Genomic DNA, 144,179 nt, shown 5'->3' with positions numbered 1-144,179 from the left:
GACATAAGATCTGTAGAGAGTGTGTTTCAGGAATTTGCAAAATTCAAATGGAGTTCACAATACTGCAAAGTCAATTTGAATTTTTAAGTGTTTTGACTCACGCTATCATTAATATTTTATGAATAGAAAACGCTCTAATAAATATAGTCAAAATATCCTCAAGAAAAATCCGGTAACATTCAATTTAAAATTATAGACTTTATATTTACATGATGTGGATACGCTTAAGGAACACAGCAAAAACTTTCCGTCGTAGTACAAAGCTCAAAACAAGACTGTGAATGCAAAACCAGTAGGTTAGCTTGATGAAGCCTTTAAGATACTGCATAGCATGCAAGTAATCTTAACTTTTATTTTAGTTTATGAACAGTAAGCTTTCACATACTTTATTTATTAACTCTTATTTGGCAATTTCAATTATTTTATTCCCTAGTGCTTCTCCTTTTTTGGACATCTGTTTCTTCACACATTTTGCCCCAAGGCAAATCAGCTGTCTTCACAGCTGAATGAAATTCCCTTCTCTGGCTCAAAGGAAAACAGGTTTTTTTTGTTTGTTTAACTAGAAGCCAGCCATCAAAAACCAGAAACCCTTACCTATAATCTGGGTCTTGGGACGCTAAGAACATTCTCCCCACAAATATCCGTATACTCTGACTTTGAAATGAAAGAAAATAAGCTTGTCCACCACAGGTTATTGAGTCTGTCTTAACTATCTCTACTAACATTAGGCCTTGTCCTAATAGCTTCCAATTCCCTGTAACAAGGTTTCTGAAAAAAACCAGGAATGTTCTTATGTCCCGACTATCACTTACCACAGTAAGATGTTACCATCTGTTAGCTGAGACACAGAAGCCAACTTTGAGTGCAGTCTTCATTAGGACCTCAATAACACCAAACTGCAGGCTCAGTTTCATGTTCCTGCAAGTGTTGGACTGCCTTCAAAAGACACTGTCCTACTCCCCTCTTCTGCACTAAATCTAGCAATCAAAGAGCTACGCACGCACTGTCAGCAGAAAGTAAAATCTCATACCAGTGCTCACTGGTATAACTATGTTATAGTAGCACTCCAGGACTCCTGTCATGATGTCATCATTTTCTAAGACACATTCAAGCTAATCAGAAACCAGTTCCTTGAGTTCTCACTGTAGTCTAGGGCCTGTGTACTGCCTACGGATGGGATCACTGTGGCTTATAAAGCCTCACTGTTGTTAGGAGCACTCCTTTGGGCTACCCATCTTCCTGCAAACAGAATATTCTGGCCTATTTATCGATACATCGCTACATTCAAATTATTTTGGGTAGAGTATCAATCAATAAAATGCCAATTATCTCCGGTTTCCTCTTCAAGCCATGATTCTTAAATGGATACCATATATTAACTGAGTTGTGAACATGAAGAAGCAAAAATTATGATCTAAATCAGCGCAACTGAAAAAAAACCGGTGCATGGCTTGGAACAATGAAGGAAAATGATGTTTTACCTAGAAAATTATAAATGGGTATAGCTGCCATCATTGATTCAGAAGACAAAGTGAGACACAGGAAGGGATGGGAGCTGCAGAGAATTTGGGAGGAGGAGGTTAATAAAAAGCTATATTTAGGCAGTTTTTTTTAATCTCAATTTTCCAGAAAATGTATTACAGCCAATGGTCTTAAGACAAATGAAAGGCACTCAAAGTTGTCTGGAATATGATCTTATATATTATATAATATCATTATATATTATATAATATCATAAGATATATTTATTATATATAATCCAGTTATCAACAACAAAACAGTTTTCATAAAATCATCCATCTCTCCATCAAATCAAACCATTTCTGAGCTCACATTCCTCATTTAGGCCTGACCACTTAACTCTCTCCAATCATCTGACAAATTTAAACTCCGGCTGTAGCCTGGGTGAGGTTGTAGGCTTTGGCAGAGAAATCAGCCTAACAAGCTCTCTGCTTGCTCACTCTTGCCTACTGCTGCAGATTTTCATACGTTTAGCGATGGCCAATATAACTGTTCATGAATTTGCACTGTGAAATGATTTAGGAAAGTGACCTACCTTTGAAGAACAAAACCCAAACAGAATCTAAAACCAGTTCCTAACAGGGGAAAAAAAAAAAAAGGGGGGGAAATGGAAATGACTGGATGACAGTGAAGCCAAGGAGAAACTCCACTATTCAATCAGTCTCAGAGCAAATGAGACTTCAGCTTCAGCCAGCCTAAATTTTGCAGGTTTTCCTTTGCATATAAACGTTGTATGTCAAAAGATTCTCTTGCTTTTCCAGCTATGTCAGTATGTCTAATACAAGGCATTATCTTCTCTACAAACCTTGCTGGGCTTATTCCTGAGACTGCCCACCTGTGTCACCACTGTGTCACCACTAGCTAACTGTTCCACATCACAAACTCAAGACTGAGAATCACTGCAATGATATAAAAAGGTAGAAGCAATCAATAATTTGGGCAATCGGAACACTGAAGGAAGTCTGCTCGTTAAGTGCAAGCTGCTGGAACTCAATGGCTTAACAGTATGTCTCATGAGAGACAACATCTTTAACGTTAGGCTGCCTTCCCCAAGCAAACTAATACATGCCTTCAGTGTTGATTTGAATGAAGTCTTGCTTACCCAACTGCCACTTCCCTTCAGTACTTGTTTCTGTCTTTCAAACCAACTATCATGCATGACCCTCCTGTTTATGAGATAAAAATCAGAATGTGTCTTTTGGTGACTAAGATCTTAATTCTGCTCTCTTTGAAGTCAATTGGAATTTTGGCATTTATTTAAACGATGAAGGATCAGTTCCCAAAGTGCTTGAACAGCAGTTTTGGAAGAATGCCAGTCTTAATAAAATCAATTAAAATGCATTTTAAAGACATGGCCAATCAAAATATTTATTTTCAGACTCATAGACTCCTCTCAGTATTTGCTGTATCTTTTCAGCTGCAATGCACAATGATGCTCCTTGGCAGAGGTAATACAGCACTGCAACATGTTCTACAGATTTCATTATACAACATTCTTGTTAATGCAAGCATTTGAATCAGAAGCTTGTAAAGACTTAGCAGTACTGAAATACTATTCACATTTTCTTTCCCATCTTCACTAATGGAATAATGTCTTTGATAAATCTGGCACATCAAGATCTTAATCCTACTTTTGGAAGAAGTTCATGAACTTACCAAGGTTTTCCCCTTGAGAAAAGAATCCTTTTCAAGATAAGCTATAATATTTATTCTTCAGAAATTAATTCTATTGCTTCAATGAAAAACAAGGAGCAAAAAAAAAAAATTGTCTAGGGTATTATTATCACTACTTTCTAAAAGTACTAAGCGTTAATTAAAGTGGAAAATAAGGCTTTTTTCCCCCACTGTGGCTTGTTATCACCATGTTCTTATATTTTCAATACACGACATATTATGATAACTTGCTATTTTCAAAGGTCTTTTAGAATCACAGATAAAATTAGAAGTTGAGATGTAAGGGTACCTGAAGGCTTCCAGGAAGAAGAGAAAGGGCAGCAACCATTTCTCATATATACACAATTTCATGCATTTGCAGAGAGCACAGGTGAAGAGATCAACTGAAGATCAGCAGATCCTTAGTGCAACCATTTTGTAGTTCTTAGAAGCCTTGCATGAACATGTTTTTAAAAGATTAATAAGAGTCCAGCATTGCTTGTAATCTTGTTTATATCTTGCTGGATTATCTACATGCATGAATTCTTCAGAGTTTCAATTCTACAGTCCTTGGAAAGCTCCAAGTATTCCATAAATATCCATTTCCACATCTTGCTGTCTGCATTACAGGCACAAAGACCATCATATATTCTCTACTCTTAACATTTAATTAATCTCCTTTCCATTATGACAACGCTTTTTATCTGAGAACTAACCAAAACCAGTTTTTTACTTAAAACGCAAAATTAAAAACAAATTGTCAGACAGCTAAAATGCCCTGAAAAAAAAATAAAAAGAAGGCTTACCATCTGTAATTTGATGATTCGTAAGAAATCAGTGAATAATAGTCAACAACCTGAAAAGCTGCAGGCTCTGTTAATAAGGATTGCTAACTTAAAATAACAGCTGTGTGTTTATCCCATCTAAGGATACTTAGTGTTAACAGCAGTCACACAGCAAAAAGAACCAAATATTCTATGTTATCAACAATATAGGCACATTAAAATTTGTATATAATTTTTAAATGTATTTTTGTGTCTGCTTCTAACAACGCTATATATATGAGTATTTTAATTGGTTTTAACATTTGAATATATATTGTAAAAAGCATAATACAGTTTTTGTGGGGAGCAAAAGAACTTCTGGTTTTAATTACTGTATCACAATTAAATTACCTAATGTACATAAGATCTGCAAAGTCTTGGAAACAATAGTGGGTGGTGTTTCCTGGAATAGGGCAAGATGTCTTATGACTGGGAAGCAACACACACCACCTCATTTTAATGTTAAGTCACACAGTTCAATCCACACAGTCAGGCAAGAATTAAGAACAGGAAACAGAGGGACTTCTTGTCAGGGTAACTATTCAGAGAATGGAAAAGTTAATTTAGTAGCCCTAGGCAAATAGTTAAAAGTAGTTGAAGTCAATTATATTTGTTTCTACAAAATAGGGTATCTATTGCTTAGGTTAAGCAAGACCACAGAAAACATAAATAATTGATTTTAGCACTGGTTTTAAGATTACCTATTTCAAGAGTACACAACACAACACTGCAACACATTCTGAAAATTAGTTCAGAAAATAAAAAGATCTTTAACCATTTAACTTGATTATAGGGAAGTTACAGTACTTAAATGAATGTATGCATACGTACTGCATTTAGATACACAAAGTAAGTATCAAATACAAGTCTTCCAAAACTGAAAGCCATTTCATACCGAGACACAAAAACCCAATGTGCTAGGACACATTATCCATGCTTTTTTTATTGTTTTGTGTATGATTTAAAAAACTACAGCTTAAACAAGTCTTGCATAGTTTACACCCACTTGTATTTTTAAAGGTTCATTCCTAGTTAATCTAGAAAAAGTAATCTAATTCATATTCTATTTCCAGCAGGCATAGATATAACCAATTTTCAATTATTCCTGTCGTGAGACTCTCAAAGGGAAACTCAAAAATGTTCCCAAAGCAGTCATAAATTAAAATGATTGCCCAATGCTGCATAATATCGTACTAAACTTTAAAATAGTGTTGTACATTAATCACTTAGTGGATAAATATAAATGGTTGCATTTTCAATCAGTGCACCAATTAGCACTGTCAATTCAAAAGTGCAGAAATCTGTTCTACAAGATAGAGTGCATTAGAACAGTCCACTTTCACAAAATAAAAAGTCAGAAGTGTACATTATAAATTGCTGAAGTTCTTCCTGTATCTGTAGACATTAAATTATGATTTTTTATCAGTTTCTCAACACAGCTTAATATTTATTTGTCTTGCATTATATGACTTCTCTTGCATGTGATACGTATGAGAAACAGGTTCTGTAGATCACAATGGAGCTTGTGAAATTGTGCAGCTACTAAGTTCACCAAAATTGCTACCGTTCAGTCAAGATACTCTCCTTAGTTTATCTTAAAAATCACAAAGGATGAGTCTGTTTTCAAAGTGATCAAGGCAGGCTTGAACCATATTGCTCTATATGTGAAGTCAATAGCAAAACTTCCCTTGGCTTCGTTGTAAGATTTTTCGACTTGTTCAAAAGTGGTTTTGTGTGTTTATTACTAAACATGATTTCAACATAGTTTAGACTTGTTCAACACAGTTATAAGCTACATTGCGTCCAAGAACAGAAAGCAGCAACATGTGAACAAGCTGTCTAAATCCAACAATAAGCACTATTATTTTTAAGGCAAATTTTTGAAAAACCTAGGTTTATGGTAGATAGTTACTAACTTACATAAAAATTGATGACAAGCATGAATAGAAGGGTTACGGTCAGATCTACTTCTAGAGATTTAGGCGCTGGGCAGTCCTACCATGCCCAAACAGAAACTTCAGTATGATACACATTCTATATTAGTGAGTAAATGCAAGAATTAGAAAAATTCTTCATCTCTTCCTAGCAGTAAAAATCACTAGAATTGTGAGCATAAATTACTTCTTCAAAAAGGAAGATAGAAATGGGAACAACATTGTCCAGTAGGACATTTGAGAAAAAAAAAGAAAAAAAATTGGAACAGTAATTCTTTTCTAAAACTGACAAACGGAAACAGCAGCTTTGCTACAGGGGTAAACAGTAGGTCTGTCAGACCAGAGATATCTCTAATAATTATCAAGCTGAAATTTAGCAAAAAGTAGCTTTCTTGGTTTTGTGCTTTGTTTTTTTGTTTTTTTTTTTTTTTCTTCGTGTGTCAACACAGTCCCCAATTTCAGAAGTAGTATTCATGAATAACTGATGTGGATAATACTAGTCTTCTAATATCATGTTCTGTACTTAAAACCAAGTTAGAAATTTTCTGAATGTTTATCCATCTGCAAAATTAGCGGTTGTTTCTACTCTAGTAAAACCATTTACCCTTCCATGCCATCAACTCCATTCAAATCCATTAATTAAAAAGTTTTCAGATTTTTTTTTTAATTATATTGAAAAAATTAAGCAATACAATCAAGGGTAACTCTTTTTTTCTCCTAACAAAAAAGCATGGCTAAACACTTACGTTCAACATGAGATTTCAGTATAGTTCAAATATAAGTGATTAAAAGTGCAGGTTAGCGAGATACAAGAACGGAGCACAATGACAGATTTATGCGTGATATACAATGCCTGTGTGTTCTTCTCCAAGAACTATTACACCTTCACTTAGAACTATAGAAAAAGTTAGGTTAGGAACACCGGGAGGTCATTTACTGTAACCCCCACACCAAACAGGGCCAACAAAACCAGGCTCAGGCCCCACCCAGTTGAATTCCGAGTATCTCTAAGAATGAAGATCCACAACCTCTTTCTGTCCCTGGGCCAGCATTTGACGACCCTCATGATAAAAAAGAAAAACAAAACCAACACCAAACCCAAACGAAAAAGCACACAACCTTTTTCCTTATATCAAATGAGAATTTCCCACGCTACAACTGTCCTGTCACCATTTGCTTCCAGCGACAGTCTGGCTCTGTTCCCTCAGGCACTTCAAGAGGGCAGGAAGCTCTCGAGTCCTGCGCTCCCCAAACGAGAAGCAACACGCTGAGATGGAGGAAGACAGCTACTGAAGCACTGCGATGTCTGATGGCAAGACGGGCAGATCTGCGGGGGTAACGCAGCAGATTAAACTGGCTCTTCTCTAGTCAGCCCCAAACAGCACGAAGTCTCCTGAGCAGTCTATTGGTGTCTGCTGCAACACAAGATTCTCTCTTGGGGTCTCGTTTTGTCAAGTGTCACAAAAACCAGTTTCCATGCAACTGTAAAGGAAATTCCTCCCATTTTAAACCTTCTCCTTGGCCTGTACTAATGTCACTGTCTTCACTCTCTGAAGATTTACTCCCACTTACAAGGAACCGGTTGCAAGCTCTGTAACTTCTTTTGACAAATCAAGAAACCAATCAAGGCTAAAGGCATGAACATTTACCTCTTACATGTAAGTACCCAGTACCTCCTAGATGTTAGCTGTAAAATCACACACCGGTTGGTGTATCAGATTGACTACTTTATTACTGTGCACTTAAATACTCTATCTGTAAACTAACAGTAAGAAACTAATGACTTTGTGTCCTGCTGCTTAAACTCCCCCTTTTGCTTTCCCACATTTGACAGCACTGCATGCTCAGAGAGACAGAAATTTTGTGTTCCAAGTGCAGCGCCCTTATTAGGTTTGGGGCATTATTAAAAAAAAAAAAATTAAATTAGATACAAGTGTGAAAGTGTGGAACGTAATCACTTTTAAAAGCAAACCTACTCCTCAGGATTCTATGAGGAGTTCTCCTAGAATGAAGGTGAAGACCTCACTGTTTGCATTGGTAATTTAAAGAAAAATCTTGCCACTACATTCTTGTTGAACAGTAGAATTACAAATGTTTATAGCTAAAGGTTTTTTTTCTTCACAACAGCAGCTGAACCTTTTTGTTCAGCCTCATATAAATGAAGCCTGTATCACTTATAATCGGAGCTGTTTTGCAACATGCCCCTTTTCTTTAAGTTAACCTTGATCTTAATTAGAAACCAGATTTCAATACCTATTCAAAGATGTGACTTCCCTATAAACAATACCCTAACAAACACTATAGTAAATGAAACAATGGACAGGTATAATCTTACTTTTTTGACTACAAGGAAAAAAAATCAGTCAAAACAAACAGTTAGAAGGTTGTTTTAGTTAAGAGTAACAAGTCCAAACAAGCAAAGACAAACTCTCAATTTAAGATTATTTTCCTCCCAGCAGGAAAAAGAATATCTTTAAAGTCAAATGACATTTGATTTTTTTTGCTCAAAATATTTAAAATATCTAACACATTCAGTCAGGCAAATCCCCCAAAATACAACTTGCACACAGTAAAGGACTACTCCCTGATTGCTAAATATTTTTCTATTTCAGACAACTAAAACAAAGGCAGCATGTAAGCATACATGCTTCCAAAATCCAGCACTTACGACTTTTCAAAGAAGTTTTACCTCTTCATTTTCAAAACACCACATACAATAGAGGCTTGAGTTTGCATGTGCAAATATATTCTAACGTGCTAGACTTTGGTCAGCATCTTATGTAACTCAGAGGTTTGCATTTGCACGAAGCCAGAGAAGTATCTCAACAGTTGTCTGGATGCAAAATAAAAACAACCCCTCCAAAAAAATTCCATCTTTATACTACTTTCAGAAGGACCATACTGCCACAGCAATAATTCTGATTCACAGGTAGTTAGCCAATTAACTAAAAAGCCAAAACAAACCAGAACAAGCCTTGATCACATCCCATCAGTCTAGAATTGCACACCTAGAAACACACTGTGGAAAAGAAAGTGGAAGAGGGAGGGAAGCATTAGCTTCACGTTAGCTTGGATGCCTATTCAACATCAGAGAAGGCGGCTTCTCTGGGAACACTAGCCAGATAAAGCTATGAAAATTTTTCAGAACTTAACTGCAAGTCTTGCAAGTAAGTTTATTTTCCAGTTGTATGTCCTTACTTGGCTGATTTTTTAAAATTGCTTTCCTATGACTCTTACATACCCATGGAGACAAAGACAAGCAAGGGCTACTGTTTTGTTGAAGAGCTAGAAGACATCTGTAAAGGCATAAACACCTGAAATTCAAGCCAAATCCCTCCTCTTTTCTTCTCTTACTCAAATATTTGACAAATAACAACATCAGCACTCAAAAAAATGCTAAGTCCCTTGTATCAACTAGCCACTCAGAGGGCAAGATAACCTGCTTCTTTCAGGTTTACTCTACGTGCCTAACATTTCCAGAGACTCACAATACGTTGTTTAAATCACGATACAACACTCTACAAACATGAAGCCATATCGGTTTGGCTGAAGGATTAACACCACCACCTCTGTTCAGATAACAGCAGCAAAAAAATGTCCAACGCAGCCCTACATATTAGCATAGTTTAGGAGCTAAGTGCATACAAAAGCCACTGTCCAAATTTGCACTTAGTGTTATTTTTACCCCACAGTTCAAATATATGGAGATGAGTATTATAATACATTGGTATGAAATTTGACTGTTGAACTGAGGAAAAAAGCAGATTTAAGCCACTTCCAATACAACTTTTATATTTTGATCTTTTAAATCCCTTCCTTAGCAACAAAACACAACAAAGCATAAATACGAAGTTAATTTATTACCTACGTCTTCATTGCTTAAGTTTCTTCTTTACTAGTCAGCTAACTGTGACTGAGGTCTATAAGAAAGAGCATTAGTCAGTAGCCTAAAGCAGAAGTGGCAATATAGGGGTCCCATTTGCTGAAGGTACAGTTTTTCTTATTTATTTCTTCCTCTATCTGTGAAGAGGGGAATGTGAGAACACAATTACACTTGAGACATGATAACTGATGAAGTGCTAAGCGTAAGACAATGCAAACAAGAATCAAATTTTGCAATACCTGCATACTTGCTTATTAAGTTTGAATTTCTCTTATTTTCCCCAAGAGAAGTTTCGGGAGATAGCTGGGAAAAGTCTACTACACAAGCAAGAGCTTTCACGAAGCGAATTTCTGTCAAAATTCAATAACGTTAATTATGAACTAATTTATAACTTGAAGATGTTGACTGGCATTGAGAAACTTCAAGGAGTTTAAGATCTCAGAGGAGATTACTGCATGTGAAAATTCTGACAGATATTGAGAAATACCCCAGAGGCTTCACTTCTCAAATTCATCCTTCTGCTCCAAAAATACACAATAGTACTGTAAGCATCATATAAATACTTCAGATGTACTCTAATTCCCTTCCCATTTCAACACAGCAAATCATACGGAGCTGTAAAGATAGCTGCAAAAAAGGTATATTGTTTTCAATTAGTAACAGCACAAGCCCTTAAAATGGGACAATGACTGCACAGTAACTATACTAACTCAGCACATAAAAGAGGAATACCACTAAATACTGTCCAAGTCTAATTTAAGCATTTGAATGTTCATACAAATATCTAAATTAAATACAAATAACAGGAACAGGGAAACACCGGCTGCACTATGGAAAGAACTGCAGGATTAAATTAGCATTACAGTTACAATCATGGAAAGACCATGCCCAAAAACCTGACTATTATCGATGCATCACAGTAGTAAAGCTTGAATGAACACTCTTCAGATAGCCATAATCCCTCAGCAATTCTTTGTAAGAGAAAAGGGCTTGTGGTAGAAGGCTTTGTGCAAAAGACCCTCCAAAACCACACAATATTTGCATGGGAGTAACTTTAATGTAATTTGATTAGCAACAAGATCCTGTATATTAGTAGGAAAAGATCCTTGCTACTTCCTAAAATTATAGATTGACATACACATTTCAGAACTAAAATGAACCAAAATACCATTTAATTCACCATGAATTTTTGGTTACATTATTGTCAGAATGTAACCGCCCATGTCAAATCACATACATGTGCATTTATAATCGGGCACAGAAAACAGAGCAATGCTGCAGCAGATGGTAAATAAGCTCATTGGAAAAATACATCTCTTTGCTGGACTAAATTTAAATAGTTTAAATAAATTTAAAGAGAATGCATGACCAGCTAAGAATATGCAGTTTCAATGTCAGAAGCTTTCTGTTTTGTAACTATCACAGAGGAACTAAAAATCAGCATTCAGTTTTGCTTTGCTTTTTTTTTTTTTTTTTTTAAATAGGTTTACTTTTTTTCTAGCCCTCCCCTTCTCCCTTCTCCCCCAGCTATCATGTTATCTGGTAACATTAGAAATCTACACCAACTTGAGTCTTAGTTATTCTGTGACAGCAGTCAGGCAAATACATGATTAAAATATCTTTAACTGTATCCTCTAGTTGTAATAACTGGAAGAAAAAAGAGGAATAGTTGATTTAAGCTTTACAGAAGTGTAGTGTGATCCTAGGAAACCATAGTGCACTCCTCATGACGGCAAAGAATCAGATAAACAACATGCAAACAGGCTGAAGAGGCACAAGCTGCAGTCTACTTTCTCACTTCAAATTGCCCTTCAATTATGGTATAACACATCTATTAATTAGTAAGAACACAGTTTTGGTACATGCTATATTAAAATTACTTGTAATGCAAAAATCCACCCCCACACATGGCACAGAGAATACAGATGTAGCCTTAATGAAAGCACAGGAGAGCAATGCAGTTGCATTTAAACCAGTGGCAACTATCATGTTGTCGCTGGCCAACAGTACATTATACCCCTACCTACTATAACATGCATCACCTGAGAATGTGTCTGGGTGTAGACACTCTGGGGACACTTCTTATATTGAATACAAACTGCATCAAATAATAATAGGGAAAAAAAAAAAATTTTCAGATGTGGGGTCAAATTCTTAAAGAGGTTAAAAAAAATAAGAATTCAGCACCCCGGTGAAGTTTACATGTGTGCTCACCAATCGCTATTGTTAACTGGGTGAGACAAGGAAAACATTTTATTTCTCTAATCATAATCTACCAAAGAAAAGCTGATAAGTATAAAAAGACAAAAACCTAAGAGTTTGAATAATAAGCAATGAAGACCGAAGAACAACCAGAATACATGCACATCAAAGACATGAATCCATGCACACTAAGACCACAACATCCTACCAGCAAGGCAACTGCAACTGATGAAATAAACCACACATCGTAGAAAAGATTCTTCAAGGAAAAGCAAAGGCACTGATTTAAACCATTTCTTTTTCATTTGCTATATTGTCTATAAGTATTTCCTATGTAATCATCTGTACACCGAAAACAAGGAAAAAATGAAAAGAATGTGAACTAAATTAAATTTTCTAATTCACCAAAATTACAAAAATTAATAATTATATAAGTGTTGAAATGATTAAATATTATAACTGGTTAAACAAGTACATATTAAGATGTGATAGATGAGCTTCAGTGCATATCTATTTACGCATAAAATTAAAATATCTCATGAGCTATGAATAAAGGTCAGTAATCAATATAGCACTTAAGAACTTGGAGATGAACCAGAGTGCTTGTTCAGTTGGGTACAAGAACTTGCATTAGCAAAACATTGTTTTGGCTGAGATAACAGGCTGGATGCCTTGGGGAAGCATTAATACAGATTTGCAAGCTAAAGATTTTGTTTCCAACCTCATTGCTTTTGCATGACCTTGTCAATCCAGGAGCCAAGAGTGATTCCCCCTGCCCCGAGCCTGTGGTGCTGGTACCGGGTGGTTAACTCAGGGGCTTTGTGCACAGCTTTCAGGACACCTAGCTATGTTATCTCCATGTTAGGCAGAAGTGATTATGTACAACTAGAATATTTGGAAAAATTCAGAATAACACTGTAAGGTGGCTCACTTGTTTCTGATGTCATCTTCATCTTGCCTTGGGAATTGCTGTTTTCCATTTTACTCCCAATTGTACTGTTTATCAGTTAAAATTTAAAAACGGTGGAAGCATTCTGAAATTAATTTTCATGACCTATGCTGAGGTAGTCTGTCACTCCAATTTAATCAATACCTACCTGCTGTAAGCAGTGTATGCTAGAAACAGTGCTCTCATTAAAGGCACTGCTCATAATATGAACTCAAGAGCAATCCACATTCCATACAGATGTGTTTCCAGAGTTGTGCTAGCTGAGGGTGCTATCAGAACCTGGTTTCTTTCCTTAACACCAGCCCTTTTCACGTGTGTCTAGAAAAAGACTTCCCCATCATTTTCTGAGATCTTTCTCTCCTTACAAGGTTTAACTCTAGGCAATAAGTATTGACAAGAAGTTTGGGGTTTATGTTTTTAATCAGTTTGGCTGCAACCTAAGTCTTGGTTCAGAAAGACTAGAATCCCACTCTTCCTTGCACAGAACAATAGTGAACTGAAACAGGACATCTGCTCCAAAGAACTTAGCTAAAAGACATAGACAAAAATTAGGAAGACATGAGAAACAGAGGTAATTTTCCCAGTGTCATAGTACAGACTTAACCACTGGGCCCACAGCCTACACTCTTTTCTTCTTGGAAAAATTTAATTCACATATCTTTACTGTGTATTTTAACTACTGTGTGAAACAAAAGGAACCTCCCTCTGTCCACTACCCCTAATACCTCTTAAAAATCCTGCTAAGTGAAGAGGGTTAGGAAAGGGGAGAGAGGAAGTCCTGTCACCATTACTCTAAATACCGAAGGTGCACTAATCCTCAATTTACAAGAGTTGAAGAAGCCTTGCACAGGCCACAGTGAACCAAAGCCATGACAAATATTTACTGAAACAGAAATACCTCTAGTTATAACAGAGAATGCTCCGGTTATTGAGTATGTAGTCATATAAGCCATTTTCTGTCTTCAAAAGTACATCCTTTACGAGTCATACACGAGTGCTCAGTCACTCTGTATGGAAGCCTACTGTGAAGTTACCCGGGAGTTCCAGCTGACAAACTTTAAATAAGAACCTTTCTTCTCTCTTCCATAAGTGGGAACCGATAAACATCTGGTCTTTGGAAATTGCTTTGTGATGTTTGGATTTTGTACCAGCAAACTACTCTCACACACTGCGGTATATTATCACATGATACTGTACTTCTCCAAGAAAAACCTAGTAAAATGAAAATACTTCATTACCATGAACTCTTGTTTCTTAAAAGTTACATAATTACTCTGCAATCTCTTATAAGATCTTATTTATTTTAGCTTTAATTATTCACTTCAATGAAAGGATTATTTAATAAAATAAATCTCTTCACTTTAAAAAAAACAAGTCTTTTTTTCTTCACTGTATGTATTTTGTTTACTACTTGCCAAACTGTTATTTCACATACGTGAAAAGAAAACTGGACTGAATACATATGAAATAAACTATTGGCAAAGGACGAGCCAGGGCTTGCCATTGAGAAGATTAGATTCACAAGAAACGCCTTTTACTTTTTCCAAAATCAACAAACTTATTAAAAAAAAGCCCTCATAAAAAGAAAAAGAAAAGATTTGTGTGAAAGGAGAAAGGATTTTTCAGGTAACTCTGAATTTTCAAGTTACTTAAGTTACTCTCAAAAGACTTACACATTTCACCTGTATGTTCACTAGAACACTGGGGTTCACTACACTGCGTAAAGACAGAAAATTATGAAGTACTGTTCTAATTCAAGTCCATATTCCTCACTTGTTTAGCAAGACTAAGACTTCCTGATTACACCAATTCCGATCAGGTTTTGTGGAAAGAGCACTTAAATTCTGCAGCTTTCATTAATTTTTATTCCATCTTGCTTAGTTCATAGACTACAATATAATCTGTTTCAGTCAATAAGGAACATTGTATTTCCTTAATTTGAGAGGTCAAGAGAAAGAATATATTAAAAAGCAAAGTTCTGACATACTGTATGTATGACTCACTGCAGACGAATAGTTAAAGACAGGAATTTGTTGTACAATGTTTGTGTCTCTAGTTCTCAGCTGCGGGTGAAAATTGTTTTTAGCCAAATAAATGCTTGTAAAATTTTAAATAAAATTATTTCATTAGGCAGCCTCATCTCACCAAACCGCCACAGATTCAGTTCCCAGGGAAGTTTTCTAGCTGCAGATTTTCTAAAACAAGTCTCAAAGATGGAGTCTTAGCAGATAGGGCAGACACAAGTTAGGGAAAAAAGGTAAAGCTGCTACATAACTTCACTGTTCTAAAGAAATATTTTCTACAGTTTATTGTATTTATCATGTATATACTTTACATTATCAGTAATGTACTGCCAAGAATCAGATTAAATTATACCGTCAGCTATTTCATGCTATTCCTTGTCCATAACAGTTCAATTATGCAGCTAAAACAGGCTTGTATTTCTTTCCACTCTGCAACAGCCAAAATACATAAGTGACCCACACCCCGATGAAATACTCACTTTTACAATAATTTTGAAACTAGTAATTTTCTCAGTTTTTAAAAACTTTACAGGTGGAAAAACAATGAAAGTGGGATTGAAGTCCCTGACAAAAAAGATACATGAGCAGAAACAAAACTTGGACTGGGTTCAAGGATCCCCGATTGCTCCTTTTCTGCTAGAAATACACATTCCTTCCTAAACCCAAAACAAAAATAAAAGATGGGAGAAGATGTACGACAAATGAAACTGTCCTTTTATCCCTGCCACAACCACAAATTTTGGTTCAAACATAGCTATTATGCAGAAAGTCACACTTCCACAACAGAGCACAGAATACTGTCAAGATTAGAATGATTAAATGTCTTATTAGCAGAAATTGTTGCCTTTCAACTCTGTTTTTTCCTCACCCTTAGTAGCTCTCAGAAGATCCTGTCAGGTATAAACATGCTCTCTTTTAATTACAGAACTGGATTACTGTTGTAACTGATTCCCAGTTTCAGCAAATTATAATCAAGTACCCATTGTGCATAACAATCATTTAATGGCCAAAAAACCCTAATAAAGCTTTAATGAAGAAAGCTGGAAACTTGCCAGAATTTTATGGCAGTGCACTCAAAAAGAGAGAGTTACAGTCTCTATTTAAGATTAAGAGAACCTTTTAATCCAGATGGCCAGAATTAAACAAGGCAGTGCAGGAAAATTTTGATCAAAAGCTAGTACAACATGAAAGTACCAAAATTCCCCCAGTAAACCACTGCTAATTATTTCAAACAGAGGTTGCATGTTCATTTTGTACTATAAAGAACTTTGAGGAAAATACAATATGAATGTGTTGCTTTCTCTGTGATAGTTCACTTATCCACTGACTTTTTTTGACAGAAGCGCAGAACGGTTTAGCAGCAAGAAATCTATGTGCCGGCATTTATTTGGGGAAATATTTGGACAGTTACATGATAAAATTTTAAAGGCATTTACAAAATTGATTACAAATTATTTCAGATTACTATACACGTAGTTTTAAGATACAGCTGAGTAAACTGCTGCAACAGAAACTTGAAAAGGTCTTTAGTTTCTGTATTGTATTCATAATATAGATGACATCCAAGTTTCAATTTGCTCTCCTCTCCTTTAATCCACTTGGAACTGCTGACACGCTACTTAGTAATACAAGCTTACCCCGATTCATCTCCCGGTCAGCAGAGAGGATGTGAGATCTCCTATTTTGCATAACCCCGTTACAAAGGGACTGCTCATCGATACAGAACTGTCGGTGGATGCGTGTGAACAGGGCGCTTACTGTACGGCTCCTGACAGCGTTACAGTCCATGAGTCGGAACAGTATCATCTGGTATCAAGGACATTTGTAGCCAGTAAATTGTTGAGTATTTCTAAATCCCCAAACCTAAAGTTATTCTTCAGCAACTAAAAAGTAAAAATATAATTTTTTGATAGAGCAATATAGCAGTAAGAGGTTTTGGGGTTTAATAGCCCTTTTTCTGCTTCTGGGAGTTTTATACACATATCAGAGTGGAGAAGTACACAGAGAGATGATTTCTCAACTCCCCTATAATACAAATTCTTACCTTTTTCAAAGGTTTTTTATGTTCATGAAATCAAACCTCTGTAATGTTTGCTAATGAATTAGAAATCACGGAGTCCAGTCAAGCCTGAACTTACACAAAACCAGCAGCATTTTACCCTCCTAAAAACACCTAAACAAGAACCCATTTTGTACACCTACTTATTCTTATTCTGATGCTTGCACCCATTCCTTTGATCTTGTTGCTGAGGCCAAGTCAGTGCTGAACCATGACAGAAATCACTCTGTCACACATTTAGGAATACTTACTCAGACCGGGAAAAAAAAAAAAAGGAACCCTTGTAAGGATCATTGCAACAGACAGAGTGGGCAAATCCCAGTGTCTACAAAGCAGTGCTGCTTCACAGCATCTTGTTCCATTCCTTAGCCCTGTGAACATCGGTGCGTGAGCTGTCATTTCTGTGTTCTGATGCTATCCCTGCGCTGTTTTGGAGAACCAAGAAGTAATCCGCTTTTTGACAGAGTGACCTTTTGCTCTTACTTAGGATAGTTTTAGTTCAAAGGATATCACTGTATCTTTGATTTGTATTTCTCCATTTTCTAGTTTTCTGACGGCAGTAACCTCTGAAAGCCTGCCAGGCTCCCCTCAGTGAAAAAGAACCTGCAAAATCTGATCAGTCTACGTCCATATTTATGCTTTAAACTTCTGTTATTCATGTGCAAATACAGAGGGTGGCTTTAGTTATCTCTGTTAACCCATCTCCTGCTCCCAGCCACAGAACTAGGTCTACTTGCATGCCCAGGGCAGCACAGCACTGCAATGTTTCTCAATTCTACCTAACTGATCAGAGTTGAGAAAAACTTGATGAGAACATAAGTGATATACACAGGTTTGACAGAAGAGTGGAAACTAAGGCTGAAACATCTGTCTGAAGCCCCAGGGAACAGGTTCATACTGGCTGCGTAACATTTTTCCATTTCTAAATGTTAGAATTTTCCCTGTGAGTTCACTCAGGGTTAACGAAATATTATTGACATGAATCAAAATCAGAAAAAATATTGCAGGAACTGAACATGATCTGAATTAAAAGTTGTACTTCTGGTGATAACAGGATCTCATGGATTATTTGCAGATACAGCAGTAGAAAGTAAATCTTGTCCAAAAGCAACAATGAGAGCTTTTATAGGCATGCAACTGCTATCCCCTTGGGGCAATGTGCAATCCAATGATGTTCATTTCCCCTTACTCCCAATTTTTCAAACAAAACTCTTCTGCAATATCAACAACATTAGGGTTTCTGCTGTACCAAGAGCTGCTGCTGTCACATTAATGGTGTATTGGTTTATTGTGCCAGTAGAATACAAACTGTCACTTGCAATAGTTTACACACAGGACAGGAAAAGCCAATACCAATGTAACTATTATTATGGTCAACTATTCACCAAAAACAGCCCTGAAACAAGCAAGGAAAGCAAAACAAAACAAAATCATGTGCGAAATTTATTAATGAAAAATACAGAAGGAAAAAGCAATTGAGGAAAAGAGATCAAAATAGCCTAAATAATTGCAAAATGTAAAAAGAAATAGAAAGACAGCAGCTGGCCTAGGTAACTGAACTGAAGAGCCAGAATTCTGGCTCTTCCCCCAGAACCCACGGAAATCAATGAAATAATGTCGTACTTGGTCCTGTATCTGCTCTTGCTAATTGGAACAGCATTGACTCATGCTCCAAAGCTCTACTCTCTTTGCTGCTACAAGAGAATTCCTAGTATAATTAAGTTAAAAATTACAAAATACCATACTGAAATAAACATCAGAGAACAAATTATTATAAAATACACATAAAAACGTCCCCCCAAATCAATGTATTGTTTATTTGTGGAATGCTTGCAATTGTTTTTTAAGGGAGTAATAAAAATTCCTCTCTCTCCAGGAGTCCATTCATGAGGGCAATGAGTTTCCAGAGGACCTGATTTTTTTATACAACTCAAGAGAAATATTTTTGGACACAAATTTAAAAAAATGTTTCTAAACTAATAGTTTTATTCCATAAAATGAACAAAGACTTGCCTACAATGTAAACAATGAAAAAAAGAAAACCCAAACACAAGTCTTGTAACCTAAACACAATACCCATTGTCTAGACTTCCCTATTTCTATGAAGAACATCTGATTTTCATTTTGGATTAGAACACTCTGCTAAAATTACTAATATACTGGGATTTGATTTAATTTAATCGCAAAATTTCAAGATTAACAACCTCAGCTATGCTCTGATCACTGCTTCCTAAGTAAGAATTCACATTTTGACTCTGGAAACAATGATTAAAATCGAATGTTGAATCCTAGTTGAAGTAAGTTTTTATGATCTCGGAGCAAACAGTTGTTCTCATCAGAAAAAACACCATATAAAACTCAGATCAATAGGCAGCTTTTGGCACTGCTTAGCCAAGGAAAATTTGGCTAGGGACTTGATATCTTTGGAATTCCAAGAACTTCCAGTATTTTTCTGTGAAGAGATACTCAATTGCCAGCAATAAAAACTAGACTTAAAATGCGCTTCAGTTGACGGTGAGAACAATAATGACAAACTTCTCTGGTATTTCACTTGCTTGGCTATTCCGTTCAGTGTATAAAGATGCGGAGTGATCAGAGTTGAACATATGAACAGGCAGTAACAGAAGGGGATGCTCCTCCTTTTTGTTTGTGTGTGGGAAGGTGAAAACATATATGGGAATTGTTAGTAATGTCAACATGCTCCGGCTTGTAACAAAAGAACAAAACATGCGACCCAAGAGGCCGACAATAGTTTTAATACAAAAGACTCCATTACTGCAACACAACAGATTTAGTCCAGCTTTTTCATATGCTCCACTCTTTTAATAGAATTCTAGTGAAATAATAGCATTTTTAGGAGACACACACAAAATATGAAGTTAAAAAAACCTCCAGTAAGAAGTACAGAAAGCCTTAATACAAAATCTTGGACAGAAAATGTATGGGCCAGAAACAGATGGACTGACTCATGTCTGAACCCACTACTAGTGAGGGCAGACATCTACTCTTGACAATGCATATATAACATTTTTAAAAGAAGACAATGTTTGCTCTGCATCTAAGGCAGTAAGTATCATTATGTCAACAGCCTTAATTTTCCTTAGGAACCCATGAAATGACGTTGGATCAAATACTAGTGTCAGGCAGGAATAAATAAGATAAAGAAAAAAAACGGGAAAGAAAGCTTTTTCTATGCGAGTTTTAGTGTTTAAAATGTAACTTTTGATGTTTAATTGTGAAATCTAGGAAGTAACAGGACTTGGCAACAGGTGTATGTTAGAATAACACTCTGGGCACAAACTGTCCCACAGGTGATGGAGGCTGCTGACAAGGGGCAATGGACTGAAAGAGTATTTCCCCAAAATGATTGTTAAATTACACCTGATACTTATGATTCAAGAAAAACAGGTACTGACACTTTCTTATTGCGCAATGGGAATACGACTATTGGAAGATGCATGTTTGAACAGGAAGAATGGGAAATCAACCAGACTACTAAACTGACTTTACAGGTAAAAAAGGATCAACACTGAGGCAAGGCAATCGTGCTGTGAATCCAGAACACCGCATACATGCCATCTCACACGCAGAGCAACTAAAGAAAACAGATGAAAGACCAATGCAGTACTTGATCCTAATCTGAAGTACCAGGCTTTGTAAAGAACAAACTTAAATATTTAAATACAAACAAAAATAAATTTAAATATAAACCAGGTAACAGCTTCACGGTAATTACTAATGTAATTAATTTTGTAGTTATTGAAAATGAAAGCTTTTGCAAGCACGAATACAATAAATGCCACTTTACTCATTTACCCAGATTATTGTGAAAGAAAAAAAAATATGGAAGAAAAATTGAGTTCTTTTTAACACGACAATCTGCTCAGGAAAGGTGCAAGAAAGAACTGTTTATGAACAGCATTTTTGTACGGCATTCTGATAGAAAACTAAGTCCATTATTGAAAAGTAAATTGTTTAGAAGTATTCCTGTGTCAACTTACTACTACTATTATAATAAAATAATACAAATATAATAGGAATCTAGAACTATTTATTCAGAGAGTTTACTATTAAATAACATGAAGTAATTGTGTAAATCTGGAATGTAGAAGGCCTAACGTTTTATTTCAAATCATGCAGATGATGCACACTTAAAACATACAGGTTATACAAAGTAGATATTCAAAGCTAATGCAAACAGGTGTGAAATACAGAAATTACGGATGACATAGGACAAGAGAAGAAGTGTTACGATACAGTTAAACACAAAGTAAACTACATATTGGATTGAAGTAAATGAATGAGATGGCAGAATCACATCGCTAAAATGACTGTGACGATACACCTTAGAAAACTAAAGCAATAATGAGAAAATTTTAAAAATAGTGGGAACAGAAGGTTTAAACAAAACTATATTGGAATAGGACTGGGGCATTTTATAGTAAACTGGAAAAGCACAATAGAAGGATGAGACGTTTTGAATACTTAAAAGAAAACATTTGTGGCCAATGAATGAAATAGTTCCATCTTCCAACAACAAAAAAAGTCACAGCAAAAGGCAAACCAGGAAACTATTTAAGAGAAAAAAAATCATAATAGTGGTTCTCATAGTAACAACATCTGTGACTATGGCAATATCAGCACAAGGGAAAGAATAAGAGCTGTCTTTGTCCAAACAGTTTTAAAAATACCTTTGGGTGGGATACAGTGAGAAAAGTTAGCTGAAAGCTTGCAAGACAAGATAAATCCCAGCTGTTGTTTTTTGTGGACTAACAGATTTTTCCTAACTGCCACTAACATACAATATTGGTAGGAGATCATGTCTATTCTTTCCTTCTGTGCTCCATCCCTAAAGACATATAGACTGTGAGCATTTTAGGATTTTGAATCTGTGATGCCCTGTATACATGGAACAAGAAAGTAAAAGTTAATATATTCCAACGCAATTTGGAACATAGGTTTTGCAAGTCAGCATGCAACCCTGCAGACCAGAAAACACTTTTCACACGGTTGGCTCTGTAGACACTCCTTTACCCTCTAAATGATAAGGCATATGAATTTCCAACACAAAGTGTCCAGGCTAGTCAGGCGGGTTGGTTTGTTTTTTAAACAGCGCTCCCGCAGTTCTGAATGATCCTCCTCTATGCTCCTCTACCTACTTACATTTACTATGAGTATAAATACAAATACTGCACCGCTGTGTGTCTCAAAGGGATTACACCGCATAGTGTATTAGACCAGTCATTTGGGCAGGTTGTGACAGAAACCACGCTTGTCTTTTCATTACATAAAAAAATAAACCCAAATAACGTACTGTTAACAGGAGTTAATACATCACTTTCAAATACTACGGCATATGTTAAGCACGTCACCCTAAGAAACTATAGAATATGCACTTGGGTTCTTTTTTACTCTCTGTCTTTGCTCTATCTACCCAGGGATTCATTCCACAGTCGTAAGAGCTATACTTCAAAAGGTACAAAAGACAACATATATGAACAATTATGGGGTTTATTCTGCAGGGGAATGAGTTAGTAATGTTGAGAGCTTAATTTAGTAATCAGACACTATTTGAAGAGGGAAAAAAACAACTGATCATGGAATAGTTAGATGAGGAACCTATTCCAGCTTTTGATGTAGTTTTGTTCCAAATTCAAAGTTGAAAAGACTGGGAAAGAACTTTTCCAATTTACTGAAATCCAATCTCACACTGGATTTCATCCAGGTCTGTACCTCAAAGGCAAAAGGGACTTAGTCATATTTTTACATAACTAAATTCCTGAGTCACATTACAGAGGGATAGTCAAATGAAACTCAAGAACAATTTCTGCCATTAAATATTTTCTTTTTATAGTATTGCTTGTAAGAAACAAATGCTGTAAGACTATTTTAAAACTTAAAAGCCTTTCATCATCGGTTATTGCTCATTTCTCTTTCAGATTTACAAACACATAACACAAATTCTGCATCATGGTAACAAGAGCAAAAGATGACTGCTCAGCTAACTTTAAGAACCCAATAGATAATTTGTAATTAAACAGCTGTTAAAATAATAATCGCTTGGAAACATCTCTGCAGTACTACAGACTTCATATAATGGAATGGAATGCAGCTGTCTAGAAAAAGTTACTGGATATCACACTAGTCTCTGAGCTGGGTTAATGAAGCAACGTTAAAATGTAGCCAATTTTATACAGCTGAGATTAATGGAATGATCAAATTGACATGATATGCATTCACTGAACTCTGAATTCACATAAAAAGAGACCTTGCTGCAGACCAGCACACCGCAGTGCTGTTACGAATTTATATTTCATCATCTTTTCTAATTACACTAACCGTGACTAAATTTTGGAGATGTTGCAGAAAAAAGCCAAATTTAAGTCCTTTGTTTCTAAAGCCGCATTTCTCCGCTTCCTCTTTGCCTGAGGCTTGCAGCCTCTGTTCTTCTAAACTGCTCCATGCCCCTCTTAAACTCAGAGCATGTAAAACTAACTTGCTCAGCCTACCTAGTATCTCAGCAAGCTCCAGGCCCCTTTCAAACCACAACAGTTGTCAACTCCTCTGTCCACAGGACAGCACAGCTTAGATTTCTGATGGTAGTCAGATACACATGACCAGTGCACTGGCAGTGCCCTCGCCCACCCTCGTGCTTCCTCCTTACGTCTCTGCAGATACTGACTGCTCTCACCATTTTTAGTCTCCAAGACCCAGACCGTAGACACCTCCTCCACAAACGCAAGAGCGCGTTTCCTCTCTCACGTGCATAGAAAGAGTCAGTCAAGAAATAGGCTGAGATTGATGTCTCGATCATGTCCATTCTGATGCACGCAACTCCAGTTATAAAGAACATTAGTTTCATTTCTCCGTGTAAATGCTCAATTTATTACTTTCTGTAAATTACCTAGGATTTTGAGACTTAAAGAATACTACAATAAAATCCATCATTCGCTCAGCATCAGTTAAGAGCTGTCAAACCTGCTGATTCATTTCATCAGCATTTATTGTGCTTCATTAATTCTAGATCTAAATGTTTTCAACAAAATAATGAAGTTATATATAACTCAAAGCAGCAGCACCTATAAATCCTTCAAGCCGTTGGCAACTTCTTTAATCCAAAGTAATCATGTTTCCTTGTATAACAAGTCTTGTGATGTCTGTAATATCATCTCACTATAGTAACAACACTCTTAATGTTATAGCTCTCTTGCATGCCTGAAGTATTAATCAGATCCCATATTTAAATAAGAAATTAGAGTTCTCTTGATACTCTTCCTGAAACAGATATGCTAATCAGACACCACCAACCCCCAATTTAAAAAAAAAGTACAATAAAGATCCGGACTGTTGTTTTTGATACCGGTGACAAACATTACAGCTTTCTGGTTATTGCTTTACTCTATTACCTCATCTTTTCACATTAAAATAATGTTTCTAAATAGGCAGTCTATTCTATAAGCAATTTTCTCTGCCACAAGTTCTTTCCTTTTGCTTTTAAACAGAGGAGAGTAAAGAAAAATCCCACTTTCCAATCAGCATGAAGGATACCAGATTTTATGCTAGAGCCGGTGAACATCATTCTCCTTGGAAAGCAAAAGGCTCAATGATCACTGTATTTATTCTTCCATTTAGAAATTTATTCAAGAAAATAAATTTTTTCTTCCGTAAGTGAGCTTAAATACTAACAGTTTTCCAAATATACTAACCTTTTACTGGTATTGTCCTGAAAACTCATGTAGCATCCTCCACCAGCTATTTCTTATGAGAATGTTGTTATTAATGCCACTTTATAAAAAGTGATAATTTTTTTTAATGACCAACCTTGCTTGAGTTCAACCTCACTTAGCAAAAAAATGTTTATGACCTTTATGCCTCAATTTAACTAAAAATATATTTAACAGCAAGTATTACCTCCTTTTCCCAAATCTCCCATAACCATCTCTAATTTCCACCATATAAAAAGAAAATTCAGTCAGCTCCTTGAACTTTATCAACATGTTTCAGCTATAACCAAGATTTTACTTTGTTGACTAATCAAAATATAATCTGCAAGCATGAATCTACATATTAAACACACATTAAACAATATTAAATTACATATTAAATGCATTAAACAATTTGATTCAAATTCTAAACTCCAGATTAAATCCAGAAAGCAGAAATATCAAAAAAGTAGCCCCAACCGACAGAAACTCCGTAATTCCAAGAAAGGCAGGGTTTAAAGTATTTCATTACCCACCTAAACACATGAGCTTGTGTTTTACACTTTGGACTCAACCCAAGAGCTGCCCCCAGTTGATCCACCCCTCTCTTTGGGGAACCAAAGACAGCTGGAGAGGATGATGACCGTATCAATATCCATGAGTGCTGCTGTCATGAATGTGTGATAGCACAATTGGACAAACTCACAGAGTAAATATAATTCAGTATAGAACTCTCTCATAGGAGCTTGCCTGTTCCATTTTGTCATCAGGGAAAATGTGAAGTATTGTGAAAGCAGCAAGAAAGTCTGGCTGTTCTTTAGGATACTGTCATGACTGCCTATAATGATGAAGTTAAAACAGACCACCCGGCAGTCATTCACATATGAAAGCTACATTAAAGAGCTAGATGCTCTTTAATTCTTTATCTGAATGAACCTCAGTCATATAGCCTCCACAATTCTTTTCAGTATTTCTTACACTGAGCCAAACCCATGCAAAGAGGCTTCCTTTTGGAGGTTGGAAATAACATTGCATTTGCCCCTTCTTCATTCATTATCTTTTTTAAGTCTACTAAGAATTAAAATCAAGACTCCATGTCATGACCGTTTGTCCCTGAAAACATGTACAAGATATCATATTTTATTAGATATAAGACTATTTGCCTGTGGAGAAAGAGATTAAACTAGTTTCAGTGATTGATATACTCTACCAGCCAACTCTGTTCTTTCAAAAATGCAAGTACAGTAATCATAGGTACAGCAGTACAGCGCAGTATTACCACTATTTTGGTATGCACCATGTGTGGTGGAGGCCGATCCAGAGATTAGAACATATAAATCACTCACCCAAGAAGAAAAAAGTGTACACAATTGCCAACTAAGACAACTAATATGAAATGCATGTTTTTACAAGGGCTATTCAAAGAAATAGTATTTGTGGGAAGAATGAGTCATAGGATAGCAAACTTCATATACTACAGTTACTCAAAGTGAGAAGACAAAGGGAATTAGAACTTAGACGGTTTTTTTTTAAATTACCAAGAAACATTAGCAAAACCAGCTGTTGCACTGTAATAGTTTTAAATAGCTTTGTTATGCCTTCATATTCTCTTCCAGTAGTAGTTTTCGCTTTTTTTTTTTTAACTTGCATTTTGGGTTTGCTGTTGTTGGCACGCTGTCTCAGTAGACACTAGATAAATAAACTTTTCAACAACATAAACCCTTTTAAAACTGTATCTCTTAACCCCTGTCCCCTTGAGAAGCTGGAAAGCAGTTACTTAATTCTTTACAGGTTTACTTGTGCATCCGTACTCTCTCTCTGTTACTTTTCTTTCTACTTTAGTTATAACAAAATTAATTAGCATCTTTGTAGTTATCTCCAGCTAAATCACAGTTTGTATCTTTTCCTTAACTATGTATTTTTTGTATTTCCTGATTAAACCACATAATTTCACACTTAACTTGCAGGGGATCAAATGCATTGTCAGGTAGGCTTGAGTCAGTACTTTAAAAATACAGAAATTTATTTCATGTATAGTAAGTATTTCAACAGAATCCATATTTTAAGATGACAAAGTACTCATGTGCTTGCACACATAGAACATTTCTCCAAAATTATTTCTATAATCTCACTGCTTTAAGTTCATTCCAAACAGACTAGTTTTACTATGTTTACTTTTGTGTTTTAACTGGAATAGAGTCAATTCCCTTTGTCTTAATTTGCTCCGAAAGAGTCATGTGCCGTTAAATAATAATTTTGTAACATTTTCACTTCAATAATAAGACATCTGCATGTATACCTTCATATGCAGAGGTTTCAGCGTAACTGCTATGCACAGCCTTGAAGTCCCCTGAACTCACAGGGCTGAAACGTAACATGGGTATGTGGTGCTTTAACGGAGGACCATGCTGACACGTATACCTAATTGAGATCATTTTGAAAAGGACTTTCGTGGATAAGGACTATTTTTAATAAACTTATTTTATGAAAATTCTCTGAGTTTGATTTAGCTGTATTTTCACGCATTACATTGGTTTTATTTCTTCCACCTTACAAGAATCTCTCAGATCCCCCGCCTTGTTCTCAGGCTTTAAGTGGGCCCATACATATACACTGCTGGAACAGACGTGGCTTCCCCTTCTCCCTGTGATTTGAGGAGTGATTTCTCCAGCCCCATATTTTTTTTTTAGAGTTAATGATAATAATTGTTCCTTCCAAACCTCTGGCACCTGGTATACCTGCTTATTTTGAATGCTGTATTTGTTTAACATCTGCTGAAAGAGCAGACACTTGGCTCTGTGAGGCTGAACACAGGCAACTCACAGAATCACAGAACGACTGAGTTGGAAGGGACCTCGGGAGGTCATCTTGTCCAAGCCTCCTGCTCGCGCAGCATCACCTAGAGCACACTGGACAATGACCAGACAGCTTTTGAGTATCTCCAAGGATGGAGAGTTCACAACCCTTCCGGACAACCTGTTAATCTAAAGTCTCATATAGGTAACTCTTTTCTGCTGAAAACCAGTGATTACATGTGAAAGTTGATTTCCATTTTTCACATTGTCAAAGGTATCAAAACGACGACCAAGGCCTAAGGACTTGCATTTGGCCTTCCTGCCTTCGGTGACAAAGTGCTAATGAGTTAAGAAAGTTAAAGACAATATTAGTAGTATTTGCTTCACATATATTCTTACTCATGTTTTAGCCATGATTTTCACTTCATAGTAAGGCTTGCAGCTCAACCCAACTTTTTTAAGAGTATGTTGTTAGATTTCAAGGTCTAGCATTTTCCCCTTATCAAAGCCATTCATATTTATCCAGTAAAACTGCATTATTTTAAGGTTCCTGTGTAACAATTATATGACTATAAAAATCATCATCACATCTATAGAATGACAAAATTTTTCCCGCATATGGAAATAACACAACAAACTCAGCAACTCACAAGCCGCTCTTGCTTCATGAAACATTACATGTGAAGTACAGTTTCAGTGTCCCGGACTCAATACCTAAAGACTGCAACAACCCATCATTAATTTGAAGCACGTTAATTAATTAGTATCTAGAGCGGGGTTTTTAAAGTTTGAGAGACCAAGAAAACGGAAACTCATCCTAAAACTCGTTTTTTAAAATGTTATGTTGTCCAAACTTAAAAATAAAACCTTTTTCTCTGGGCAAAATTTTTATTATGTGCATAATACTATAGACTTTTTTAACATCTCTTCATGATGTAACTTTCATTTACAAGGAGATGACTTTCCATCAGTTTGCCCTTAAATCAAATAAGAGAAGTCACTGTTAAGGAAAACTTATCACTGAAGCAATCTTTATCTTTTCAGGTACAAATAGGCTAATCTTGGAATCAAAACTGGGTTTTAACTATGAAACTGGTCATTAATTTTTATCACCCCTAAACTATCAGGTGGGCTCTCCAGCACTCCGGCCAATTCCATAAAAACAAATATGCAGCATAGCAGATTTCAGCTAGAAGCCAAGTTATAATGTTTTCAAGAAAAACATGTTTTAAAAAGGAAACTTCAGGAGAACTTGAACTAGAATAAGCCAAAGGAAATACCAGCACTTTGTTGAGATGTTCATTAAAGTGTAACTATTAGGAAAATATGCATAATCGAACAGAAAGAAAACTCAGGCCAGTAAGAGGTAGGCTAGCACTAATTTTAAAAGCTATTTAAATTTGCCTGTTTTAGAAGTCTCTGCAAAACCAGTATCAAATTTAGACAACAACCTTTGCATTATAGTAGCAATATATAAATCTTTAAAGAATCATGCTGGTAAAATTATTCCATATTTCATAGAGAAACAAACCCCAAGACACTGTGAAAAGTTTGAGAAGTAGTTTTCCATATGAGATTTCCACATAGAAGTAGGTCTTAACGTTGATGTCTTGTTATTAACATTTGTGATGCTTAATTTCCTCTGATTGTCATGTGAATGTGAATTAGCAATCACTGGCGTTAAAGAGAAGTTGTGGTAAACTTGCACGATTTTTCAACAACTCCTCACATTGTAATCAACTTCATATATTACCACTTACTAGTTCCACTGACATTTACAGGAAAATCAGTAGTTAACAAAGTTGGAAAAAAAGCTACTACTGTTTGTACAAAAAGGTCTTGTAGTCAAAATTACATGTTGACAATAATAAAATACCAATGCACTTGGTATACGTGATAATTGACAGCATAAGTTCTCTTGCACAACTCTAACACGAATGCCCTAAGAGAAGTTTTAGAGACATTGCCAGAGGAAATATAGATTGTCAGAAGAATGCAAACACGATTAACAAATAAATACTCTTGCGGACAACATTTAATGATCTACAAGAGAACAAGATTAAAAACTGGGGGGATGGAGTATATTCATACATAATACAGTAACTCAATTAACATTCAAACATTCAACAGTTTAGAGAATGCAGAAGCAGACTTGCCTCAAGAAATTCATTGCACCTTTGGGTAAGGCTACAACAGTATGTGTTTATTGAAATCTGCATCTGGTAGTAATTTGTCCAGCAGCAAACTTTTTTTCTTCTTTTACTTGAATGATCTACAGGGGCCCATATACTCTGCAAATGCTCGCTTGCACTAAGATGCACATTGTATAATTTATGTTCTTAATTATAAAACAAAGTTTATCAGCATGTTTGTCTGTGTTGTGTAATTTCTTATTCTTCACATGAGAATAATAGAATGCATCTTGAACAATCTATTCATTCTTCATTGTAACAAAATATATTGGAATGGAAGAGATTTAATCCCTAAATTATTTTACTTCTCCTTTCTTTACTGGAAAATTTTCCTTTAGAGAAAAAAAAAAAAGTCAATATAGTTTGAAAATCTTTCTAGAAGAGAATCACTCTCCTCCCCCTATCACCCCTGCTCCCTCCCTCCACAAAAAAGTGAATGTATGTTATAATCCTCATTTGCCAAATGTTGTTTTAGTAATGATGTACCTCATTCAAAATTGTGGCCTAGCCCAAAAGACAGTTTTGCTTTTATAAAGCCTCCTCTGCAAAAACTAGCTAGATATTTTGGAAAATGCAACTCTTGTTCTCAACACCAATCTAATCCAAATCCCACAGGGAAGGAAAATTGATTAGAGCAAGGGCAAAGAAAAAGTCAGCATCCTGGGAAAGGAAAGCAAGGGGGCTGAAAGCCCTACATCAAGAGGATCATAGTTTTGTCTCCAGATATGCACTTGCTCTCTCTGTATTTTAAGCATTAATTCATGAACTTCAGTTTCTTGCTTACTGACTACCCTGTCTTCACTAGAATTCCAGTAGAGGAACTGCTTTCTTCAGATAGTTACAACTTTCTGAGGTTACTTCAAGAGTTACGAACACTGTGTTCCCTGTTACTACGCAAACTGATATAGTTCTTCCGGGCTTCCTTATAGCAAGACATCAAGAGTTAGGTTAGCAGAAAAAAGAGCTCAAACACACAGTAATTTTTAAGAGCACTTAGTCTTTGTAAGGTGTGACGCATCTAGATGTATCATTTGGCAGGGTCTCAAACGTAAAGGAGAGCTGGAAACTTTTTGGTATACCTTGTGCAAAAAGGGACAGCTGACAATTTCATAATCTCTTTTCCCACAAAGGGGAAGTGCAAGAAGATTTAGAAGAATTTAATTTTTGGGGCAGATACGTTCATCATTAAGCTGCCTTAACTTTCCCTGCCCTCCCCTTTACACAACTTGAATGTTAAGAAGCTTATGACTCATTACTTTTTTATTTGTGGGCATAAAAATCCTCTATTTCAGTAACACTAGTATTTGGAACATCAGACAAAGAAGCTGAGAGCAGAGCGACACATTAAGACATTCTTTCTACAGGAACAAGATCATAATCACTTGATAATTCTCCTTTTGTTTATCACATACCAATAGGTAGTGCTGCAGTGACAGAGAAAATCAGATCCCAATCACAGTTAAACAATTACTTTTATGTGATAGAACCATAAAATGATCCTCTAACCTGTGCAGATTATCAAAATGTTAGGAAGTTATTCCCCAAAAGTTTACTCCAGGGATTTTTAAACCTAAGTACCGTGAGACACAGAGTACTCCCACAAGGTTTTTATTTTTTTCTATATGTTATTGTTGCTGTTTTCACCTCACAATGTGACTTCAGTGGCATTTAATTTTGTTAAATCTTATCAGGATTACAGTCAGATCTTGCTTATTTACCCTGCAAAGCAGGCACTGACAGGAATCAGGGCCTACCTGAACCTTTGCAAACAGGACACTAGAGGTCTAGGTACTCCAGTTCTCTACACTTCTATCAGCTTGCTGTTGTCTAAACCCTTGGAGCCACGGAAAACCTGAATCCATCAAAAATACCAAATATTATTATGGTATTCAAAAGAGAAATACATGGTATATTGATTTAACGTAACAGGGATGTGAGGATTTGACAGCAGCACTGTTCAAAGGCCATGTGAACCAGCTAAAAAGATCCTCTTTCAGACGGATGCAGGGGGATAGCAGAGGCAGGTGACGGGAAGATAGGTTTCAGTGAACATTTAAATAAAACAAAACCAAAATCTGTAAGGCATCTTCTATGTTAAGGTGGCTGGGCAGCTCAATATTAGGATAATAAAAATAAATACAAATACTGTAGAATAATGTTGACAAATTACAATATATATTATGACCTCCTTTTCTACATATATCAGGGTACTGTCTTCTGTATACTCTTAGTAATGGAAGAGAAGGTAGATAGTATATAGTAGTAATGAAAGAGAGGTAGCAATTTTAAAAGGTAATTACTATTTTTGTAGTAATGAGAGAGAGGTAGACTTGCACACTATTATTCTTACTATTACTGTCTGTTACCATAGTTTTTAATACTCTTTTCCCCTACTATAAACTTTGATGCTGTATTAAATATAAGAATCATGAGCCGAACTCATTTTAACTTCTGAGTGACAGACTGCTGCAACCTGACTGCCGAAGGACATAGCTGCGGACATGGAGAAGTTATTTTACCGTTTTAGGCAAGGTAAGAAGATCTGCTCCAGGTTTAAAGCTATCAGTGGCTCTCAGTATCAAATGTCTCTCTCAAACACAAGTTTACAAGTATTGTAAAGTACTAGTCCTCTTCTAAACAGAGAGGTGCAAACAGAGTACAAGGAGAGAACAAACTACAAGCCAAAAACATTTGAATTCAATTATGAAGAAAGATTTTAGGATCTCAGTGCATAACTCCCCACAGATTTCAAGCTGTGAGACTCCTAGAAAATTAGGCCAGAATTTATAGGAAATTCATGTTCATAACTCCACTGCTTTGAAGTGATACACCACTTCAGTGATTCCATATAATTTTTAGGCATGGTTGTTCAGCACTGCTTTACCTTAAAACTCAGGATAACGATTGGGGAGACACAGGCAAACCACTTTGCAGAACTCTATCTCCATGGGCAACCTAATTGATTTTTTAACTCCTTTGATCACCTTTCTTTAAATTATATAGGATTACATTTGGTGCCTGGATTAGTAGATTTTAAGTCTATTCCTGCTGATGGAGCTGCCAAAACACTCAAGACAGTATTTCCTTACCCATATACAGGGCAGGTGAAATGGAAACATGGAAAATTATACCATAACATAATATGTTATTAACAAATAATTTAATAAAAATATTAGGCAATAAAGATGTGCAGCCCTTCTATCTCAGCCAAGTATCAGAAGGGTGGGAATGTTCCTGGAGAAAAAGTTTTACCTTTGTTACAAAGGGAAAAATGTACTTACTGCCCAAAGTAGAAAAAAAAAACAAACCAGGAGGGGTAGGGAGTATTTAACATGGTGATAGCGTTGCGCTGCATTTGCACATGCTTCATGCCCTATCGCTAGTTAACTTCAAGCAACCGCTCTTTTTCAGTCCTCCTCTACCACATCTGACAGTTGGGTCCTCACAGCTTTCTCGTTAACTGCTTAATAAATGTTTTTAATCATTTTTATGAATTCTTCACAGGCTTCAAGTCACTGAACTCCTCTGTGCCATAGAAGGGTATGCCTAGATTGTGGAGATGCTTCAGAAGTACCGAGTCCCTACTCACTAGATGAGCCATTTCAGTTACATATGTCATTTGTAACTTCTTCACCTTGTTATGTCACACACTGGCAAAGCAATTATGCCAGAATATTGAACCTGTTTAGTCATATTAATGCTAATTCATTATGGTGGATCATTACCTGTGAAAACTGGGGGTATGTCTTCTTCTGCCTTATGGAAGACAATATGAAAAAAATGTAATTAGGTGTACTAAGTTTCTTAGAGGCTTCATTAGTTTCTAAAGATATCAGCAAATTAATTTTTTAGATTTTACAGCTTTAGTATAGCAGTTCATTTCAAAATTTTGGGTGCTATATTTGTCACTAACTAAAAATATTATAAAATCTTAACTGAAGTACAATTTAATATCATTTACTACCACGGCACAAATTGAAGCATTACTTCATCGGTTCAAATACTCCTTGTTTAGATACCGATCTAATGAAAGCAATTAAAGGTACTGTTATTGTTAAAACAGAAAACATCGGAAAGCACAGACACTTTGAGCCCTTTTGGTAGAGAATGTCCGATACCGAACAGTACTAACCTGATTAATACTGATTATAAGGAGGACGAACAATCCTGAATTATCTACACAAGCCAGTACTCAAAAGCTGCACAGGCATTATGAAGAACATAGGCTGAATATTAATGCTACAGCAGTTTCATAGCACCTGGAAAGGTGCTGTATTACTAAGGTTAATTTTTTTTACAGGTCATATAAAATGAGGCACTGACTGCTATTTGTCACATAGCTTTTTCCCTTACATAAAAATGATTAGATTATAAGTTTATTAATAGCAGTACTTTCCATTTTATAGCTATGCAAGATTTACAGTGAAATTTTATATAGATAGATTTAAACTCTATCAATGCTTTGGCACTATGACAGCAATTCACAGTTTAATACATAAAAAAAATTTTTTAAATTACCATCTGTTGCTAACCCAAATGCCATTACTCTATTTCTCTCAGTGGTTTTAGTCTAATTTTTTCCCATATATTTGAAATTTCAAGCAAAAAAAGACAGTCTGATATCAACAGCAGCTTAAAAAAAAAAATCTCTACACTGATTAGTCATCATTTCCTCGGTCTCTGCCCCCAAGTATTAATTCTTACATTTGAATTTGCAGAGCTTCATTTAGCTTGACTAATAACTGTACAAGTTTAATAAATATATCAATCTATGCAGCTAATCAGTAGCACCTTTTATTGAAGGATGTCAGCATTTACAAGTCAAAATCCACATGTAAAAATATTTTATAAGGTTGTTTCATGTTTTTGGGACAAGATCACATAGGATGTTATTTATGTTATGTATCATTCGAAGAGATATGGGTAGTGCTTCTATAGCTATCCTCACTTTTAAAATCTCTCTTTGGAATTCAAACATTAACGAAGGTTGACTGATGAAAATATGTTTGTAACTGTAACGCTCCAAGCTCTGGTCTTGGACTAGAGGACTCTCAGCTCAGAGGGTTGACAGGCTCTCATCCTTCAGATCTTCTTTGAAGCATTCCTGTGGCACAGCATGCTCAAAGAAATCTTTCCATTCTGTACAATCCTACAATAACCTCTCTGTCCCCGTTCTTCCCTTTGGCTTCAACTAAGTAAAATGCCTGTCTTCCCTGTCCTGAAGGGACAAATACATATTTATTCAAATATTTCATGAAACATGAGTATTTGTGCATATCAGTTGCTGATCTAAGGCCTAGGAAGAGTATTTGAGGATAATTAGTAATAATAATCGAAGTTACCAATAAAGTCATCAGAGGAAAGACAAAGAGATCATGTTTTGGTACAAAATAGAGGAAACGCTTCACAGATACTTCTGAATTCTTCGAAGACCAGCATAAGTTATCAGCATAAAGACTATTCTTGGGCTTGTTCAAAGGCTATAAAACTCAGTTTGCACTGTTTTCCGTTGATGTAACAATTACCTCTCCTCAGCAAAATTTCAACAGCAGAAAGACCATAGATTCAGCAGAACATTGTGGTGAAGGACAGACTTACTAAATCTATTTTAGGCATGTAATAGCAAAGCATAATAACCAGAATGCATTGGAAACTTACATACATTTTAAAATCTACCGTAACTGAGAATCATTTCTCATTTGGACTGTGTTCAACAGGAATTTTTTTTTCAGAAAAAAAAATTATTATTATTTGAAGATCTGGAAAATACTGCTTGATGAATGAAGAAAAATGATGACACTAATTGACATCACGAGAAAACTCAAAAAGAAAAAAACAACCCACCTCCTGAAAGAAAACAGATTAATCCCTTAATCTCGTAAGAAAGAGATTCCAGGGCAGGCCTGAATCTGTCAAAGTGAATTTCTCCTGAAACGCACCAGATTAAAAACATGAAGGAAAACAAAAAAGCTCAAAGACACGGGAAAGTCTCAAATATTGATTTTGGTCTACCCATTGGTAGTAGTTTTTTGGGAAATTTTTGTAACAGCAAGTAAAATTCAATTCTGAATACTGCTTAGTTAACAGGAAAAAAAACCTGTTAAATTACAGAACTTACTATTATATTGTTGAAGTTGGGTTTTTCTGCTTTGTTTGGGTTTTTTCTGGCTATTCATATGTTATTGTTTCAGCATCAACTACGTTGCATAATATAATGCAGAATCAGAAACAAGCAGGATATTTTTAATACCAAAGCACATTGGAAATTCTGATTTTTTCTTCCAAATTTGGATAAGCACAAAGTTCACTTTTAATACCAGCTGCCTATTATACAGCTAAGCCCTGTTCCCCAAGAAATGGCTGAAAAATCAGGCACAAACTTCAAATAAGTGCAGAATCAGAATAAAAATGGATTTTCTATATTTTCTCCTATTCAAAGAGCTCAAAGTATTTTACTTGCATGTTTGGTTTTTTTTGTTTGTTTTTGGTTTTGTTTTTTTTTTTTAACTAATCCTACTCTTCTATAGGACAAGAGTTCTAATCTGCATTGTTTGGGATACAGTAAACCAGCACAGCAAGGGGATTTTGCAGATACCAAATAAGGTTCATTCACTGATCACAAAAACTTGTCATAGAAGCTATAGATACTATGGATCACATTATAAGAGACAAAACACCTGAAGTACAAAAGTACTAAAGTAAAATAACATAGACATCATGACCAGCTGGCACCAATATTTGACCTTTATAATCACATTCAGCAATATGAACTCTGTTCTGCATCTGCTTTCTTCAAAATTCTTTATGTTCCTCTTAGATTTCAAGAGTTCTACCACTTCTTGTGATCTAATCAGTCAATAAAACAAAGTGAAAATTTTATTTCTTTTATTTATTGAATGATTTCTTTCATCCTGATGAAAGCAGAAAGTATAGTAAAGCTTCCTAAAGCATCCAAGTAATTTAGGAACTGAAATCCCAAGTAAGGAAGTATATTTATATTTGGGTCTTATTAAAAACAGAGAGAAATTAAGTTTCTGTACTTCTGAAAATGGATACAGCTGAAAAAGGCTTGTATAGAAATTCAACTGCACATACTACTGTGAATTCATGCAAAAATTTCACTTTACCACTATTATCACTCCTATCAATACACTTCAATAGATGCTTCACTCCCAGTGATTTCAAGAGTTCAGTTGTTTCTGAAGAAAAAGGGCTCCTTTGAGTACCCTCAAAGTAGTAAGTTTCGTAGAAAATCTTACAGATGGGAGTGGTTCTTCCACAACTATGGAATAATCCTGGCTCTGAGTTTTATTAATGTGTCCGTTTCTACTTCCAGAAGTCTCTCACATCAGTAAAAATTAATCTTTAACACAGAGTAGTCGAGCACAAAATACAAATAGCAACACCAGCAAAACCCAATATACTTTGCAGTGTTAAATTTGGTGTATGGGACAAGCAAACTGGCTGGTTTTAGCGATGCACTGTGATACACAACCAGCACTGGGCAGCCCAGCCAAGCTCTGAAATGGAAGTCATTCAGTTCGTGGTTGTTCTGTCTCCAAATCAATGCCTCTAGTTTCTGATGAATAATTCAAGAGATGCATAGGCTTTCTCTCTTTTAAGCCCAGCTATGAAACTTCATGATACATTGAACAAGTGTCCCGTTAAAAAGTTCAGGTTAGGAGTAAGGAGACAAAGTGATCTGGAAAACAGCAGTGCAATTTTTACGTGAGCTTGGGCTGCTCCCAGAGTGAACTGTGTCCAGTGGAAACAGAGTGTAAGTGCTGACGTGGGAGTTTCCCACAGCTTCTATTGGCCTTCAAAGCCCTGTGTGTCATCAGTGTCTCTTGTTGAAGCTGTGCATAAATATCTAACTGGTATTAAAAAAAAAACAAAAAATGTTCCACAGAACCTAAATTAAAGCCAGATGTGGAAAAAGCGGATGCCTGAAATTTACTGTCATTTCAAGACAGAATAGAAACGCTTGCTAATTTTATTATTTACCAAGTAAACTGTCATGTTAAGGAAATCATGTATATCATTTATAATTTCCTGATGCATCTCATGTTAAAGAAATAGGTGCTCTATTTCTAAGATCCCTGCAATTAGTACCACATGTGAACCACAAAAGAAATCTGTGTTACGATTCCTACCCTAGTTACACCTTGAATTATGATTATATTCTTATCAGTCATTTTAAAAAGATACGGTAAAGTATGTCAAGATGGTATTAGGTCAACAGCACAGCACTGGAAGAGGAAATTGAACAATGCAAGTTAAAAAGATATTTAGTACGTGAAAAGTCTTCCATATCTTAATGCAAGTTGTATTGCTCTAATCCGGGCAAACGCAGCCTGTGCTAGGCATGTAGGGAGGTAACATTTTCGTGGAAACTTCTGAGCAAAACATTCAATTAAATGTTCTTAATGAATTAACATTTAAAGAGCGATCCTTTTAAAAAAAGAACAAGATTGAGTAGTTTCCCTATCAGATGAAAGTGTATTAGCCTAATATCAGTGATTTTATATATAGAATTACAACACAATTATACGTCACTGCAGTAAATTTAAGGTTGGGTGACGTGCAACTTTACAAGTCTATTTGGAGCAATGGCGCTGCCAAATTTCACTAGCTAGGAGGAAAGGAAAATCTTCCGTTACTAGAAGCCGTTTTCATGGTCTCCAAATCCAACAATCACCTACAAAACCTCTTTGAAGAGTTTGAGTGAAGAAAGGCAAGTAAATTCTCAGAAAAATCAAATATTCTAATTACCAAAATAGGCCATACATGTCTTACGAAACCTCTCTCACTACTTTTGTTGCAGTTTTTAGAATGCCACATAGCAAGATTATCTTAAGCCAACCTAAAATGCACTGATTCTAACAAATCTAATGGCTCCATTTTAGAGAATACATTCTGCCAACAGCAGCTCAAAACTAGCCAGAAACGTGAAAAGCCATTTTGCAGTCTTCAAACTCAGCAATATAAATTGCAACAATTGCACGGTATGACAAAAAGGAGCTCAAAATACAAGAACAATTCGACAGAAAACGTACTAAAAGCACTCGCTTGTTGTCCTGGTTTCAGCCAGCATAGAGCTGGTTTTCTTCACAGAAGCTGGTGTGAGGCTGTGTTTTGGATTTGGGATGAGAAACTGTTGACAACGTGCTGATGTTTTGAGTTGTTGATGAGCCGTCAAGGACAGTCCAGCTCCTCGTGCTGGCCTGTCAGCAAGCAGGCTGGGGGTGCACGAGGAGCTGGGAGGGGACACGGCCAGGACAGCTGACCCAGGCTGGCCAAAGGGATATTCCCCACCATACAACGTCATGCCCAGTACATAAACTGGAGTTGGCCGGGGGGCGCGAATCGCTGCTCGGGGATGGGTTATTGATCGCCGGGTGGTGAGCAATTACTGTACTGGGCACTTGTTTTTGTACATTCCTTTATCGGTATTATTGTTGTTGTTATCGTTGTTTCCTTCTCTCTGGCTGTCCTACCAAACTGTTTTTATCTCAACCCACGAGTTTTTTTCCAATTCTCTCCCCCGACCCACTGGGGGAGGGGGAAGCAAGCGAGTGCCTGCGTGGTGCTTAGTTGCCGGCTGGGGCTAAACCATGACACTTGTGCACCTAAAAATTTTTAAAACTGCCCCAGATTATGTACTGAGGGAACAGTGGAGGACAACAAAACCACCTCTTTATTCTTCAGACTAACAGTGGCAAATTATAACAAAAGAATATGTCTTTTAATCCAAAGAAAGCAAGCATGCTCCAGAATCTGCAAATAATGTGCCTGTTGGACCTTACTGTTCATAAATACAAATTTTATCAAGACCATTATAATAGTTAACCCTGATAAAACAGATGAGTTTTTATTAAAATATAGCAATGCTACAGGGAAGCAAACAAGAAAAGTCACTGGTTCTATGGTAGTTAGACTAATTTGAACGCGTTAGCTTTGTAAATATTTTGTGCATCAGTTTTTCCACCTACGAGCAATGATTTCATTGATTAAACTCACTGTTGAACACTAAGATTTTTGAAAGCATGCTAACTCCATTTTTTCTGTTAAACTTAGAACTTTGGTAAGTTGCAATAAACTCACACCAGACTCCACATTTTGTAAAGAATATCTAAAACTTTATAAACAAAACACCTGTACACATTCTGAAGCTGCAAAAGAAATTTATTAATTAGTATCTGCAAAATAACAGATTATTAACTAGGGCAACTGTAACTGTTTTTAATGCTGTCATTAGCATACTAGACACTTCTCAGCAGCCTAAAAGCCATGTGTAGCGATCAGACTACAAATCACTTTTACTGCCACTGAGTAGCACCTGTTAAGGGGTATTTGTTTTCCTTTTTTGGCTCCCTCTCATATATATATTTAATTTTTTTCTAGGTATCACCACGCTGATTTAAGAATGCATCAGGTATTTCATGACTTAACGTCTCCAGCATCTGCTCCAATTATTTTAAAAGGTTGAAATACGAAACAGAGAGCCAAGTCATCATTATCCCCACAAACGTTATTAAGCAACACTGCTGAGCCATTTCCAGCTGAAAAAACAGCTATACCATTTACACAGGCTACAGTAACTGAATAATCACTTCTAAAAGCCAACTTTGGAAACATCCATGTGATATGACTACACCAAAATTAAATTATAGATGTAGAGCAGTATCGACATTTGCAGACAGAGTAAGGATTACAAAGCATTGTTAAAATACAATATTAGGACAGATACCTGTTTCATTTTTTATGGGACAAACTCAGTATCGCATCTCATCTAGACAGTGTCATCTCCCATGAGAACAAAACATACCCCAATTTCATTCCACATTACAACTTTTGTCACTAGACAAATAAACAGCATTGTCTTCCCCATATTATAATCCATCAAGCAGTATAATAATTACATTTTAGATTGACCTAAAACGGTAACTGATTTCCTTCTACCACATTACACAAGTCACTTGTTTTCTTTAAAAGCAATACATGAAAACACAGATCTAAAAATTACGATTAATTTAAGAGAATGTCTAACCTACCTAGGAACCTGTGTAAATACTGTGGTGGTTAGCCCATACTGGACTCTGTGCTATTGTGGCTACCTATTTTCAGTAGTTGTATGCTTGCACAAACTGCAGTTTACACTGCCAGTGAAGCACACCCTAAAAGACTAACAGACAGGATAGAATTTCCTGACAGAAATTCAGAACTGTCAAGCAACAACTTCAAATATTTCTGTAATTTCACATAAAGTGACAACAACGAAATGAATACTAATAATAGTGCCACGTAATTCTAAATGGTTGTCAACATGCATCCTGTCACCTATTGTTACAAGAGAACGATCCCTCACATAAAACAATATTTCTTATTCTATAACATTAAGAGGACACATCTCACTGAATGGAATATGCACGTGGCTTGTGTAAATCATCCTGTAAATCAAATACCACTGCTTGGTTCGATCAGTGATTTGTTTAATCACACGGTTATACAGCTGAACATAAAGCCAAGCACCCTTTACTGCCACATATTTATTCTTAACATCCAAAGTGTAATTTCTTACCTCAGCAGCCTGTGTCTCCTGGTGTAATAAAGTTAGACCTGTCAAGTCTTCTAAGAAGGTATGTGAAGAATTAAAAACTTTAGCTAGGAAATTAAACCCTTCTCGTTCATACTGGTCAAGGACCTGTCAAATAAACAAACAGAAACGGATTTCAAATAAGGTGGCCATAATCTGATTCGTCATCATATTTTGCTCACAAAAAAGTACAATCTTTCTGAACACTCGTAAAATGACTGTATATTATAAACAGGTGAAAATTACAGAGAGAAGAGCAACCATTTCTCCCAACTCAATATTCCCAGTAAAGTGGGGAAAGGTGGCGGTAAGCGAGAGGAGAAGTGAGGTTTAAGATTTCCTGGTTTAAACATATTTTTAAGCTTATAACACGACAGATGATATGGCAAGAAGAAAAACTTAGTTGCAAAGTCATGAAAGGAGCATTTGAGTTACACAAAACACAGTAAAAGACTGTTCCAATGTATCAGTTAAGGGAAAGAACCATCTGGGACAGACTGAAAAATTCTCCGAGTCAGTGTCCAAGTCCAACATCCTCCCAATCTCCAGAGATTCATGGTTCTGAGACTATTCTATCTTAAAGCACTCTCTATATTTCTACTCTAATTTTCCCAGTTTTTCTTTTACTTTGAGAATCTTATAGATTCCTACAAGAATTGTGAGGAAAGTTTTAGCCTGTGGTCCCCTCAAGCCCCTGACCATGAAGAATTTTATTTCATGCAGCTTTAGCTTAAATCACTATTTGGCAGGCTGATTTCAATCAAGTATGATGGAGATTGAGGGGAAAAAAAAATGTCAAGGATGAACATGATTCTACAAGTTTTGTGAAAACAAGTAGCAAGAAAATGGAACTTATGATAGAGCAATCCCAGTATCCATTGTTTCCCTGTTTTTTGTTCCAGGTTCTACCGCTGATCATTTAATATCCTGTTCTGCTGTCATCAGCCTCACAGATGAAGCAGCTGAGCTAGACAGACTGGAAAGCAACTTTTCCTATAGAAATTCATGTAGCAGAGCAGGATGTACACCGGGACTTCAGAAACACACAGTATTTTAATACGAAGGAGCAGTATATATGACATTAATAGCGAGGCAGGGGAAGGATCATCAGCATCACCCGATGTGGAGAAGATGCAAGCTTTTCAGAAGAGTTCGTGGAATGGTTTAATCTATGAAACTGAATGCTGCCAAAAACCTTTTACTGTGAAAGCTATCACTGCTTTTCTCAACACTTACACCTTCATCTCAATCATCGTCTTTCTCAGGTAAGGCAACATCAGTTCAAGAGTGAAGGACAGAAAAATGGGCTAACGATCAGGCAGTTTCATAGATGGCTGTCATTTTTTAGAATGGTGATCATTTCCAAAACCCAAAAAATCTGTAAAAGCCAGCACCTCTTCCAGGTGCTGATTCTGATAACCCTACTCCTGCTTCTCACCCTCCCAACCACGTACACTCTTCCTGTGTATTTAAACCCTGTGTGTGTCTTAAGTCTCTGCGTGAGTCCCTCTTTACCACAGCAATTTGTACAAGGAACATTGCACTGCTGTCATATCACACTTTTCAGAAACACATCCTCTGCAGATAGTGAGGTATAGCTGTACTTGAAAGAAGCCTCAGCATAAGTCCAACACTTACTAAACACCAGAGAATCCACAAACAACTGCATCTCTGTAACTGCCCACTCATGGGAAAAGTACCAAAACCAGCCATCAAGATATGGCTCCAGGACTCCTGTGCTCAGAGGAATACCTGATTTTTCATTCTCATGTATAAATTTTCAAACAAAACACAATATTGTGCTCATCCATGTCTTCTTATGGCTTATCTGAGCAAATTATATGCATCATGTATGTCTACTTTTAACTTCTCATTTTGGTATAATTCTTGCAGAACAAGTGTAACTAAAACACATAGAGTTCTTTTATACAGAACACTTGCAGGGGCTGTGGACAACCTTTCTTTCACTGTATATCTTCAATCCTTATTTTGGGAAAGAAGCAGTAAGAGAAATTTGTACAACTTACGTACTCCTTAAACATGTTTCTTAAACTCCTTAATTCCTAAAGGTCTCAAATAACCTTTACACTGATAAATCTTAAAACTGTGGGAACTTGCACAGCCCAACAGCATTCTTCAGCAAAACACAACCAGTAAGCTTTTAGACCGAGCCCTACAGGAATTCAAGCTCATTTAAAAATATATTTATATTTAGCTGACAGACTGCAAGTTTACTGGTAAAAACAGACTGGCATCTGTACTCAGATCTTCATGCAAGATGTCCATTTAGCAGCAAAATTATCTCCTGCACACCTAGGTTTCAAAAAAACACAGACAGAAACAACTGAAACACAATTATAAAGAGGAAGACGACAGATGTAGCTGACGATCACAAACATCTGGCGCCTTCTTGACCACACTTTACACTTCTAAAATAAATAAAACCTGCACTTCATGTTGTCTTAACTCTGGAGAAATTGTTCTTCATACTTAAAAAACATTATTTTGCCATACATGGAGTTTTGTGGATTTGTGCAATGACTCATAAGCATAATCAGAAATTAAAAAAGAAAAAAAGAAAAAAGATTAAAAAAATGCTTAGGGACATCTCTTTGGGTTTTTCTTTTGGGTTTTTTGGTTTTTGGGGCTTTTTTTATTCCTGAGATAAACAAACCAAGATGAACTCATCTGACCATTCACAATGCAATGCAGAGAACTGGACAACCTCAGAATTCCATTTGAGTTGTGTCCTCTTAACATTATCAATTATATATATTGTGAAATTGCACTGTGCATATATACATACATTTAATGACTATTCTGTGTTTCAAAGTTCTAATAAAACAACCAGATGTGCAGAAGTCTCTTGCATCTGGCTCTTTGTGAAACACTGTATACAGACATCAACTTGTAAACTTGGATTACGTTCACAGCCCTGCCTGTATAGAATCCTCAAAGCTATCAGCATTATCAAATGTGTTGCTATTGCTTTAATTTGTTGGAACCACAATACAGAGCTTATGAGACATCTTCTTAGTGATGTAGGCCAGATTATTGTTCATGGTATGTTGAAACAACATACAGCCCTTCCACAATGAAACCGTAGCCTTATTCTAAAATATTACACCATATCAAAGAAATGCAGGGACAACAACCATAAAATATTTCGGTCTCTTCCAAGAGGTAAAAATTGCTGAAAGATGTATACTACTTTGGGATATGCAAATGTTATGAACAGAGCAGGGAACCGAGGGCAACCTTACTATATACAACAAGTCTATCAAACAGCCTTTAAATCTGGTTGATTTTGTTACTCTGCTAACTATGCCTCGATCCTCATTTCCAAAGAGCTGTGACTCAAGCCTGAAGTGAAAATTTCCATGTATTGCTTCCTCAATAAGTACATTACTTCAGGGTGCCAGGGTGCTCTGTACAAACTGCCCAGGTTTATTTCAGAGATGTGCTTAACCTTTCTATATTCCCTGCCATAGCTACAAATTAATTCCTTTGTATTCACATTGCATGACTATGCTGACATCCACAATGTCTAGCATTAGTTTTGGAACAATTTTTTGTTAAATCCAAGGGCCCTTGGTATTGTGATTAGCATGGAAGAGACTAGGAAGTCTCCCATGAAGTGTCTTTTAAAATATTAATAAAACATTCATATTAATAAAATAAGATCACAGAACCATGAGTTGAAGGTGGATTATTTTTCGCTCTAGTGAACTGTAGCGCTTTTGTTTGTTTGTTGAAGTTGGGTAGAAATGATACACATTAATATGACCGAATCTGCTATTGTTATGGAAAGATTTAAAGATTTATTTCTCCCCTGTAGAAACTCCATCATGTCACACTGCTAGACTTTCCATGGCTACAATGGCACCTTCAGGGACTTTATTCCCCAATTCAGGTGATTAAAACTTCACAATAAATACCATGAAAGAGATAAACACCATTAACTTGTCCAGACCCAACCTTTACTACAGAAATTCAGTAACAGCTGTCTTCTGATAAATGTAATGTGGCATATATTTGTTCAGTGGCCACTGAACATACCTCAAAAAGAAAAAAAGAACGAGGCAAAATAAAACTCATCTCAAATTCCTATGCCAGGAGACCCCAGAGGAATACTCTGCCGATCATCAGAAATAAAGCCAGTCTAGATATTAAATCTGGAAACATTTTTTAGCATTTTTTTGTGCCAATTTGATAAGTGCCCAATTTGTTGCTGTGTGGAAAGGAAATTTTCTACTACTAAGTCTAAAGGCCCATGGTTGGTATTAGTTTGCTTTTTCACTTCTTCACAATTCTCTTTGCTGCAAACACCGTGCTTGGTACCAATGCGATCATTCTGAGTAACAGCTTTACAGGAGGAAAATATTTGAGAGATGTTATAATTTTTATTATTATTGATCTCAAATTAGTTACTACCTGACCACAGATGTAAAAAATCCCTCATGAACTTTTTCTGGGAATAAACGTGTCACTATCCAGTCATTCAGTGACATGGTACTATGCAGCAATTAATTTTCTCAAGCAGAAAAAACTGCAAAGCAGCAAACAAAAAGAACCAGAAGGATATAATTCTTCTGCCTAGCAAGGCAAGCTGAAGCAATACAGATTTATTAAGGAACTCTTATCTTTTTCTCACTGGCAGGTCACTTTTCAGAGCTTAGGAGGAGAATTAGAAAGTAGCATGCCTTCTGTATTTCATGTCTGTTATAAATACTGTCAGGAGAATCCACATTTTAAAACCAAACTCTTATCTGACACATGTAAATCTCTCCTCGGGTTGACACTATAAACTCGGTTCCAGTCTCCATTTTACAAAGCCAGAGCTACAACTGATTTTTCACATGATGGCATTTTAATGGAACAAATGAATCTGTGGATGCACATTATCACAACAGGAAGAAATGAATGTATTGCTAAAGCCTTTTTGTGTAAATGATACACAGTAACCCATTTTATTAGCTATCTTTTTATTCTTGTCTTTTTACAGAAAGAAAAAAACGAATCTCATGGTAGGAGGGAAAAAATAAGAGGCCTAGAGTAAAAGAACTTGTTTTGAAATGAGAAACAGATGTGCAGCCTTGGTGTTATACTCTTTTTAATAGCATTCTTCACAAAGAAGTCTCCATTGCTGGGTAGAAAGACATTCAGAAAGAGAATCTGGCCCCAGGATTGCTTTATAGCATAAAAGTTAATATCTTGTTAAGTAAAAATATAAAAAACAAACTCCTAATCCCAAGAACCTGGTCACTGATGTAAAATTGGCTCACATCTTGTATCTCATTTCTGTCACATGATTTTTAAACTTTTTACTAGTATTTACATTTCTTTTGCCTTTTTTGCTTTCTAAGTAGTTAGCATTTGTAGAGCTTGAAACATTATTGTTTACTTTCCAGGAAAAAGAAAATAAGAAATTAATGCTACCAGATTTATTGTTTACCCTAACTAAGATATATGGGTAGCCTAACTCCAAAACAATATGGGTGCTGTGTTTGACACTCCTCCTGGCTTTAAACACTTTCCACTCAAAGACGACAGCATGCTTCACCTCCCCACCCTGCCTCGCCACAAAGGGGGACAGATACTTCACTAAACATTTCAGAGTCAGAAAAATCATGAAATTCAATGCTCTATTTAGAAATTTTACATGCCTAGATATATTTTTGCACACTGCTAACTCTCCAGTTATCACAGGCAATGCAGACTAAATAGAAAACTACTGTAAGTGCTAGCATGCTGAGAGAGAGACATTTCCGTTTCAAAAGCTGCTTGGAAAATAAGGAAGACATGTAAAATCTTGCCCGTTAAACTCTTCAAAGTGCAAGGTATCTGCTATTAAAACAGGAAGTTTAGTGAAAGACTACAATGCTGTGAAGAATCCTCCTAAGTGAGAAGAGAGTAAGATGAGGCACGCGAGCTATTGGGATCCTGGATCACAGGCAGCGCTGTTAACATTAAAAATTTTATCATGAGACCCATAATTCTGGTTTCCTTAAAAAATTCTCACCTCCTAGACTCTTGCCTTTTCATGAAGTTTTCCATTTTTATTGTCATTTAGTCCTAAAGAGTTGTAAAGAAAAGCCTAAAAAGGTGATCCTGTAATACATCTATGAAAAAGAATGCAACAAAATTGAGCTTTTCTGAAGATCACATAGTGATTTTTCAGACCCTCAGTTCATGATACTGGAACAGAAGAGTCTGACAATGCTATATGAGCACAAAGATGACTCTTAAGACACTTAATCTTTTGATAACACTCCAAATGTTATCTTAACATGTGTATGAATGGTCATACACACTTGTGCATTCACACACAATTAAGTTTTAACAACAAGATCCTAAAGCAAAGTTCTGAAGAAGGCTGTATTCCAGGTGCAAGCTTCAAGAAGGCTGTTCTGAAAATATTGGAAGGTTATAAACCACAAGGCAAAAAAGGCATAATTTTTTGGCTCATGTCCAAATAATTAAAACACCCTCTGCATATACAACTTTTTCCTCACCTTCCAATAATCAGTATTAAAAATGAAAGCCAATCAGTATAAAACCTTAACTAAGCCAAGTACAATATGCTGAAAATTCATTTAAGAAAGAGACTGCTCTTTTAATTTAAGGTAGGAATGTAGTGATACAAATGTGTTTTATCTGTTAAAAAACACTGATTTTTAATTGCAATGGACAGAAAATGGAGTATTGACTTACCGAAGAATAGGCCCTGAAAGGTCTCAAGGAGATTTTCTTAGCTTAGGGACTTTTCAGTTTCTTCTTTTGAATAATGAAAAGTAGAGTTCTTAGAAATTTAAGAGATGCCAGTTTAAGTATAGTCTTGTCTACATTAAGTTCTCAGGAACTGCAGGCATCCTGAATTTTTCTGAAAAAACCTTGATGTGTTTTATATACAAAGTACCCATTTTTCCTGATATGAATTGATAGATTAATGATACAGACAGAACTGTGAGACTTATTTTAGCTACTCTTTCCTTTCTAAAATATTTCTCACAAATTATTTGAAACATAGTGGCATCTTCAGATTACAGTCAATACAAGGACTTTCTACCAGACAGTGTATAAGCTTAAGGCACTCCCTGCCTGAAAGCATTAGTAAACAGAAGTGAAAAGAAAGAGATTAAGAGACAAGGGGAGTAAAAGAAAATAAACATCTCCATTTTAGAGACTGAGAATGGAGGAACAAAGGAGTTTTCAAGCAGACAATATCATTAGATCATCTGTCCTGACCTCTTTTAATACATGGGTATATCCTTCAGTCCCCTAATAGCCATCTCTTGCTCGCTCCGCATCTTACACTTGATGGATATTTACAGCTTTATTTATCCCCATTCTGCTTCCTGTCCAAAATTTATGCTGATTAGCTCATCAGCAGTTACAACATTTTTGGCTCAGGTTCATACTGGCATTAGTCACTATCTATTGTACAGCAAGTGCGGAAAGCCCTTCTTTTTCCCCAGTCACATCTGAGGCTATTGACAATACGTGGTTGGATAATCTGTTTGTTATGCATATATAGGAACAAGCACCTATAGCACAATTCTCGGTTTTCCCTTAAAAAAAACAGTCCAGAAACAGCATCCATTTTCCACAGGCAATCCCTAATGCTGCGAGGGAAGCAAGGTCACTTTCCCAAAGATCCAAGAAAATCCTTCTTCTCACAAAAGAGCAACTGTCTCATGCTGAATACCATTTTGGCTGTCTACGCAATTTGAGTCCACAAAGAATGGATTGGTCCATTTTTGACGGGTTGGCTTAAGCAAGCAAAAAGCCAATGCCGACTGGCTACGGCATACGAGTCAATTACTCCATCTAGCTCTCACCTGCCATCAGCGCTTCAACAACAAGGCACGATCTGATCACTAAGCACCCCAAAATTACTACCTTAAGCAGGAATTGCAGCTGTTCAGTAGTTTACTAAACCCAGACCTCTTGCTTAAAAATCTGTATTTTGTACACTATTTCAGAGTCGAAGATTTTATTATCTGGATGTGCTACAAGACCTATGCAAAACAGGACTGGAGGAAAAACAGCATTTTCACCAAAACCACACATATTTACTGGATTTCATCAGTTTCAGTTATTTTACCATCTTTCAAAATTCAATTTCCTTCACTTTTTTCCAATTTCAAAGAAAACAGAAGCACTTTTACAGGGTTGTTTATATCTGTGTCTTTGTAGAAATGTGGAAAAATTGAATAAAGGTTAAACTTAAACTATTTAAAAATGCCTACATGGGCATTTGCAAACAAAAGAACAGTTGCCCGATAAAGTAAGGCTGATTTGTTAAGTTTAACAAAAGAAATAGGTATAGATGTAGACAAACTCCTGTCAAAGACTGCAATGAGTAGAATGCAGAAAAGCATACAAGAAAAAACTACAATAGTTAAAAATAGGAAGGCATTAAAAATTAACTGGGAAAAGATGCAATACCCATCCCTTTAATCTCATGAGATTAGAAACGTAATTGAAATACAAGTAAACTATTTATCATTTAAATATTAGAATCTAACATTTTAGCATAATTTAAATAGGAGATTATAATAAAGCGAATTCTATTTGCATAAAGATTAGCAAAAAAAATAACCAGACTCTCACATCATCACCCAATTCCATGAGACAACTGCTACAAAACCTGAGCATAGAAGACAGAAACATGGATATATTTCCAGTCTTTCGCTGCTGCATGTTGGCATTACTTTTTAATACACAGAGGTAGAATTATGGCCAAAATTGTCAAATGCACACAGTGCTGCACTGTGTAAATCTGAAGTACTTGTCTATCAAAATTATCCATGCAAAAGAATGCTTTGGACCATAAACTTGTCTGCCTGAAAATTTTCATTCATGTGATTTAGACTTGAACCTTTATGTAATCTTGCCAATTTTTCAAATTAGTTCAGTTTTTCTTATATACACAACAACTGACAATTAGCACTCTCTGCGCATAACTGATATGAACAAGTATTCTGTCTCACTTATTGCACTAAATGTGTCAACATATTAAACAACTTGTTTAATAGTCACTAATATTGAAGAATCACATATGTTCCAGCAAGGAACATGTGGGCTTTTTTTTACTTAAAATGATTCCTCAGCTTACAAATAAAAAAAAAAAAAAAAGCCATAATTTTACAGACATGAAGCATACTGTGTCTGTATTTTCTTTGATGAATACGCACTGAATCCTTGGAATAACTGAATAATAAATAAGGGAACAGAAGGCATTAGGTTTTAAGTATGCAAAAATGTATGGAAGTAGAAAGAAAACTACATATTACTCATATCCAGCAAAATCTGGAACCTTTTGAATTCCAGACAGAAACCTATAGAATTAGGTTTGAACTGTTTCTACATTCATCAGTGGTAGGATGAACATCATCACCATACCATTACTACACATTGCATGTTCATAGTTTTTATCCAGTTCAATATTCTCCAACTTCATTTTTGCAATTCTGATACGAGAGTCTGTCAGCAAGTATATATTTTACAGTCAAAGTATTTTAGTTCAGTTTTGTCTTTACTGACACAAAAGGAATTCTGTAACAGCCTCAGAGATGACAAGACAGCATCAAGTTGCCATTAGAATAATTAAAAATGGTATTCTAGACACAGTTAGATATTGAACATGTTGACACCAGAAAATTGTGGTGATGCTATCTCTTTCCTGCTGATTGATAGTCCTTCACTTTGTACTGATCATAGTTAAAACACAACTGAATTAGAGGAAGAAGAAATACTGAAAAAACAAAACAAAAACCCCTCTAAGACCCATAGAATTTAATTTAAATGCAACAAAAATACAACCTGTCAGAAATATAAATCAATTGTTTTTAACAATGGCAGGTTTCTTCTTCCCCTTAAAAACACTATTTTAGAGTTAGTTAAAAATGGGAAGATTCATTTTATTCATGGTGCAGAAACTATATGATATGAGTACAGTATTTTCACTTAAAGACTTCAATTAATTGTTTTTTTCTTTTTGTTCAGATAATGCAGATTTCTAAGACAGACTTCATAAACCATTCTCTCTCCCACTTACAACTGCTTAGAATAGTATCTCCTATCCATTTAAGATCACTGAGCAATTACTGTAACGCATTTTTACTTCTTTTAATGCTATTTAACTTGGAGACAGGTAAATTAGTCAATACCGTGGACCAGTCAGTCACACCAGCTGCTTCTTGGACCAAATTCTGTGATTCTTTGCAACATGGCTTTGATTCTACTATCTAATATGGTACGCTGCCACATCAGCATAAATCAACATGCTATTTTACTTAAACATCAGGAAACACTTAACAAATTCACCAAGAAATACAGAATAACAAAATAATTTGATTTCTTCTCTGAAGGGCAAAAGTGTGTTACTTATTATTAGAAAGAGATTCTTAATCTAGTTACTTTATTATTCTGAAACCAAAAGTAGTAACAACAGAATCGCTGATTTTCTGGAGCAAAAGGAAGAGGGAATAAAACAAGTTTCAGAGTTGTGTGTTCTCTGTTCTTTTTTTCTCCTTCTCTCTTTCTCTCTCCCTCTCAAGAACCCTTCTTAATCATTTAACCAGAGGAGTTCAAAATTTCCATTGCAAAGAATCACAATACTTAAGAATGGCTCCTAAAAACACTTTGCAGTAAACCTTAGCTATCTACACCCTTGTGCCATGAAGACAAGACCCCAAACCATAATGACCTGGAGAGGAATGTTGTTTTACTTTATTTAAACACATTTCCTATGCCAAGCTGTACTTAAACTCCCTAAGATATCTAATGGTTGCATCTGCCATCCAGGGAGAAGTCTTATATGAAGACAAATAGATTGGCTAGAATAAAGACAATTCTCTTAGGATAGGGGCTGGGTAGTACAAACTGGTTTTGCTCAGCAAAACATGAAAGACACAAACCTCCACTTTTCAACGTTTAAATACAGTTGCAAACACCCACGCTCAAAACAAACATTTTAACACTGCACATACAGCTGCTAGCTCCTGAGAGGCTAAGATTTACTTGTCCTGAAGTCCGAAGTTTTGAAAATGCATCCTCCTCTCAGAGCACAGAGCCCTGCATGCAAAACAAATCCTCACCCATGTGAAAATATTTGGGTGGGTGGTTTAGCCTTACAAGACACAAACTGATCTTTGATTTTTTATAAACCATGTCAATTCTTAATACAGATAAGTAAAGTAACAACATAAGCTAAAATGGAATAATGTCTTACCGATTCGTTGTGGAGAAGCAGACTAGTTTCTTCTCCTTAAGAGAAATAATAAGTAATAACAGCAAGAAATTAGTCTCTGCTGTAACTCCAACTAATTTACAACAGAGAATAAGAGAGTGTAGTCAAAAAGAAAAAAAAGTCTCCTGAATTCTTTTATACTTGCTGCATTTATCTTATTTGAAGAAAACATAACAAAACAATAACTTGATTAAGAAGCGAGTTCACAGATATGTTAAAAGCTGAAACGAAGACACCGTAGAATGGCTAAGAGCAATTGTTCATTAAAGACTTCTAGCAGCATCATGCCTGGGGGAGGGAAGAAGAGGACAAGTAAACACTGCCAGCAGCAGTATCAGTTAAAGTTTTGAACTATCCTTCTTGTGATCTGACTGAACCTTACTTCTCTTCAGTAACATAAGATAAAGCATCAAGTTTCATTTCTTTTTTTTTTTTAATCCTCTCTTCTGTTGACTTTGGGAGGCTGTTTGATGTCCACAACCTATGTTATCTATTAAATGCCAATAAACCTGCATCCCACAACTCTGAATAACTGGTGCAAAACATTCATAATTTCTAACTCTTACAATCAAGCCATAACAGTGCTAACACATGGGGAATGTCAACCTGCTTTCTGAATTTTAGTAAATGGCATCACTTAAAATGAAACATAAACATGTTCTTTCTCCATGCTCCTTCTGTTTACAGCCTTTACTGTGGAGCTATTATGTGCAAGGCAGTTTATTTGGCACCACTGCCTTCACGCAGGATTAGCTATGATGTTTCCAGTCATCGTGATGCGCTAAGCAAGGAGTAACAAGACGTAACTTCTCCACTGAACTGCACACACCTCATGATTATCATGCATCTTATTTCAGATATAGGACAGAGATAATGAGCTCTCTCCCACTATTAGATTTCAGTGCTGTTGGTTTTTTTAAGTTCCATTTTCCAATTATTATCCATCCTGTCTGTACAGACACCTCCCCACCTTCCCCAATGCACAAAACTGAATACACTGCTGATGCCAAACCCTCTTCTCTGTTCACAAAATAGGGTAATGTTTAAAGATAACGTTACTTTTAAGATTTCTGGGGTTCTTGATCACATTTGCCCTCCTTTAAGAGAACAAAATTCCATCACAACGGACACATTACCATGGTCATCATTTCTGAGTGGGTGACGTGGCTTTCTTACTACACATCACTGCTTCCTCCTGTTAGTATCCTTTTACTTGGGATGATAATCTACATTATATTTTGTTGACGATATAATAAAATTTTTAAGATCTTTTCAAGAATGTCCATCTTTCAGGGAACCAGCAGTAAAACCATCCTCACTGTGACTAATTTTGAAAATATGTTTTATTTCAATTCTCTCACTGAATTTAAAATTGATATCCAGAGAGGTAAAGACTGTCTGAGATTTCAAAAGTTATGGGCAAGACAATCCTGCCTTCTGCTCCCCCCACTTTAAATGACATTTTTTCAAAGAGGAAAAATGAAAGTAATAAATTCCTGTAAGTCACTTATCATAAAGCAATTTTCTATGCCACCTTAAGAAAAAGAGAAGTATTACATTTAACTCAGTATGCTTAAAATATGCCTAGGTATATTAATAATGCATTCTCAAGTCTGAATGAAATCTATCCAATATTAATACAGAGGCTGCACTGTATGTAGACGTGTCAAATGTTAACATATGTAAATTCAGGAAATAAGGAAAGTTATAAATGGACTCAGTTACATAGACTTAACGTTACAGCACAGCTACAGAAATAACTCTTTTTAAACATTCTTTTAAATTTTTGCAGTGTTCACTCCCAAAGGACAAACATTTCTCCCCATTTCCTCCATCATTTCTGCAAGCTATGCAAGAGTTAGCTTTTTTTAGTACATGAAAGACCAAGGCTTTTTCCCCCCCATGACTTATACATCTCTATTTAACATCAACACAGTACCTGAATTGAGAAATGTATAATACAAAAAGATTAAAAACAGTTTCACCAACAGATCTTTCTTACAATATGCTAGTACTGGGAGAAAGCAAATATGAAAGTCTTTTCTCAATGCAGCTAGGGCAAAAATGAAGGGTCTTGCTGGAATCAAAATTAATTTTCTCTCAACTGAAAAAAAAAAAAATCAGTAAGTTACTGAATAGTGCAGGTTACTGTCATAACTGATTGGAACCATTTAAAGTAAAAATGCATGCAAAGCAGTTAGCAGATGAGAACAATAAAAGCATTGTTATGTCTACATGATGATAGATTTCAAAACTGAAACTCATAAATAGCTTATGCAACACAGGCACTTAGTAAATGTCACAGCAAAAGCGTTTAATGTATTCCTGGGATGTTAAAAAGGGAAAACATCTGCAAGGCTAGGGAAAAATCTTGACTGAAAACAGAAATTGTAACACAGTGCCTGCAATACCATGCCTGATACTAATGTCTACCTCTTCATTAAATGCAATGAACTTGAAAAACTTTTAAAGGTAACTCAGTAAAATTACTCAGCAGTTAAAAACCCACAACTTAAGCAGCTCAATTTTTCAGCATATTGAACAGAAAGTTGAGAAAGAACTTGAAAAATAGTAGATACTTATACTGCGCTTTTTTTTCCTAATTTGATAGTGGAGATAACTACACATTAGAACAAGTTTAATAGAAGAAGGAGAGAAATACTGTTAAGGAAAATAAGCTAGCTTTCTAGAACAAGGACAATAAATCTGAACTCTGGGGGAAACAAGATCTGTAAGCTATACATGAAAACAGAGGGGACATCTGTATATCCACAGTAGTTAGTAGCAGTAATCTTTTCTGACATTAATCTCGGAATCTATGAGGTCTCCTGGTTCGTACCACGACACGCAAGGAGGAGGGAGAAGCAATAAGAAGAAAATTATCATTACCCTTATTAAAATATAAACACTGGCAGTTTTGCACTAAGATAGATATGTATTTTAACATCCATGTTTCGAGGCTTTAGCCAGTTGCCTGCAAGGATCAGGTAGTACAGCATCAGGAGCACTCTACTTTTCTACGGGATTATAAAGCTTCTCACCATAATATTATGAGAAAATATCCTCATTTTGCTCCCAACAGGGTAAACAGACAGCTTAATTAGCACAGTAAGTAATAAGCTTAACATTCTCATTCTGTAAGTAAAGTAGGTATTACAAATAAATGTCTATACTAAAGAACTTTGGACTCTCCCTTCTCAGTAACAGAACAAGTGTGACATGGAAGAGGAAGTGCATCAGAAGAGCTTATGCTGCTCCTCAGACCTACTACTCAGCTGGCAGTGCAGTGCCGTTAGCTCTGAAAGAGGATACTTTCCATTCTAGCACATGCTTGTGCAGAACCAGAATAAGACAGAGGGGGAAATCATACAAGGAAAATTTGGCCCAGAATAAAAATAGATTCGTTTCTTGCTGCGACCATCCCGAAATTCCTGAACAATTGCCTGCGGGAAGCTTCTCTGGCATGCAGCCTGTTTAGGACAATTCTGGGTAAAGAATAGCTGGCTGCTTGGATGTCTGGTCTCTTCGGCTTCAAAAACAGAGAAATGAAGTCATGACTGTGAGTCAAAATGAAAAGGAATCTAATCTCTAAACATGCAGATCATTAGCAGCTTCTCCTAAGTCACCCAGCTGTGCTGGATGGCTTAAGAATGTAGTGGAATTTTTTTTTAATTCTTAATTCATTAGTCTTATGTTTTAAGAGTTAAGGAGTGACAAGAGCTCACGAAAGAGAATGCTGACGTAAGAAAGAAGAAAATTAATAAGGTACTAGCAAATTCAATTTTATCAGAGAAACCAATTCTCTCCTGTGCTAAAAGATTGAATCTACAGAAAATCTGACATAGATCAGGATGAAATTATGCTAAATTGCTGCATTAAAAAAACCTAAAACCAACATACAGACTACAATTAAATTGTAATTGGATTTGTCATTTCAAAGTATTAGCATCAGATTTCCAGATAATACAGGGTGACATACTCTTATGCTAATAAACAGAAAGTTAGCAAAGTAAACAAATGCTGTGTTTCTACTGTAAGGAAATACGTGCACCAATGAAGCAACCTTTTCAGCACAGAAGTAATTTAATACCCAAACCACATGAAAAGTGATCTCTCTGGGAATAGCACAGCTGCTAAAATCCAAGTCAGTTTTTATTAAATCATCAAGTCTGTTTATGTAAAACAGGGCTCTCTTAAAATGACCTCCAAGAGGAAATGATTTGCTAACAAAAAATTGATACTTGCACTTAATTTATCTACATCGATGTATGTTTTTATATATCTGTATGTCCTGGACCAGAGATAAAAAGGGAAAAAAAGCGGGGGGGGGGGGGGGGGGAAAGAAGCTTATTCTAACAGTTTCAATTCTCAGGTCCCACTGTCATAAAGCTTTACTCGTCCCCTCCTTGAGTATTTTTCTGAAGCAAAATACTTTAGGTAACACACACAGAGTTTCTGCAAGCCATATTTGTGGAAAAGACGAGAAAATAATCGCTTTTAGCTACTGCTGAGCTCTCAGCTATTCAAGAGGGTAGATATCAGTTTCTAAAAATAACAGCAGTTTTAAGTTTAGTGCTTCAATTTTTGAGGAGAAAATAGACATGAATAGTCCTTTGGAACTTGTCAAATGTACCCAGATAAGCTAGAAAAGTAGCAGGACTACTACAGAAGAAGAACTTGTGCAAGTGCTCAAAAAAATGATAGTGCCTCAGGAGCTCTTGATAGCTGTTTGAAAGAAGGACAAGTGCAGTGCAAAGAACAGAAAGAGCTTCTTGCAGTTATGTCTCAAGGTACATAAAAGTGAACTAAATTAATAGCACTCCCAAGGAGACAAAATCATGAGTCAAAACCTCTGAATCTTCATACTGAGATATCCCAGTCAAAACTTTTTGAACTTGCACTACATGGCCATAGAAAACTTGCCAGAAATAACTTTTCAAGGCCACAGTACAGGAAAACAATCCAAGACTGAAGAGGAGGCCTCACACAGACACATTAGCGGGCTGCCCTAGTGTTCTGGCAAGACACAGCTCAGATGTTAGTAACAGCTGTACATCCATTAGGTGACTCAGGACTGTCAACACTAGCATCAAAATTAAACAGTCTTTTCTATAAAGAATGTTACGGAAGTAATTTCTTTTCTGAAGTGTTCTTTATATGTTTGTTTTGTATCATAAACCAGAGATTTAGACAACTGTGCATATTTGTACTGACAGTAAGTTCAAGAAAGCTAGAAAGATGTACTTATGCATCAGGCATCAAAAATAATTTCTAAACAACTAAAAACAGTATCAATTTTATTCCTTCCTATGAAGCCAAAATATATTGACAATATTTATGTGATAAACCTTTCAGAAATGTGTCGGCCCTAATCTCTGCTTGGTTTTAGATATGACTAGAATGCTTATGTGGAGATAGCACGCTACTAGGTGATGCCAAAGAAATTTGGAAAACACCTAGAAAAGAAGGGTATGATGGCAAAAGAACTTTAGCTGAAGTGTGAAAACAGATTCCAAGCACTAAGGAAGTAAGAGAAAAAGTCAAATGCAAAGCAGTCTCCAGCACGCGAAGACTGACCTAAAGCAGGACCATTCTGTACATATAAACAAAGTACAGACAAACTTGGACTTACTTTGGTTGAACAGGCTGTGCACTTATCAAATGCCAGGCTAACTGGAAGAACATTATCAAATCTTGATAAAAATCCACGGATCTGGAAGATGAAAAGTATTACAATGCTGTTTTATAATTACAAAAAAACATTTCCAAAATCCCACATGAACTGGACATGTATGTTCGATAAAAAGATAAAAGAACAGCTATCACTAGGATAATACTGTTCTAACAGTGACCCCCAGTAACACCTGTAGTGAATTTATACTCAATATATATTAGTGTTTTTCTATCCACAAATAACGGCACAACTATCAAAAGGCAACACTATTTAAACACAGAGGCACAGCACCACCTGGAGGTTGACTTTTCCAATTGCAAAGTTCAATCAAATAAAAAGTCATGGTATAGCCAGTTAAATACATCTTTTTTCCCATCTATATAATGTATAATCTGAAAACTTAATTGTCTTGCATTCCTAAACCATGTTGTTAATGTGATACTACTGATACATAATTGTAAAATTCCCGACCATTGTTTCTGGTAATAGAGGCAGCACTAAGAACAATTTGCAGCAGGGTTTGATCGTTCAGACTATGATCTCTTTGATCATCTTTTTTATTCTGTGCTTTTATAGGTCTACTAAAATTAAGAGACATCAGTAAGAACAGAACTTTGGTAGCTCTGCAATACAAATAATAATGCCTTAATTAATGTTGAAGCCTATTATGGAAAATACTCCCCATATGCACTCCACACATTTAATGCAGTTGAAATGGCATAAGCCTCGGAAGCCAATGGCAATTTAAACAGTATTAACACTAAGGTATTCTTGCAGAAACACAAAGCCGTACATAATGTCAGAATACAAAAATACAGTAATTCTTAAACAAAACCTACACCCAGGAAAAGAAAGGAAAACCAGAAAATCAAGTCTTCCTGATACCACATTGCTTTGTATCTGTTATCCTAGGAACGCCAAGACACTTCTGGGAAATAAATTAATTTCATTTATGACAGACTAAGACTATGAGCGTGCAACGTTTACTATCCATAAAGGAACATCTTCTTAATAAAGAGGACTGCTGCGTTAATTAATTACTGTTCTTCTTTTCCCATACAAGTGGGCTAACCGAATGAACAAAGAACATTACCAAAAAAAACCCGCATCAGAAAGTAACAATCAATTCCAGACCCCTGGAGAAAGTACTGTACTCACGGAGTTGATTTGAGGGGTGACTGCTAAGAGAAACCACCAGTTTGTAAAAGATGTCACAATATTTGAAAAAAATTATCTGTTTTCATTTTATACCTGCTAAAGTCATATTTGTGTTAGAACGTCTAAAACGACTATTCATGATATTCACTAAATGTAAATGTGAAAACAGATATAGGGTTGACAGAAGTCATAATTTAATGAAAAGTTTTCCAGTTAAAATCTGTATTTGATATGGATTATACCTCCAAGCATAGCCCAAAACAGAACAATAACGCAAGTAAAATCATATAGGAGTATTAAAAAAAAAAAAATCAAGAGAGGACTGACGAGGCAGTTAACATTCTCTTCATCAGAAAATATATGAACTACAAGATCATTATTTTTCCGGTAGAAACAGAAAACTTTCTAAAGTTTACTGGGAAATAGTCTAAAAAAAAAAATATATATATAGAACTACACAAGGTAGCGTTTCTATCTTTCTGTTGGGGAAAAAAAAAAATTGAAAAAATGTCTTCTTCATTATGCCTTTTTAAATGTTAAGAGAAAGTTCAAATTACAGATCTGTCTTCCAGAGGTCTGAAGCATAGTCACCATTTTGAAACAAAGTCACTGCATATGTATAAGACTCACAAAGGTTCAACCGTCAAAATTACTGAAGTTATTTTTAAAAACAAACTGACCTAGCCTAAGCAAAATCTCTTTATTGTATTATCATCCCATATGATCACAGGAACCATAATTACAGAAAACTATCTGGAAGTAACAACATTCATTTCTCAACTAAGAAAGCAAACACCTCTCCAAGGATAAATCAGAAAGGAGAACCTGGATCATCAGATTAACAAGATTTAGATTTGGCTTTTTCTTCTTGTTGAGATATGAGAGGTCAAAAAAATCTCCCTCAGATCTACTGCAGCTGCTGGCATAGGCTGGGTCTGGCCAACAACAGCATTAGCATATTAACTACAGATAAGCCGAGAGGATAAGGGAGTAAATTAGTTATAATAAAGTATCCTGACTGTAAACAACCTGTCCATCACTGCAAAAACTATAAATGTATCAATTAGTGCCAAAGTTGGAAACTGTTGAGAATCTCCCAGACGAGGAGATATTAAGTACCAGCGAGGGCCAAAGCCTCATACTGAGGGTATCTGAACAAGCCAACCGAGAACTGGATACTCCCTGCCAATCCTGCAGCTGACAGTGTCCACAGTGAGAAGGAGAAAAACTTCAGGAGTATGGGAGAGAGACTCCTGAGAGGGAACTGGGGACTCCAGAATTACTGGGGGGGCAGAGGGGGAGGACCCAGGGGGGCCCTGCTGCATAAAATGACCCATGTGTAAACATTGGTTACTATGTAAAATTATAAGCAAAATTAGACTAATTATATGTAGGCTAGATCCTGTGATTACCTGGATATGGCAAAGAAAACATACCAGTAGCTTTATCTTTTTCTGAATCAAGATTCATTCTTAGTGAAGCAAAAAATTAATATCAATAGAATTTAAAAATAATGCTTAGAAACAAATAAATTATTTATTTATAATGGAAGCATCCAGAGTCACTCAGATAAGCAACATAAAGAAAGAGGCACAGAATACTTTTAATCCCCAACAATTTAATCCCCAATTTTTTTTTTTTTCAAACTCAAAAGGGATTTAAAAAGTGAACAAAAATAACTCTGAGATGCTCATATTGTCAGCTGTGATGGGGAACAAAAAAGTCAGAAGTTGCCTTATCCACATACTGTCTGCTTCAAACAAAATCCTGCTAAGTAGGTAACAGGAATATGTGTCCGCAAGTAGGACATACACAATGCCAGGAACAACTACCTTGGCCTGTGTGATGGACTTTTCTTTTTTATTTTATTTTTTTTTTTAAACAGTACTTAGAGGAATAGAATTAGCATAGAGTATGTTTTTGTTAAGGAGGCAAAGTTTGCGATGCTTGCCTTATATCAGTTCCCAACTTTTAAACAAAAGCATTTAGTCACAAATTATTTACCTGATGAGGAACAAGTCCAAGAGAAGTAGGTGGCTCATTCATTCTGTCATCACTACTGCTGGCCACAGCATAACCACTGCCAAAAATCCAAGAAGGAAAGTTAGAACAAGACAACATACTGAACAGTCAAAATTTCCAGTAAGCTTCAAGACATTTTGTTACAGTTTAGCATCTGGAAAGGAACCTATCTGGAAAATCTGCTTCATTGTAACTAAGATTCAGCATGGGAATACAAAAACCCTTTTTCAGAATTAGTCTCAGAGACTTCTAACATACTAACGTCCAACTTCTAACTCACTTTTTCTTTCACAGATTCTAAAGACAGAAAACAAGCCTGATTTTCAGGTTTCAGATTAATTTCTGTATCAAACCCAATTAGTTTTAATAAAGACTTTGCAATATTTGGCTTATCTTGAAGCCCTTCATGTGACAAGAGTAGTTATGGTAGCTCCTAATTACACTCAAACACTCTCCTGAGCAAAGAAATTCCAAGATCCACTAACAGGAATACTTTCTTCTTTTGAAATATTCTCAGTCCTTTTCTACTTATAAAGTAGAGAGAAAATTCCCCATTTCCAAGATAAAAACTTAAGATTTGACGTATCAGTTCTCTCTAAAACACTGTTAAATTACAGTAAGATAGTAGATATGGCCTATACATTACACTAGTTTACAGGCAACTTGACACCTTACAAAATTGTCCTACTTAATGTGTACTTGCTCCTCCTTCTCTCAAAAGATTTAATCAATCTTATTTCTTAGAGAACACCTTTTGAACACCTACCCAGAAAAGACTCACCCTTCTGGATGCTGTAAAACAGAAACCATTAATTCCACTGCAAGCGCTCCAGCTATCATGGCTAATCCAGGTCGACTGACCGTGCACTGCTGATCCAATGTCCGATCCCTGGTGGACTACAAAGATAGACAATTCTAAAGGAAAGAAAAAAGTAACTCAAAAGTAGCTAGCTGCTCTACTACACAAGACATCTCTAGTTCTGTGCAATTAATTTCTTTGATCCTCTGAATAAGATATGAGCTATTTCTTAATCCTGTGTACATCAATATAAACCAAACCTCTCTATGAAACACCACTTAAAGGAAATAAAAATTCAAGTCACAATAGAAGAGATATATAACCACCATTTGCATAAGGTTCTACTCACATCCCCTGGTGCCACAACATCATTGCAGAAGTAGCAACCCAGTTTATAGCCAGGGATATTCGAAAAGAGTGATGATCCCAAAAGATCGGAAGAACCAGAGGCATTGTTGAAACATGAATCACCAGATTCTTGCTGCTTTGGTTTCTTTAGTCCATGTCTCATAACAACAAATGTGTCAAATCCCAATGCAGCATTGATGACCAACTGTGAACAATAAAGAGAGAACAACAGACTTTAAGTGAGCCAAAAGGGGAGGGGGAGAAAGGGCCTTGAGGTTTTAGTCACTGTAAATGTCAAAAAACGCTACGTGCTGTAGATGGACAAACAATCTATTATTAACTGCGTATCTATCACCCTAGCCATAAACAATAGATTTTCCAATAGGTGTGAAATTCCAGTTGTCAAGCACTTAGAAAAAACAAAACCAAAGCAAAACGCTGCTTCAGAAATCCACAAACCATTACTGTTTTCTGTGTCTCTTGGGGAAATTCGATACAATTAATGACTCCCTCTAATTGTTACATAAACCTGTGCACGCTTGCTGACAAAAAAATTACATCCATAGATCCAAATCTGGCCCAATATTCATACAGTGAATAGTATCATTATTGGAAAAAACTTATTTTCATTCCAGCTCTGAATTTATTTTCAAGTTTGCTGCATATTCTCTATATTCATGTTCTCTAAAAGCTAAAGTATTCCAAGTGCCATTTAAGAACAACAGTAGCTATCAATAGCAAGTATTCATGTCATTTGATATTCTGCATGTAGTCTTTTCAGTTCACTGTGGTCTGAAATATAACTCATTAAACACTCCTATGTGACAAAGCAATGAAACCCAAGTCTGCTATCCAAAAAATTTCTGCTCGGTGAGGAAAGCAATTAATGATTACTTATGGTCTTCATGTGCATCTGTTTAGTCACACGGGGAGCACAAGCAGCTGTGGTACACAATTACACTGTCAACATTTTCCCCTTTCTCTTCAGTTTGTGACAAGTGCTTAGAGTAATCTGAAGCTATATGCATTATGACTTAAATATCATAAACCCAATACTTAAACTAGCAGATTTTACTAAATTTACAGGCAAGGATTTTTATAGAGAAAAAAGCAAAAACAATTATACAATAATGACTGTAGCCAGATAGTATACTGCTTCATATGCAGATACTTTAGATAGAAAATCTAGTACTGTAGTTTGTAATTTTTCATTCTTATAGCCAGGAAGTATTTAAAAGAGGGACTTTGAGGGAAGCTGTCAAGAATTAGCCATCCTAACTAGTAAGCTGTGAGTTTCATTGTCATGCTTGGTATTTCAAATAATTTCTGGATATTCACTTTCAACCTTCTTGTAGTTTATTCCTTTCTCAGTCCTAAAGCAAAACCGTGCTGTTGAATCTGTGATAGCACAGCCACGTCTACAGCAAACTATTAAAAGACTGCACCTTCTCACTACCTCTACCTGTAAAACATGAAGATGGTATTCCATTCTCAAAATATGAATAACATGGCATGGTGGTTATTATACTATCAGAAATTAATATTGCTAAACACTTTCCACTGCAATAAACCGTTTCTCTCTCTTCAGTTTACTGTCCAGCAACTACTTGAATCTAACTGGTTAACCCTTAATCAAAAACAGAAAAAAAAAATAAAATCACCATTTTTTGATAAAAAAAACTATGGAAAAGTGTATCTTTTGGCACGTGTTTCCAAAAACCAAAATTTTAAAAGCTCCTGTGCTCAGCAGCAATAGGGATTTAGCGTCTGACACAGGGATTTAACATTTGAATTCTGTGTCTAAGATACTTGTTTTAGGAGGAAGGACTGCAGGAAGAATGAGGATCATCAAGGCAATTGAATTGTATGTGAGGAAACCAGCTCTTGTTTCTACCCCTTATAGAGAACTCCACACAGATTATCACTCACTACGTTCTTCATTTTCTGTGTTCCTGTTTTGATGCCTTGGGGTCCAAACTGCAGCAGTACATCAGATTTGCAGTTGTCATGCAAATTCACATTTGAAGTAGAGCTCTCATTAAATGTTTATCGACATGAAGAACACTGAAAAGCAGATACTGAGCATTTCAGTCTGGATGCCTTGAGATTTCATTGCTGTGCTTATTCAGTGACAGAGAATTCCATCTCCTCACATCAAAGTGATCTTACAAAAATCAAATAACTGTGATGCAGTGAGACACACTATGCCATCGAATATCAGAGAGCTGTCACAAAATTGTCCTCAAAGTATTATTTGAATGCTGTAAGGCAAATATAGTGAGGACTGCTATCTAAGTAAATGTGGGGGGAAAAGTTTTGGAGGTCATTAAAACAACCCTCTCCTGATTGAACCAGAGAGCAGGGCTGCACATAAAACTGCACATATTGCTTACAACTACCAGCCATCAGACATATGGGAGAGTAGGCTGGCACTTTCCAGTTTCAATACCCAGCATTGCAAACTTACTTTTTCTGTCATTTCTGTGCTATTTTTAAACAGACAAAAGATTGCTGAAAGACCTCAGGTGCAAACTGCCGAAAAGACAGCAGGATTAAGTAGGAACTGATTAAGTTCCCAAGTTACACACACTCAGTTATACCTGAAGTGAAGTCCACACTGATCTTTTCACTGGCAGTGTAGTTCACTGGCAAAGGGATGTTCATTTGAACTACAAAGACATACAAGCCTATCACTCAGGATCAGAAATCTATTAAAAATAAGGAAAGAATGAAAAAAAAAAAAATTAAGACCATGGCCTAAAAAAACAAACACCCAAAACAAAGAAAAACCAAACAGAACTGTTTGATCTGGAAAAAAAACTGCTTGCAGTAGGTGCAGAGGAAAGTTCAGATGAATGTAAACTTCAGCAGAGAAGAATATACTTGGAATTTGCAAGATAAAACTACTTTGCAAATACCACAAATCTGCATTCTATCTCCTTTCTACTGTCCAGCTTTTTGGAAATGAATATAAACACAAACAAAAGAAACCACAAACAACTAACGACGATTAGGAAACTAGAGTTGTCATAGCTGAGAAAAATCACAGATTTTAGTAAGGAGAGAATCACAAAATAATGATAAGGAGGACTAAAGACATTACAGTCATGAAAGACTGATAGGGGATGTGAATTGTAGAAACTCATACTTTGAAAATGTGGTTTCAGGCATCGCAAAAGTGAAAAAATAGAAAATGAATTCTGAATTTAAGAAGTATGCCAGGATGTGTGTCAGGAAATACAAAAAAAAAAATCAAAGATCAAATAACAACATTAACTCAGCTGTGTCACATGTCTGTCTTCTTTTACTCTCTTGTGTTAAGTTCACAACTTAATAAATTGCTACGGACATCATTATACTCATGCCACAAAATACACAGGATATGCACTGTGGTTAAACTGATATGTTAAAAGCTTAATACCTGCATTTTCTGATTTTGTGCTATTTTAACTGAGCAAACATGAAACTGCACAATTCTTAAATGAATTAAGAAATATCAAGATTACTTGAGACTGTTTTACTGAAGTCTACATCACGATAGCAATAGAAGTAAGCGTTCAGGATAATTTAGTTGAATTCTTCAGCAAAACCCTATTTTCAACACTGCATTAATTTGGAGAAAGATGCTGCTTCCAGAATCCTGTGTGACTTAGAATGTTCTTTCACAGGAAAAGTTTGGATGCCACACTGTCTTCAAGAACAAAATTCACACAAAAGTAAAGGCTCTATCATTCCTATCTAATCCTCAGTAAGATTTGTAGAACAGGAAAACATGGCTCAAAATCTTCTCCCCATATGCTTTAGTGACTCTCCTGGAAAAATTTTGTTAAGCTTGTGTTTTATTTCTCAGTCTGGTTCATCTGACCAGATCTCTACACTGACCACAAAAGATGTTTTAACATTTTGACTACATAAGCATTTATGCAGTCTCACTGATCTCATATATGGAGTATAATATATAAAGCTTCCGATACTTTTTTTTAATATCACAATTCATAATCTTAATTTCATGTACTGCAGCCCTCTCCATCTTTCTTTGCCTGTACCATAAGGATATTACTTTTAAGTTACAGAAATAGTTGAAGCATTCAACGCTACCTGAGTGAGAGTCATGGGCAGAGTTTGGCTGCATTGGCTCAGCAGAACAGTATGTTTTTCCAATAACGCAACGAGAAAAACCCAAAGTTAACTTTTGACCAAAAAAGCACTGGCATACTTCTTAAGTTCAGAATTCGCTTTCTATTTTTTTTCACTTCTGAGATATATTTTGAAAATGTGGTTTCAGACGAGTTTCCACAACTCACATCCCCTGTCAGTCTTTCATTATTGTAATGTCTTTAGTCCTCCTTACTATAATTTTCTTAGTATTACTATGAAATATGTACCCTTGAGATGCCGAAAAGATACTAACTAGATAAGACCCTGAGCAACATGCTGTAACTTGGCTCTGTTTGGAACAGGGAGTTGAACCAGATCACCTCCAGAGGTCTCTTTCAACCTATACCATTCTGTGACACGTTTCTATTTCCTCTTTTCAACATTATCTTTTTGTCTTATACAGAATTTTCGAGGCTACAGAACACAAGAAAAAAAACTCTGCCCAATCACAAAAGATTGGTCAAATATTTCAATTTCCGATAAAGTTCTTTTAGTTATACACAGCTGGTTGATAGTTGAGAGCTGAAATACAGTGACAAGGATATTAGCAAGGTATGGTACAATACCTTCCTCTTGCTGGCTGCAATGACAGCAGGAAGCCATCGACTCTCTCTAGTGTCCATTAGTAGGAAAACAACATCATGAGCATCAATAAGCTCTTCAAGTTTAGCCACATCCTTCTGAGCCTGTGCCATTGTTACTTCAGAAAAATTCACTGGGTGGCCTGGCATAGGGATGCTCATGTTATAGCCTTCTGAACTCTATATGGAGACAGACAGAAAACAACAAATTAAGAAGATAACCTTGTGACTGAAGCGAATTATTATAGAGTTCAATACAAAAGTGTAGAGTACAAATTCAATTACTGTTTGGCAGAATGGCAACTTTATTCTTCATGTCTCTCTGTATCAGTGCTGTGCATTAAAGCATGGTGCTACAGTTTCTAAGTGAATGGCAGACTCAGCTGCTATATTTCTGCAGAATAGGGCAGCGCAATGCAAATGCACTGGTTTGGGTCATGAAAACAGACCAACGTACAGATCTTACATATGAATATGAACCTGCTGTTATCTTAACTTAGAGAAAATCTTTGTTCTGGGTTATCTTCACAGCCACTTCACACACAATGTTAATGGGATGTAGTTTATATTTCTGATATTAAATATTGACTCAATTACAGTAAGACAGATGCAAAGTATCATACATTTTCCTCTTTGTTTTGAATTCTTCTCAAAGAACAATAGTCTCAAATGATTTTCATGTAATTCCACCAGCCATATGTGAGCTTGATGTACAAGAAAATCACTTCTGAGAGTTGTTACTCCAGCGCTTGGATGTCTGGAGGCTTGTGCTATGCAGATGCTGGAAGAGCCTGATCTTATTGCAGAAACATATGCCTCTTCCAACTCCATATTTGGGCAAGGCATATCGACCAGAAAATGGCTAAAGAGCCAAATAAGCATATACAATCCACATACAATGCAAAGAATTAACTCACTCATTTGGAAAAATGTTAACATAATCTGCCAGCCATCTGCTATAAGAGAATAATGGATCCTTCATATGTTACAGAAGCATAGGCCTTGCCAAAGCTTCCTTGCTTGTCACTGTGCTATAAGCAACTAACAATTGGAAAGCCAAATTTTAAAAGCTGTATGAACCAAATATAAAATTACATGGGAAGAGAGGAAAGGAATGTTGGCAGAACATGCTTTTGTACAAACCAATTATATGCACAAGTCATAAATCCAGGTGAGCCAAATAACCAGAAGAGTGAAGTATGCATTCTATACATCATAAATATCCCCGAACATAAAAAGAAATAAGACACATACAGCAGCTTGGGGAAATAAATTTGGGTAATATCTGCATTAAACATGGCAAAGGATGCACCTTGCCCCCCCATCATCTTCTTCCTGCTGGTGCCCCCGCCACCTCCAAGGGGAAAAAATGTAGAGTCCACAGTGATCCAGTGTGCTGTTACCAGGGCAGCTCCACTGTGTCCCAGTGAGGACAGCCTGGGTTCTGCATCACCAGCACAGACATTGCACAGTTACTGGAGGAGGTTTTACCTTCACTATTATTCTCTCCTCCAAAAAGCTGTGGCAGGAACAGAAAACTTAATCCATGCTGTATATGAGTAATGTATTTATGGAAAACTCGTCAAGCCCCTGTACTGCATACAAGTGCTGATTTATTAGATAAGTAGAACTGACACTGTTGGTGGCTTAGGAGGTCGATTTTTGCTCAAAAAAATAAAATGAAAAAGGAAGTAAGTTGAACACTCGCTGCACAGAAATACAGTAACAAGGTTTGTGAAATAATAAAATCTTACCAGAATTCATAAAAAAAAACCCTCTATCCTAGCTGTAGGGATACATACAAGTCTAGCAGCTTCAATAGCTTCAATTTTATTTGAATAACTGTCACTTGAAGAAAAGACACCAGTCACTAGCAAAAGTGGCTGAGGTATAAAAAGAGCTAAAGGTTACCTTGTGATGGCACATGCATATTATTTTAAAGGAGGAGTAAATGTGCATATATCCTCAAATACAGATCTCGTTCATTCTGCAGAATCCCAAAATCTCAGGGAGTCTCTATATAGCAGAAAGAATTTTGCTTGACTGCTCACAAGAAGGCTTAGATTTTAAGACCGGAACCTTCATACTAACAAAAGATTTAAAATTACTCCAAATTATCCAAAACAAAATAGTATTTAGTTACCATCCCATAAGGTATTAGAAATACACACTTATTAAAATAATGCACTTTTCAACACTTTCGTTGACAGCTGACCAAAGCTGTGCTTGAGGCTCCAGTGCTTTAGTTTGTGTTGTTTTTCTTTTTTAAAGCAAACCGATATCAAAACATTGCAATTTGTGGTGCTACCCTAACCTTTTCTCTCGTTTTTATTCATATTTCTATTAACTTCCTGCATTTTTTTTTGTTAAATCATGGCTCAGATCACTGAGAAGATATCTGTGCTCAATATATTATACCTGAACAGAAGTGTGCCATGGATAGGTACACAAAAAAATTAAGAAATGTGATCCTGCCATCATTAAATTTTCTATTGGAAATACCTACATAAAATGGGCCCCCATGCAGTATAGTACGAAGGATGATAAAATGCTGAATACACTGCGAGTTCCATGCCTGAATACTTCAGGAAATGATTGTATAAGAGCGTCAATAAAGTTAAATTCCACAGCAGCCATATGAATGACACTGTGCATTACCTACTTGCAATGAAAGGTTGTGAATCCATAAATTCTGCTATTTCCAAGTCCTCCCTTCTTTTTTATTATAAAACTCTAAGCTACAGTTAATGATAGTCTTAGAAGTGGAATGAAAGAAATCAAAGCTCCTTGCCAAAACATTCCTTCTTGTTTCAGTTGCAATGATGAGGTGTTACTCTTCCAACTAGAACGGATGTAAAATTAAAAAAATAAAATAATTCACATAGAGCAGTCAAGCATTTCAAAGTCAACCAGCAGAAGCTGCATTTTCTGTGCAAAATATTACTCACATTGAAATCAAAGAAAGTAAATTAGACCACAAGAGAATTGCACAGAAATGTAAAACCAAATTTTCAGAAATGCCTTCAGAACCAGGCTTAGTTTGGATTGGATACTGCTTGGATTCCCATGGGCTTGGAAGGACTGTGTGGGTTTCCAAACAGCAAGAGAAACAAGCAGGCTCAAAATCCAGGACAACTTATCTTTTTATTCAAAGACATTTACACTGATAAATATGGGTTTTGGTAACAAGCAACAGTGCAGTCTGCAATAACAGATGCAGCTTTTTTTTGAGAAGTCTAGCAAAATCAGCTGGGTTATAAAATCTCCACCTACACTAGCCTCGCTGTCCAAACCATCCCAAAGCACCAAGGCTTTACCCAGGCTAATTAAAGACTTATTGTTAGTCTATGTGCTTGGCCTGCTGCTTAAACCTCACCATGCTCACATGCTGTCACATGATATTAACTGTTCGAACCAGAGTTTTTACTGTTAAGCCCTGTTAATTCTTCTTAATGCTAGCATGTTGTTTCTCTGCAGATTTACTAATGGTCAAACATGATACCTCTTCTCCAGGAATTCTTCTGCAGGAATGAGTTGCATACAGGACATGCTGTTACTAAACAGGAAAACTGTTTTTTTCCTGTGTATACCACATGTCCTAACACTTACTGATACAGGCTCACTAAAGCATTGCTGTTGGCTCCCTCTTACTACTAGAAGTTCCTCTCCAGGTTAACTTTTTTTTTTTTAAAGCTTCATCACAATCTCGAGATTCCATAGCACAGTCTGGTCTTTGTTTCTAACAAGAAAACTCCCAACACCGACTTCTGGCCTTTATCTCTACATGCAAAACTGTACCATTCAGGATTCCACAAACAGCTTTTATTTCTTCTATGAAACTAGTAATTTTTCTTAATATTCCTATTTTCATTTTCTCAAGTTTAAAAAGTGAAAAATCATGTGACAAATCCTAGTTAGCATCATGTTGGTACTCTACGTGACACTGCACAGATGCTTCTTTTCTGTACTTGTTTTATTATTTAATATTTCTATAACTAAATTAATACCACCAAGTAACACTATGGTGCAGCAAGGTTAAATGAAATTCTAGGAACTTTTAGATGGTCTCTTCCAATTGACTTATCAAAACTTCAGAAAGTGAAATGTTTAGCATTTTTTCATACTGGGGATCATTGTCTGATATTCAAATACTCATTGAATTACTGCTTAGTACCAGTGCTGATTTCATAAATAATGACAATAAGATCAACACAGATAAAAACAGAACAAAACCAAAGAGCAATCCTCAGGTCAAACTAAATGAACCTAAAAATGCTTGGAAACAATCTTCTGTAAAGCTTGTTCACAACACAGATCATCAACAACGTAACATCTATATTCCACTGTTAATAACTCTCAATATTATGACCAGTAACATAATCCGTGGCATTTTAAATACAGAATTGCATAGTAAGTATACAAAACTCATTCTTACTACACTAAGTGGTTAAGATACTGATTATACTGATTGCCAGCTGAGCTCTGGTAACTATAGCTACCAATTCTAAGACAACCTCAATTCCAAAGCAAAAACTATAAACAGTTGAGTGACTTCTATCATGTGCCAAATAAGTATAAAAAAATGTTGCTTATGATAGAGCAAGCAGAGAACATATGTATTCTGAAATTATATGCCATATCAATTCTTCCCCCAAATGAAGGATGGAAGTAAAGAGAACTGCAAATATTTTAAAAGTTTTTTTTTTAATCTACTTTATTTTCAGCGTTGAAAATTAGGTGTGTTTGAACACGTGCACCGAATAATGTTCATCCCTGGAGTCAAAGAGGATAAAGGCTGCTATTGGTGGGCCATTCATCATAAAGTTTCTAAAACAACATACAAATTCATTTCTGTCTTCTGTTCCCTTTCAACTACTTCATTCTGATAGTAAGTTGTTACCATCAGGCTCCCCAAGAGAAGAGCACTTTGGCAAAGACCAACACTGATATCTTCTCCAGGTTGCCACAAACTACCTCCCTTTTCTGGGTCTGATTCAGTTTGCTTAGTTCTTGAATAAAAAAAAAGCAGACAAGAAAGTTCTCTTATGTCATCTTAATACTCTGTATTACACTCCTCAGCAAAGCAAGATTTTAATCAATACTTGCTGCTATTAAGTTATTCTGGGCAAAACCAAGAGAAAAAACAACTTTCACTTTTACAAGTAAATTGTTTTCTTTTACTTGTACTGATCATTCATAGAGCAAAATGTCCATCTACAGCAATCTTGAGAACATTAGGTCATTTCATTCCAACAGCAGCAGAACCAGTTAAAGATTAAGTATTTGCCCCTTATGTAGAAAATCAACTTAAATAGGATTGCAAATTTTGGGTGTAAAACATAATAGGAAATCTCAACAATAGATTTATTACCGCCTTCAAGACCTTCTGCTCCCATAACAGAAAACCAATGTGTCTAAACTCACATTTAAGAGTAGCGTGGAAAAGCACGATATTAAATGCAGCCATTACTGGAAGTTCCTTAGGACTTATTAGATGGGAAAAAATTTTACTTCACAATCAACAAGCTACAAGATGATTCAGATGATCCCTCATTATATTCAGACAATAAATATTTAATGAAATGAAGTTTAACAGGTATGGAGTACTTGAAGTGAAATGCTTATAGATTTGTCAGTAACCAATGTAACACCTGTGTAGTGTTTTTCCCACTCATAATAATGCTTAATTACTAGAACTTGGAATAGCTTTTTAAAGTCACTGGTTCTCTTCCAATGAACATATTAACACATTTTAAATACTCATCTTACCACTCCTGGGAAGATTTTCTGCAGCCTGTCTGCTGCTGCAAGTGCTTTAGGCTTCCCACCGCTAAGACAGTCTTCGAACTCATACAGTGGCTGTCGTACTGGGTTAGAATAGGAGATCTTTGCATTGTCCACAAATGTAATCTTCCTGACTCCCCAACCCTAAACAAGAAAGTAATTTAAATAACGGTAAGTACAATGGGCTTAGCCATATACTTTTGAGTACTGCCAGAAACTCAAGAGGAGTTCTGTCCAATTCTTCTAGAAAGATCAAGCTACAAAAGCTTTTGAAGCTATTCACAGCAACAGCCTTGTAGTTGCACTGAATTAAGGGAGCAGAAACTTTGGTCAGTCCAAATATATCATTTGGCAGCAATCCCTCAAAACCCTGCTGAATTCAGTGGGATGTGGTAAACATCCCTGAAAGTAAATATCAGCCCAGTTACTGCAAGCGCTTCACTGTGAATTTGATCATATTAGCTTGATAATTTGTTCCAGAATTTCTTGTTTGATCTTTTTTAATGTAAATTCAAAACAAATTACTATTCTGCTAAGGTTCTCTTACTACCTGCTATGCTACTATTAGAAGAATGTCAAGTTATTTCCATTGGCTACAGATCTTACCTCTTCCCTACAATCTGTAACATTGACTAATATGTATTACATGTACATTAATACAGAGGAATACAACTTTTCTCTTACGTGCCATGGCAGCTGCTCAAAAAAATAAGATCATATAGAATTTATGAGAAACATTACTTTTAAGACTAAGTCAAGACTTACCATCAAGGTCCTTGCAACACTACAACCCAGTGTACCAGCTCCTAGCAGCAGACACTTGGCAGACACAATTTTTTCCAAATCAAGAGTAGGCACCAACCGCCAGCACATCAATTTCAAATTAAGATCCACTGATGATTCTGCCAACCTATATCATGAAATAAGTAACACCACACTTATGAATGTTCTTGTGTTTCTCCAACAAAGCAATTACTTTTATTTCAACTGAAGAAGTTCAATAACCTTTTTTTTTGTAAGGAGAGGAATTCAAGAATTCAACATAGAGGTAATATGAAAAATAAAGTCACCCCCCAAGCATACTTCCACCTAATAATAAGGTGCATGGAAAGGAGATTGGAAAAAAATTATTTCCTGCATCCAGTTACATCTGTCCTCAACATGAAATATTACACTTTCCCTCCAAGGAATGAAGTCTATTCTTTGTGGAAGTTTTAGAAGGAAAACAAGGTAGGAAATCCATGCTCAACCTAATGTCAGATTTTTGTATTCATCAGAACACAGGGTATAAAACTCTCATTAAGTCACCACAAATCATCCAGAGTGTAATAGCTGGCACAGGAAAGTGTCAGAAGAAAAAAAAAAAAAAAATCCATCCAGAGCATGACTATCTCATTCACTCTCCTGCTCCCTCCTTCCAAAGAAGTATATTGCTTCACACAGAATGGTAATGCTTATCCTTCTATCCTTCTCATACAACTCCTTACAATTCTTTTGCCTTTCTTGTCTTCAAATCAGATACACATATAAGTTCTCAGATTCCTCACAGCTTCACTCCCTTATACATCATAAACATAATTTTTGCAGTATCCATTAAATTATTTGTTCAACAAGGATTTAAGATCACAGTTGCCAAGGCTGCCATTACTAACAGCCTCTATGGCAATTAACAGAAGTTAGCATGTGTACAAGTAAAGAAGGTCAAGTTACATTTACTTAAAGAATTACAAGCCCTCAGATGAACTTTCTTTAATGTCTACGAACACACTCTGAATTGCAACAAATGCAAGACAAAAATGGGTTAGCTTGATAGGTAAAATGTTAACCTAAATCATTTGATCAATGCACTCCTACAGTGTTGCAACATACATGTAGTCAGTGAAAGCAGAGGAGCCAATAGGCTGTGTAACTAGACTGTTTTCAATCCATTGCCCATACATTATGTGCAGAACAGTAATAATTACTAAGGTCATGTTTCCCAAGCTCTTTCCTGTCACACACTAACAATTCCAAAAGGCTGAACTTTTCTCCATGCTTATTTTCATTATATTTAACAACATGCAGGTTATGGAATTCAAGGAAAACCACAGGCCTATAACACTATGACCTACATTCCACTCAGTTTTAAATATAATGCATTTGAAATTTTAAGCTAGAGTCAAAAACTGCAAACACTTCTGCTGCAGGCAGTGCACTCTGCTCTCTTAAGGTCCTTACCTCCAATAGGACTGTCCAAAGAATATATACTCTATGTGCTTCTAACAGAAACAGAAATGTCACATTTCAATTTGTTGTGGCTAAAGCCCAAGTAAAGAAAACTGGAGAAATTTAAAAGACAATAAAACCTTTTTGGATCCATGCATTCACTGAGATTCACCATCCTTGGACCCATGCCTCCCTTTTGGTTTTTCTCCCATCCAACAGCTTTTGGACAATCTGTTTGACATAGTAAAAAAAAAAAAAAAGGAAAGAAAGAATGAAAGCCTTAATATCACAGGATGGAAAAAAGAAATCTTGTCGGATAAAACCAAACAAATTCTAAACCTGTAAGTAAATAATCTGTGTCTTAACAACCCAGTATACACTGCTATACAAATTTTGCTGTTTTACATTAACTGAAATCACTGCTTTTTGGAGAAGTGCTTCACTCTCAGGTGTCCGATATGCTGGTTTTGCCTGCTTGGCTTGTTTCAAACCTAAAACAGAGACAGCATCATTCCTTATGAAGCCTCTGGATCTTTAATGTGAAAGAGACTGCTATGTTCAAAACTCAGTAAATTCATAACTCAGAACTCATTAAATTTTGCCAAGTTCAATCATCTCTTCATGTTCCCTAGACTTAATCTGTAAAATCAGCAAAGAATTATATAATAATGAAACAATTCACAACGATTACATGTAAAGCATTCAGAACTTCTTTGATGAAGTAGAGAAATTTTGTGATACTGTCCTGTACACAGAAACCAACATCCGAGTTTATGTTCTAAAGTTACAAATGTATTGCTTTAAAATATATCTGCCTACCTCACTATGGGATTGAGGAAACAATTCCACTCTGTAGCAGGCTTCTACCATTTTAGAACTACACAGAAAGTCTGCATCACATAAATTCACTATCATATGCATTTTTTCTAGCTGAGGGACTGCGTACAAATGTAACAAGAAAAAAATACACTAATTGCCAATTGCCTGGTTTTTGTATTGCATATGACACCAGGAGGACTTTAAATTTTTTCCTCCCTAAATCATGTTTCTAAAAAAAAAAAAAAAAAAAGAGAAAGGAGCATATGCTCTCTTCTTCCCTTTTTGAAGGCATTTAACAGAAATTCAAACAATTTAAAATCCATTTGAAATAACTCAGCATAAGCAATGATTTAGTAGCAGTAATTTTTTCCATCTTCCCAGTGATTAAGGAGGGAGAAAAAAAGATGGGAAAGAAATGTTTTTTTTTTTTTCCAAATGGATTACCTGGGCCAAGGACTCTCTCTGGAAGTTTTATTTCAAAGATAATGCTGTGTGTTATGTCTCTCACTCCTTGCATGGTCCTATCTCTGAAGCAGAGCACTTCAACTGACTGGAGAATGCTGCCCCTGCCATGTAAAAAAAAAGACAAAGAAAGAGAGACATGCAACTTCTTTAACAGGAAAGAGACTTTTAAACACTATTTCACACAGATTTAGTCTCTTGCAGATTCTGAATCAGGCTTTTTCTGTTAGTACTGGAACACTGTTGTTCTGATCAGGTATAAATAAAAACAATTGCTTAGTATGTGAAAAAGACTAGTTTGTTGTGAAAGAGCTCTAAACCAAATGACACTGTCAGTCTGTCCTCTGCCATTTATACAATGCTGCTGGACAAACTACATATTCAGAGGAATAAAAAGCAGGGAAGCAATAGAGCATACCTCAGGTGACACAATGTACTTTGCCATGGCACAAGCAAGATCCTCTTAGTTCTCAATATAGTATCATTTTTGCTCCTTAGGATTCAAATCCCCAAATCAAACAATTAGAACTTCAGTGCCTAAACACCTCTGAATTTCAGAATGTGTAAAGCTCTCTGGGCACTGACACGTCGTTCTATGCTACAGTTCAGCTAGCAACCCAGAAAACACCATACCTAACTGAGCATTTCTTCTCCTGCATTGTAATAAAAATGTAAAAATCAAAACTATGAAAATGCAACTTAATTATATTTCTGTTACAGCAACCCAATTTTATATGATGCTTTAAATGATACTTTTTCTCCAAGTATCGGAGTGTAAAACTATGTCCTGTCTTCTCAACTTTTGCCCAACAAAAAATTCAAGAAGGTACACTAAAGAAATCCTAAGAGTATCAGATTTTCAAAATTTACATCTACTATTACTTGGGACTAATTAATTCTATAAAGTCATAGAATACTTTAAACAAGATTTGAAACAGCTAGAGGGTATTGGCAGGGTCTGAAGGATGTATTTCCAGGTATGTGCATGCATGTGAGGACTAGGAATAACAGGAACTTGTGACTGACAGAAGTAAAAAACAGAATAATGTGCAAAATCAGAATCACTGAAGGTGAGTCATGTCAAGGTTAAAAGTTAAATCTCAGGTGGGTGATACAAGTAAAGAGCCATGGAGGGAAAAATGCCTAATTTGATATCAACAGATAAATAATCTTTGTGGTAAAGAACAAAATATAATACCATTTGTGGGCTGCCAGGATCAGGAAATTTCTCAGTGGCCATCCTGGATAGTGGGATAAATTACATGGATCATAAACTCCAACTGCCACCTGCAAATAAAATTGCTCTAAATGAGAAGTCATCTATCCATACTGATATTTGGTTCATAGTAAAAGTTATCTGGCATTTTCAATGTAAAACTTCTGGACAAAGAAGGCCTACACACACATTTTACGTATTTACAAATGTTTAATAGATGTTCACCCTAGATTTCAGTCAAGTGTTTGCCACAGCTTTGAGATTTGTTCAGTTTTGCCTTTTTATGGACATACACTTTTCACTACAGTATGTGCACCTTCCTTACACATACTGTTATGGGAGAAGCCCAACAACTGAAGCCTTGCCCTCAAAACAAAAACCTGTATTCATTTTGGGATGATTAAAAAGTAAAAGGGGACAGGCCAGCAAGATGCCAAGTCAAAGGAAAAACAGCATAAATTCACTTGTAAAGCCAGCCTTCAAGATGGGATCTATATAAACGAACTGGACATTGTGACTCATGTTCAAGCAATGTAATACCATGCCTGTAATTGAGGCATCTAAACTAGGAACTTACTTCACAGTCAACGCAGAACCAAAACACATCCAGAGATTAGAAATACACCACTGCCTACCTTTAGATATGCTGAAAATCTGACCTCAGCCATCACTAGTGATACCTGTGTATCATCTACAGGGCTCCTCCCTCCTGCTTCTTTGCATATGGACGGACTTAGAGTGACTGGTCTCAACTCTACCACATCAGTGAGGTGTCCCTAGAACAGTCTGAAATGCAGGTGAGCCAATCTAATGAATGCAGATAGGAGAAACAGAGGCCCACTCCCCATCCCTCCTCCCAGACATACACTGCTGCTGCTTTGCAACTGCTGACTCAAGCAGGCTAAGACCCCTTAGTAAGCTGATTCAATTTCATAAACTAGCAGAAAATTAACTCAGCAACAGCAAAAACATATTTTTCTTCCAGGGCAGCAAGTTCAATCGGCTTGTTGAAATACAAACAAACTCTACAAGCAGTATTGATGCAATAAATCTTATACAACAGGTCTAAAATTTCGGCACTTCCAAGCGAATGTTAATGAAGAAATATATTCCAGATGATTACACATTTCTCTCATATTGAGAAAGTCCCTATCTAATTAAGTATACTCTTAATCTGTGACAAATCTCAACCTTCACATTCTTATTTTGAAAAGAACAACTGTGGACCTAGGTCTTAAGTTCAGAAAAACAAGTTTGGAAAAGCAAAAAAATAACTGAAGATCAAGTATTATAAAACACAACTAAACTATAAGGTGTGGCAAGACCTCCTTAAAAAAGTCTTTTTTGCACTTACTAGCTCTTCCCCATAACTCAGAGTTTTGATTCCTAATACTTCAATAAAACATGCAAGATAAAAAAAAGTTTGAAGTCCACCAAAAATACAGACAGTAAAGCATTCAGAAAGGCCTAGCAAAGTTCAGCAGCTGAGCAACATGACCCAAAACAGAATTCAATGTACATAAACACAAGCCAGCCATGCCAGTCAACTCTTGCTGTGATGACATCTGCTTCATGTATCATTATAATTCTTCCCTTAGTGAAAGCAATGGACAGTACTCACTTTACACTCAAAGGACATACACAATCTCTGCATTTAACATAAGAAACATCCCAGCCTCTTCTGGTGCACAACCCATCTATCTTCCAAAATTACAGAGCCTTTATCTTGAACATTCTTCATATACAGATTCCTGGCAATTTTTATCCAAAGCTTTCATGTTATAACATGTACATGTGGCAAAACAAACACTGAAAGCTGAAAACTCAAAGTTGAAGTTGCCGATAGAGTACTCCTTGATTACTGCTACCACAACTAACAAATACATAAAATGAGTACCAATTTTTAGTAGACAAAAAGTGTTTTACATCTATTATAGCATAGTAGGTACAGTGGTTAGAAAACTTTAATCAGTATGCTAACACTTTCATAAACTTATGTCGTTTCTGTTCTGATAATGAGGAAAACAAAGCATGAAGAACTTGGTTTTAAGCTGATAGAACTAGAGACACTTAACTCTACACAAAAAAATCAATCCAAGCTGCTGGTCTTCAGCTATTTACCTAGTCTATTCATTAGCCAGCCATTGTGCTCAGCTTGGTATTATAGACACTTTTCAAACTATTTGTAAATTAAACATTTGTAGGTTATAAGAAGACATAAAATTCTCATTACCTTTCCCCCTTGGTCTTGGAAGAAACCATCCCACTTTTTCAGCGGAGATATCACTACAGAATTGTCATGATACTTGATTAAAAAATAAGGCAAGGCTGTAACCCCCTCTTTCTGGCAAAGTTCATCATATGCTTTCTGAAGTGCTTGAATCTAAAAGTAAAAAGACAACTGTAACCAACAGTTTTAACAATCTTATACAGAACCACGGAAAGTGTTTTAGCATTTGGTAAGGCTAGCTCACTAAAACAATCTTAGAATATAGCGTATTCAGAAGTTTTAAACCCCATTATGACCACAATAACTGAGATCAAAAATTCAGTTGCAAAACAGCATTTGTCAATGCAAATTTTGAACAGGGACATTATTATCGTTGCTGCAAACTGATTTACCAATTCAACCATTCAATTTATTTTGGTATACATATTTTTAGTGTTTAGTTGAAACTATCTTTGGATCACGGTGTTTTTACACTATTTACTACTACAGAACTACTGAGGGTCTCCTGAGAAGAAGGGAACTATGCATTTTTCACTGAAAAAACCCCAAACTGTTTCTTGTTGATTATTATGCCATTAAAAAGCCATTCAAGGTTTTGCATTAACTTCTGTCAAAGCAAAAAGGCGCATCTGGACAACTTGATTTTTTTGTCCTTTTGCATTTTAATATGAAAGAAGCTATAAAAAATGCTTAACTTTTCTCCTAAAAAAAAATCTTCCACATCCAGTTCTTTTTCTTGTCCAATCATACATTTTATTAAAAATTTTGTAATTTCTAATGACTTGGCTCTCCTGTGGGATGTCCCTTTATAAAATTTTCTTAAAAATATGAGTTTCAAAAGCATAGCTATATATTCAATAAGCTGTAAATAAAAATTAAAACAAACATAACTACCTCTTCAAGAATTGTTTACCACATCTGCCTCTAAATGAATAAAGCTGAAGTGATGTTAAGCTGAGAGATTTTATACAATAATGAGAAAAGAGGTAAACAAAAAACCCACATGGAAATAAGAAAAGTGAAGATTTTAAAAGAAATTAGGTCCTCAAATTAATACAGTATGTGCTAATAAAAACATTGAGTTTTACAGCCCACTTAAAATGGGCACAAAAAGCACAAAACTGCTTAGTGCTATAGACTTAATAACATTTAGTATTTGGATACCTGATTTAATGTGAATCTGTCACCAAGACACACTGGTTTCCGAATTACATGTATTCCATCAGCGAAGACGAGAGCAGGGTAGCAAAACCAGTAATAGAAATGATACTTTTTTAAATCCTAGAAAAAAATTTTCGTAAAATTGTGGTAACAAACATATAAATCAAAGTAAATCACGGTTTGGAATACTTATCATAATACATAGTTGATGATACTAACCACAGTTCTCTTTACTTCACAAGGCATTGTGTCATGATTTTAGAAAATAATAAAAAAATACTAGAAGACTTCTCTGTATACGTTTCTAAAATTTAATCAGACAATGTATGTACAATACTTCAGTTTTTGTTAGCTGGAGCATTATTTATTAAAACTTTCAATTTGTTAAACATGAAACAGTTGCTCTACTTTTACTAATACGTATAAGGCCATCCAATAATCTTATGCATTTGTAGAAAAGAATGAGATGGCACCAGCATTTTTTAAATATATCCTAAAATATTTTATATCTCCATGTGAGAATGGCTTATTAGATTTAAAAAAAAAAAGTTTTCACACATTTTAAGATGTCTTAAAACAATCCCGATAACATTAATATGCTGATACTAATACAGTATTTCATCTAAAAAGAAACTACTACTTCATTTTCACTATAATGCTCTAAGTATGAGACCTATTATTGTTACTCACTGCGAATGTCAGCAGCAGGAACCTGTTCAAGAGCATTGGGTTTTCAAGAGCAGCTCCAGATTTTATTGATTCCCATATCTCCCATTGATTGCGGGAACAAGGAGGAAGAAAAAGGGCAGAGAAATAAAAAAACAAGGTGCCATGAGAACAGCTGCAGAAACCTTTAATTATTCCAGCTACCTTTAAAATACTGAAATTAACATTCCCGGTAATCCATTGTGATCTTTTCCTAACTAACTGCATCCACACTATTATCTCTGCTGATAAGACACAGATGTGCACTCTCTAACACAAAAAATTATGGAAGCTGGGGAACAAGAGGAGCCCTAGCTCACGGATCAAGCAAGAAGCATTAAAAAAACAAAACAAAACAAAAATCATCAGGAACAGTCCCTCATGCGTATGAGCTATTAACACTAGCACAATATAGAACATACTGTGGTATTAACTTTATTGTACTCTCATCTTTTTTGTTCATGAGATCTATAGACACTAGACATGTGAACAAGCTACTAGGAAATTTGACCAAAAAATGGAGACTTGCAAGAAGGCAGTACACTGCAAGTCAGTGAGACAGGAAGCTACAATAATTTTATGAGGCAGACCTGTTTGATCTTTGACTTAAAAAAATAAAGCAGCAAGAGCAAATAAAGCATTCTGACCTTCCCAGTTTCCCTAAAGATAGATATTGCATCGTACCTACCACCGGCACGGAAGTACTAGGCCACAGGAACACAAAAAAATTCATAGTCTTGAGTGAAGACCTGCATGAAAACTTTGCTACTCAAGGCCAGGAGGCAGAAAATCAATCTAATTAAAGGAATCAAGGACTGGTCAAAGTCAAGTCTCTCAAAAAGAAAAAGATTGCCTTAGTTTGATTTTAAATTCTCCCCAAGCCATGACATTTAATTTAGCTAGTTACAGTCCAAGCAGACTAGCCCCTTCCTTTGGCAGCCACCTTTTTCTTGCTTTATCTCAGTCTTCTGGCTGTTCTGGAGCTTCCCCATCACTCTGTCACACAGATGTATTGCAGTAATCTGAAGTTTAAACCAGGCACTTGCTCGTTTCCAAGTGTCAAGGCAAATGTTAAAAATGTACTCTACAGAATTCAAGTCACTGGCAGCTCTAATAGCAGTGTTAAGCTTAAAATGTGGCCTAGTCAAAATGTGGCCTAGTAGAACACTGAATGAAGTCCTCCAAGTATAACTGGCTACTTTCTACTCTCTTGTAAAGAACAGTAAAAAGAAAACATCAAACTATTCCTTCCAGAATAAGTTAAATCCTGGGGCTACTATATGGGTGAGTATGGACAGTATCTCCAATATTTGGGGCAGAGACTAATACTACTAATAATAGCATTTTACTGGCTATTTCCAAACCCTTGCTAACAGTTGATTTGGTTTTTCATCTTACCTCGTTTGCTTCTTTCTCCAGAAGTGATTTCTTATCACAGGATTTGAAAGTCTCAAATGTATTGGTATTATACAATGTTCCGAAAGCAGGACAGCAATGTGCTGGTATTGAAGCATTCCTGAATGAAAGAAAGAAACCTCTAGGAATTGGATACTAACACCTTCAACATGATCAGCAGCAGCAGCAGCAGCTATCCTATGGTGTAAGGTTGCCCTGAAAATGTCAAATGAGGAGGCACAGTAACAAAAGTTAACGACAGTTCTAACAAAAACATTTTTATGATCATCATGCTTTCTTGATCATGGATTGGTATAAGAACCCATGCAAATACACGTCTACATTATGACTTCAAAAATATATCAGGCATCTGTATCATCTCTAAGCAAGGTGGCATTAAATCACAGATTGAATATTTAAAACTTCTGTTCAAATACAAACTATCCCTGACAAATGTGATTTGCAATAAGGAAAAATTATTAAGACTGAACTTTAGATGTCAATATTCCATTCACACAGAGTGACTCAGCTAAAAATTTATGTTTTAAAAAAACATCCCAAAGGAAGCCTAAACCAAGGAAGACAAAAGATTGAGTAGCTTTTATAGTCTGTAACATCATCAGATGGAGAAGACACTGTTTGCAAACACACTATATATTTTCCCCCCTTTTTGAATGTAATTAGGTAAAAAAACAACAATATTCCCTTAATTTATAGATATGATTGATTTCATTGACTCCTTTCACATCATTCTCCCAAATTGATATGTTTCTGACCACTGCTAAAACTCAAATACAGCAAATGGTTAAATAATAAATACACACGATGTAGTTTCAAAAAATCTTCAAAAGCTAAAAGGGAACTCTTCATTATCATCTAAACTGACTACCCTAAAGTACTGAAACAGCAGTACAGAAAATTACTACAGTACAAGGAATAATTAAACACTACATAAATTAACCTTTCATAATTTTATTTTTGTCATAACATTTGAGAATTCAAGTACCATGGTACCATCCATTTTTTCCTGATCTGAAATTCCTGTTCTCAATATCACAGCTTGCTTCCAGTTGCACTTTGCTGCATATGCTTTCATTACTGTACCTAAAAATTCTTACATAAGAATTAATGGAATAATATCTCCTAAGAAGTTATCTCAAAATGCACAAAGCCTCACTAGGCTCCTAACATTCTCACCAAGCAAGGTAGAGAAAGTCACTTTTGCGATTTACACCTTTATAATCCACCAATTTGAAACAAAAAAGACAGTAACTAAGACAACATCTGTTCCTATGCTAGTTATACTAACTTCGGCATTTGCTGGAAATGAAAGCCACACGGAAAAAATATTTCCCCTCCCATGTCATTTTTGCTGTGTACGCTGAGCAGCTTTAGCTTACCTTGGCTTACTTTGGGGGTAAAGGCAAAAGTACAAAATTCCAGTCATAAAGGTTAAATACTTTGGAAGATATCACAGTATAACAACTAGGGATTGTAAAAATTATTTTGAGATCCTAATTCTAATGATGAATCCTCAGTAAATAAAGAACTAAAGAAAAATTTGACCAGAAGTCCAATGACTGAAATATCCTCCCTTACACAGAAGGCCCAAAGAAATGGAAAAAAAAATGGTATTTTATATAAACATATATAAAAAAAGAGTGAATTTGAGACTTACCAGCATATTTTAAACTTGGCCCTTCAGATGAGTATACTACTTCAGACACAGGGAGCTAACGTTTGTGACTCAAAGCAGTCTCTCCACTGTTACACAGTTCATGAAAACATGTATTTCTTTTCATGTGGAGTTTATCCAAGTAATGTTACAGGTCAAAGCACTACTGTTACGCCAGGAAAGTGTCTTCACATACAAATCAAGGTAAACCACAGTATATACTTACATATCAAAGGCACTAAACTCCAATGTCAAGCGAGCTGGCAAACCCAAAGAATCACCTGGACAAAAAGCAACAACATGCTTCTTTTAAACTGCAATACATAGATTAATTTCCCTCTTTTTGTTAATGTAAGTTACAAACTACCCACAGACACCCCAGAATTCACAGCTTACCCAGCCGCGTTTTCTAATGTTTCACAAAATACCTAAAATATGTTACACAAATACTTAGAGAAATGAGAGGAGAAACCCAAACTACTAAGCAAGATGTTTGGTTTCTACCTACCATTGTAGTAGTATCCTTTGATGACTTTTGGGGTCTCATCCAATCGGTACTCATTGAGTTTCTTCTGGGTTAGTTCATGCCAGAATCCTGCATCCAAGGCACTACTGAAGGGAGCAAACTGCAGCTTTGAAATTCCAGGATCTACAGGATGGTGCACCTCACTACTGGCAGCTGCCATGATTTTAGTTTATGATCACTGTTAAACAACTCTGTAAAAGCAGATATGCCAGTAAGTATATAGACAATCGACCATATTACTCATGAGTACTCAAAGCCTCTTTTTAATACATTTTGTTGTATTAAAGGGTAGAAAGCCTTATTCCTCTGAATGTCTAAGTCCAATTTTTAAAATAATTGAGCAGAGGTCCTTTCAGCCCAAGCAAAGTCCTTCCAATTTCTTGTATGTAAAATTATGAAAGGCAAGTATATGTTCTGTTTGGCCAAGCTGCCTAGAAGGATCTGATTTCCTGACAGACATTCCATGATTTCTCAGGACACTACATTTGAACTATGTACTTCTGAGTTATATCTTGTATTGTGCTGCCACTGATAAAAACAACAAAATTCTAACCCCTGTATTAGCACTCCTCCTGTTATCTAGATATCTGTCTAAAAGCCTATTAGTAATATTTAAGATCTGATGGCGTTTAAAATCGAAACTAACATTTCATTTAGCTAGGTCTTCACTCTCAGCCTGTCGTTAGAGTTGAACACTCATAAAGCATTTACAAATTAACAAGTAAAGCTAGCAAAGGGAAACTAAAACCAAGAAAAGTCTTGCAGCCAGTGAATGGCAAAGCTGGAAACAAAACCTAGAACTTCCTTAACAGTTGCACTAGCCGTTAGAAAGTCAACGTGATGTACAAGTCTAGATCATTTTCTTACAGGTCTTCTCTCCTAAAGGTCTGTGCACATGGGAAGCATTTGTTTATTAATTTGTTTTCATAACCCAAATCGCAATTCCATATCGGCTGAACGGTGTTCATATAAGCACATCACCTTCAATTCACAACACTTATAAATTTCAGAATTTTAGACTCTACCCGAGAATGAGGAGTAAAAGACTTAAGCTGGGCTATCAGAAGCCTCTACTTCAACGAGGCATAACAGTCCCCTTGCTCACATTAGCAGCAATATTCACTTCACTGTGAGGTGATTCAGCTCAATCTGCTTATTTTCTTGAAAACTCATCAAATAAAAATGTTGCCTTCAAGAATCTCCTTTACTTACTGCTAGTATTCATCTTCATGTCTATACTTACACATAGTAACATGCAAGTTTCAGAGACACGGTCCATGACACAGAGTATTCAAATATGCATCTGGGGAAGGGAAGGTCCTCCTATTAGGCATTCCATTCTGCCTTTGACTATCTAGCTAAGATAAGCATAAATGTTGCAAAACAAGGATTTGTTACGTATTAAAAATAAGATTTAAAAATATTAGTTTTGAAAATCCTCACAAAGATATGAACATAAGCACACATCTATTTATCACGACACTCCCATCTACTAAGCCAGTAACTGCTGTTTTCTAAGTCCAGAAGGGACATCAACAGCTATCGATTCTGGTTTTGTTCACAATGCTTATCGAATCAACCATTTCAACTCAAACGATCTTGAAATTATTCCTTCAATTAACTAACTTTTAAAGACGAGATTTTTTTGTTTGCACAACGTAATCCCGTGTGATTACCTTTTGTTACTCACCCTTCACAATACCCCTGTTACTTTTACACATGGATCAATGGTAGGATTTTACGTACAGGAAAGTCAAAATAAGGTACCTGACATAGCTATATTATCTGACACAAATCTAAAAAGATGCACTGCAGTTGTCCTGTACTGCAGCTTGGGTTGAACTGGACACTTCCAAGTTTACTGTCCTGTGAAGTCACTTGTGCAATAGAAACAGATCCTACATGCTTTTCTTTCATGCTTTTTGGAACATGGGAAGGGAACGAGAGGTGGTTTTAGTTTCTTACTAACTGCCAGACAGCCAGCTCTTCTCTAAAAGAACTTCTCAAATGTGTCGAAGTTAATGTGAGAAAGATACAATTATGCTTTCCCTTACATGGTACTTCCTTAAACAAAGTCTTCAGTATAATCCAGCTACTCTTACATTCAGGTCATACAGCTTATCCCTTTCTCCTAGTGCAAATGCTTTCCTTACTTGCTTGCAAGTTGTGGAATGTGATTTTCTGGGTATAGGTTTGAGATTTTCCATATTTTTCATGGTGAAAGCTTTATGTTTCAGTTCCGTCAGGATGCCATGCTTTAATTGGCATATGGCAAATACGCCGTTTTGTTCTCTCCCGCCCCTTCTTTTTTTTTTTAATTTTCAACAGCAGCTGGAATTTGTGTTACTATGAATTTTGATAGCTTACTTGAAAAACCTCTCAAATCTCTTTTCATTAGCATGAAAAAAATCATTCAATTTCTTGAGACGTCGCAAATACCAGAACTATAAACAGCAGAATTAACTGCATGGAATTTTCTGACCACTTTTATAGACCTGTTTGTCTGTGTAAGATGTAGAAGTGGTCACATAAACTATCAAACATTTAGCTTTACCTTACAAATTTTTTTGGTTTGCAACTCAATGTCATGGATAGCTCATCATAAAACAGGCAAACAATTGTTTGTCATATAGATGTTAGCCATAGTGGAGTCAGATTACATGGTATTTGGTGCCAAGACTTCCATAATAAAACTTTTATTCAAAGGTTCAGTAACTGCCTAGTCAATATTAATTCATTAAGCTCTCCCTCCACTTTTTTCAGAAGTTTGGGAAGGTATTACCTAACACTTTTTTTTAATTACTAACAAAAAGCAACATAAAGTTGTTACTTTCCTTGCCAGACAAGTTCTATTAAAACAAAAAGAAAATTCAAAATGAGTAAACTTCAAGTTAAACAATTCACCAGTGTAAAAACTATGTAGTAGGCAATAAAGGCTCCTATGCCCTGACGAATTAACCATTAAAAAAGCTGATGGTCTTTTCCAACCTTTGGAACAGGTACCTAGCAGTACTCGAGTAACAAACACCAAAAATACCACCCTAAAAGCATCCGCTGGGAATGAGTTTCAACACCCTATACCTAAAGGCTTATTATTATAAAACTGAAGAAATAAAAAAGGGGTGGGGGCTTACTGTACTATGCACATACAAACAGAGAAGCATATACAATCACTTTTGATGCACTGACACTTTTGAAAATATTCTTCAATGTATTTTGATGTAAATATTCACTTACATGCCTTCTTAACGCAAGATCAGTAAGCCAAGGTAAATCTGTGCAACAAATTTTACAATACTGAAACAAAAGATGAAATGCATAGATTTTATAAAACTTGCATACAGAAATTCATATACAGACTGTAATAACAGTCGCTAGGGGAACATAATAAACAGAGAAAGAAAGAAAAACAAGAGAGACATCCAAAATTTTAAATTTAGAACAAACTCTGAGTTTCAAAAGAGCACAGTTGGAAAATGTGCCTGAAGTGAAAAGATCTACCAGTATGCTTTAGACACTCCTAAGTCCCATGACCGGGAGGAAATTTAAGAAGGATAACCCAAAGTCTAGATGCACTATCGCTAGTCGAAGTTCTAGCATTTGTTCTTAAATATGCAGGCATTTAAAACTCATCTAATGGGGGAATGCATTAAGTGAAAAACACACCAAGACTTTTAATAATATGTCTCCCCCTTGACATAGTTAATCTGTCATAGAAGTACGATTAGGAGTTTAACAGCATTTAAAACTATCATGAAGTTACAGGTTTTAAGCCAAACTCACATAATCCCCTAAAATCTATACCTTTTATACAAAACTTTTTCTTCTGCGGTGCAGAGTTGAGTATTATGAAGACCTCCTCTATAGCCAGGTGACAAAAGAAATCGCTATTTCCTACCGCTACTTTTTCAGAAGGGCTGCTTTTAGGCTGATGCTCGTTAACAAGGCCATTTTCGGGGCAAGGAAAGCCCTCCCTACATCCAGTACGATTACTGATCCAACAGGGCTGCCTGCGGCGCCCGGGGCCAGCCCGCTCCGCAAAGGCCCACCGCCGAGCGCGGCGGGCGCTGCTGCCGGGCCCGCCGCCGCCCCGGCTCCTCACGCCGGCCGCACCACATGAGGCGGCCCCCGCTCGCCTGTTCCTGACTGGTAGCCCCCAGCTCCCATCCCAAGGCTCAGAGCCCGCGGCGGGCCGGGCCCAGACACCCGAGGCCCCGGGACACACAGGCCTCCAGGGGCGCGGGGGCGAAACGGGGACCCGAAGACAGACAGGTAATGGCGAGGAGGGAGGTGAGGGGGCGCCCTCAGCGCCCTCACGAGCGCAACCGGCACGCGCGCGGGCCGCTCACCAGCTACAGCGCTCTTGACTTCCTGCATTGCCTGGTGGCCCGGCGAAGTGACGTCAGCCTGCCTCGGCCACGTGACCGGTTGGCGCTGCCTGAAGCGGAGCGGGGTGGGGCTGCCCCCTCAGCCGAGCCAGCCTGTCGGTCAGGCGAGTCCTCGCCGCAGGCCGGGTGGGATGGGCGTTCGCCTTAGCGGAGCTTTCCAGTGCCGTGGCGAGCAGGGTTCCTCGCCCGTGCCTTAACACCCCCGCCCGCAGCTCAGCGCCTCCCCCGCCGCGCTCCGCCCTCGCGGGCTGCAGCCGTGTGAGAAAAGCGCGCCAACAGAGGAGCGGGTCTGAGGTACGGTCTTTGCGCCAGTGAAAAATGAAGCGATCTGAACAAGAAATTGCTTTTTTTTCCTCGACCGTGGTTACAGCTTGTTGCCTGACACTGCACAAGGATGCTGCGGTTTGAATGTGGTCCTGATGTTCTGGTAAAAAAGAAAAAGTATTCGGGGATTCAGCGTGAGCGAGCAACGCGTCCCGCGGCTGTGAGGAGTAACCGTCTTGGGGCTGAGGTGTGAAAACATAGCCAGCGGGTCAGGTGTGACCGTTTCCCTCTACTCGGCCGTCCTCTGCACCTGGAGTTGCGTGTCCCATTTTGTGTCCCCCTCCAACTTCCCCAGTACGAGAGAGAGATCACAAGCGGACAGGAGGCCAGTAGAGTGTCCTAAAATGGGGGGATGTGGGGGGGTGTGGAGCATACGACATGAGAGGCTGGGAGAGCTGGGTTTGCTTCCTGTGGAGGAAACAAGGCTAAAGGGGATCTTTTGGAAGGCAAGTGGAGATGGAGGCAAATTCTTCTCCGAGGTGTACACAAAAAGCAGGAAGGAAAAGGCCACATGTCCAAAACAAGGAAAATTCCAAATGAATATATAGGGAAAAATTTGCGTAATGTGGCTGGTAAAGCACTGTGGTAAGTTCCTAGCGAGAATCTTTGTCATCGCCATCCTTGGGAACTGGACTGTACAAGCCTATGAGCAACATGATCCAACTTTGATGTTATCTCTGCTTTGAGCTGGAGGTTGGACTAGGTGGCACGCCAAAGTCCCTTCCAACCTGAATTTTCTGGTGAGTCTATATTGATTTCTGCAGATCTAGAATACAAAACAAAGTATGTTTTCTACAAAACAAGCATTACCTCTTTAGGTATTTTATGTTACTTACCTATCAGGGAAAACGAATTTCCCAGAGCTGCCTTCTATTTTGGAGCAAGCAATACTGCAGTAACGCCAGGAGTATTGGCAGAAACTGCCAGCAAAATTAGGAGTAAGCCTCAGAGGAAAAGCCACTGGTCAGATAAGCATGGGTAAGGTCACATAAAGACAATTGTTGAGGCAGCATTAGGGGAAAATTTTAATTGCTGCTGATTAAGCAAATGTAGAACTGATGTTTGGATAGAGCACCTTGCTGGGGAGCATGGACCAATACACATTCCAGGAATTTCACAAATAAAACAAATTGGAATAAACTTCAGAAGTTTGCTATAGACACTATACCTTGAAGATTACATTATGTTATTACAATTCTACAATACCACATTCTGCATGCCAGTCACTTTATTAGTATTAGTAATACCTTTACTGTCTTGCACACTTCATAAACCAGTGCTGCATCTTACATCCTCAAGGCTGGAAAAGATTTTGTTTTATCACTTTCTGGTCTTTGTGTTCTCTTTTTACGTGAAATACGAAGGGAACATTGATGACATCTGTCATGGTTAAACCCCAGACAGCAACTAAGCGCCACGCAGCCACTCGCTCACTCCCCCCCAGGTGGGATGGGGGACAGAATTGGAAGAGTAAAAGCGAGAAAACTTGTGGGTTGAGATAAAGGCAGTTTAACAGGCAAAGCAAAAGCTGTGCACAAGCAAAGCAAAACAAGGAATTGATTCACCATGTCCCATGGTCAGGCAGGTGTTCAGCCGTCTCCAGGAAAGCAGGGCTCCATCACGCGTAATGGTTACTTGGGAAGACAAATGCCATTACTCTGAACATCCGCCCCCTTCCTTCTTCCCCCAGCTTTCTACTCTGGGCATGACGTCATACAGTCTGGAATATCCCTTTGGTCAGTTGGGGTCAGCTGTCCTGGCCATGTCCCCTCCCAACTTCTTGTGCCCCCCCAGCCTTCTCGCTGGTGGGATGGGGTGAGAAGCAGAAAAGGCCTTGATGCTACACAGATATGATTCCTTCAGTCTATGGACCACCCCTGTGAAATGTCTGTAAAATGTCCACAAAGTGTCCACTGAGTTCATTTAGTCCGTAACTTTGGAATCCATCTGTTACGGTGGTCACTCGGGACAGGAGAGGTGGTGTGTTGCGTGGAGTTACTGGGCATCAAAGCCAGCTTAGGTTGGGTCACTGCTGCACTTGTACTGCTTCTTGTAAGGCTTGCCCTCCATTGGTCCAGGTGGTTCCTGATACAGTAATTCCCGTAACATGCAACTCAAATCTCAACTTACAACAAGTTAAAGGTATTTCCTTTACAGTGTCCACCCCTGGTCCCGTTGGACCAGACCATAGGGTTTACCATCACGATGAACTCCTCCCCTTGCCCCTACTCTGGCTTGGACTTATCTGCAGACCAGTCTCTTAGGGGTGTACCTGCTCCAAGTGGAGCCTTGTCTATGAGCCACAGTGTCTCCAGGGGTATACTTGCTGCGGCATAGATGTATCCACAGCCAGTCACTTTGAGGTGTGCCTGTTCCAGTGTGGCCTAATCCATGGACCACAATGCCATCAGAGATATACTTGCTCCAGCGTCACCTTACCCACAGCGACAGTCCCTTCAGGAGTGAACCTGCTCCAGCATGGCTTTACTCATGGCTGCAGTCCCTCCAGGGCTGTACTTGCTCTGTTGTGGGCTTATCGATGGCCACACATTTTGAGGTGCTGCAGCATGACCTCATGCACAGCCACTGATGCTTCAAGGTGTACCTGCTGCAGCATAGACCTATCCACAGCCACAGACGCTTCGAGGTGTACCTTCTCCAGCGTGGACTTATCCTTGGGCCACAGTCCCTTCAGAGGTATACCTGCTGCGGCACAGACATAACCACGGCCATAGACGCTTTGAGGTGTCCTGCTCCCACGTGGACTCATCCACAGGTCACAGTCTCTTCGACTTGAGTTCACACTGGAGTTCAGGCCTGTCCAGTACAGCAGCACAGAAACAGCAGCGATGCCCTGGCCTTCTGCCAGCCCAGGTGCAAGGCCATTGCTGTTATCAGAATGTTCCCAGGCCCAGCAGAGTAGGATGATAAGCAGTACGGCAAGCCGCAAAAGCAAAAAGCAGCCACTGACCAGCACTAGACTCTAATATACAGTAAGGCAAGTGAGCCCCATGGCAAGCACAGAAGTCTGTCAGTTAATAGCTAAACAGCAGTAACAGCTATAAATTTGATCTAGCACATTTAACCAATCAAAATAGCTGGAATGTTACTACTCAGTCTCCATAGAACTACAACCTAGCTTAGATTCATAGTCTTTGAACATTTCCAGTTTCATAATGCGGTTTTTGAAACAGCTGTCAGCATATAGCATAGGTCATGAGAAATAATACCAATACAGGGCAGAGGGACACTCTTCTATGAGCCCACATCTCGATATTACCTCAACTAGACATGTCATACCTGAAAAGAAATCAGACCCTAGGAGTTAGATTTCTGCACAACAGGTATAGCTGTGGGGAAATGGGAGATGCATCTGGTAGGCTTGCGGTCTTGGACTATTGTTTTTCACACAGACTAGCTAACCTGGGATATAAACTTGAGATTTACCCATGAAACTGCTGATGTATACATATAAGCCCACCACAGTGAAGTTTTACAATGTAAGAGAAAGAGGCAGCTTCAGTTGGAGATCTCTCTCTGCCTGGAATCTTCAGAAAAGTAGCTATAACAAAGTTAATCTGAGATTTATGCTGGAGTTGATGGATTGTTGCCGCTATAGTTTACCTTGTGAGATCTTCCTATAATAAAGATCTTCCTAAATAAAAGTGTCTAATAACATGAGAATAGTAATCAACTACAAGACAGGCTCTTTAAAAACAAGGAACAAATCTGCTGGGTGTTTTTGGCACATATTTCTGCAGGTAGGACTTTCAATTTCCCCAGGCAAAATCTTGCAGCAAGAGCAAATCGTCCTGGAATTGAAGATGAAAATAAAATCGGAGCAGATTCAAACTCATCCATTCTTGGCAAATATGGACTCAACACGTTTTGGAGCAGATAACTTCTCCAAACTCTTTAGTTCAGGTTAGATTCTCTTACAAATTTTAATAATAATAGTATTTACTTAGGTTTATGTGGTGCTTTCCATTTAAGAATTTAAATTAATTTCACACAACATTCTCAGTGATCACAAAATACAGGCAGAACCTGGCAGAAATATTCTATCCATTTATTTACAAAAAATGCTGTCAAAAGTAGTCTAGTCCTATACTGTACAGCTGTTACTGCCGCAGGAGTGGGACACCGCGAAACTAAAAGTCTGCTACAGGAATGAATACTCAAATCAGTAGTGGAAGAAAGTAGGAGTATGCTGAAAAAGGTATCATGTTGATAGACTTATGTGAGCATCGTCACGAATTTCTCTGGCACAGGTGGGTGCCCCTCCTCTGAGCACTTTGATGTGATACAGAGAAACAGTTGTTACTCCTCAAAGAACTGAGTTGAGGGATTATTCGTATCTAGTAAGGAGGAAATTAGATTGCGGGTAGGAGACCTGAGTTCAGTTCCCAGGTCTGTCTGTGTTGTTTTTGAAGCCTAAGTTATGCCTGATCAAAACAAAAGGCATTTCATTTTACTCAAGGTATTCAATTTAATTATACAGCGGGCATTCATTTTAATTACACAGTACCAAGGTATAGCAATGGGTGCTGCGTATTTCTTCTAAGGCATATTTTAGTTGAAACACATCACAGTTTAAACACAAGATTATCTTCGTAGACAAAACAAAATGGTAAGGGATACAAATATTGTTAAAAATGCAAACATTGTTAGAGGTACCAGATGTCACTATGGTTTTAACCATTACCATACCTAAACGTACATCTTTTTCAGTGGGAACTCTTATACTTCTTAACTGGTAGAGATCTCAAATGGCAATTTTGTAGTAGCCTGGTATGTGTGCTCATGTGTCTGGGCATGTATAGAGTGTACATCTCACATTTGATTTTTAATATTTCTATTTTAGACTGTAAGATGACCGTGCAGACTTGATTTATTCCGTCAGGTATGTATCATTTTTAAAGATAACTTGGAATTCGGTATCAGGAGTGTAAACTATTTTCACGAGCTATTTCTCACACAGTGTTAACATTAATTTTCTTTCTACCTTATAATTCTTCAATAGACAAATAGTTTGATGAAAATTAGTAATTTTGTCATTGTACTAAAAGAATAAACAAAAGTGAATATGTATGCAGAGTATTTAAACTTAACTTGGCCTTTACAAATTAACTAATTCTCGTTCTGATGGAGGGAATGCATGCACTGAAACTTTCAAGTGTCTTCTTACACCTCATTTTTAGGAACTTAAGCCATCACAGCTAAGTTAGAAGGCTTGTCCTCTAGCATCCTTGATAGCAGTTGAAAGATACAGCAATCTGCAAAATTCGGGACCTGCTCTAGAACTATTCAGAGATATCTACGGTGCTTCTATGTTAATATCTTAGGATTAGAAACACTTTTTCAAAGTGAATCTTTCAGTCATTTTAATTTATTGTGCTATCATAAAGTATCGCAAAGTGGTCTCACAGAGAATGTAATGGAGTCCTTTCAGATGATGGAATTAAGCCAAAATGTGCACCTACACTAATGTTTCCTTTACTGAGTGCCACATTTCTTGAAAATAATGTGGGAAAAGAAACAAGTACTAGATGGCAGGATCCACTTGCTAATTGTACCCCTCCTTTAATAAACTTACACGATACACAGCATTTGATGCAGAAGCCCAGAATTATTCTCATTACCCACTAGATGTCACCAGTGACATAGAAAAAAATCTAAGAATCTCTTTTTTTTTCTGCCTCTTGAAAGCGGGGTTGGTTGTTCTCACCACACCTTAAACAAAGTAGAACTCCAGTCCAAGAAATTCCAAGAAATTTGTTACATTCTCTTTCGGCTGCGCATCTTCTGACCTTGTTTATTAACTGGGAAACATTGAAAATATTTTACAGGAAACCACACCTGGAATGTTCTCTTGAGGCTTGGCCCCACGTGGTAGAAGGCTCCTCCATTCCTTACCCTAATTTGCTTTCCTTTGTTTCTCTTACATCCAAAACCATTTGAATTGCCTAGTCAGTAAAATAAACTGATAAATCCTGTTAGGTACCTTGCTAATTGGAAGTTTAAAATAGGAAGTAACCTGTTTTTCTATTTTATTGTTATCTATTATAGTTATCACATCAGAAGCCCACTATGACAACTTCCCATGCCTTTATTTGACTCGGTTATACTAAGATTATGGATGAAAATGAAGGGAGATAAAAAAATATTCAGGCAGCTTTATTTGCCTAGGTTTAGCTGTTCTGTGTTTGAATGTTCTTTAATTGTACCAGAGGTATTCTTTGTTATAATCATCATCATTTTTAGTCCAATTTTCAGTGATTTTATTTAGGTTGCTGTTTTATGTATTCATATATTTTAAAGTCAGAAAAGGCAGTTGTCATGATCATCACTGCTTGGTAACTCTAAGTAGCCTTTGGGTGAGCATGTTTCAGTAGTGTACACTAATTAACGGTAACTGACTTAGTGTGCTGCTTTTTTATTTCCTCAGGGATCACCTAAATTACCATCTATTTTGGCTAGAATTGCTGTGGCATATCACAATAGAAAAAAGATAATAATGGCTGTGAATCTGAGCAATTGTTTGGATTAGAGCATGTTTCAAAAGATGCTGCTTTGTAGTCCGAAAGCAGGCGTATTTTACTACTTGTGCAGATACTGCTCCTGCAGTGAAAAAGATGTCGGAATTCTGGAATTAATTCTGCTGCTTCTATATTCTGTCTCTGTATTTTGCTTTTTTTCCTCCTAGACTGGCGTTCCCTAATTGCAGGTTTTCTTGCATGCTACCTGAGACTAAAATCAACTAATCTCTGACCATTGTATGATACATTGAAATAGACTGAATTTAAGTTTATTCCTTTAACACATTTTTTCCAATTTATTAAAATGCACAGATATTAGGGCTTCATTTAATATTGAATACCTTAAATTCAACTATTGACATTTAATTCCAAGAAATAAAACTGACAGAGGATAAGAATACTTTGCCTTTAGTTAGTGTATTATATCCAAAATTTATGAGCATCATGCAAACATTATCTTATATGTTGCATTGTTACTGTAAGTCTTCATGAAACAGGCACATGTGGCACAGAGGGCCTCTAAGATCATTAATTAAGAACACAGAATTCAGAATTTCTCCTCCAACCATTAAACTACCATTTTTCGCTTCTGGTGTAACAAAGATATTACACAGAACATCGCTTCAACTCATCCCACCAAACTCTGGACAGTTGAAGGAGTTCCAGTTCCACTTGAACTTTGTTGCTATGCTAAGTGAGCAATTTCAGAAGCAAGAAAACAATCAGGAAATGGTAAATTCATCAACACAAGATGAATGGGAGGACATTCTTTTTACATTGAACCTTCAGAATGCCTCTCTAATCATCCTTCCCAAAATGTATGGAAAAGATTTACATAAACTCACCATTACATGCAAATGTGACTAGCTGTTACCGGATTCTGGAATTTCTTCTTAAAACTAACATACTCCACAGTGTTTGCTCAAAATGTTTCTCTCACTTAGTTCCATAGCAGAAGAATAAGAATAAATGCTTTACTGGTGTGCCACAAACAAGGCGGTGCACGGCTAATACAGGGCCCGAGATCTCTGCCTCAATTCTTCTTCCCGCTTCCCAATCTGTATACTTTTTTTTTTAATTTTATTTTGGTATAATTGTTCTGTGAAGTTGTAAGCTTCCTGATGAGTTAGCTCATGTGACATGTGCCACTATGCTGAGGATCTATGTTTTCTTCCTTTGACTGTGAATAAATCTATATCTGACTGCAGGTAGGAAAAGGGGATTGATTCCTGTTGTATAACAGGGCATGTCTGTTTTTGAGAATTAGTACTTAGAAACAGATAAATCAATGGCTGAGCAAGTGAATGCTCAAAGTTGGCAGAATGAACCTTAGATGCAAAATTCTCTGTCAAGGCTCCCTCCCAGCTTTTCCAGATGAAGCTGTTTTTACAGATGCTTGTCATTCAAGTTGTGGACGAGGCCCTGAGCAACATGATGTAATGCCAAAGCCAGCCCAGCTTTGAGTCATAGGCTGTACTTAGATGTCTTCCTAAGAACAGTTCCAACCTAAAGTATTCTATTATTGTGTGTTTCTCCTGAAATATTTTACAGCATTTACAGCATGATTTATAAAATGCAATTAGATATAAAGGATAGATATAAAGGTAGACATATTTCGCATATTTTATTTTCTGTTTTGCAAGCTTGAGTTGTTGTTCATGAGTTTGCTTCATTATAGTAGGAAGAGTTTGCCTGCTACAAGATAAGGATATATGGATTAGTATTGCCATTGCACACTTACGTTATTTGCCAACTTGTAGGAAGGAGAAAATATGTGTAGTCTTGTTGTGAATGAGTGAATGAATGTGAATGCACCTCGCTCAAAAGGGAGAAGCAGCAATACGTTTTATTGAGGTAAAATAGTAACGTGATAGAGTTCAATAAATTCAATGGTATTTAACAAAGTTTAACAGTGGTTTACCAAGGTTTAGTAAGTTTGATGGCAAGGTTCACCTTATCAATTACTGCATGGAAGAAACATACAAAGGAAGATTGAGTTAGAATCAAGTTAGAATGATTCACACAGAGACTGGAGACTAAAAGGTAAGGAAGACCCTCCCGCTGAGTCACGAGGTTCAGAGTGGACCCCCTTGCTTTCTAAACTCCTTATGGAGCTTAGATGTGGCCAAGTCCCATCTTAGTCTCAGACTAGGACAATGGCTTATGTCTAATGGAATTCTCTATAAAAAGTTTATAATAACTAATATTGAGTAGCTACATGGTTTAGTAATGTTTCATTAATATTAATTCAGCATGCTATCAGTCACTTACAGAGGATCTGTCACGAGTAAGGGATGTCTCTGCCTTGGGCAAGGAAGGATCTCTTAGTCTCAGGTAAGGGATCTCAAAACTTCAGAGACATCCCAGCTCAAGGGGAGAGTTACCTGGCGTGCAGTCCAGCTGCAACTCAAGGAGAGCTCAAATTGGGCTCATCCTGATTGTAATATTTATAGAGTGAAGTAGTTGGCTGCTAGTCAGTAGTATAGACAAGATAGATGTCTTCATTTTAGTTCTGGTATCTTGTTCTGTACTTTGGTTATCTTGCATTTTGGGGCTTCAAAACCACCTTTCAAAATATTTTTCCAAGGCACCTTCACTGCTTTGTACGTGAGCCAGGAGCTTTCCAGCTCGCAGTCTCACAGAAAGGCATGAGGCCTGCCGCTCCTTAGTCAGCCTGAACCAAGGTACGGCTGGAGGTCAAGTGTATCTGTCACAAGTCTATAATCAACTATATTCTGTAAGTCCAGAAACAACAGCATACCCTACTTGAATAGATAGTGATAGTATGTTGAGTATGGAAAGCCCTAGCAAAATGTCTAGGACATAAAAAGACTACTTTTTTTTCAGTAAAGTTAACATGTACAGGTGTAAATGAAGCAAACATGGTATCAAAGAGATACAGTAGGTTACAATATGACTTGACATTTCAAAAAATTTTACGATTTGGAGGACAGCTTTTTTTAAACAGTTGAAGCTTCTTTCTTTGACTATGCAAAGTACCTCCTCTTGCAGATCTCCCTTCACAAGCAACGTGTTCCCGTGTTTAATGGAGTAAGTTGAAAGAGAAAAATATATTTGGCCAGTCACAGAAGCCTTATTCTATTTTTTCCTTTTCTGTTGCTGAATAATTTATCACTGAAGATCTCTATTTGTATCTCCACTTTTTGTTCTACACAATGAAAGAGGTAATCTCAAATTGTAAAATGTGTACAACAGTGTAACAGTTCTGAGATTGCCTCAGAGTTTTTCAGATTCCTGATCTGAATTTGTTCTTCTTCAAATGTCTTGCAGCTGTTAAATGCACATTTCCCACTTGTTTATAAATTACATTTTTCCAAAGTCTTCTACTTTATCCATGGTGTTTGTCTTTGGGGAATTTTGTCTTGAGCTGGTTTTTAGCTTAAAAAAATTAGACCGCTATCAGTGAATGTGAAGGATCTTTTTGAATGTTTTCTTGAATTTATGGTTACAAAGAGGATACAGGAATGGATTTAGTGTGGAGTTCACATAGCCAAGCCATACAGTGAACATGTGTAAATTCGAAAATTGTTCATGGCCATGGAAAGCTATTACCATAAATAATATAAAATAGGGAATCCAGCACAGAATAAAGGCTGCCATTATGACCCCTAACTGCTTAGCTGCTTTCCTCTCCCTGTTCCCATGCACTCCTTTAATGTACCTTTTGGAACGGGCATGCAGACTTTGCCAGGTTTTCCTCAGGTGAATCAGTCCTCTGAAATCCTGGTTCTCAGTCTTTTCCTGAGGACTGCTGGCTCTTTGAATGTTGGAATTGGAAGGTTCTTTACTGGGTACCTCCTCTGTGAAAGTATGGTTGTCTGATGCATCACTTAGGTCACTGTCTTGTGAGCAAGGTTCCTCTTCATTTTTGTTGTCTTTTGTTACACACACACACTTCTTTCCTGCTTTATCCAGGCCTGACTCAGACTGGGCAGTGCTGAGAGGAAAACAGCTCCATTTAAGGACCTTCCTATTACTGCTGCTAGCGTATGCCTCTGAAGACTTGTCAGGATTACTGAAATGAAGCTCTGCCTCCATATTTTTGGGCTGAGGGGAGCTTTGCTTGTCTTTGGGAGGGGTGTTCTCATCTAAGATTTGCTTTTGGAGGCAAGTATTTTGCTCATCCTTTGTCTTACTATGATGTATGTGGTTTTTTTCTGAGAAAGGCTGGTATGATCCATCGATGAGCTCTCGGTGTTGACAGTGTTTTCGAACAGCTCTAAATATTTTATAGTAGAACCATAACATCATGATAGAGGGCAGGTAGAAGTTGGCAATGGCTGTCAACACTTTAAACCAGGTGACTTCAGAGAATTCAGTTTCACACTTGTTTTCCTTTACTTTCCTTTCCCCATTATTAGCAAAAACATGCCATCCCAGGATTGGAATGACCCACATGAAAGAGAGCAACCAAACCCCCAAAATCATTAGCGATGCTCTCATTTTTGTTCTATACTTGAGATACTGCAGTGGTTGCTGAACTGAACGATAACGGTCAATGCACAATATGAAGAGATTGAAAATGGATGCAGTACTGGCCACATAATCCATTGACAGCCAGAACAAACAGACTGGTATGCCTAGAGTCCATACAGGATTTAGAAGATAAACAATATTCAGGGGCATAACAGCTGCACCAACTATAAGATCTGCAATAGAGAGGCTGACAATGTATAAATTGCCAACTGTTTGCAGCTTCTTTTCAGTTTTCACAGCACATAGCACTAATATATTCATGACAATAGTCATCAGTGAAATGCTTCCCAGGAACAGACCTAGAAGAGCTGAGTGAAGGTTAGTCGAGTTCTCTGTTGTGTTTTTTGACATCTTTTGCACAAGAACACAGAATGGAAGTCAGGGAAGATGTGTCCAGGCCTTGGAAATTCAGTCTTGGTTTACACTCCTGGATGAAAATGTGTTGGATTGCTTCGTGATTTTTTTTTCCAGAACTATAGAAAAGAAATATGCTCAATCACTGTAGTACTAAAATAAAATAATAAAACTAATCTGTGCTTCATCTTAGCACTGTCCCTATTAGGACTTTCCTAAATAATAAACTTTTACAGCATTTTACCTGTAATTTAAGATGTGTTCTATGAAAAGTACTGGAGCAAGCTCCATGAACCAATCCAAAATGGGTTGCAGAGGTGTTTCATGGGGCTTCATATAATTCTGACCCCAGAATCTGGAGAAGAAATTTCAGTCCTCACTGTTTTAATTTCTTGTATCTCATTAAATAGCTGATCATGAACCATAACACAAACTACATATTGTCAAACCAATTTGAAGTGTGAATTAATGTGTTTTGTACTAAATAGTTTTAAACAAATCAGTGATTATTTACAAACTACATCTAATAGTTTGAGAATACAGCAGTTGGATTTAATTATCCACCAATAATAGGGTATCATATGAGGTCAAGTGACAAGGTATTCCAAACAATAAAAAGACTCCAGCCAGTATACACCTTTAGCTGACACAGAGTCTCAAATAACTCCTAAGGTTGTAGGCAGTGCCTATGTTTTCACTCGTAGGCAGTCATTCAAGTTATAGGTAATGAGTAATATCTTCCCACCCAATTTAGTATTACACAGATTTCAAACATTTAAAGATGGCAGCCCTAATTTATTTCAAATACAAACTAAAAAAAGCTCAGGAAAAAGAATAGGATTTTTCAGGATTAATAAGCATCCTGCAGCCTCACAAATGTATATAAATCAAAGGTCTTTTAGGCTGAAGTTTGGTAGTTGTTCAGGTGCCTAAGAAACATATGCAAGAACTGTTCTCCAATAACTTGGAGAAGCCATGTCCCTCCTGCATGCTTGCTGTTGCTGTTTGCTGCATTAAAATGGAAAATAAACTGGAAACAAGAGAAGTTGAGACTGAACACATAGCAAACTTCTCCTTTATGCCTAGGAAATTTTTTTTAGAATTAATCTTTAATAAATGAGATATCTTTATTTGCTTAGAACTTTGGCATGAGTCATGTGTAGAGCCTTCAGAATGAAAATTCTTTAAAATCATGTATATCGCCATAATTAGATTGCCTAGGAATTCCAGTACATGCACTGCAGTTAAAAAAACAAAAGGACAACCTACTAAACACTTGCCATGGCATAAACAAAACCTGTTTTTCGGTGGGCCACATTCACCCAATTAGACTTGTTTTCTAGTGACATTCATTCCTACATACTATTTTGCAGGTGCTATCAAAGAATGGCATATTTCATTTGTACAGACACAGTGGTGCGTAGCTTTAACGTGACTTGATCTGCATCGGGAAACAACTATAGGTGCACACTTCACTTGTGAACATAGAGGTTTTATATTGAGATCACAGGTCTTAATTATAAAATGTGTTATTTCTTCCATTTTCTAACACAAGCAATAAAGGGGAAAGGATAGAAGGGAAAGGAAGGGAGGGAATATAGAGGTAAGAAAAGCATCTTTTCAAAGTTGAGTAGATGTGCTGTTGCATTATCTAGAAATTCTCTATGTCTTTGGTATCTTCTACTTCCCAACTGCTGACTTCATGAGTTGATCTAAAGTCCAAAAAATGATTAATAATATTTTAAGTGTTGGAGCATATGATTAATTGACCAATTCTATCTCTAGGATATATAAGAAAAATGTCTGTGAGGATGATACATATTTTCTTGCCATTTTTCTCTTCTAGTGCTTGTCTGAGTTTATGTTCTGGTAAATCTCTTAAAGCAATGAGGAAGGAAATTGAGAGTGTAGGCATATTAGCTCAAAGTATTTACACAACTAACATTGAGAGATATGTTTGTATGCTTTCTTACAAGAGGTCAAATTCTTTCTTCCTTAAGCTTTACTTACAGGTGCCTGGTATTATGAAAGGAGACATGTGCTTCGTAGCAGTAGCATCCATAGGCAGAGGAAATACGTACACTGTGGAGTATGAGCTCAAGAGCTGTATTCGGTAATTCTGTATTCTGTACAGCCTTCAGGTTCTGTCATGTATAGTTCTAGTTAGTCACAGATGTCAGAAGATCAGAGAGGCCTCAAGCAGCTCCTGGTTAAGAAAGAGAACAGAAATTACTCCACGGATCTTAAACCAGCATGTATGGTGATGGGAAATGGTTATATCCCAGTCTATCATAGTCTTTCCACAGCTACACACTGTAGCCTCTCTGCTGGAGTTAAGTATATGGGGCATGGTCAAGTCAAGATGTTGATGTTAATTGCTTCAGGGACCTCATAAAGAAATGACTGATCTTCACCCCCACATATTTTCATTTAAATTTATGGTAAAATAAAGGGAGAGAAGGCAACTTTAACTGAATCTCTAACAGAAAGAATAACAGCAAAGAAAAAGGTATCTGATTACACAGCTCTCCTTGGTTATTTATGAACTGCACATGGAATAAAACATAGAGCAGGACACAGTAAATAGTGTTGACTGCTTCCCAGACTTTCTCTTTAGCACTGCTGCGGTGACAGGGTAGGATTTAGGAAGCAGCCTGCAGAACTTGATCTGGATTTAGGGTACTTCTGCTCCAAAGAAGGCATGAAGGTTTAGTTTTTCAACTCATGCTGCACTTTTATTAAAATATCTTTTAGTAAATGACAAAGCTTGATTACTTTTCTGTTTTGGAAAAGCTTATACAGGCTATAAAAATCCAAGAATGATGTCAGGAGATGCAAATCATTTGAGAATGCTAAGAACAAGAAAAATTCAGGGTAATGCATTTGTGCTTTTAAAAATACACATCCTAACAGGTACTCCATATTTATAATAATTCTGTCTTAGGATGTCATTTTCATCACAATATCATTTGAGCAGCTAATACTCCCTGATGGATTTGATCTTCTCTGCTTTACAGAGAGCTGGCCATGTACTATTAGATTTTAAAGTGAAATTGAGGAACAAGTCAAAGTAATCTGCTAAACATCATACAGTAATGTCAGATCTCAAACCAGCCAAGGCTCCCTTGCTCTCCAAACAGTGTCCTGACTACTGTACTGTTTTTTTTCTGTCTAGACTTTGGGTCTGTATTCATTCAGATACCCTAGACAAGCGATGTTGATTTAGAAATTAAATATCTCTTTTTTTTTAACTTTATTGCAGTGCAGGCAACTTAATCTGGCTTTGACCTTCTGACATCTTCCATTGTAATAAGTCCACTTTACATGACAGGGTCTAATATGGCTTGAGGGGGATTATACCAAGTAACAAACATCTGCAGCATTAATTGCTGGCATAGACTTGCAAGAACCATTTGCCCTAGTCTAGAGTGAGTAGATCTTGAGGCTGGATAAGGATATTGAAGCTTTACAGTAACACTCTATCTCCCCTGTTGAATAATTTGTGTTTTTCACATTGATCTTTTACAACCCTGACTTTGTGAGTATTTTCCCACCAATGACAGTATTGTAAGGCTCTGGTTAATTTATGTTTTGGAGTATGTTAAGGAGAAAAGAAGCCACTCAAAGAGGTAACTGGAAGAGGGTCTCCATACCTTTAACATGAAAGTTGTACACCCAGCACATATTTCCTGCCTATCTAGTTTTATTTGAAGCCAGATCATACCTCTGAACCCATTAGAAAGATGTACCAAGGGATTGAGTTGGCCACAAAATTCTTAGAATAGAGCAGTGTTGCCATAGTGTGAGACACTATGTGCTACTGCTGTTTCTGCCTAAGTTCTTTCAGATCATGCAGAATTCTTCTTAACAATAAGTTATGACAGCTATTTAGCAGCGTATCGGACATACTGCAATCCCAGACACGTGTGTACAAGAAAGAGAATTTGGGGGCTTTCTTGAATCTTCTAAGGGTTCAAAGAAGACTTCCAACACAGGGGTCTTTGTGCATCTTGCACTCATCAGTGTCCATGCTCTTTTGATACAGAGTAAGTTGCAGAGGGTATACATCTCCCTCTCCTACCCAGGCCAACAGAACAGTACAAGAGAAAACAGTAGGCTTCTCTTAAGAAGCAAAGGCAACTGCACACAAAATAGCCTGCAGAGAAGTTGTATTTAGTTGCAGAAATGTTATGTTATTGGTCAGTGCCCTCTAATACTGATCTGTATTTAGAGCTCTGGCCCTTATATCACAGTCTTGCCCACTAAGCTTACATTGAACTGCTACATGATTGCCACTGTTTGCTAGAGTTAGCACATCTTGCCACACGTTGCCCACTGGAAGATAACCAGAAAATAAAGCCTTGCTCCATATTAGAAAATTCACTTATCATCTCTTCTGTGCTCTAGGGAAGATTGTAATCTACACATTTTCTTCTTAAACTTCCTAACATCATCATTAGTAGCAGTGGTACCAAGCATCATCTGCAGTTAGTGATCATGAAAGCGCTGTGATTTGCAATAGCAGCTTCTTGCTCTTCGTTGAGGCACACAACATTTTGTAGTGGCTGTAGACTGTGATATATGTACCCTTGTTCAGGAGCTACTAGTTTAATTCCTTATGTGTAACTCAGTACCCAACAGAGGAGCTGTAATAATACTGAATAAATGTGTTTTAATATTTGAACTGTTTAACTCTCATTACCCTGAGCCAAAGCTCACTAATACAGAACAGATTTTAAAGAAAACAACCAGCTTAAGTTCTTGGATAGGTCTTTGGAATTTCTAAACCCTGACCTCACCATGAAATGCTTTCTTTAATTTTTACTGTGAAGACATTTTTCTACAAGGAAAATGAGCAATTGTGATTTGTTTGTTATTGTATCACAGTGATAATTCTTCCAAGGAACAAGACTCTACTGGGAGATGCTAAGTGGCTTTAATTAGCCTTACTGACTCGCTAGTGCAGGTGCAACCTATTAAGCGCTGATGAAGTGGGAGTAAGTTTCTATAAACCCATGCTGGCATATCTCTATGGATAGGTTTTAAAGAAACTACAGCTACAACAGGAAAAGGATAGGCTAGAACAAAATTCTTGTTTATCAGACTAAGTTCAAGGCAGAAGGTAAGATTTGATTTCAGACGACCTCTGCTGACCATGTTGTACTTAAGAAACCCATTTGCTTCTAGTGATTTTTTTTTTTTAATTATTCTTTAGGTGTTGAAAGTAGTAACACACTAGAGGTTTGATTAATTTTCTTCTCAAAGCAAAGTCTTATTTATTTCTCTGTAAGAAAACAATCCCTAGGTAATGCCATCCAATATTCAAGGTATACTTTTGATAAATAGTAAATGAAAAAACATGATAACCTGTCTGCTGTTACTATTCAAATGACCCAGTGTCTCAGTCCAGGAGGGACTGGCTTTTCCCCCCCTTCAGAAAAATGTCTACCACTATCAAAGGAAAGACTGCATTCCATCTATGCTTGAGTTGTCTTTTCTAGTTACTCTGAAATGAAAAGACTACATAATCTGAAGCTTTAGTGTCTGAACAGTCAAATTTTCTCAATCCTCCTAAATTGTCCTCTTCCCCCCATGTACCTATTTTAAGGGCAGTGAGTTATAAATGAATCTTTTACTATGTTAAACAAACAACCCAGCCTGACTTGTAAATACTTTCATTCCTTGTTTATATTATGACTCTTCCTTTGTGTGAAGAAACTCTTCACCAACAGATTTTGGACATCTGGCTGTCTAGTTTTGCATAAACTTGTATTGCATGCATTTGGTGGTGGAGAATTTTCAGTGGTTCTTGATGTAAATGCTGTCTTGGGGGGAAAAATGAGGCCAGAACTAATGCAGCAGATGGACACTATTGCAGATGTCCTGAAATCTATTTTACAGACTAGAATGCAGAGAGAAAATTGCTGTCTGAGTTGTTGGGTCGGTGCTCTGCATACTGATTTCAGGAGCTGGATGCCCTGGGAAATGGCACAGGCCTTTAGCGTGCCAGTGGTGATTGGCGAAGGTACTGTTCCTGGGGAGGGTAAAGGCAAGCAGGATGTTTCTGAAACCTCCTCCACACTTTCACCTCTAAAGAGAGTGGATGGTCCAATGCTATAATTACTGCACTTCTTTCTCCCCTCCTGATTCAGTCTCTTGTCTGAACAGTATCGTGAATAGGCTGTATAGTTTCAGAGCAAGAACAAAGCTGAATAGAAAGAGTAATGCAGTTACATCCACACTCCTAAGACATATTTATTCAATTATTTCTAGGAATGCACACGACCACTCATTTTAAACTACTTTAACTGAAGGCTCCTTGAATTCATTTATCCATTTGTTCTGAATGTGCAGTATGCTGTGAATGGTCCTCTCATGCTTAGAGCAGTGAGTGGGAGACCACTTAATGCAGTATTGCAAAAGGACTACGGCAAGGCCATCACTTCTGCCCTTCTATACGGGAGCTATATTGCTTAGCTGTGGTCTGGTTCATGACATCAAATTTATCCTTATTTCTCTAACCTGGATGGTGATGTTCTAAGAATAGCAAGTAGACCCTATGAACAACAAAAAGACAGAATGCAGAGCCTATTGTGAAGAGAAGTTGGAATTTTAAAGTAGCTCTGTGAAGTCTTTCAAGGAGAAAAAAAGTATTTATAACTGTATGATATACTGAATTTGTAACTTGCTTATGTAAGGATATTTTCCTTTCAGCCCAGTGATTTTACTTTGCTATTGCTATTTTTTAATTTGTATATCTGGATATTAGGGTACAGGCTGCCAGGATTGCAAATCAGTACTTCTGCTTTTATTTAATTGAGGAAACATTACATCCAGGTTCCTTAAGTGATGCATAATTCAAAGAGCAAGAAAATGTTTGGGCAGGCTGAAAGATTTGAAAATGTAAGTGAAAGTTCAGCTTGGGGCTCATAGATGATGCTTGACCTGATGATACTTGATATTTTCAGGTTTTAGTTTTTATAGAATCACAACAGTTGCTGCTACAGCCACGTGCATCAATCAAACTGGCAGGCTACATGCTGCTGTCAACACAGATTTTTCTGATTGCTAGTCTTTATGCTTTTATTTGGCATGAGATTATCTACAGTTTTAACTATCTGCTGGCAAAAAGTTTAGACCTCCACACCCTTCTGAAATAAAGTCTTAGCATGAATAACAGAAATCATCATATACATTCATGCTATCCATCTTATTTGCGTACATGCATCCTGAGTCCTTAGCTTTTTATAACAAGCACTGGCCTTTGTGAAGAAATGGAGTACTTCAATCTGAGTCACCACTGCACTGTCTGAGTGCAGATCTTCATTAAGATGCTGTACCATGTCTGCTCGGGAAGAGACTTGTCTCTTTCAGAAATAACTGTCTCCTCTGGTGTTCTGACCTTCTCTCTCTCTACTGGTGTGTTGTTTTCTTCATTGGATTAAGAATACTGAACTGGATCCTGTCTTTAATCTTCCTCTCGCTTTGCAGTCTGATAGCCTTGGGTAACTACTAAGCATATGTGTTGCTGTTGGATTTCTGGTAGGGCGGCAGGGAAAGAAAACTCGGCTTTTCATTTTGTGCAGTGAGGACAAACATGTTCATCTTACTACTGACAAACTTTTTGGAGTCATTTAAAAGTACTGTTATATAATATAAAAATTTGCAAAAAAAAAAAAAAAGCCAACCACAAAGCAACCCAAAAAACCTGTGTAGACAGTTCTGTTTGGGATACTATAGTACTGTACCTTTGCTGATCTTTCCACTTTGACATAGCATGCTGCGCTGCTCCTACATGGGAGGAACTCAGTCAGTTCCAGAGCTAACTAGTGCACTTCTGTGGCATGGCGGAGAGATCAGTCACTTTCAAACTTAATTGAGAAGTTAAATTATGTGCTATTATGAATGCGTACCACTGCAGGGGAACTAGAAAAACTATTACAACCTGTAAAAATCAAATTATTTCTGTGAAATATGGAAGCTTATGACTTCATGGTACAAATGGAGTACCCCACCTGGAGTACTGCATCCAGCTCTGGAGCCATCAGCATAGGAGAGACATGGAGCTGTTGGAGCAGGTCCAGAGGAGGCCACAAAATGACCAGAGGTATGGAACACCTCTCCTCTGAGGACAGGCTGAAAGAGTTGGGGTTGTTCAGCCTGGAGAAGAGAAGGCTCCAGGAAGACCTTATTGCAGCCTGCCAGTACTGAAAGGGGGCTTAGAAAAAAGATGGGGACAGACTTTTTAGCAGGGCCTGATGCGATAGGACAAAAGGTAATGGTTTTAAACTAAAAGAGGGCAGATTTAGACTGCATTTAAGGAAGAAACTTTTCACCATGAGGATGGTGAAACTCTGTCCCAGGTTGCCCACAGAGGTGGTAGATGCCCCATCCCTGGAACTGTTCCAGGTCAGGCTGGACGAGACTCTAAGCAACCTGATCTAGTTGAAAAAGTCCCTGTTCACTGCAGGGGCGTTGGATTAGATGACCTTAAAATGTCCCTTCCCACCTAAAGATTCTGTGATTTTATGAAATGCAGCTTTACTCTCAAGCAACTGAAAGTTTGAGATACTATTACTTCAGTTGTGCCTACACAGGGGTACTGATTTGAAGCCATTTGCCATGAAAAGCATGATTTACTACTTAGGACTTCTCTAGATGGAGAAATACCTTGTAAAAGCAATATCTGAAACAAATCTAATACAACCCAATTATTTAACTTAGGCTGATACTGACTGTGCTTCCATCCAGTCTTCTGTTTCTGGTCTTGGGCACTGCCAAACACAAGAGGTTGGTTTCAAAACTTAGACTTGCACTGTAAGGGCCAGTTCTCGAGTGAAAACTGATCATAAAAATACTCCTGTGGAGGTTCTTGCTGTCATTAGCCTAACCACAGTTCTGTCAAAGCTCTTTTCCTTGAGACAGGGGAGTCTGTCCTGGGGAACTGTTGGGATCACCCTGCATGGCTCGACCTTAAGGAGAAGGAGCTGTGGCACTGAGAAGCTGGTAAACAGCTGGATATCTGCACGGCTCGGCCTTGAGGTGAAGGAGCTGTGGTAAACAACTAAGAGGAAGCGAGGAAAACAGGAACACCTGCAAGCAACAATCCTGACTGTGTGAGGGGCGCGTGGACAGCGCGTGATATTTTGTATATAGCCAATTGCAATAGTGTGTGTAACAAGTTGTAACCAATCATGAGTGTGTGCGCAGTGACTAAGCGAAAATTATGATATATATTGGAGTCAGACAAGACAATAAACGGCTTCGGAATATAACTCTTATAGAGTTGTGAAGTCCATCCTTCTCCCGCAGGGAACACTTCATCCTGATTTTGATACTTGCTATGTGTTCCTGTGTCTCTGTGTTCTGCATTTAGTTGTTTTTTCCGATCTCCTCCGATGACAACAAATACAACTTTTACTGTATGGCTCGTGTATGTTGCTGAGGATATGTGACCCCAAAACAATATGCTAGATACTGTTTACAGTGTACAAAAAAAAACCCCACTAAGCCTAAGAAAGTGATGATCAGAAGGGATTTTCTTGGAGCAGTGGCAATCTTTCAAAAATGGAAATTGAATACAAAATACAAACATGTGTTAGTCTAAGGAAGTATTCACATAACTAATAATATGCAATATGCAGAAAATGTCAAATATTTGCTAAAAAAAGTTACCTTTACTGTGTAAGGTATATAACCAAGAAGTGAAGCTTAATGTGCATCTACAATGCTTTCCTGTGTAGAGAAATCCTTGTGTGAACAGAAGATACTGGCAACAGTAGCATTTAATTGTATGAGCATAAAACTGATGCATGCCCTAGTTAATTTGCATAGATGAGCATACAATTTAATGCTAAGTAATACTTTAAATGTGAAGAGGCTGTACCAAGATAGGAAGCTAAACATCAAAGCTGAATTCAGTCCCGTGAAGTTTGTGGTATAGAGTAGTTAGGAGCCAAAACACTCTCCTAAAATGTATGTAACTAATCAAAGGTTAGTGGGTAGTAGTGAAGGGGAAATATTTTTTTTTAGTAATATTTTCTTTAAAGAATGGTTACCATTTGTGGCATGCAGCCTTACTCTGGGTATGCTCTTATCTATAAGCAGTTTATTATTAATACTTTCAGATTTCACACACTGTTCATGCATAAGACCCTTCAAAATTGTTTTTCCCTGGTGTATTTATGGTACTAGTTTCACTGCATGTCATCTCTTTTCTGTTTCTCTTTAGAACTCACAAACAGTGTTCAAAGCTTAAGTGAATTACAGAGTTCTGCAGGCTTACACAGTACCTACTAATTCATGACAGTGTTCTGGGTTCTTAACATTATCTTTTTAGACCAAGAATTGACTCTGAGAGCATTATTCTTCCATGCATAATTAAAGACAGAGCATCTATGTCTTTGATATCTCTACGCTGGAGTTTGTATACTCCAAATCACATTCTGCTTATTTGAATTTTCATTGTTCCAATACAGATGCATATTCAACCATGTTTTGTAACTCCTGGAGACATAAATCAATAGTTGAAAGCAGGCATGGAAAGCAAAGGAAGAGGGTAAGAAAGTGTATTTTCCTGTGCATTTCAATACCTCCTGCTTTGTGCGAAAGCCACGATGTTCTCCTTTTTCAGTCCTCTACTTCAGCTTCCCTGAGCTTTACCAGGTCTTTCCTGATCCTCCCTCAGCCCTTTCTTCTGGGGGAAGGGGAACTTAATAGCTGGCCTATATGATTAATATGACAGCTACAGGAATAGTATCAGGAGAAGTTATTAAATATCCCCTGGCATGCAACTACTGACAGAACCCTGGCTAGGGAAACACTACTTCTTATTTAAGAGGAAGAAAAAATGTAGATGTGCTTCGTAATCTAGAGAGCCTTAATTTACAGGAATATGGTTGCAGGCTCATCACTTGTCAGCAGAATGCAGTGAATGCAGTAGCTTTGGTGCTGATTTTTTTTTAGGAACATTCTGAAAACAATTTAGGAAAAGGAAAAACAAACAAATGGAAACTCCGTAGCTACTTACCTGAAAAGGAGGGGGTAGAGAAGCACACAAATGGAATAGTGAATTCCAGGAGTAGCACGTAAAAATGAAAGTGAACAAGTTACATTTAATGTTATAATCAACTTGAATTTCTTCTAGTACGTGGATCATAGTAGATCCATGTCCTTTGACTCAGTGAATAAAGTGCATGAACAAATATCCAACAAGCAGCTTAAAAATCTCACGTAATCTGGTCGCAGTCAATATCTGGCTATATGCAGCTAGATTATTACTGGAATCTATTAATCCTAAAAAAGCAGCTAAACTTTTTCTCTTTGATGTATTAAAGTTTAAAATTAAGCCCATCTAGAGAATCTTCAGGAAAATTGTGTAGTCCTAGCCACCTGAAAGTTGATGGGGTTTTTGTTTGTTTGTTTGTTTGTTTTTAAAGGTTGCTATTAATGAATGTGTATCATTGACAGCTCTCATCCATGCTGAGGAATGTAGACCTGGAACAGAGGGCATTTTTATATTCAGTCTCCTTAGCAGAGTCAGTATTAGTAGGCAGAGATCTTAAATATCATGTTTTAACTTCCAATAGTGTCACCTAAACCAGGATAGTCTGAAAGCGTAGCTTCTGTATCTTTCAAGCATTGGTTGCATGAAGTGAGACTTGGAAACCTGTTGGATGTCTGGATGTTTCTATTTTATTCTGGTGTCCTGTCCTGCCCCCTCCAGCTGCATAATGCTACTGTCTTCTGACGATTGACTTTCATTTTTATATAGTAATACTGAACCTTCCTAAGTTTAAGTTGTTGTTGATGTATACATATGTTCAGTAGTATAATCGACTACTTAAACAATTTTCTAGATACTATTATACTATGACATGTGTTACTGTATTTCTTCAGGAAAAAATAAATAATTTGTAATTTTTTAAAATCTGTGTCTTAACCTGAAATTATTAAGCGATGTACCTTTTTTTTATCCTCTGGCTGATATTTTTTTAACAACTCTCATTAACACTGGGCCTATATTTTGTAAGCATTAAAACACAAGGAGCAAACAGAAGATGGACACATTCCAAAGAATGTTCTGGCCTTAATGTAAGCTCAGACTTCTTTTAAACTCTTCTTCCAGTGGCTCAACTTTATAGTTTAAGTCGTACTGACTGTCAGTTTTTCCATGACAAAAAAAAAGTCTTGTTTCTGTGCTAGTACTTCCCATATATGGATTATTTTTGCCCAGAGATTGGGGGAAAAACCCAACATGACTTCTAGAGCTTCTAGATATGGTATTGATTTTCCCTGTTAGCCTAAACATCATCATCATTATCTAGTTCGTTATCAATGTAATCTCTTAACAATGTGCTATTGTCATTAAGTAGCACGGTGCTGGAAACGTCTTACCTTCTCTACTCCATTACCTATCTGTAAAAAGAGACTTTTGCTATAGGTATTAGACCTATTAAAATAACTGTTGTAATAGATGAAAACTCTTTTGTGCTTTGATGTAGTAAACAAAACCACTAGCTGTAAAATCTCTTATAAATGAGGGGAGTTTCCCAATGTTGTGGTGCCTTTAAAGCCGAGTAGCCACAGTGGTGCTTTTTCACGCAGGATCTGTTCTGTTATTGGAATCCATTATAAAACAGGACATCTGTCATACAGGGATAGCAAAAAAATCTTTAGGGTTGTTCAGATTCCACCTTGTACTACTGTTTACTCCAACCCTTGACAAACTGTGAAACTAGATGGGTTTCATCTTTCTGCATCAGAACTGCAGTTAACTTTAAAAAATGTAACTCAACTAGTCATTCAAATATTAAGCTCTGCCTATTTCTTTCCAAGTTTCTCAGTGAGTCACTACTGGAAAATCACGAGCCAAAAAACAATGTATGTAAGCAAGAGTTGTTAGTCCTTTAAAAGTTGAGGTTGTGTCCTGGTTTCAGCCAGGATAGAGCTGGTTTTCCTCACAGAAGCTAGTGTGAGACTGTGTTTTGGATTTGGGATGAGGAACTGTTGATAATGTGCTGATGTTTTGGGTTGTTGCTGAGCCGTCAAGGACAGTCCAGCTTCTTGTGCTGGCCTGCCAGCGAGCAGGCTGGGGGTGCACGGGGAGCTGGGAGGGGACACAGCCGGAACAGCTGACCCAGACTGGCCAAAGAGATATTCCCTACCATACGACGTCATGCCCAGTACATAAACTGGAGTTGGCCGGGGGGGGCGAAAATCGCTGCTCGGGGACGGGCTGTCGATCACGGGGTGGTGAGCAATTTCTGTATGGGGCATCACTTGTTCTTATACATTCCTTTGTTGGTATTATCATTATTGTTCCCTTCTTTCTTTCTGTCCTATTAAACCGTGTTTATCTCAACCCACGAGGTTTTTCCTAATTCTCTCCCCCGTCCCGCTGTGGGAGGGAGAGTGAGCGAGCGGCTGCGTGGTGCTTAGTTGCCGGCTGGGGCTAAACCACGACAGGTTGCATACCCTAATACTGTATCTGCTATTTGCTATGCAGTCTAATGGTTTACAATGGAAAGAACTGCGTTTGGATAAAGGAAGCTTCATTGTCTGACAGAGAAAAAGTCAACCCCTTGTGAAGCCTGATGAACCCATCTATGAATAACTTCTCTGAACTCTAAGAAAATGCTAGATGTGGAGTAAACTTACTGTTTTGTAATAAGAGTCACTTACCTTCAAGAACAATGGGTTTCTCAAGTTCAGATTTGCATCCTTCAAGATGTTCTGTCTTTTCTCTAGCTCTTAGTATAGATACTGAAGAATTCAATGTTGCTATTCTTCAAAAGAAGGAAAAAAAAAAATCTTAGAAGTCCCCTTGGCCCAGCATTAGTGTCTGGGCATAAGCACAGACTAGTTCATTATCATGGTAATACTGCAATTCATAGTAGAAAATGTCTTCCTAACACTTTATTAGGATCTATTTAAAATCAAACAAACAAAACACCACAGAGTAGTGCATTTAACGCTTTGTAAAACAGACTGAACCCTTTAGTCTTTCTTTGACCCTAATGTTGTGAATCTTCTTCCCCCCAACCCCCAAAAGCTACTGCAGTGCTGATCAATACAAAATTTCTTTGGTGATTTACCAAAAGGAACTTGAATTTCAATCCAAGTGACCTTGTGGTGTTTTTAAGATACAAGAAAAAGTTTGACAAAAATGCACAGACTTAGAAATCCTAGTGGGTGTGAGAGGACTTACTGTCTCCATGTGCAGCTAATAAAAGTAAAGTCTGTTACTGAAAGGTTTGGTTTCAGCTCGCTTAGCTGTGTTAATGTACAAAACAAGTGTTTTGTTTCTAATTTGGAATATATATTGAGTTAGCAGTCTCTTTAAACATTTAGTAACCCTACTGTAGTTATACGATGAGTTCCTTCATATTTTAGCAATAACCCATTGAATGTCCAAAATCTCCCCCTCCCGGTTTTTTTCCTTAAATATATATCTCACTTAACCTCCTACCTTTCTCCAGGTACAATGTTGCTCGTTGACTTAAGCAGACGGTCAGGACGCAGTGGCGGAGCACCAGGTCTCTTAGAGCTAGAGGGCCTGGCGCCTTGCAAGGAAACCGTTTAGAAGCAGCTTATCCGAGAAGCCTGATTGCTCTCCATCGTGCCTGCTCGCTGTCTGTAAAGGACAGGCTGGGGAGGCTACGCAAGAGTTGCCCGCCGTATAGGCTTGGAGCAGCTTATGTCCCTACCATGCCCCCCCTCCCTCCCCCGCTTCGGACGAGGTGGACTTTTACGGGTTTGAGAAATGCCGCAAGATCTTTGCGGCTGGCGGGTCCGCAACTAGCACGAGCGTCCTCTGGGGAGGAAAGCTGCCTGAGCTCGTTATATTGTACTGATGCACCTTTTTAATTTTTCCTCGAGGAAAAACCTACTCGGCTTTGTGCGACTTGGATGCGTGCGGCCCTTGCTCCGCGGGGACCGCCTGTGTGAAGGTGAAAACGGCGCTGCCGGCCAGGCTGAGCCGGGTAGGGAGCAGCCAGCTCCACCTCAATTCCTGCCGAGGAAAAGCCGCTACGAGCGAAGCGCGTTGCGGGGCCGTCGCTCGTTTCCTCTCGCCCCTGTGCTCGGCGCTGCCGCAGCCGAGCCGGGATGCCGCCGCTCGCCCTGCGCCGCTCCCGCCCCGGGCGCCGCTCGCTCACTCACCGGCCCAGCGCAGAGGGGAGCGGGAGGCGGCCGCTGCGGCAGGCTGGGGACGCGGGCGGCGCCGCGCTCCTCGCCGCCCCTTCTCCTTCCCGAGTGGGTGTCCGCGTCCCTCCGCCGGCCGGGCCGGGCTACCCCGCCGGCGCTCCTCTCCGGTCCTGGCTCTGCCCGCCGCCGCTGTCCGACTGTTCCCCACTCGGGCCAAGCGCCGCCCGACGACGCTGGCGTCCCGGGCCGAGAACTGCCCCCATAGCGAGCGGGTCCGCCCGACCGGGCGGACTTAAGCCACTTAAGACGACGTGCTCCCCGCGGGCAGGAGCGGCGTGTCAGCGGCCGGGGCCGCCCCTGCGCGCCGGTGTGAACCCGGTATACCGAAACCCTGTGGAAACAGAGGTGACTCCCGTCTGCAGCGGGGATGCTGCCCACAGGGGTGAAGGGGCTCATTTACCTGAGGGAACAGCAGCGGTCTGCGGAGGAGCGGAAACCAAGCCCTGGTTTGCGGTCGTCCCAGCCGCAGGGCCGCCGCTCCTGCCTCCGGGGAGCACGTCATCTGAAGTGGTTCGGTACGTGGCAGTTTCTTTGGTAGAGCCGGCTTAGAAAACTAGTTTAAGACCCGTAAAATCTCAAATGTAGAGCACACTATCGCATATCTTAGCTAAACTAATTTCTTTTTGTGACTTCCCTATGTCCAGTACATCTGCTCTGTATGTTGTCAATGTACAGACAGAGGTTGGGGTTTTTCTTAAGGAAAGCAACTAACTTAGCAATTTTCACTCCATTCTTTAAAATCGTGCTTATTTTTCCCTCACTTTTTAAAACGTTAAGAAATGTGTTGCACAAAACTCTATGTGGATTCAGAAGGAATCTTTTGTTATATCTTATGTAAGCCATAAAAAATTTGTGCAATGATGTTTTTGCAAACAGCATTGTTCGGCACTTAGTAACTGTATTGTCTGTAAAACTGGTGCAGAGCATCATAACCTTTGCACAATTCCCCCCTGCCATGGGCTAACTGGAAAATAGAGGGAAATACCAGCACTCAATCTAGGAGAATAATATCCTTTGCCAAAAAGTGCACCTCTATCAGTGATGAAGTATTACAGTCATAAACTATTTTCTTGATGCTACTTAAGGCAATCTTTTTGCTCTTAAATGAAGTATTAACTGTTCCATTACAATGATGGTAAAACCAGTTTCTCAACAAATATATGCTTGGATCTTATTTAAATTGCCCTCTCATGTAGACATTTGGACCTGCAGGTGGTCAAAGGAGTTCTGTGCAAGAACCTTCTCTTTGGTGTCGGGCAGTTCCTGAATTGTGCTGAGAGGCTTCATGCTGGAAAATGGCTCTGCAGGGGAGGAAGGCCCTTTGATGTTCGCACCTCTTACACAGTTACTTGAAGAACAACTTCTGTACTGTCAGCTCAATATTTTTTAGCTTCACTTCTGCAGCAGTTTCACGCTCTGTCTCCTTTGCTGCTGTTTTGAGCTATTTGTTAAGTGCAAATAGGTTTTATGTAGGCCCCTTCAGAAAAACATGGAAAGTCAGTAGTGTTTATAACTTTCCATATAACACAAAGTTGCAACTGCTCAGTGTGCTTATTCTCCTTTGGACCTCTTCCATCCAAACAATGTTTTTGGCAAGCAAAGCCAGAGAGGAGCTGGAGGCCTTAAACTAGTGTTACAGCATTGCTGTGAGATGTTCCTATCTCCCAACAAACATGTTTGCTCCGAACAGTATTTAAGTAACCTCCTTTAGAATGTTAGGGGCTTTGTACTGTTGAAGGTAGAATGTGGCCCTTCCATTTTGATAGAAAGGACCCAAATAAGTTATCCCTTGCTATGGGTAGTGCCGCAGATGACAACTGAGACTAGGATGCTGTTGGTCTGTACACCACAACTGAAGGAGATAGAATTGTCATTAGAAGGAGCTTGGGGGATATGCCTTTAGTGTGTGATGCTATATATCTTTGTATTTCTCTTGAAATTATAACTCTTGTATTGCTAGGTAGACAATATTACAAAAGGCATCATAACATATGTCCACCAACAAGTTCACAGGGACAGAGGCTTATTTAAAAGAAGAATTTCATAAAATACTCATTCAAGACTTGGCAGGCTTTTCAAGCTTCCTGTTGTTACAAACTTCCAACTTGGATGGCTTTTGTCAACGCATTCTTAGAGACAGCCTTTCAAACAAACTTTGATCGAATTTCAAACAAACCAAATGGACTATGGTTTGTGATATGGAGTGTTACTGATTTACATCACCATTGGTTTTAACTCAGGAAAAGTGAGCAACAGGCTAATAATAGCACAATTGTCTGTCAGTGTTAGCTTTAAACATAATTAAAAACAATCCATGAAATGGCTGCATGACCATTATTCTTGGTTTTGATTCTGCAAACTGTTGGACTTCAGAGTACTGCAACAAATTCTGAAATTACAGGTGCAGCTTTATCATAAATAATGACTGAATAAACTAATCTGCCCATGCATATGAATGAATCTTTGCAAGTTCTTGTTGGTGCCTGATATGTCAAAAGTAGTACTACGTGATAGATGGCTAAAACTTATGCTGGGGTTGTGTGACAGTAGTTTTTCAGTATTTTCGTACAATTGTTCTTCCATTGAGTCTTTTGTCCGCAAGCAGTCTTCAGGTATTGGCAAGTATTTGAAAGTACTGTAAGCTTTTTGGTTTTAGTGATATGCCATGACTCTTGCTACTTCCAATGTGTGTAGACTGTTAAGAAGCTCATATTCCGCATAACTTGACATTTTGGAAAATCACTTAATGTCATTAAAATCACTTAATCTTTTTCCTGATTGAAAAGTAGCCCATTGAAAGATAAGTTTCAAAATACTTAAAGCTGTTTTCAATTGTCACAGGTATCCAAGGGCAGAAGTGAATGCTCAGAACTGTTTTGATTAAGGTTCCACTTGTGATGTTTACCTGCAAAGTGAGTAAAATTAGAAGCGCTTTTTTTTTAATACAACTCAGCTCTTCAAATTTTGGTTGGAAATATTTTCAGGTTGGAAAATATTTTTTGGTTGGAAATATGTTTAATATTCAACATGAAAATACAATGAATCCTGTTTCTTTTTACGGATTAAATTTAGATTTCACTTTACCCTTCTTTCAGATATACCCATTTGAGTGCTCTGGATGAGTTACAAGGATTTAGCCTATTTAGTTTATAGTTTCAACATAACTTAAATTGATATCCATGGTATGAGTTTAGACTGTTGACATGCATACTCCCATATTTCCAGTGGAAATAAGAAGCTTTACTTAAAAGATACTTAAGGAAAGTATAAACCGCCTATAGAGACATTCTTCGTAGTAAGACTTAAATGTCCTTAAATAATTACCTGTCTTTCTTACAATGCCACTTATACTGAAGTTTAATGTAGCAACTGCTGCGTAAGCCTCCTTTGCCATTTCATCCAGTCTGTCTTACATGTCTACAGTTACCACCTGGCGTGAAGTAAACAGAATAGCTTTACTCTACATAGGAGTACTAGCCAGATAATAGCACGTCCTTAGACCAGCACAGACTGGAAACTCTGACCATACTCTGTGGTCTTTCCTTCAGTGAGGATGCTAATTTGAATCTCTTCTCTACTCCAACCTTAGGCTTCACTAAACTTGTAAGAAAGAGCTTAGTATCTGTGAATTTTCATCAACAAGTTCAAATTTATTAGAGAGGAACTGGCAGTCATTGTGGTTGTACGAAAGTGCAGCTACAAATAAGGGAGCACTCAAACTGTGGCTTCTGTACGTGTTAAAAATGGCATTAAGTACTAAGTAAATTAAACCAGTCCTTGCTATTATAATTCCACAAATACTTGGCTTCTAAATGTGCTTACCTGCAGGTTTGGTGCTTTAACTCTTAATCTGCTTCTCAGGGAAATTCAGGATTATCTTATTTTTCCACTTGCCTCATATATGCAGAGTATATCTGTATTTCATGTTTTTGTGGATCTGTGACCAAGGGTAGTGTCTTAATAGCCTTTCTTAGAGCCAAAATGTCTTCTGCTGCTTGTATTTAAAACTCATCTGAAAAAAAAAAAAAAAGGTGTAATTTTGCTCTATGCTTCCCTGGTAAGAATTAACAGAATCTGCTAACATGTGAAAATGTCTTTACTAAGATTGTACTTCACATCAGTAAAGTTTGAGCTAACGAGTTAGTTGAACTGCTAAGAAGGGGGATAGTGAGCTCCTGTTAAGAAAGAAGTGTGCAATAGCTATTTTACTATAAAACTCTTAACAGAACAGTTCCCTGGGTCATTTTCAAGAAAGAATTGGGTACATGAGATCAGGGCCATCCTGCTTCTCCAGTACTGATCTCACCACGTTTGCCTCGCAGTGGAACCTTACCTGCTCCAGCAGCAGCATAACATGCTTGGAACACTTGTTGTCTTAGGTGCCTTGACCCTAACGTGCATCTGTTCTTGTATTTTTAGATCTTTATCATTAATAAGGAATTTGATCTTTGTTAACAAAACAAAATATATTCAGAAGAACATTAACAGTTCAAGAAATAATATTAAAAGTAGTCATCTGTTCTCTAATCAAAAACTGCTGCTTCCTACTAGTGTTTATAGTCTATCTTTTCAGATGACACTGTGTCCTCTAGCGCTACAGAATCGAATATTATTCTGGAAATTCCAGTAATTTATCAAGATGTGTTTTCAAGTTAAGTGCCACCTGTGTTGTAGGAATATCTCTCTCTGCTTCTGCAGAATTTCAGAAACTTTCTATTATCCCGTACATTTTTGCTATTTATTTTATTGAAATCTCATTTTGCATATCTTGGGTACACATGCAGTATAAACTTGCTACAATTCAGAAATCTTCTCTTGTTATGTTCTAAGTGCTATTACATCAGAACACTTTTTATTAATAATTCTTACACTGAATTCCTACTGGAAGTATTTATGGTAATTGTTGGGGTTTCTTGTGGCTTGGGTAATGACAAACATCTGATAGTTAAAAAGCTGTCATGTAAGGATGGTCTAAATTTGCTCGCTAACTCCTTACTATTCTGTCAGTATTATTTATTGGTGCATGTAGCTTTCGCCAAGCTAATAATGTCCTATAAAAGTCTACTTTACAGCCAATGAATAAAATGTATGACCTGTTACGTAGCTGAAGTTACTTATTCACCTCACATGTAGTCAATGTGAAGTTTACCCATTTCTGAAATTCAACAATAGATGAGCTGACCCCATTTCAACTGGACTATTGCAAAGTAAGATAAAAACAGTCTGGAGGAGATCCACTGTGTTCCATTCAAATTAAGTGTAATAGCCAGGAGATGTGGCTTTTTATTCTCAACTGTGCTATGTATCACCACTGTGTACAGAAAACTCAATTAACTGGTTTGTGCGTAACTTTCTCCACACATGCAAGGGAGGTAATAATTAAAAGTCAATGGTGTTTCATATGCTGCGCTGGGCTTCAGTTTGGTTTGTAATTGGATGAAATTACTAAGTATTTATACTACTCTCTAGGAGACAAAATTCTAGGATTTTTAGAGAAATGAATTGATGATGCAAGGGCTCTGTCAACAATCTGTTGCAAAATACAGGGATCCAAGTACTTTGAATACATCGGCATTTTTCTGAATTCAAAATCCTGAAGGTTTTGCCCATCTCTGGTGACATACATCACTGTAATAAAAATGATTCTCTTCTACAGTTAAGAAAAACATTGCTGTCAAAATGCATATAATTACATTAATTAACTGAAACAAACCTAACTGTTCCCAAGAGCAAGGACTTGTCTTTTTAATTAAGTGTTTCACTTTAAGCCTTACAATTGCAGTTCTGAAATATGATTAAAGAAACGGATGAGCAGATGCAGTTATGCAAAAGGAGATCAAAGGTAAAAATAACACAGATAACAACAGTTTAAAGAAGGGATGCTAGGCTGAAGCCGTTTCCAGATGAGAGAAAGTGATTATGGGAGACATCATGTGTGTAAGCTGATAACTTTTCCAAGTATTACAAACTTTTGTAACAGGTTTAAGAAGCTGTAAAGCATTCTCTGCATTTTGTTTGTGGCACCAGACAGTAGGTTTTTCCTGTCTTCTGGTGGATAAATTTCCTTGGGAACCGTTGTCCTCTTGAACCACTAATGAGCGGGGACCCCTGGGACAGAAACATAGAACTCCCATTATAGTTTCAGCCTAGGATGTTGAACCTCCTGGGAAAATTTTTGTTTATCCTACCTGTCCATATGGATAGTCAGTTTAAGGCCTTTGACACTATCCCCCCAACATCCTTCTCTCTAAATTAGAGAAGTATGGATTTGATGGGAGGACTGTTGGGTGGATGAGGAATTGTTTGGATGGTCACATCCAGAGGGTAGTGGTCAATGGCTCAATGTCCAGATGGAGATTGGTGATGAGTAGTGTTCCTCAGGAGCCTGTATTGGGACCAGTACTCTTCAGTATCTTCATCAATGACATAGTGGGACCAAGTGCACCCTCAGCACGTTTGCAGACACCACCAAGCTGAGTGGGGTAGCTGACATGCCTGAGGGACGAGATGCCATCCAGAGGCACCTGGACAAGCTCAAGAAATGGGCCCCTGTGAACCTCATGAGGTTCAACAAGGCCAAGTTCAAGGTCCTGCACCTGGGCTGGGACAATGCCCGGTATCAATAGAGGCTGGGGGATGAAGAGGTTGTGAGCAGCCCTGCTGAGAAGGACTTGGGGCTACTGGTGGATGAAAAGCTGGACATGAGCCAGCAATGTGCGCTCACAGCCCAGAAGGCCAACCATGTCCTGGGCTGCATCCAAAGCAGCGTGGCCAGCAGGGCGAAGGAGGGGATTCTGCCCCTCTACTCTGCTCTGGGGAGACCCTCCTGCAGTGCTGCATCCAGCTCTGGAGGCCTTAGCACAGAACAGACATGGAGCTGTTGGAGAGGGTCCAGAGGAGGCCACAAAAATCATTAGAGGGATGGAACACCCCTGCTGTGAGGACAGGCTGAGATAGTTGGGGTTGTTCAGCCTGGAGAAGAGAAGGCTCTGGGAAGACCTTAATGCAGCCTGCCAGTACTGAAAGGGGGCTTAGAAGAAAGATGGGGACAGACTTTTTAGCAGGGCCTGTAGCAATAGGACAAGGGGTGATGGTTTTAAACTAAAAGAAGGTAGATGTAGACTAGATAGAAGGAAGACATTTTTCACAACAAGAGTGGTGAAGCACTGGCCCAGGTTGCCCAGAGCGGTGGTCGATGCCTCGTCCCTGGAAACATCCCAGGTCAGGCTGGACGGGGCTCTGAGCAACCTGATCTAGTTGAAGATGTTCCTGCTCACTGCACGGGGGTTGGACTAGATGGCTTTAAATGGTCCCTTCCAACCCAAAGATTCTCTTGGAAAGTTAACTTCAAGTTCCTAAGAATATTGTCGGAAATTACACTTACAGTCTTAAAGGTCTGCGGTGTGGTAAAATTTCCCTGGAAATCTCAAAATAGTCGTCTTCACAAACCATTTGAGAACTTGGCTGCTATGACTGTGAAATGCCTGATTTTTATCTTGTAGATTGTGACACGGTCCTCTCATGATAAAGAGGGAAATTAATTCTATTGTTATAAATATGTTTTTTAGCGTTCCTTTATGTTTACAGTGGATGATTTATTCTGGAACACAATAAAACAAAGTTGTTAGAGAAACTGAACAGTAAAGATAAAACAATCTAGATAAGAAACAGGCTTTTAGTCTTCAAAAGGTCTATATTGTGTCACAGGGGTTGAATATGTGTCAGCCATAACCAGGGAAAAAAAAAAAAGGATGAAAGGGAGTGTTGATGTTTTACAGCTCCCTGGACTCTGGAATAGGGAAGGAAGCACTGTGCTCAAGGGCAAAGTCTATGTGTAATCATCCAGCAGGAAGACTCGCACATATGCAGAGCCTACTAGAGGCAGAAAAGTCTGCCCATTCCCAGTACTTGGTCATCCACCTTCCAGTAGATAGCAGATGTTAACCGAACCGAAATATTACACCCTAGTCTCTCAATACCAGGTTTTGCAAGTCAGAATTGGAAGTGTGTCATCTTATTTGCCTTCTGTGCTCTGTACAGTTGGGGTGAAAGAAAACACATAGAAATGTTGCTTGGAAGGAACCTCTGGAGGTTATCTAGTCCAGTATCCTGCCAAAATGGGACTAATGCCACTGGTGGATCTGGTCAGTCATGGCTTTGTTTACCCAAGTCTTGAAAGCTTCCAAAGACAGAGATTCCACCACCGATCTGAGTAGGTTGCTCTAGTGTTGCACTACTCTCCTAATGTGAACTTTATGAAGAAACCAAATGTTCAGGAACTTTAACAAAAGAGATTATGGTGCAAGACATTAAAAAGGGTCATGATACATTCTACGAAGACTGGGCGTGGGGGGTGGGGGGGAAGGAATGAAGTAGGTAGCCTGGAAATACTTTACTTGGAACAGGTTTAGGTTTTTTTTAATATACCATAGCATAAATACATCATGGTAGTGTATATATTTAACAAAACTTGCACTTATTCTCATTTTAACCATGTGAATAAGGCTAAGGGAGTGTCATTGCAAATTACCCTTAAAAATTATATTAATACTATTAATTACTATTAATTAATTATTATTAATTCTATTAAATTTAAATATGGAGAGATTAACTTTTGCCACTGGAATAAAGTTATATTCAAATTACATTAGCCTAATTCAGAAGCAGTGTTGCAGACCTTCATTATGGTGTGTCCTCATCACATTCATGGGAGAAAAGTTAGACTCTCAGCTTTAAGTAAAGATATTGTAATATTATATAATGGGATCAGTTTCCAAATGCCATGATATGTTTAGGTCAAAATTTTGTTATACGAGCACTTGATAAATTTTCTTTGAAAGACTATGATAAGCTGAAGTCCACACATGTCAGCTATAGTAGATTATGTTCAATTGGAAGTGGTGAATGTTTGCTGAAAACAAATAAATAAATAATTTTAAAAATCTGGTAAAATGGTGAATGGACCTCAGCAAAGATTACTGCTTCCTACCTGTAAAAGGAAATGTTGGAATCCACCGACAACAAAGAAGTTAAGTGAAAGAATAACTTTGTTAATACAGGTATCTTTCCTGGTGAGGGGGCAATAAGTCCCTTCTACCTAGGAAAGCAAAGAAGTTTCAGTAAATTTCAATCAGATGGAGAGAAAGTAAATGCTGAAGAACATTTAATTTGTGTGCATGCAGTTGATTGTCTTATCTATGCGGTTAAGTATTAAAATATGTTGCTAAAAACATACTTTCATCATTAACTCACTATTTCAAACAGTGTTTGGAAGCTTTCTGCATAGTTTGGGGGTAGCTGTGAGCCAGGAAACACTGTTAGCTCACAAATCATGATGCTTTCTTGACATGAGATTGAGTCACAGAACAAGCCAGTTTGGGAATACTGAAGAAAACTTCATCATCATTAGTTTCTTTGGTGTCTTTCAACTCATTCTGAACTTTGCCACATGGAATGCTTAGGGATATAAAGTGTAGGGACTGAATCTCTGGTGCAAAAGCAAATAATCTTACTTCAAGATCCTTCATCTTTTCTGTTGTTAAGGAACATCATCCAAAACTGAAAGATCACATCTATGATTAATGAGAAATAAATTAACTAAAATTCTATTTTCCAACACAATTAAAGTCAACATTTCCTCATGAAAATATTTCCATTTTTTCCATACATGTGTGTATAGATGCACACACAGCAGATGTGTTCTGTGTTTTTCAATAGAGAGGAGATTAATTTTTTTCAGACTGAGTCAGAAAATATGAGGAAAATCAGTTTCCAAAATGTGGAAACTTCATGGAAATTTTTGAAAGGAGAAAACTAAAATTACACCAAATTTTATTTTTTAAAATCTGTGACTGTTCAGTTTATTTCTTTTTGTAGTTTTTGTAAAGAATGTAAACAGCCTTGGGGGGGTGTTTTAGTTGTACTTTCTGGTGTTCTGTCACCCATACAAATAGATTATTCTTAATAATTTTTCTGGTAAGATCTGTTCAGGCATGCTGGCAGGAAGCAATTTGCATCTCTGCTTTTGAGCTTCTATCAGTTGGCTCTGCTGGAAACATTTCCAGAAATGCCGTTCTTGGCTTCAGAACGCGGTTTCCCACTGTAGTTCTCTGTTTCTGATGCGCGTCAACTGAATGTTGGCTTTGCATTATTTTAATTTGCAACTTAAATATTATTCATATTCTTGCCTCCACACTGTAACTCTTAATAAAAATTAGGTAATTCTCTATTAATTTTAACAATACTTGCTGATATTTTTTGCTGGCCTGCTTCTCTCTGTGGATGAATATAACCTAGGCAGTGAAAGGACTGCTGTATTCTAATTAGATCTATCTGAAGGAGATAGCGTGGGGTTTTTGGGTTTGGTTTTTTTTGTTGTGTTTTTTTCTTTTTTAGCAGAAAGGTGAGGATTGTTCCTCAACAAGCACAGATATATGTAAGTGCCTTTTCAGTGTGTGAAACGCAGAGCTCATCCTAGCCATTAAGCCATCAATAAGACCATATGAAAGTGCTCATAGGCCACCATCTGGTGCTTACATTTAAAAAAAAAAAAGTTCATTTTGATCTGATACTAGAAAATACTTCATACACTAGAAATGCAATCTGGGGGAGTGTATAACTACACAAACTGGGGGAATGTGTGACCTTAGTACTGGGCAAGATTATAGAGTGGTTCATCTTGAGGGCGCTCACAGAGCATGTGCAGGACAACCAAGGGATCAGGCCCAGCCAACAGGGGTTCATGAAAGGCAGGTCCTGCTTGACCAACCTGATCTCCTTCTATGACCAGGTGACCCGCCTAGTGGATGAGGGAAAGACTGTGAACGTTGTCTGCCTGGACTTTAGTAAAGTCTTTGACAGCATCTCCCACAGCATTCTCCTGGAGAAACTGGTGGCTCGTGGCTTAGATGCACTCTTTGCTGGGTGAGGCACTGGCTGGATGGCCGAGCCCAGAGAGTTGTGGTGAATGGTGTTAAATCCGGCTGGTGGCCAGTCACAAGTGGTGTTCCCTAGGGCTCGATTCTGGGACTAGTCTTGGTCAGTATCTTTATTGATGATCTAGATGAGGGGATCAAGTGCTCCCTCAGTAGATTTGCAGACGACACCAACTTGGGTGGGAGTGTTGATCTGCTGGAGAGTAGGAACGTTCTGCAGAGGGATCTGGACAGGCTGGATCGATGGGCCAAGGTCAATTGTATGAGGTTTAATAAAGCCAAGTGCCAGGTCCTGCACTTGGGTCACAACAACCCCATGCAACGCTACAGGCTTGGGGAGGAGTAGCAGGAGAGCTGCCCAGCAGAAAGGGACTTGGGGTTGCTGGTTGACAGTCGGCTGAATATGAGCCAACAGCATCCTGGCCTGTATCAGAAATAGTGTGGCCAGCAGGACACTGAGGTGCTGGAGCGTGTCCAAAGGGCAAGGTGAGGGGTCTGGAGCACAAGTCTTACAAGGAGCAGCTGAGGGAACTGGGATTGTTCAATCTGGAGAAGAGGAGGCTGAGGGGAGACCTTATCGCTCTCTACAACTCCCTGGAAGGGGGTTGTGGTGAGGTGGGTGTTGGTCTCTTTTCCCAAGTAACCAACGATAGGACAAGAGGAAATGGCCTCAAGTTGGGGAGGTTTAGACTAGATATTAGGAAAAATTTATTTACTGAGAGCGTGGTCAAGCATTGGAACAGACTGCCCAGGGAGGTGGTGGAGTCACCATCACTGGAAGTGTTCAGAAAAGGTGTAGATGTGGCACTTCAGGATATAGTGGGTTTAGTGGGTATGGTGGTGTTGGGCTGATGGTTGGACTTGATGATCTTAAAGGTATTTTCCAACCTTAATGATTCTGTGATTCTCTGTAAGTTTGAAGAAGGACTTTTGACAGGGAAAAATTAAGTAAGTTTTAGATGTTTAGAGGAGTTATTGAGGTTTGGTAATTGTGTTTTGCTAAGGAAAATGTAAGACTTTTTTCTTCAAGGTAAGGGAAACTGAATCATTTTTGGCCTCTCACTGTATTGAAGGAAGGTAGGGGAGAGAGGAAAATCTGATTGGTTTTCAATGGCAGGGTGCCAGTAGTGAGACGAAAGGAAATGATTTTAGTTCCTGAAGGGAGTTGGAGGAGGTGAAACTTGAATTCAGTTTTATTGACTGAATTCAGTGAAAGAAACTGAATTGTTTTCTCAAATGAGATTGAGTTTTAGGGATGAAAAGGACCATGTGGTTGCTTCCTCCCGCTCTCTGCTTTTCTTCTTGAAGAAGTTTCTGAAAAGCTTGTCATCTTGAATACTGCAAGATAGTCCTTACCTCAGGAAATTCAGCATATAATGGATGTGTGTGTATGTGTACCATACATATTATACAAACACACATGTTATTTCTGAATGACATACTCAGAAATAAACATGTAGTTAATTATATGAACTTGACAAGAGAGCTTACTTATGATGTGTTGCAGGCTATTCTAAGATGTTTTCAGTAGGAAGGAACACTGGCTGATTGTATTTCCTGTAGAATATTGCCCACAAAGCCTCAGAGACTTACTTCATGGGATACAGGAGCTGAGTAGTCCAAGGGAAATAAAATTCTGAAACTGTTTTACTTGTATGTGTTGAGGAGCCACTCTCCTAGTACCCACTTGAATGCGCTTTCCCAGTTTAAATATAGGTGGTGTGATGGAGTTCTGTTTCTGCTATCAAATATAATGGAGGGAGAGGTATAACATCATATACTTTGGTGTGTGGGTGAATGAGAAGTAAAGAGGTAGTGGGATGATGGGAGGGGCAGATCAGATGATGGCAGTGCCTTGACTCTTTCAGGCAAAAAGTCACACTGGGCAATAAATTAGGTGCTCTTTGCTTGATCGCTTTCTGCACTGTCTGTGCTTGAGAGTGTAAATCCACTTCTTGCATATGGATGCAAGGTGAGACCATGTTTAAATCACCAGCTAACAGGTACAAAATTACTAATTCAGGGCAATGATGTGGTACCTACCAAAGGAATGCTGTCTCTGGTTTCATATGTATTAAGAAGCCACAGAGAACAGGGATGGAGAATAGCTGCTGGGATACATGGGCTTTTGGGACTACAGTGTCATAGAAATATTTCCTTTTGGGAGGAGCAGTATAGTGATTTTTTTTTTTTTTTGGTGTGTTCTATTTGTTTGTGTTGTTTTTTGCTTAGTTGAGATGATTCTCAGAAAGGTGTTCCTTAACTGTACTCACAGTTTCTTATCCTAGCACCTGGAGAAGTTGTGTTGATGTCAGTGAAAGGTTATTCTGGTCTTTGTGAAGGAAAATAGTTAGTGATGCTCATTTTGTTGATGCTGAGAAACACACTGTGAAGTTGAAAAATGCAATTTTTATTGGAATGATAAATAATGCCCAGTGAAGGTGTATATTAATAAATACTCTATTTAGTACAGAACATTAAGTCAGTGTTTATTGATATGTATGGCTTTGTATATATGTGATGTTAGACTATAGTCATCCTTTTATTTCCATGTGCATATCAATGATGAAATCATTCTTCCATTATTTTTTCCCAATGGTATCCTATTTTTCATACTTAAATTTCTTCCTAAGCTCAATATGCAGAATAAGAAGCAACTGTCATGTCTATGAATTTATGATTGCAAGTTAATAAACTTAGCTAACATTTCTGTACACTGTACTTAATAATTTGCCTATACTGACTTATCTCACTTATTTTTCTTGCATTTCTTGTATTTTCTTGTATTTTCACTTTTATCCCATTTGATACAGATACATAAAAACTCTCAAAATGCATAGTAGTTTTAACACATGCTTTATTGTGCTTTTGCAGAGGTGTAAGTTACATGTAATTTATGGAGTGTTTTTATGTAATAGTGTGCCAGGGAAAAAGTCTTAAAGTTGGAGACAAACTTTTGGTGGCAGAATCACACTTGCAGTGAAGTTACCAAATAGATGGGTAATAATAGGTTGTGAGCTTTTTTTTTTTTACTAATTGTTGTTTGCAGGCTATTTGTGTACCTATGTCAATTGTTAGCGAAAGTTAGAGGCAAAAATAGTTGTTAGCGTAGTTTGAGACCAAACTAACCTTTTAATCCTTTTACCAAAGTATTTATAAGGTAACTATCATTTGCATTTTTCATGCTTCTGCTTTGTAAAGCATGTACAATACTTTTTATTGCCTTCCTATGCCTTCCTGTATGCCTTCCATAGGATAACTTAGGTTGGAAGAAACCTTTGGCAATCGTCTTACTAAAGAACAGTCCCACTCATTGCAGGACCGTCTTGGATCAGGTTGCTCAGGGCCTTGAAGCGTTAAGTTTTGAATAACTCCAAAAATGGTGATTCCACAACTCTTGGAGCCCCTGTTTCCTGTGTTAGGTACTGGGTAAGGACGTTGTCATCCAATGTGGTCACCAGTCAAATTTAGTAATAGTGTTATGTCAAGTCAGCTGCGTCACTGAATTTCCTTGTCATTATTAAAGAGAAAATAGTTTGTTCTGAAAGAATCACCTTTTCTGGAAGTGTGCATTCCAGTTATATTAAATGCAATTTTGCTGGTTTTGGCTGGGATAGAGTTAATTTTCTTCATAGTAGCTGGTATGGGGCTGTGTTTTGGATTTGTGCTGAAAGCAGTGTTGATAATACAGGGATGTTTTAGTTACTGCTGAGCAGTGCTTACACAGCATCAAGGCCTTTTCTGCCTCTCACCCCACCCCACCAGCAAGGAGGCTGGGGGGCACAAGAAGTTCGGAGGGGACACAGCTGGGACAGCTGACCCCGACTGACCACAGGAATATTCCAGATCATATGACGTCACACCCAGCATAGAAGCTGAAAGAAGGAGGAGGATGGGAGCAGACATTCGGGGTGATGGCGTTTGTCTTCCCAAGTCACTGTGCCGCATGACAGAGCCCTGCTTTCCTGGAGACGGCTGAACACCCGCCTGACCATGGGAAGTGGTGAATCAATTCCTTGTTTTGCTTTGCTTGTGCACGCAGCTTTTGCTTTGCCTGTTAAACTGCCTTTATCTCAACCCATGATTTTTCTCACTTTTACTCTTCTGATTCTCTCCCCCACCGGGGGGGAGTGAGTGAGCAGCTGCGTGGCGCTTAGTTGCTGTCTGGGGTTAAACCACAGCAGCAATACAATGAAGTAACCTAAGGAATATGTCCTAGAGAGTTAAAAACTTTTAAAATGGGGTAATAGGGCTTTTGAAAACAGTAACACTGTATTAAAGTCGTGTGAAGAATGCATGAAAACATGCTCTTTCACTAAAAAGATAATTAAAGAATTCTCAGTTCAGTCCCTCATCTATCATCCCAAGACATACTTCTGAACTGTAAATACCACAAAAGTCTTGCATTTCTCGTTACTGGTTCTTGCTTTTATCTTGGTTCAGGCACAGAATTCCAGTCAGGAATTTGGTGAATCTCTGGAGCTTGTTCTGCTTCTTGCTGCATGTCATCTTATTCTGATCTGAGGGTTGTATTCCGTGCCAACTCACTGATAGAGAGCTGCCTTTTATTAAGCATCTTCTAAACCAGGCTGTTTTATTTCATTCCCACACTTCTTTTGACCAGATTGTGGGATGAATTTTCTATTGACTGAAGTGAAAGAGAAATCTGGAGAGTGCACACAACAGCAGAAGACTGACTAAGAGGCGCAGTGTGATTGTAAGTGCCCCTCCTTCCCTAAAGCCAGCAGCGCTGATCAGCGGTAAGAAAAAGTGTTACTGTGGGCTAGTACTTACCTTGCCTTCTGTCTTTGCAAGACTAATGATACCAGCTGCATTAGAGCACAATTCTGTAAAACCACGTCTGAGAGGCCTGCTAAAATTTGTCTCACAATGCATGATACGTGTTTTGAATCTCTGCATGCTTTCCGGGCTGGTAAATGACCAGCATCTTCTGGCTTCTTTCTTTGTGCATTTCCCAGTCTGTAACACCTCCAAGACTCCCACCTTGGAGGAGGTGTTTGCTTTTCCTGTTTCAAGCTGATCGCCAACAAATTGCTCTGAGATCACATAGCTCTTTCCTTCAGTGATTATGTTTGCTGTTTCCAGTGTGCTTTTTTGGCTCTTGTATACCGTGTTTCTCCACAGCACTCAATCTAGCTTCCCAAGGTGGACCCTTGAGTTAGAAAGTGATGCATGCAAGCTGAAACTCAGAAGGCCCCATTCTCAGTTTGTTGTTGGACATAGAACAGGATGGAGAAACTTCTACTTGTGTTTATTTTCCCCGCATTCTGAAATTGAGTAGAACTGCTATTTCATAGAATATTTGTGGACAGAAATAAATATATGCAAAATACAGAGATCACCTGCTATTACAGAATTGCTCAGAGAAGGATGTTACTTTGCCATGGAAATCTTTTCTCAGGGTTATTTCTTTTCCTTTTGCATGATGATCTTTTCAACTTGAAGTTGCAACTTAACGGATGAAATGAAAATAAAAGGGCTATCTCAATGTTCTCTTCTGCTTTGAACTGAGAGCTATCAGAACTGTTGAGCAGCAGTTTGGAAGGAAAGGCAAGTTTTCTAGGGCTTAAACATAGAAAATTAGTTATTGCAGCTGATCTTACAGAGCAACAGCAGCCCATGTCACTAAATTATCTAATTAAGGAGAACCACAAAGATATTTTCTTGATTTGAAATATCCTATTTAACGTATCCTTTCCCTTTGTTTGCTACCACTTCAGTGTGCTTCTCTGGGTGTACCCTATAAAGAGTGCCAGGACACAGTTTCTTACACTTCTGTATGAAGGTGTTCTAGATGTGCTCATCTTCTCTTTTAGGAAGCCAGAAAAATTGTAGCTATGGTTGTTGTATCTTGACAATCACAGGTCTTAAGATTTTTTTTTTTTCTTTTTTCTATTATTTTATCTTGCATCTGTTCAAGCTTTAGTTTACTAATATTCTGTAGGGGCTGATGTGGCAAACTAATAGGATCAAATAGTTTAAGGGTAGCTGTGGTGGCATTAGCTATTTATAGCAGTAATTTCCATCGAAAGTATTATGAATTAGTATAAACTTAAGACTGGTAGGTTTTAATTTGTTTCCTTACACTCCAGATGGCTAAGAGTTAAATCTAAATAGCTTGACTGCTCAGATGAGATGTAAACATAGCTTTAAATCTAACTTTTCAACTGAAGATGAGACACTAACGTTAGGCCCTGAAGTTTTGACAGCAATACTCACTCATAGATACAGGTATCTATCTAGCTTCATCTCTAAGACTGTATCTTTCCCACAAGTATTGGAACTGTGAACATCATAGGATTTTAACATCTTTTTGACTTGAGTCAGCATAGGTGAGTCAGTGAAGATCTTACAAGGAAACATCGGTAAGATTTCATCATTACTGCTCTTCATTTATAAAGTAACAGAGGCATGAATGAGAGGGATTGAATAGGAAACGCTTAGCTACCAGCTCCCAAGTACCTATCTAGCTAGTGCCACAATTGAAAGCTCCTTCTCATTTTTTCTCCCCAACCCAAATTTGCATTGTCTCTACACTTAAAAAACATGTATGGGCTGTAGGAATAATTCTAATATGTTTTTATGCCTGATCCTATGATGTACTAAGGGTCTTGGTTTTGATGCCAAAGAAGAGGTTCCCGGCACTTCTCAGAATTCAGCCTTCAGACGAATAAGGTCGAGCTACAGTGACTTTTAGTTGATGCTAGTTTTTAAGAGTAATTCTGTATCGTTCATGCCTAAATATCTTTGGTGTCCTGAATTATACTACTTTAATGAAAAAAATATTGACGATTTAGGAAGGGAGAAAGAGCATTCTAAACTGAGTGTAGTGTCAAATTACATACCTCTCATTTTCTGAACAAAAAGGTTGTCTGCTTTTTTATATTAAAGCCAATTAGTGAATCTCTGCATACTGCAGAGATTATGTGCTAAGATTCCATGTCTTTTAATCCTTCCAATACCTTTACTTGAGAGGAAACAGTTCTGTAGACTATCCTTCGGGGTCTTTCTAATACCCAAAAATGTTGTATACTTTGTATTAGCGTAGTCAGGGTTGGACAGATGTAATTGAGGGTAAAACTAAACCCAGTGCAATTAGCCATTAGATGGAGGCACCTCAAGTAGATGACTGTGTTTTGGTAATTGGTCACTAGTTTGACTGTTGTGTCTCTCTAATGATATGAAAAACAGAGGTAGAAAGTTTCCGAACTGGAGTAGAGAACTGCTTCATCAACACTTCTGAATCTTGCAAAACAAGTTTTCATTAAAAGTTAGTAGATGTTGTGGAAAGAAACTACTGTGGGAATACAGTACATATCTGGTATCTTAATGAGCTTCAAAGTAACTAATTGCTATTAAGATCTACATTTGTGGTTTGAATGGTGGATCAATTTCAAAGTAACAAATGTACTGCAATTGCTTCACTTGCAAGAATTGAAACCTTAGCTTGTTTTAATTTACCTGGAAAGTGGAGAGAGTATTACTCAAAGACTGAATGCAGCTTTCTTTTCTTGGTGAATGAATGTTAGTGTGACTGGACTTCTAGTGCTGGGTTGGTTTTTCTTCTTGTTAGCAATTTATTTTCCATAAGCCAAGACTTAAAGATACCTGATCTAGATGACTCAGTTAAAATCAGGCTGGCTTTCTTGTAAATAATGCTATACTATGTGTGTGTGTGTGTGTATATATATATTAAAAAAACATATATATATATATATATATATATATATATGCTTCCGGTTCTCATATCTGACACGTGAAAGGGCAGGGGATCTTTGTCCTTGTAACCCAGAAAATATTGAATATGTTTGCAAATTGATGGGTATTTTTAATATTTTTAAAATGTGACTTGACTCAACCTGATATTTTCCAAAAGTGTTCAAATTCAAATTTGACTGGACTTAACAGAACAACTCTAATTCACTTTTATACTGGATTTTGTTCAAAAAGCTTGCAGATATTTTCAGTGAAAAAATGAAATCTGTTTGTGCTAAGAATTTAGGATAGAGCCAAGATGCCTTCCTAACGAAGCCAACAATTTTTGTGAAGAAGATTATTCTTTTATACAATCTATGAATATGATCATTTGTGGGAAAAGACGTCATAGCTGCAACAGGACTTCTTAAAAAGAAGCGCTCTGAATTATGTCAGATCAAACAGTTACTCTGTGGTTTCAGAAGTGTGATAAGTGCAGGGCCTGAACCCTGAACCGCTTAAATTGTGATTTTTCTTTTTTCCCTTGTTGCAGGTTTTGTTTGGTTTTCTCTGCTTTTAGTTGAGACACATCCAACCTTTTGTATGTTCAGATGAAAGAAAGGCTGCATGCATGTTTTTGAGCACCTCTAAACCATATGCTGGAAAGTCACAAGAGAAAACTTTAGTCAGTTTGAGTAACTTTCTAGTTACTCAGTCATCTAGTAGCTACTTTTTAAATTAAGATCTGGGTTTGGAAGGTTTGGGGATATGAGATTGTCACGGTTTGGTTTTGCTATTTCGGGGGTTTTTTTTGCACATCTTGTGACATGCATCAGGCATGCCCTTTTCGAAATACAAGTTATAGCATGGAGCTAGTCAGAAAATACAGCCTGAGATTTAGCAGTCCTGTGCGCTGTGCTGTAATGCTTGGTTTGCAACCCATCACTCATTTTTTGACTAGAATTTTACAACCCTTAACAACCCACCTCAAATATGAAGAAGCCACTTGAAAAGAAATAACTGCTACATCTCTTTGGCTGGAGTTCTTTGAGGTGGATCCAGCATATTTACACTCCCACTTAAATTAATTTTTTTCCTAATTATTAGCTTGGCTCTGAAGAAGCAACAGTAGGAAGCTTGGCAGCCAGAACGAAATACCTGTCTTTTAATTTTCCATTATGCTGTTTGTAACAGAGGAATAAATGTGTTTGTGTCATCACATGCTTATGACTTGGAAATGCTCAAAGGGGAGAGGAAAAAAAAACCTAACTGGCACTCCCATAGGCATGGTGTTTGAAATGTTTCATCCTTATTGCTTCTTAAGGATGATGATTGTGCAAAAAAAAATCTCAAGGAACCTCAGTGGCAGGTTGGCATAAACTGCATCTGCACTATAGGGGCCATAGTTACGTAGTTGGCAAATACTTACTTGTGTTTGCAGTTCGCATATACTTTATAGAAGACGAGTGAAAGAAGACTGAAACAAAAGCTGATAAAAATTCCAAATCCCTTTTCAAGAGGATTAAATTACTTTAAAGAAAAGTGTGAGTTTCAACTCTTCTCATGATTAAGGTTATTTTGGAACTTTTGAATAGAGAGATTTCTCCCTTTGTTTTTGAAGCAGTCTTAGAAGGAATATGAATCACTTTAAGACTTGGTTTTGGCAAGCATTTTTTGTATTTCCTTTAGAAGTATTGTCTTTGGTAGTTTCTTCTTAATGTCAATAACAAGCTCCTTTTAACTGTTCCCTGTAAGCCTTTCAGGGATGAAAGTTGATGAATGCCAAGATACCATATGTGGTTCATATTCCGAACTATGAGAGTTCAATTCTGTTTAGTTTGACTGAAAATTATACTAAAAATCTGTTCGACAGGTTTCATTTAATATCCTTACTGGTTCTTATATAATTTCTTGATATGTGATGTAACTGCTCAGTAGAAGTCTTTTCACAGATCTTTGTGCTACAGACACACACATAAATCTACTTCTCAGGGTGATTTAGGACTCTTTCCAGTAAAATAAATAAGTTAACTTTAGGATAATATAAGAAGGAATAGGTAGCATCCATGTGTCTTGACTATATCTGCAAATTGTTCTCATTGTTAATCAGACTGATGATCAGTTTTTCTGTTTTTTTGTTTTTATGTTTTATGAAGAAAAGAGCAATTAGTCCATCCAGGAGAATCTGTGCGAAGCAACTTGAATTGCATTTGTGAGGAAAAAAAGTACCCTGACAAACACATTATACTCTTGAAAAATGCAAAGAACAGCTCCAGAAATTGTTGAAGTGTTTTGATGCTGTTTTATACAAGGCTGCAGTGTTTGTAGAATTCATCACATCGCACTGTTTTTAATAGTCTACTTAAAAAAAGATGTTAGCATGGGTATAAAACCTATGTAAAAAATAAGTATTTGTAAGTGATAAAAAGGGTCTTTAGTAAGTGGAAGAGGGATTCAAGGAGACAGTAGGCCTTTCAGTGGAAGTTTAGGTGACTCTCCGGAGGCTTTATCCATTTGTCTTCATCTCCTACTGCATGTGGTGTTTATTGTTTTTCTTCACAGCTGAGAGGCCTGCTGGTTTTTTCATAAAAAGTTGGTCTCGTCTGTGCGCTTATTTACTTCATTGCTGCCAGCCCCGCATGCAGCTCTGGGGTGGAACGAGAAGTATTTATGGATGCCATGTGTTTCTGAGCACAGACGAGAAGGGAGTCCAAGGAGAACGCTTTTCTAGAGCAGCTTTAGTTGAGCAGTGGGCTCAGAAAGGGGCTGCCAGAACTAACTAGCACTGTGTTCATAACGTCTTTCCTCCCCTTCCTTTGCACCAGTCTATGCATTTCTGTGAAGTTGCTTCGGTATTTCTTTGTTCATACAGCTGAAAGGAAAACTGACATTAACATTATTGTCCTCGTATACGTTTCTTTTCAGGCAAAGTTTAGCAGGAGCTTTATAACAGAACGCATTCTGAAAAGAGAGCTCCTTGAAGTGCAGGAAGATAAGTTAACATACACAAGCTCGGCCTGGAAACAAGTTTATTACAGATAGTAAACTGAAACAAAATAGAAAAAAATCCAAGGGGAAAAAAGCTATTAAATAAACTATTTTGTCCATTGCTCACAGGTGCACCTGAACATTATTACATTTAACCTACATCATGGGCTACGTGCAGCAAAATCTTAAATTCTTTCTTCAGCTCTTCTGTCTCCATGTGAAGCCTTATCCAGCTCTCTTCTGCCAGCAGTACTACTTTTGTATGTTTTGTGTACAATGTTTTGTGTTGTAAAGGGATGTTTGAATAGAAGGGGTAATATAATATTAGCACCCCTATCAAAGGGAAAAACCAAGGGCATTTTGTTTGTGCATAAGCAAAGTCTCTTACCTGCCTGGATTTTTCTCAAGAGCAGTCCGTAAAGCAGAGACAGGAACCTTTGTGCTATTGCTGGTAGTAGCCAAGCTAACGCAAGCATGCCAAGAGCTTACGTTGATGTAGTGACATTTGAAATAGATCTGAGGAATAATATATTGTTTTGTGCTCAGAGAGTTTAAGAAGCGCTCAGTGATGAAGGGACAATACATACCCAAAGCTACCTTTCTCCAAATCATCATTCTACTTTCCAGATATTGCTCTAAATTCACAATATTTATAAGCTAAGATTTTTTTATAACAGTGTGATCCTTGCTTTCATTCAGCAAGTTAACAGGAATAAATCATCTTACTTTTTCTGCCTCTGTGCTTTGGGTTCCCCTATTAAGCACAGCTATTAGCTTCCTTATAGCACTCCAGTACCATTATCTTCCTGGGGACTGAGCGTATGACTCTGGATCAAAATGAGGACAGAAAACAAATGAACCCTGGTTTTGCTGCTAATGAAATCATACTGATCCTTTAAAAAGTAATTTATTTTATTAATTCTAGTGTGTCACACAATGCAGCTAACACGAAATGTGGAAACTATAGTTCTCTGCATAAATTTAAATAACTAATCATTGAATCTTTGAGTTTATTTAGGAGTGTACTAGAAATGGCTTTGAAAAATGGATCACTAATTCCATTATGCCTTTAAGTACTTTATAGTGCAGCACTCTGCACCACAGTATACTAGTCTCATGTCTTCTTTAAAAATGTGTTATGACCCAGTTAATACAGACACTGTAGTCATCACCAGAAAATATTTAGAACTTTTAATAAAAACCAAGAAATACCACAGGGAAAGCTCTTACAATGTCATTAAATTAGGCATATAATTTGCTTTTAACTGTTTTCTTGGAACTGAGGAAACATCCTGGTTTTAGCAGAGAAGGATTTTTCACTTTTTCCATGAAAAGAAGTTCTTTGGTAATGCTCTGTCCAGATTGGGATTATGTAACATTTACAGGAACAACTTACTGATTTGAAAGATTTACACAATAAAGATACAAATTATATCTGTGGAAGGTGATAGATTCCAATGTACATCATGGAACTAATCAGGAAGAACTTGAATGAAGTCATAATCCTCGCCAGGACTGCATAGAAACAGTTCTGCTGCTGTTCCCACATTTGGTGGGAGCTATGTTAAGTGAAACGCAAAACCACTATCTCGGGGTTACCGCAGAACTGCTGTAGATTCAGAACTTCTCCAGGGATGTGACCATGGCTTACTTTAAGTCTTGTTTGTGTCTTGAAAGCTTCACACTCAAAATACATAACATTGGTCAGTCCCACCTATTTTTGGATGCACAAATAAGTACAGATCAGCCAACAAACCAAGAGCAGATTTTCAAGGAATTTAATGAAACTGTAGCATACCTATGTCGTTGTTTTCCCTCCCAAACCCATTAGCACTGTTTGATAGAGTAATCCAGGCCACATCCTCCTAACAAGCAGTTTGGCTGAGTCCTCTTTGCTTGTTACACTTGTTCTTCAAGAACACGTGCATATCCTGACTCTGTCTCCTGTTACTGCAGCACTTTCCTTTAATAGGGCATCTAAAATTTTGACCAAAAGAATGATTGTTTTGTACATGATCTTCTGCTCTATATAAACAAGAAGAAATAATTTCAGGGAAATAAAATATCAAGCCAGTGATGAATATGAAAGACAGAAAAATAGAATTTGTTTTGCTATTTATTTTTTATTTTTTACTTTTTTTCTCTGTTTGCTCTCTCTGAACACAGTCTATATTAAGTAATATAAGCATCCGTGAAGGAAGCGGACTAACCATAACTCAGTGGTGCTGGGATTTATCTTTAGCTTTGAGTACTGGAAAAAAAAATTATAAAATAAAAGGAAGGAAAATGATTGCTTGAGTTATGGCAAAGAAGGAGCTTTCTGCTTTTCTTTTTAACAGACCCAATTTCTTTCTCCATTTGTCTTGCCATAATGACAGAGAAGAAATTAGAGGAAGGAAGAATGATAGGAACACAAAGGGAATTGAAAGAAAGAAAATGTGTTCTTTACAAGCAGAGAAAATGAAAACTACAGGAAGCATCAAGGAATAGAAATATAATAATGTATTTGTGTTGACTAATGTTCGATGTTTCATCAAACTTTCAGAGTTAGTTTTCAAATTCATAGAATCATCGAATGGTTTGGGTTGGAAAGGACCTTAAAGGTCATCTAGTTCCACCCCCCCTGCCATGGGCCGGGACACCTTCCACTAGACCAGGTTACTCAGAGCCCCATCCAACCTGGCCTTGAACACTGTCAGAGATGGAGCATCCAGAGCTTCTCTGGGCAACCTGTGCCAGTGCCTCACTACCCTCATAGTGAAAAATGTTTTCCTTGGATCTAGTCTAAATCTGCCCTCTTCTAGTTTAAAACCATCACCCCTTGTCCTATCGCAACACGCCCTGCTAAAAAGTCTGTCCCCATCTTTCCTCTAAGCCCCCATTCAGTCCTGGCAGGCTGCAATAAGGTCTCCCTGAAGCCTTCTCCAGGCTGAACAACCCCAACTCTCCCAGCAGAGCTGTTCCATCCCTCTAATGATTTTTGTGGCCTCCTCTGGACCCTCTCCAACAGCTCCATGTCTGTCCTGTGCTGAGGACTCTGGAGCTGGACACAGCCCTGCGGGGGGGTCTTCCCAGAGCAGAGTAGAGGGGCAGAATCCCCTCCTTCGCCCTGCTGGCCACGCTGCTTTGGATGCAGCCCAGGACATGGTTGGCCTTCTGGGCTGTGAGCGCACATTGCTGGCTCATGTCCAGCTTTTCATCCACCAGTAGCCCCAAGTCCTTCTCAGCAGGGCTGCTCTCAATCCCTTCATCCCCCAGCCTCTCTTGATACCGGGCATTGTCCCAGCCCAGGTGCAGGACCTTGAACTTGGCCTTGTTGAACCTCATGAGGTTCACAGGGGCCCATTTCTTGAGCTTGTCCAGGTGCCTCTGGATGGTATCTCATCCCTCAGGCTTGTCAGCTGCACCACTCAGCTTGGTGTTGTCTGCAAACGTGCTGAGGGTGCACTTGGTCCCACTATGTCATTGATGAAGGTACTGAAGAGTATTGGTCCCAATACAGGCTCCTGAGGAACACCACTCATCACCAGTCTCCATCTGGACATTGAGCCATTGATCACTACCCTCTGGATGTGACCATCCAACCAACTCCTCATCCACCCAACAGTCCTCCCATCAAATCCATAACTCTCCAATTTAGAGAGAAGGATGTTGGGGGGGATGGTGTCAAAGGCCTTACAGAAGTCCAGATAGATGACATCGGTAGCTCTTCCCTATCCACTGATGTGGTCACTCCACCATAGAAGGCCACTAAGTTGGTCAGGCAGGACTTGCCCTTGCTGAAGCCATGCTGGCTGTCTTGACTCACCTCCCTGTCCTCCATGTGCCTTAGCATAGCTGCTAAGAGGATCTGTTCCATGATCTTCCCAGGCACAGAGGTGAGGCTGATGGATTGGCAGTTCCCAGGGTGCTCCTTGCTACCTCTTTTTAAAAATAGGTGCAACGTTTCCCTTTTTCCAGTCTCCAGGGACTTCACCTGACTGCCAGGACTTTTCAAATATCATGGAGAGTGCCTTGGCAACTACATCAGCCAGTTCCCTCAGCACTCTGGGGTGCATCTCATCAGGTCCCATAGACCTGTGCATGTTCAGGTTTCCCAGGTGGTCTTGAACCTGATCATCTCTTACAGTGGGAGGGACTTTGCTCCCCCAGTCCCCTTCTTGTGGTTCATCCATGATGTAGCTTTAAATAGTAAGATATCATTTTAAATATTAATCTGGTCATTTTAGTCTCTGTAAGAGCTTTAATGAGGAGACAAATCCATAAGGAAGAGTGCCTGAAGACTTTAATTCAAGTTAAGAAGAAACAGCCCAGGGCTGTTTTTCTTTTTTAAAACAAAAAAACAAACAAAACCTTTGGTAGTAAAAGGAAATCATGGGCTGTCAGCAATCTGAACAAAACCAGACTGTACTCGTCACAGAAATGTTGTATGCCACTGTTGATTCGAGTCAAATGATGGAAATCTATAAAACCTGCAGAACTGGTGCACGCCTAGTACTGCAGCCCCTTGAAGTGCACTTGGTCTTGGTGAAGGGTTGGAACTAGAAACCAGTGCCCGAAGACATCTTTCGTTTGTTTGTTGCAAGGTCTGTTCTGTGCAGATTGGCAGTATGTGAAAGGCCAACACACGTGCACAGAGATGTAGCCGCACTGAATTTTGTTCCTACAAGAAGCGGGTAATGCAAAGCTGAGCATGTGAAGTGTCATTGGCTAAAGCAGCAAGTAGGTACGGGAAAGGTACTGAAGGGAAAGGTTGGCAAGCTATCCAGAGACAGCAAGGCATTTCATTGCCAAAATGACAGATGTTTGTGTTTTATCCCCTTTTCTCTAAGTTTACACATAAATTCAACACTGGAGAAAAGCACTTGAAATAACTTTAAAGGTTTCCTTGCTAGTATTCACAAAAAGGGAAAACAGACAAACACATGCGTAGGGATTCTCTTAATTGAAAATGTGGCTGAATACTTAAAAAACTTGTTACACACAGGGAGTATTTTCTTACTCATGTTTCAATTAAAACAAAAAAGTGAAAAAAGATGTAGAAGTTCCTTCGACACATTCACTTTTTCCTCTCTGTTCCTGTTCATCTGTCACTTAGCACAGTTTCACTGGAAGTTTCACCTCTCGCTACCTCTTCAAAGAGCTACTAGTCCTGGGGAGAGAACGGTCTGCTGACGTGCTGACAGTGTGACAATTTATTAAGGGTAAACATATGAAATCCCACAGTATAAGAAGTAAATTGAACTCAAGCCACTGCCTTTTGGATAAGTGTATGTTAGGAACGGCTCATGCACAGCCTGGGATATTAATAGCAACTCATCTCCACGGCATTCAGGGGAGCGCTAACCGTTTAGTGTGCGTTAGTTCCACCATTGGATCAGATGCTGCTAAGAGCTGGAGGATCATTTACTTGTGTCCTCACTGGGCCTAGAAAGCAGGTGGTGAACTGCCCAGGAAAGGATGCCTGATGTCCACATAAAGCTTTTGGTATTTGGGGAAGTAAAGTAGCAAAAGAAGAGGTATATACCAAGTTTAAGGCAAGCAAAAGGTGAAACAGATTGTTAACTTTTTTCTTTTTTTTCTTTTTTTTTTAAATAAGCAAGATCACAACGCCATTGTCCAGGAGAGAAGACTTTGGCCTCTTCAAGGATCTGCTTAGAAGAGTCCCATCTCTCAAAGAGGGGAGAGCAGTAGATATTGTGTGTCTTGACTTCAGTAGGAC

General features: G+C 37.7%; 2 protein-coding genes across 2 annotated transcripts; both read right to left on the bottom strand.

Annotated features, from left to right (window-relative positions):
* Window positions 1-40,862: 40,862 nt before the first annotated feature.
* On the bottom strand, window positions 40,863-85,670 carry ATG7 (autophagy related 7; the record flags this gene model as incomplete). Its single annotated transcript, XM_082004788.1, has 18 exons — window positions 40,863-40,916; window positions 41,321-41,443; window positions 58,225-58,305; window positions 61,429-61,504; window positions 62,228-62,343; window positions 62,595-62,798; window positions 67,318-67,512; window positions 73,102-73,260; window positions 73,882-74,026; window positions 75,462-75,552; window positions 76,585-76,706; window positions 77,801-77,889; window positions 80,052-80,201; window positions 81,213-81,329; window positions 81,900-81,977; window positions 83,313-83,430; window positions 85,211-85,265; window positions 85,493-85,670. The coding sequence occupies 18 exons, from the start codon at window positions 85,668-85,670 to the stop codon at window positions 40,863-40,865; spliced, it is 2,151 nt and encodes a 716-aa protein (XP_081860914.1).
* A 14,511-nt stretch (window positions 85,671-100,181) lies between these two features.
* On the bottom strand, window positions 100,182-101,609 carry HRH1 (histamine receptor H1; the record flags this gene model as incomplete). Its single annotated transcript, XM_082004440.1, has 1 exon — window positions 100,182-101,609. One exon carries the CDS (start codon window positions 101,607-101,609, stop codon window positions 100,182-100,184), a length of 1,428 nt encoding a protein of 475 aa, XP_081860566.1.
* Between the last annotated feature and the right edge of the window lie 42,570 nt (window positions 101,610-144,179).

The sequence above is a fragment of the Phaethon aethereus genome (genome assembly GCF_964289735.1).
Source record: "Phaethon aethereus genome assembly, chromosome: 11".
NCBI lineage: Eukaryota > Metazoa > Chordata > Aves > Phaethontiformes > Phaethontidae > Phaethon > Phaethon aethereus.
Note: the sequence above shows the minus strand (reverse complement) of the source record. Positions and strands in the feature narration are given on the sequence as shown.